Source organism: Schistocerca gregaria, chromosome 5, assembly GCF_023897955.1.
Source record: "Schistocerca gregaria isolate iqSchGreg1 chromosome 5, iqSchGreg1.2, whole genome shotgun sequence".
NCBI classification, from domain to species: Eukaryota; Metazoa; Arthropoda; class Insecta; order Orthoptera; family Acrididae; genus Schistocerca; species Schistocerca gregaria.
This window is the reverse complement of record NC_064924.1, coordinates 146,742,033-146,886,211: the sequence shown is the minus strand read 5'-3', so window position 1 is coordinate 146,886,211 and position 144,179 is coordinate 146,742,033. Positions and strand designations below refer to the sequence as shown.

The 144,179-nt window shown below is 43.0% G+C and overlaps 1 protein-coding gene across 1 annotated transcript; it reads right to left on the bottom strand.

Annotated features, from left to right (window-relative positions):
* Positions 1-27,342: 27,342 nt before the first annotated feature.
* On the bottom strand, positions 27,343-116,681 carry LOC126272626 (leucine-zipper-like transcriptional regulator 1). Its single transcript, XM_049975584.1, has 5 exons — positions 116,642-116,681; positions 84,894-85,476; positions 46,444-47,001; positions 30,673-30,725; positions 27,343-30,555 (listed from the first exon to the last, which is right to left on the bottom strand). The coding sequence occupies exons 2-4, from the start codon at positions 85,463-85,465 to the stop codon at positions 30,683-30,685; spliced, it is 1,173 nt and encodes a 390-aa protein (XP_049831541.1). The 5' UTR covers positions 85,466-85,476; positions 116,642-116,681; the 3' UTR covers positions 27,343-30,555; positions 30,673-30,682.
* Positions 116,682-144,179: the final 27,498 nt, after the last annotated feature.

Here is a 144,179-nt window from a genome sequence, read left to right as displayed (position 1 = left end):
TTTGACAACACGTACACTGCATGTTAAACTTTCACTTCAGTCAAACAATGTTTGACAGCAGCGTTAACTTGTACGCCATCAGCAGTGTGGCAGATATTATTTACCTGCCCCGTCCACAAGAGTTCATGTACGCAGGTGTGAGTAGTGCCTTAGTGTAAGCACAACTGTTTTCCTCGTACAGAGATGATATCTCTTTAGGTCTTGTCACATGTGATAAACACTCTGCTGATAAAGGTGATAAGACGTAGAGAGGTACCCTGCCTCCGGCAGAGGAAACTTACGCGTATGGAGCCATGCACTTCAGCTGTTAGCAACAGTAATAGCAGAGAGGAAAGAAAAAAAATTGTGACTGAAATTTTCTTGTAAGGTACAAAGTCACTGAGCTTGTGGATCTTGCATTATGAGAATTAAACTGATTAAACTGAGAATTAAACATGATTTCTCAATGCTTAGCTAAGCATCTCAGTGCTTAGCATATCACCGGTGGCACGTAAAAGGGGAAGGGGGGGGGGGGGGGGGCGAGATTTCTAAATTGCGGTATCGTATATGCAGGTGGGATTCTAGATGTCACCCACTGCAAAGTATGAGGAGAATCACAGTTGTGGAATGAACCTCCGTCACAAAGAGTGTGAGCCATGGAAATATCAATTAACATCAGCATCTACATATACACTTCACAGGCATGGCGGAAGGTACCAGCTACTTATAGTCACAGTAGTCCAGTAGTTGGCTCTAATTATCCTAGGGTAGTGAAACTTCGTAGGTTTCTAATGCATTAATGCAGAACCAGTCTACTTTGGAAAAAAACTCGTTTATATTTTGCCCACTAGGTGCAAATTTGGCGCTGTGAATGTACAAATACGTATAGGAAAGTTTCCGTGTGTTAAGGATGAGGAAAATGTCAAACATGTGAGAAAGACATAATGTTGATTTTATTTATAACCGCTCCTTACGCAGTTTGTTTAGTATGAACACCAGAACGTCGACGAACTGCTGCATCCGTAAAACAGCGTCATCTACAGTTGCTCACAACAGTTCCGGTGGAATCTGAGCAACGTGTTGCTCTATACTGGCCATGGAAGGCTGCATTAGGAGTTGCCCCATCAGGCATGAAAATAGTGGTTCCCACACAGCTCCTCTCTTCAAAAGCGGCGATCACATGTTACACAAGAAGGTCTCAATAATGAGCAGACGTGACAGTACACATGACTGGCCCCCTGGGAGTACCCTCTTCAAATCAGAACGGACCGAGGATAAACGTACTTGTGAATGCTCACCACAGAGTCACATATGCCGAGTGCAATGGCTCTTGGTGCACAGGACGTTGATGTGGATCACGAGATTTCAGTTGCTACACCATCTGGATCTTGTACAAGTAACAGTGTAATATAGATCGCAAAACTTCCCGCACTGTTGACCATGGAATTGACCATTCTCGCGACACTACATGAATACTAGCACTACTTGGGGGACGTGCCGCAAACAACCTCGGTAATAAATTGCACTAGAATAGTACACCTTCGACTTCCAGATGCCACACCAAGCTCACCAGTGTTTCTGAATTTCGTTATCACCTTCTTTAAACAATTTAATGACATCGGCCCCTTCCTCAGACCTTTCAGTAGGCGACACTCTCTCAATTCAGCACTGCAACTGCTAGTGTTCACATAAAACTATTCCACTAACGGAAAACCGTCTCTATTCTCAATGGCCGTACTGTTGACTCACGTTACGGCTTGTAAAATGATAGCGTAGATGTCATACCGTCATACATGCAATGTACAGCGCCAGATTGCACCTGATGGCCTGAATCTATTTTTCTTCCAGCGTAAATCGGTTGCACATTAGCGCATTAGCTTGTCCACTAAGTTTCGCTGTCATACGATAATTACAACCCACATTGGACATTCGTGAGCAGCTGCACTTTAATTATAACCACCCAAAACGTCGTACTAGTACTATCGATTGTGTCCTCGGAGTCTTTCGCGACGGCATACATGAATAAAACGTTCTCGGTTTTCCAGCCGCGGCAATTCGAATAAAATCCTTGAGCCTGTCGATGGCCACCTCCGCCATCGTCGTCGGGAGTTCACTGACTGCCGGGGCTGTTACGGTCTCTCGCTTATATAGTCATGATGACATCATCAGCAGCCAATGTGGCGGGCGCGCGTAAGTCGACCCGGGCAGCTACCGGAGGTATTGCCCGTGGCAGCACAGGTGACGTCAGGTGGCGCCAGGGGCAGGCGCCACGTTCGAAACTGCCGCTCCCGCGTCGCGCATCTGTCTCTGCTGTCTTTCCATGTCCAACGCCCGTCCCCATGCCCTGTTGAGAGTGTATCCCTGGTCTCTGTTGAAATTTTTGTTGTTTAAGTTCGAGGATTTTATTCGAATTGACGCAGCTGGAAAACCGAGAAAGTTTTATTCAGTACTATCGATTCTCTATTCTTTCCGATTCGTGTACTGAGCGAAGGAAAAGTGACTGACTGTATGCACCTGTACATCCCCTAACCTCTTTTAAGTTATTTTCATGAACCCAATGCGAGATATACAATAGACCTCAGAGTCCTCTTCAGATGCAGGTTCTCTTTACCCGACAGGTTTTCGCGAAAGCTACGTCAGCTTCACTCTAGGGACTCCGATTAGCTTTTCCATAGCAGTTAAGTAACACTTTCGTTTGAGGTATAATCGTCTGTTACGATCCTAGACCATCGTCTCGCAATTAGCTCGCAATCACGCCCTATTGATTGGGACTCCTAAATTGGAAGAGTACTCTGAAATTGGTCGTAGTAGCCCCTTGTATGCGATTTTCTTCGCAGAAGCATTACATTTTCCCAGAATCCTTCCAGTAGGTGTCAGTCTTCCACTTGCCTACCCTAATACTGAGTTTTAGAGGAACGACCCAAGTCATGGTGTTTTCTAGCGTTTGGCATGTTCGTGGTGTCCACTGGTAATCTTCTAACCATGTACAATCGGGTTCTTTCTCTTTTTAATAGGCGTTATGTTACATTTGTCCACATTGAAGGAGAGTGGCCATTCGTTCAACTGAGTGAAAATTTTTGTCAAGTTCTGTTACAGTTACTTATGATCATCTAACGGCGATACTTCCCTGTATACAAAACTATCGTCAGTGAATGATCTTATAGTGCTGCTGACCTTGACTGATAAATCGTTTTATGCATAAGGGACGCTCAAATGAAATGAAGCAGATGGAGAAAGAAGTAAATAAACTTTTGTTTCAAAACTAATTGCATCTAAGAGTGTTCCCGCTAACACGTCGCATAATTTACTACGTGATGTTCTGTACGGTCCAACTGCACCATTACAGACTAACCGCTTTGGGTCAACGTGTCCACAGCTTGACACGTGACCTGCTGCCCAGAGAAAAATAAGCATTAATGGCTTGCTCTTGCCACAGGTACTTGGAAGTACAAACCAATCAAAACATACTACACCCAATAGCCATAAATATTAGTCTGCAAATGACGCAAATGCTGGTGCAATATTGTTTAGTACACTTCCCTCAGTCATCGGTAGAGATAGCTGCACTTATAATCCCCAAACATCCTTTATATTACAGGTCCTATTATGCTTCATTGGGGCACAAGCGATGTTTCTTCCGTTTCTGTGAAACATTAGCCTTCCAATACAATGTACTGGTTTCTATTTGACAGATATTCTTGGAGCCAATCACGTATTTGTGAAGACACTCCATACGATCCCACCTTGCTAAGTAGTCGTCAGTGTGGTGTAGTGTGGAATACTTTTCCTAGATCTATTTATTTATTTATTTATTTTACACTAGGACCAAACTGAGCAGCAAATTTATAAGCTCATGGAATGACTCAGTACATGAAATTACAACATAAAAGTAATAACAGATTAAATAAAATGTTAATGGACCCAAAAAAAGGACAAGCCATAAGTTTACGTAAACACAATCAACAATATAACACGGGAATCGCTTAATTTCTCCAAGAACTCCTCGACAGAATGGAAGACCTCACCTATGAGGAAACTCTTCAGTTTCGATTACTGCTAAGATCTTCAAATTCTTGTGGTAGTTTATTGAAAATGGATGCAGCACTGTATTGCATACCTTTCTGAACAAGAGTTAAGGATGTCCGATATAAATGCAGACTGGATTTTTGCTTAGTATTAACTGAGTGAAAGTTGTTAATTCTTGGGAATAAGCTGATTTTAATAAGAAACGACAGTAAAGAATATACACAGGGTGCCCATAAAGTCTCTTTACAACTTCAAAATTTTGTTGCTACGGCAGTTGTTGAAATATTTTAACAAAATTTCTTTTATTGTAATCAGTGTTTATATAAATTATTTTGATGGTGTTTAATAGACCTCCATATGGGCGCCTTTAGTCGCACGAAGCACATTAAGACGGTACTCAACTTCTTGCCTTATTGGCTGTAGCATAGCATCATCAATGGCGGAAATGGCATAACGAACCCTATGCTGTATCTGTGACTGATACACGATATCTTTTACATATGGTTCAAAATGATTCAAATGGCTCTGAGCACTATGCAACTTAACTTCTGAGGTCATCAGTCGCCTAGAACTTAGAACTAATTAAACCTAACTAACGTAAGGACATCAAACACATCCATGCCCGAGGCAGGATTCGAACCAGCGACCGTAGCGGACGCTCAGCTCCAGACTGTAGCGCCTAGAACCGCACGGCCACTCCGGCTGGCCCCATAAAAAGTCCAAGGGAGTGATATCTGGAGAGCGCGGTGGCCAAGGAATTGGCTCATCCCTCCCAATCCATCTGCCTGGAAATGTTTCCCTGAGGAACCGACGAACATGCAGTCCCCAATGTGGTGGTGCACCATCTTGCTGAAAAATGATAGTCGGTTCTATGTCAATCAATTCTGGTGCTACATATTCGGTCAGAAGGTAGAGGTAAACATCTGCAATAACTGTTACCTCCTTGAAGAAAAATGGAGCAATTATTCGGCTGCACATGATTCCACACCACATATTCACTTTTGGACTATTCCAGTGAAGCTCCCTGGTGACATGGGGGGGGGGGGGGGGGTGTTCAGATCCCCACATTCTCATATTGCGTCTGTTTAATGTCCCAGAAACATGAAAAGTTGACTCGTCACTGAAACAAACTCGCTTGAGGAATGCTTCATCCTCAAAAAGGTGGAGCATGTGAGTGCAAACTCTGTATGTTTTGACTTGTCATTTGGTTCAAGTGTCTGTAAAAATTGCACTTTGTAAGCTTACAACCGTAAGTGATTGTGGAGGACCTTATGAACAAGTGAACGTGCTAGTTGCAACTGTCTGGCAGCAGTGCGGATGGACTTCGTAGGTGAACGAATGAAGACGTTTAAAAAGCGATCGATGTTTTCCTCGGATGTCCTTGGTCGCCCGCTCCTCCCTTTATCCAACACTGTCCCTGTCCCCACACATTTATTGTGCCATTCACGGACTGAAGGGCGCGATGGTGGATCTCTTCCATATTTCGTTCTGAAGTTTCGTACAGTCTGAACATCCGATTTTGTTTCAGTAAACCAGGACACACATTGTGCCTTCTCTTGAGAAGTTACCCTTTTATAGAGGTTCAGTTCCTTCCATCAACAGAGTACCTGAAACACAACATTATAGTATATATAAAAACTTTAGTAAACTGTGATTACAATAAAAGAAATTTTCTTAAAATATTTCAATAAGTGCGTTGTAAAAAATTTTCAAGTTGTAAAGGGACTTTATGGGCACACTGTATATTGAGAGGCCATGTCAGAATACCCAGACTAATAATCAGGGCTCAACAAGAGGTTCGTGAACTTGCCCCACTTATCACCCGAACCGCCCGTTTCTGAGCCAAAAATAATCTTGGAGTTACCCCGAAATATAATAAGATGTGTCTCAGCCGAATGAAAATCGGCAAATTAGACTATATGGCCCTGAACATGGTCTTTCCACAATAGCTTAATATATACGTCAACAACTAGAAATTTGAACTTTCCTGTTTCACTAGGCATATGCCCATTCTGTGAAATTAAAACGTTGTTTTGTTGAATTGTGTGCTAGAAACTGTAAAAACTGAGTCATACTATGATTTAGCGCTAGTTTATTTTCTACAGGCTATGAACTCCTGTCATGAACTTCACTATTTGAAGCAGTGCCTAAGTTACACACAACATCCTTCACTACCAAGCTAGTGTCATCAGCAAGCAGAAATAATTTAGAGTCATCTGTAATACTAGAGGACGTATCATTCATATAAACAAGGAACAGCAGTGGCCCCAGTACTGATCCCTGGATCACCACCCATTCACTGTGCCCCACTCAGACTCCACACCATAGACATTCTCAGCACTGTTGCTGCCTGTTGTTAATGTAAGAGGTCAACCAACTTTGAGCTACTCCCCGTACTCCATAATTGTCCAACTTCTGGAGCAATATTTTGTGATCAACACAACCAAAAGCCCTAGTTAAATCAAAAATAATGCCTAGCGTTTGAAACCTTTTATTTAATGCATCCAACACCTCACATAGAAAAGAGAATATAGCATTTTCAGTTGTTCAACAACTCCTAAAACCGAACTGTATATTTGATAGCAAATTTACTCTTAATCTCTCCGTCCGAACATGCCAGAAAGGCCCAAGGGGACCGACCGACCGCCGTGTCATCCTGAGTCCACAGGCGTCGCTGAATGCGGATGTGGATTGGCATATGGTCACCACACTGCTTTCCCAGCCGTATGTCAGTTTACGAGACCGGAACCGCTACCTCTCAATCAAGTAGCTCCTCAGTTTGCCTCAAAAGGGCTGAGTGCACCCCACTTGCCAAAAGCACTCGGCAGACCTGATGGTCACCCATCCAACTGTTAGCCCAGCCCGACGGCGCTTAACTTGGGTGATTGACGGGAATCGGTAAGCCCGTTGTCTTGATAGCAAATTATGTGAAATAAAATGATGAATTATCCTTACATAGGCAGGCTTTTCAATAACTTTAGCTAACACTGACGACATAAAAGAGGTCTAAAATAACCTACGTTATCTCTCTCCCGTTTAATATAGTGGCTTTACTACTGAGTACTTAATCGTTCAGGAAACTGACCATTCTTAAAGGAAAAATTACAAATATGGCTAAGTACAGGGCCAACATGTGCAGCACAATACTTAAATATGCTGCTAGGCATTACATTATATCCATGAGAGTCCTTACTCTTCAGTGATTTAATAATTGACTCAATCTCCCCCTTGTCAGTATCGCAGAGAAGCATTTCAGACATCAATCTCGGAAAGGCATTTCCAAGAGTTAAATGATTCCCTGTAGAAGCTAAGTTTTTATTTAATTCTCTACCAATGCTCAGAAAGTGACTGTTAAATGCTGTACATTTATATGAATTATCAGTAACAGAAATATTTTTAGTACGAACTGACTTCATATCGTCGACATAGTGCCGCTGACCAGACACTTTCTTCACGACTGACACTATGGTTTTTATTTTATCCTGTGAATTACCTATTCTGTTTACGTACATTTTTAAGCACCTTACAATATGTTGTGGTTGGCAGGAGAGCCAACCGTGTTCCTTAAAGGAGGCCGAAATGCACGCGTTTTGCTCACGCAGGCTGGCGTGAGGTCTGGAATTAGAATTGAGAAAAACGGACGTAGCTGGTGGAATACTTAACTTTAATCCATTAATGGAGAACGTCGCTCTTTATGGTACATGATTCACAGCATCAATAGCAACAGATAATGGCGCCTTGCTAGGTCGTAGCAATTAACGTAGCTGAAGGCTATGCTAACCATCGTCTCGGCAAATGAGAGCGTAGAAGTCAGTGAACCATCGCTAGCAAAGTCGGCTGTACAACTGGGGCGAGTGCTAGGAAGTCTCTCTAGACCTGCCGTGTGGCGGCGCTCGGTCTGCAATCACTGATAGTGGCGACACGCGGGTCCGACGTATACTACCGGACCGCGGTCGATTTAAAGGCTACCACCTACCAAGTGTGGTGTCTGGCGGTGACAGCACACAATAGTGTTTGTAATGGACTACTGTACCTTGATTGTGACTACTACTAACAAAAAAAATGGCTCTGAGCACTATGGGACTTAACATCTGAGGTCATCAGTCCCCTAGAACTTACAACTACTTAAATCTAACTAACCTAAGGACACCACACACACCCATGCCCAAGGCAGGATTCGAAGCTGCGACCGTATCAGTCGCGCGATTCTGGACTGAAGCGCCTAGAACCGCTCGACCACCGCGGCCGGCCTACTTCTAACATTTTGATATAATTCCCACTTTGTTCTGCTAGTACCCCGTTTAGATCGTTCTAACGCAAAGCAACTCTCAAAGGGCATGAGAAATGTGTTAAGGAAAGCATTATATTTGTCATCTATGTTATCGGCACCTTAAACATCTTGCCACTCTTGTTCCTTAACGAGGTTTAAAAAACTCTATTGCCATTGGATTAGCTTTCCTAAATAGTTTGCAATTATGTCTGACATTTGTTTGAGTACAAAAGCCTTTTAGAGTTAAAATACGTGCATCATGGACTGAAGGCCATTCACCCTTTTACAAACAGAATGCCCACCTAGCAATGGAGTGTGAATAAAAATGTTATGTATGGTTGTGCTACAGTTTCCCTGCACCCTAGTTGGAAACAACATAATTTTTATCAGATCATATGAGTTTAGAAAAGGTACCAACATCCTTTTTCTAGTATAATCATGTTGTTGTTGTTGTGGTCTTTAGTCCTGAGACTGGTTTGATGCAGCTCTCCATGCTAATCTATCCTGTGCAAGCTCCTTCATCTCCCAAAACCTACAGCAACCTACATCCTTCTGAATCTGCTTAGTGTATTCATCTCTTGGTCTCCCTCTACGATTTTCACCCTCCACGCTGCCCTCCCATGCTAAATTTGTGATCCCTTGTTGCCTCACGACATGTCCTACCAACCGATCCCTGCTTCTAGTCAAGTGGTGCCACAAACTTCTCCCCAATCCTATTCAATACCTCCTCTTTAGTTACGTGATCTACCCACCTAATCTTCAACATTCTTCTGTAGCACCACATTTCAAAAGCTTCTATTCTCTTCTTGTCCAAACTATTTATTGTCCATGTTTCACTTCCATACATGGCTACACTCCATACAAATACTTTCAGAAACGACTTCCTGACACTTAGATCTATACCCGATGTTAACAAATTTCTTTTCTTCAGAAACGCTCTCCTTGCCATTGCCAGTCTACATTTTATATCCTCTCTACTTCGACCATCATCAGTTATTTTGCTCCCCAAATAGCAAAACTCCTTTACTACTTTAAGTGTCTCATTTCCTAATCTAATTCCCTCAGCATCACCCGATTTAATTCGACTGCATTCCACTATCCTGGTTTTGCTTTTGTTGGTGTTCATCTTATATCCTCCTTTCAGGACACTGTCCATTCCGTTCAACTGCTCTTCCAAGTCCTTTGCTGTCTCTGACAGAATTACAATGTCATCGGCGAACCTCAAAGTTTTTATTTCTTCTCCCTGGATTATAATACCTACTCCGAATTTTTCTTTTGTTTCCTTTACTGCTTGCTCAATATACAGATTGAATAACACCGGGGACAGGCTAGAACCCATATCACTCCCTTCCCAACCATTGCTTCCCTTTCATGCCCCCAGACTCTTATAACTGCCGTCTGGTTCCTGTACAAATTGTAAATAGCCTTTCGCTCCCTGTATTTTTACCCCTGCCACTTTTAAAATTTGAAAGAGAGTGTTCCAGTCAACATTGTCAAAAGCTTTCTCTAAGTCTACAAATGCTAGAAACGTAGGTTTGCCTTTCCTTAATCTTGCTTCTAAGATAAGTCATAAGGTCAGTATTGCCTCACGTGTTCCAACATTTCTAGGGAATCCAAACTGATCTTCCCCGAGGTCGGCTTCTACCAGTTTTTCCATTCGTCTGTAAAGAATTCGCGTTAATATTTTGCAGCAGTGAGTTATTATAATGATAGTTCGGTAATTTTCACGTCTGTCAACACCTGCTTTCTTTGGGATCGGAATTATTATTGTAAGTAGGCTGTTTAAGTATTTTTATTGGTAACGCCAACACCACGTAGCGCTCTGTATGACAAATCACTGGCTGTGCCGTGTGCAGTCTGTGGCTGGTTTGCATTGTTGTCTGCCATTATAGTGTTGGGCAGCGGCAGCTGGATGCTAACAGCGGGTAGCGTTGCGCAGTTGGAGGTGAGCCGCCAGCAGTGGTGGACGTGGGGAGAGAGATGGCGGAGTTTTGAAATTTGTAAGAATTGGTGTCATGAACTGCTATATATATTATGACTAGTGAGGTAAATACACTGTTTGTTCTCTATTAAAATCTTTCATTTGCTAACTGTGCCTATCAGTAGTTAGTGCCTTCAGTAGTTTGAATCTTTTATTTAGCTGGCGGTAGTGGCGCTCGCTGTATTGCAGTAGCTTGAGCAACGAAGATTTTTGTGAGGTAAGTGATTTGTGAAACGTATAGGTTAATGATAGTCAGGGCCATTCTTTCGTAGGGATTTTTGGAAGTCAGATTTCGTTGCGCAGTTTAAGCACATTCGTGTATAATTGTTCAAAGAGGACGTTTCACATAGACCGGTCTTGTATAAATTTTTCTAAGGGGACGTTTCATTATATTCTTCTTGAACTCTCAGGGTATTTCGCCTGTCTCATGCATCTTGCTCACCAGATGGTACAGTTTTGTCAGTTCATGCTCTCCCAAGGCTGACAGTAGTTCTAATGGAATGTTGTCTACTCCCAGGGCCTTGTTTCGACTTATGTCTTTCAGTGCTCTGTCAAACTCCTCACTCAGTATTGTATCTTCCATTTCATCTTCATCTACATCCTCTTCCATTTCCATAATATTGTCCTCAAGTACATCGCCCTTGTATAGACCCTCTATATACTCCTTCCGCCTTTCTGCTTTCCCCTCTTTGCTTAGAACTTGGTTTCCATCTGAGCTCTTGATATTCATACAAGTGGCTCTCTTTTCTCCAAAGGTCTCTTTAATTTTCCTGTAGGCTTCATCTATCTTACCCCTAGTGAGATAAGCCTCTACATCCTTACATTTGTCCTCTAGCCATGCCTGCTTAGCCTTTTTGCGCTTCCTGTCGATCTCGTTTTGAGACGTTTGTATTCCTTTTTGCCTGCTTCATTTACTGCATTTTTATGTTTTCTCCTTTCATCAGTTAAATTCAATATTTCTTCTGTTACCCAAGGATTTCTATTAGCCCTCGTCTTTTTACCTACTTGATCCTCTGCTGCCTTCACTACTTCATCCCTCAGTGCTACCCATTCGTCTTCTACTGTATTTCTTTCCCCCATTCCTGTCAATTGTTCCCTTATGCTCTCCCTGAAACTCTGTACAACCTCTGGTTTAGTCAGTTTATCCAGGTCCCATCTCCTTAAGTTCCCACCTTTTTGTAATTTCTTTAGTTTTAATCTATAGTTCACAACCAATAGATTGTGGTCAGAGTCCACATCTGCCCCAGGAAATGTCCTACAGCGTAATCACATATGAAGTTAATATTGAAATCACCGCATGTAACTAAGTTTTGGTACTTCCTATAAAGTGAACCAAGAACCCTGTCTAGCTTGAGCAGAAATGCTGTGCAGTCAGTGTTAGGAGACCTATAAACAACAACAATCAGAAGTTTCATTTCATTTAATTCAGCTGCTCCTGCACAACATCCAAATACCTGTTCAGAGCCATGTCATGATATGTCTACAGGCTCGAATGGCATACTGTCTTTTTCGTACAAGGCCAAAACATCGAACTAATTTGTAACCTGATAAAGTAAACCTCTGAGTTGTCAAATTATTTTAGTGGTGCGCCGATGTTCCAATAATGTCAGAGTAAACATCTATAAGCAGTTCTCTAACTTTATTGCTAATACCTCTTATATCTTGATGAAATATTCCAATTCCTTCACTACTTGGATACCTGACCTCCAAGCAAAGCAAATTCTAACTATTCACCTGCATGTTTTCTCTGCAAAGAAGACTGTAACTTGCTGAACACTACATGCATGATGTTGTTAATATTTATAGCCATTATTCCTTAGTTGCTACTGCAGTCATGTTTATCTAATAGACAGGAAGAAATACTGTATTATCCATCTTCTGCAAAAGAATGTTTATTTTGTTTGGCACTGTGCCGTCCTAAAGAATCAGCTCACACCAACCAGTGTATCGCCACCAAATGGCATCCAGAAGGTGCTGACCCGCAAGACAGTGGAAAGTGTGGGCAGTGCCATACCTCCAGGAAGAAATAGTTCAGAGCCCCCTTGTCAACACTGATTTAACAAGCCACCCATCACTGATCGGCCTAGTTTGGTTGCAGACTTCGATAGTATTAGTACTGAATATTAGGAGAATGATACTTACCCTGCTTGCTGCGAGCAGTAAAGTCTGTATAAGTAACTGTACCTAGGAGGCACAGGAAGCACAGGAATCATGAGCAGTTATGTTATATTTACATTATTCTTAAAAATAAACTGTCCTAATTTAAAAGTATTCACAAGGGAACCTCCCCATCGCACCCCCCTCAGATTTAGTAATAAGGTGGCACGGTGGATAGGCCTTGAAAAACTGAACACAGACCAATTAAGAAAACAGAAAGACGTTGAGTGGAACTGTGAAAAAATAAGTAAAATATACAAACTGAGTAGTCCACGGTCAAGATAGGCAACATCAACGACACTATGAGCTCAGGAGCGCCGTGGTCCCGTGGTAAACTGAGCAGGTCCGGAACGAGTGGTCCTTGTTTCAAATCTTCCATCTAGTGAAGAGTTCAATTTTTTATTTTCAATTTATGTGACAAACTCTTCTGTTTTCATCACTTTTTGGGAGTGATTATCACAGCCACAAGAAAACCTAAATCGGGCAAGGTAGAAGAATCTTTTCACTCATTCGCCAAGTGTACAAGTTAGGTAGGTCGACAACATATTCCTGTCATGTGACGCACATGCCTTCACCATTGTCGTATACAATATATCAGATGTATTTTCCTGTGGAGGAATCGGTTGACCTCTGACCTTGCGATCAAATGTTTTCGGTTCCCATTGGAGAGGCACGTCCTTCCGTCTACTAATCGCACGGTTTTGCGATGCGGTCGCAAAACACAGACACTAAACTTATTACAGTGAACAGAGACGTTAATGAACGAACGGACAGATCATAACTATGCAAAAATAAAGAAAGTAAACTTTTCACTCGAGGGAAGACTTGAACCAAGGACCTCTCGTTTTGCAGCTGCTCACGCTACCACGAGATCACGGCGCTCCTGGACCACGGCGCTCCTGAGCTCACTCTATCCAAGATGTTGCCTATCTTGCTCATGGACTACTCAGTTTGTATATTTTGCTTATTTTTTCACAGTTCCACACAACTTCTTCCGGTTTTCTTAATTGATATTTGTTCAGTTTTTCAAGGCCTATCCACTGTGCCAACTTATAACTAAATCTGAAGGAGGTGCGATGAGGAGGTTCCCTTGTTAGTACCTTCCTTGTTTGTGTCGGTGCTTACTTCCACTGTAGGCGATACAACTGGCTACGAGAATTGCAGAAGCAGTGCTGCGTTCGCTCACTGATGCTCTGCCGCAGTGCGTCACTAATTTTTCTCTCTTTTCTTCTGAGGTGCATTGCTACTACTTGTTTTCTTATAACTGTTTGGTTGTGGCGCTCTTCTCATTATAGTAGCCTCAAACATGCCTCCTACGTCACCTGTGTCTACGCCTCCGGGTGGTGCTGGCTTTGATCTAATGCAGTTCATTCAGTATCAGAACCAACAAACGTCGCAGTTGATGACGGGGATCCAGCACCTCGTCAACACACTAGCCACTGCTGCATCAAAGCCACCACAACAGCCAGCCACATCCACAGCACCACCTTCATGCATCCAGCCGTTCCGCGCTTTCAATGAAGGACCCAAAAGACTGGAATGAGTACTATGCTCATTTCGACGCTACACATCAAGTGCAGGGTACATGTCAAACTCTATTATTTCTTGTCAATCGCCGGCACAAAATGGCTCTAAGCACTATGGGACTTAACATCTGAGGTCATCAGTCCCCTAGACATAGAACTACTGAAACCTGGGTAACCTAAGGACATCACACACATCCATGCCCTAGGAAGGATTCGAACCTGCGACCGTAGAAGCAGCGCGGTTCCAGACTGAAGCGCCTAGAACCGCTCGGTCACAGCGGCCGGCCTAATCACCGGCACAAGAGTTCACCATCTTACTCAGAAGTTATTTCGAACTATTACGCCGGAGTTGGTAGTTTCTGAAGAGTTAGTTTCCGCCCTCACAAAGTATTATGAAGATCAGTTACAGGTTGATGCAGCTCGTTACAAGTTCTTTCGATTACGGAAAAACCCAGAACAGACATACCATCAGTGGATCGCTGAACTTCAGGGCTTGACATGACAGTGTTGTTTTCAATGTAGCTGTCAACAGTATTACAGTGGCGCAATGATTCAGGATGTTATTATCTATAATGTGCCAGGCAGCAGGAAATGTGAACAAATTCTAAAATATTCCGATCCTACTTTGAAACAAGTTCAAAAATGGCTCTTAGCACTGTGAGACTTAACTTATGAGGTCATCAGTCCCCTAGAACTCAGAACTACTTCAATGTAACTAACCTAAGGGCATTACACACATCCATGCCCGAGGCAGGATTCGAACCTGCGACCATAGCCGTCTTGCGGTTCCAGACTGTTGCGCCTAGAACCGTTAGGCCGCCCAGGCCGGCTTTGAAACAAGTGCCACAAATTACTGAATATCAGGACTCGTGTGATAGTGTCATGGAGAACTTTGCGGCAGCTCACATTTGCAGTGTATCGCGAAGTGACAAACAGGTACGGCCTAACGAGCGACTGCTGCGCGCAAGTAGGCCACCACACCGCGACGAGAGTAAACAAGTGTCAACACGTATGTCTGCACTGAAGCTGGGTCCCTGCTGCTTTTTCAAGCATAAAAGACAACACTGACCATTCGAGGAACGCGATTTGCTTTGCTTTTGGAAAGCCAGGTCATGTACAGTCCGTGTGCTTGGAACAGAAAAACAACTCTATCCACGTTCACTCTTGTAAACGAGGAGCACCTTCTCAGTGTATTTAGTTTTTTCTAAACTCGCTGCAGGTACTATTCATGATCAAAAGCCGGGCGGAGTGGCCGTGCGGTTCTAGGCGCTACAGTCTGGAACCGAGCGTCCGCTACGGTCGCAAGTTTGAATCCTGCCTCGGGCATGGATGTGTGTGAAGTCCTTAGATTAGTTAGGTTTAATTAGTTCTAAGTTCTAGGCGACTGATGACCTCAGAAGTTAAGTCGCATAGTGCTCGGAGCCATTTGAACCATGACCAAAATCAGGATGTGGCTTCACCCTGCTCAAGTGCTGTGCAACGACGGTCAAACAAACTATCTGCGAACATAGTCAATGCCGACTGGTGAGTGAGATTTCAGTTAGATACTGACGCTTCTGTTACATTGCAAAATCGTGCCACTTTTGAACAATTGGACTCGCCACAGTTTGCAAAATCTTGCAAGCGACTTACTGCATACAGGTTGTTACAAAAAGGTACGGCCAAACTTTCCTCACACACAAATAAAGAAACGATGTTATGTGGACATGTGTCCGGAAACGTTTAATTATCATGTTAGAGCTCATTTTAGTTTCGACAGTATGTACTGTACTTCCTCGATTGACCGCCAGTTGGCCCGATTGAAGGAAAGTAATGTTGACTTCGGTGCTTGTGTTGACATGAGACTCATTGCTCTACAGTACTATCATCAAGCACATCAGTACGTAGCATCAACGGGTTAGTGTTCATCACGAACGTGGTTTTGCAGTCAGTGCAATGTTTACAAATGCGGAGTTGGCAAATGCCCATTTGATGTATGGATTAGCACGGGGCAATAGCCGTGGCGCGGTACGTTTGTATCGAGACAGATTTCCAGAACGAAGATGTCCCGACAGGAAGACGTTCGAAGCAATTGATCGGCGTCTTAGGGAGCACCGAACATTCCAGCCTATATCTCGCGACTGGGGAAGACCTAGAATGACGAGAACACCTGCAATGGACGAGGCAATTCTTCGTTCAGTTGACGATACCCTTAACGTCAGCGTGAGAGAAGTTGCTGATGTACAAGGTAACGTTGACTACGTCACTGAATGGAGAGTGCTACGGGAGGCACTATCAGCAGCTGATTGGCCTCCACGGGTACAATTCTGCGAATAGTTCATCCAACAATGTGTCAATCCTCATTTCAGTCCTAATGTTCTCTTTACTGATGAGGCTTCATTCCAACCTGATCAAATTGTAAATTTTCACAATCAACATGTGTGGGCTGACGAGAATCCGCACGCAATTGTCCAGTCACGTCATCAACACAGACCTTCTATGAACGTTTGGGCAGGCATTGTTGGTGATGTCTTGATTGGGCCCCATGTTCTTCCACCTACGCCCAATGGAGCACGTTATCATGATTTCATACGGGATACTCTACCTGTGCTGCTACAACATGAGCCTTTACAAGTACGACACAACATGTGGTTCATGCACCATTGAGCTCCTGCACATTTCAGTCGAAGTGTTCGTACCCTTCTCAACAACAGATTCGGTGACCGATGAATTGGTAGAGGCGGGCCAATTCCATGGCCTCCACGCTCTCCTGACCTCAACCCTCTTTCATTTATGGGTGCATTTGAAAGCTCTTGTCTACGCAACCCCGGTACCAAATGTAGAGATTCTTCGTGCTCGTATTGTGGGCGGCTGTGATACAATACGCCATTCTCCAGGGCTGCATCAGCGCATCAGAGATTCCATGCGATGGAGGGTGGATGCATGTATCCTCGCTAACGGAGGACATTTTGAACATTTCCTGTAACAAAGTGTTTGAAGTCACGCTGGTACATTCTGTTGTTGTGTGTTTCCATTCCATGATTAATGTGATTTGAAGAGAAGTAATAAAATGAGCTCTAACATGGAAAGTAAGCGTTTCCTGACACATGTACACATAACATATTTTCTTTCTTTGTGTGTGAGGAATATTTCCTGAAAGTTTGGCCGTACCTTTTTGTAACACCCTGTATAACGGTCAGGGAAGTCCAGTGCTTGGAAGATGTAGTCTGCCTGCCGCATTCCAGTCTCACACCAGAAGAGTGATACTTACAATTTTGTGTTTGACTGAAAATAGTTTTGTTTCAAATTCATTTGATTTGCTTGGTCTTTCCGTTCCGGACAATGTACTTTCTGTTTCTGCTTTCAACCCAAAAGACTCATTACAATGAAGGACAATCCACAAGCCGGCCGGAGTGGCCGAGCGGTTCTAGGGGCTACAGTCAGGAACCCCAGGACCGCTACGTTCGCAGGTTCGAATCCTGCCTCGGGTATGGATGTGTGTGGTGTCCTTAGGTTAGTTAGGTTTACGTAGTTCTAAGTTCTAGGGGACTGATGACCTCACAAGTTAAGTCCCATAGCACTCAGAGCCATTTTGAACCATTTCTGAACAATGCACAACCCAGACCTTCCTGGTGCGTCCCGTACCTCATGCACTCAGAGACACAGTTGCAAGTGAACTCAAAAAACGACAAGACAATTGTGTTATTGCTCCTATCCAGGCTAGTGAATGGGCTTCTCCCTTAGTAATCTTACCAACGCCTTCTAGAAGACTTCGCCTTTGTGTTGACTTTAAATCCACAAACAATAATTGATAGTTCTCCATTGTCTCGTCCTGCAGAATTGATTGACAGGCTTGGGAGCAGGCCTCTATTTTTCAAAAATTGACTTACATGATGCACATTTGCAAATTCCAGTAGTTAAGTAATCTCAGGAAGTATTTGTGTTAAACACACATTTAGGGTCGTTCAATTTTTTTGGCAGCGGTTGTATCCCTGCATATTCCAATGCTACTTAGAACAGCTTACTGCAAACGTTCCATTCTGTTCACATTACTTGGGCGATATTGTGGTGTCAGGACGTAAACCGGAGTAACATATCAGTAATCTTCTTTCTCTTTTTCAACTACTTTCAGCTACAGGTTTCAAGTGTCACCTGGACTTATGTGCCTTTTCCAGTCTGATATTCAGCATTTACGCCATGTTCTAAATAACCAGGGTGTTCATCCCCTTCAATCACATTTTCTGGCCACCTGGGACTTCCCTGTCCTGCGGAACATGTCGGAATTGTATCTGTTCTTGGGAAGTCGACATATTATATTCGGTTTATGCCCAATGCAACCCAGACCAAAGTTCCATTTCATCGTTTGCGCCAGAAGAATGTACCTTTTGTTTGGGCCAAAGAGCGTCAAGTTGCATTCCAGAAACTTAAAAATTCCGTCCGCAGCTCGTGGTCGTGCGGTAACGTTCCCGCTTCCCACGCCCGGGTTCCCGGGTTCGATTCCCGGCGGGGTCAGGGATTTTCTGTGCATCGTGATGACTTGGTGTTGTGTGATGTCCTTAGGTTAGTTAGGTTTAAGTAATTCTAAATTCTATGGGACTGATGACCATGGATGTTAAGTCCCATAGTGCTCAGAGCCATTTAAAAATACCTTGTTGAGTGACAGGTACCTTGTTCATTTCGATTCTGTTAAGCCTGTGGTTTTGGCAGTGAGTACTTCTTTGTATCTGTGCTCTCACACAGATTTGGTTGAAAAGACAGGCCGATTGTTTTCGCTGTAACTATTTCCAAATCGTGCAAGAAGCTCTCGCAGTCGTCTGTGGAGTGACAAGGTATCACCACTATCTGTTTGATCTGAAGTTTTGCCTAGTGACGGACCATAAGCCACTTGAGTCTTTGCTTTCTCCAACCAAACACGTTCCGCGCCTCACCACTCATAAACTGCAATGTTGGGCTTTGTTAACGTCACAGTTATTAGTAAGACATATTTTAGCGGTCCATGTCACAGCATGCACATGCTGACGTCCTTCCTCGCCTTCTTATTGGTCCTGATTCTGGATTCGACGCTACATCCACATCTTGCTGTCAGATCTCTGCACATTACAGTGAAGTTTTACAGACTTTTCCACTGAACTGTAGGAAAATTGCTCAGGCCACAGAAGCAGGCCCTGACGTCAACCTTTTTTTACATTACATCCATACTGCTTGGCCTCCTTCAGTGAAAAACATTCAAAAATTCTTTTCTACGTCGATATTATGCTCGTCGGCATAGTCTCTCTGTGCAGCACAGAGTGATTTTATTGCAGAAAGCCTCTGGATAATCTCGTGCGCTTATCCCTCAAGTGTTGCAAAAATATGTGTTGCGACTGCTCCGCGAGTGACATCAAGGAATTCAAATGGTTCAAATAACTCTGAGCATTATGGGACTTAACGTCTGAGGTCATCAGTCCCCTAGAACTTTGAACTACTTAAACCTAACTAACCTAAGGATATCGTACACATGCATGCCCGAGGCAGGATTCGAACCTGTGACCGTAGCGGTCGTGCGGTTCCAAACTGTAGAGCCTAGAACCGCTCGGCCGCGCTGGCCGGCCGTTAGGGAATTGTACCCACAGAAAAGGTAGCGTGTTGCCACTGTACTTGACCAGGCTTGGACAACGACATTGAACAGATGACGTCACACGGTCACACGTGTGCTGAAAATCTATCAGGCTTTGTCATCAAGTTTTTGCTTGGAAGGTTTTCCTGAAGTTCTGGTTACAGACAACGGACTACAGTTACCAATGCTCCATTTCATCTTCAATTGAATGAAGAAACTGAACGCTTTGTGCACATGTTCAAGCAACAGATGAAGAAACTACGTGCCTCTCACACACAGGAGCAAGTACCACTGCTCTTTTTCGCAGTGTAGCCGGCCGAAGTGGCCAAGCGGTTCTAGGAACCGCGCGAGGGTTATGGTCGCAGGTTCGAATCCTGCCTCGGCCATGGATGTTTGTGATGTCCTTAGGTTAGCTGGGTTTAAGTAGTTCTAAGTTCTAGGGGACTGATGACCGCAGCAGTTAAGCCCCATAGTGATAAGAGCCATTTGAACCATTTCGCAATGTACTGCTTCCCAGCCCCACGATTGTCTTTCAGAGTTTCTACATGGCTGGCGTCACCACACACTGCTCCAGCTGCTGCACCCCCCACAGTGTGTGGCGCCTCCCACGTACCGCAAACATCGCTTTGTGCCTAATGCTTTTATTGTTTATGACCTAACCAGGCGGGTGGGAGACTCGATCGATTCTTCGAAATTTGGGCACTTGCACGTATTTAATTCAATGTCCTGTAGGGTTGCTGCTCCGCCATCAGAACCAGATTCGTGCTAATCAGTTGCGAGATTCTTCTGTAGATTTCCTGTCCCCAGATTCGCATCCTACCGTGATCTTGTGCCGATGCGACCGCCCCCAGGTGCCTCTGCGGCATTGCCTGTGGAACCAATGGAGCTGGACTCATCGCCTTCGCCACTGCAGCAGCTCAACTTTTTAGCACTCGTCCCGGCACCCGTCACGGACCCTGCGCCTTTCTCGTCGTCGTCATCACCTACTGCCATCGTCATCACTGCCCTCTCCGTTTTTTTTTTTTTTTTTTTTTTTTTTTGTCGAACAGGTTCAGGAAGAGAGTGAGAGCCTTTCCGGGGACTTTTCGACCGACGTTTCCTTCGGAGCGAAGGACGGCTCTAATGACGGGTCCAGGGTCTCTGTGTCGGTCCCAGCTGTAGCTCCCAGCTCCTCACGCCACCCAGGTTCCTGCCTTCTTCTCTTCCCCCCCCTTCCCCCCCCCCCACCCTACTATCGTAAGATGGCTCCCTACACGACAATAGTGCGGCATTTTGGAGGGTAGTAAAGTGTACTCCTAAAAAATGCACTGCAGACTGACTAGCGCATTCCTGCGAACCGGCATCAAGAAAGCGCTGACTCAAGAGCCAGTGGAAAGAGAGGGCAGTGCTACACCTCCAGGAAGACAAAGTTCAGTACCCCCATCAATGCTGACTTAACCAGCCGTCCATCACTGTTCAGCCCAGTTTGGTCGCAGTCTCGGAGAGCATCAATAGTGAGTGTTAGGAAGACGTTACTTACCCTGAGTTCTGTGAGTAGTAAATATCTGTATAAGTAACTGTTTGTAGGAAGCACAGGAATCAAGAGAAGTTAAGTTATACTTAGTTTCTTTTAATAAATAAAGTGTCCTAATCTGAAACTGTTCTAACAGATAATTTTGGATTCCTGCTGCCGGCCATTGCATCTTCTCTTCTTCCTTGTTTGTGTCTGCGCTGTCTGCCACAGTAGCTGACACAAAATTCACTTACATGTTTCGCCTATTCATATTAGGCATCGTCAGTGGTCTAAGCATTTCTAGATATTACTATATACTCTTCACCTCTGAGTGAGTCTAACCCATCTTCCAATGTAGGCTCCAAATGTAGATCGCATCCATTCCTTTTCATACTGGTCTCCTAGACGTGTATTTTCAGTAGAAGATCACTGAATTTCCCACGGTGAAGAAATTTGCATTCCACATGTACTCTTCCAGCACAGGCCCATTTGCAGAGCATAATGTGTACCTGTGTTACTCTGTCAGCCTCCATGTCGACAAATCTACAGATGAGCTACCAACAGAATCCATACAACATAGCTAATGTTGTCCTAGATTATTGCTATAATTTCGTATATAATGTCACCACCTTTAGAAAGTTTTTCACGTTGTCTTGGTCTGCATCGTCTGTTTATGAGAAAAACCAGAAAAAATTGTGGCTCTTACATGTTACACATTTTAAGTATGAACATTGTCTCCTGAAAAACCTACAAGGACTGATAATGGTGGTGGTGGTTGTTGGGATGTTTAAGGGGGTCTAAACAGCTAAGGTCATCAGTCTCACAGACTTATAATGAAAGAAACAGTTGTATTAGAGGTAATTCGTGAATTTTTGAATAAGGAGGAGCAGTTTATTGATGGAAGTTACTCATAGACCCCCATAGTGATTAGAGCGCGCACTGAGAAAGGTTGATTACTTAAATTTACTCCAGAAAGTGCCACAGTGAGTTCGTCTGATTCTTGAAGCTGTCTGAAATACATACCATTGCTTCAAAGTGTAGAGAACCCATGAGTGGAGAAAACCCTAATCACAAATTAGACAAAATATCGCTTAACTGAAAAATATGTATTAGTGTTAAAGAACAGAGGAAATAAGATATTCCTATACTCATCAGTCCACAACACGCACATTGTTGGTAGATCTTCAGGAGTAACAAAAGAGTAAGTTCCAAGGTGATAGGATCACTCAAACAGAAAGATTGCATCTGTGTAAAAAATTTCAACTATTCATCTGAGATAAGTTCAGAAGTTCCTCAAGTTGCACAATGGGCTGTATCGCCACTCATTTACCAACAGCAGCTGAATAAAGGCATCCTATGGACTTTTCTATGCACTTCACTCTTCAACCAGACATCTGCATGTTGCCCCTGCATGGTTTGAATATCTTACAGGCACCTTGAATTAGGTCATGACTAAGTTTTATTCTCCATACTTCTTGGAACCCAGCAAAAATACTAACCTCACTTGGATTAATGACCTGTCCACAAACATTTAATTTCCATTCTAGTCATATTCCTTGCCAGTCGGTTCCCTGAGGCATGGTTTGTATTTATGTCACTTCTGATAACTTCCATAATGCATCGCTCCACTGCCTGCCCAGCGACCCTGAGTTTTTCATCCATTTTTCACATTCAAAAACCAAACCTGGTAACATTCTGAGAGTATCCTGTGTTTTTTCAGACATATAGGACACTTAATTTTGAAAACAATATTGTTTACCAAAAGCACTCAATTGCACTTTTACTCTACTCTACTGTATCTGTTTCCCAGTCAATCCCATAGTTATCTTCAGTTGGCCTAAATACAAACAATTATAAACTGATTGCATGACTTCAGGTTTAATTTGTACTTGAATTTTATATATAATGGATATAAGCTGAACTCTGTGAGTGCTCCCTTATAGGGTGTAGAATAATAACTGCTACCAGTCACAATAAAGGCAGTTTTATTTAACATATGGCTGGTTTTGGGTTTGAGGTGGTTTACATTGAAATACATGTTTCCAAGCTTAATATTGTAGATAATCGTTGTTTATTTGAAAATATGATATGATGATGACTAAATAGACACAACTGAGACAACTGGAAGTTAGTAAGTGGCGTATTATAGGATATTACATTACAAACATATCACTGCAGTATCCACGTTGTTTTCACATTATATTTTTCATATTTTAATAATAAAAATCTCAAATTTTCACACATTACCTGTATACTGGTCAATATCGCAATTATCATTACTTCCACATCATATCTTTAATACAATAGATGTTAGTAATTACAGAAGCACCTGCACTCATAAAATCCTACATGTTTCCATAAGGAAACAGAGGTTATGGTCCAGGAGCTTAGAGCTGAGAAACCCAGAGATGCTGCACATATATAGACATACAGATACTACAGGAAATGAAACTGATAATGATTATGGAACCACACTGTCATTTATAATACACAAAATAGCTGCTGACAAATTTTGTCACATTAAATGATTATTGTACCGTTTTCAGTTGGTGTGATGAGCTGGGTATCTGGATGGTAGCTTCAAGCTCTTCAGGATACTTATTTTCTTTCCTTTGCTGACAGGTTGTCTGTAATGGTTTTTGGCTGAGTGTCCATGTTCCTTCAGATGACTTGCAAAAGTGAATTTATCAAATTTATTCAAGCCCAACTAACGAAACTTCTGAAATCTTTTGATTTCCTGTTATCTGACTATGCTGTGATAAAATACCTTGGCACATACCCATCAGCACCAAAACTACATTCACAATGAAAAATCCATAAGCCAAATTGTCATATATATTCTATAGTTAAATCAAGAAATTGTCCAGTATATTTCATCAGCAAGATGCTAAAAACATTCTGAGCAATTTTTATACTTATGGAAGGACCTTTTCAATTAAGAATTGTTATGATTTTATAAGAGATTTCAAAGACATACTAATACCACAGGATGACAAATTTGCTTCAGTGAACATGATAAACCTTTACACTATCATACCTATTTATGACATAATCCAGTTAATTAAAAACAACCTATTAAAATACAAAAAGTTATCCAAGGCTTTGATATATGAACTCACTGAACTGTTAGAACTAATCCTGTCACATATTCGTTTCTCTTTCAAGAACAAAATTTACAAACAAGAAGATTGTCTTGCAATTGGCAGTAGTTTAGCATGAATCCTTGCATACATTTGCATCATTCACATAGAAAATCAATTTTTCAGGTCAGAACGTTGGCCTAAAGACAAAATAATTTATTATAAAAGTTATGTTGATGATGCCATTATCCTACAAATGGTACATCTTATGAGACTGAAAAACTTCCAGATACAGTAGCATGTACAATAACAAACTTCACTGTGAAACATCAAGTAGATAAAGGAATTAGTTTTCTTGATGTTACGATCTCTAATGTAAATAACAAACAAGCCTTTCGACCAAAAAAACACCACCAGTGATTTTGCCATAAACAACTTCTCCTGTCACCCAATATAAAACAAAATGACATTCTTGAGATCCACACTAAATCGTATCCATAAACTTCCACTCAGTCCTCTAGATCAACAGAAAGAAATTAAATTCTCAAAGGAAATGCACACAGGAATATATGCCACACACATGTAACTGACAAACTTAACAACAAAATCAAAATGAAATGATGTACACTTCCTAAACCAGTTTCAAAAGAACACTGACACACATTTGCTCGCTCCCCTTTTATAGGAGAAATTTCATAGCAAGTTGCTAATCTTTTTCAGAACATTGATACTCAAATATCCTTTGGCAGGTGTTTACAAACTTCCATCTGACAACTGCCAACAGTTCTGCATATGCCAGACAGGAAGACATTTCACTATAAGATGCCAAGAAGACATGGATCCCTTCCAGTTAAATGACTTTGGTAACTCCACCTTTGTGACACATCTGAAAGGAGATGGCCACACATCCACAGCCATTAAAGACAACCTGCTGATACTACACACTGTCAGAAAAGAGAAGAAAATGAATCTTCAAGAGCTTGAAACTTATATAACATCACAGTTCCAACTAATCACATCTGATTCTCAATGAATCAGCAAACCTGGTAAACAAGTCGTTTCTATACGTCTTTCAGATTTTTTTTTCAATGAAACCTGTAAAAAAATTACAATGATTTTTTAACCATATATTATTTCCCAGCAACTATTCTATATATTATAACTCAGAGTGCAGTTCCATAAACATGTAATAATTTCAATTTCACAAACTGTAGTATCTGTACTTTTCTATCTGTGTAACATCTCTGTATTTCTCAGATTTAAGCTCTTTGACCACAACCTGTGTTCTCCTCTGTAAACACATTGGATGTTGTGAGTGCATGTGCTTCTGAAGTTACTAAAATCTACTGTATCAAAGGCACAATATGGAAGAACAAGTAATTGCTATGATGACTAATAGAAAGGTAATGTGTAAAAAGAGTTGAGTTTTTTTAAAATATATTTGATAAATGCACTGCAGAAATGATGTGGTTACTCTAGCTGCATGTATGTACTACAATATCTCACAATGTATCTCACATAGCAACTTCCAACTGTCTCAGTTGTGTGTATTTAGTCATCATTACACTACTTGTTTTTTATTTAAACAGTGATTACCAACACTGAGCATAGAGAGACATATTCGAATGTAAACAACCTGAAGGTAGGCAACAAGCCCCAAACTACACATGATATGAAATCACTCTATTGTGAATGGCTGCTGTTATTATTTGCACCTTTTAATTTACTATTTACTGTTGACGTATTACTTATATATTAGCTCAGTCTTACATAACATGTTTTCAGATCTTTCACACTCTCTCTACCAATTCCTTCCATTATGTATTTGAAGCTTAACTGCAATACAGATAAACAATACAGTATCATCAGAAAAAGATCCAAACATCACTCATATAATTATGTTCCCTTAGAAAATGTACCTTCATTTTCTCAATTCACAGATCTGTAAGGTCCCTCTAGTACAATCAAGAATTTTTTAATCATAGACAGTCCTCTTCTTCTTTCAGTTTAGAATTTCCCAGCATCACGATGAAGTCTAATGGAAACTGTAGCACTGAAGAATATATGCTACAGTATGCAAACATATATTGAATTTATTCCTTGTTCCCCAATAGTAGACCATATAGATATTAATGGAATTGAATCAAAATGCTTCATAACATATATGATTTCTAGACAATGTAATAATTTGTGCACACTGTACTTGGTCAATATATTTTTAGTCACAACTTTAGCCAAATGGGGGGGGGGGGGCGGGGGCACCGCACCCGTGTGTGTGGGAGGGGGTGTGGGTGGGGGAAGGGAGCGCCACTTGTGGGGGAAGGAGGGATGGCTGATTTTTCTGTATCAAAAAGTATTCCCACAAACATGTCACATACCTTATCATTGGATGCTTTCTGCACAGTCATACTGCACATCTAAATGGACTAGCCGTTTTTGCAAACGTGTGTCAAGACTTCAACACCTGACCTACTGACCAGTTAAAAGTAAGCATTAAGGGCTTGATCTTCCCATTTGTAGCAGGTGTTACTAACCAACCTAAAATCATATGACTTGTAATGGCTATAATTACCAGCCAGCAAGTGACGTAAGTACAGATGAAACGTTGTTCAGTACACTGTCCTCAGTAACCAACAGACCCTGTATACATGGTTAAGTCTATGGAGTGCAAATCAGATTCAGATCCATTAATCTACATTTCCTATAAAATGATGACTATATAAAATTATGAACTAACAAAAAGTATGATTTTTTCCCTTACAATCTTCATAGAAACACTGGCATTGCAACTGAGGCATGGTGCAGTCCTTACAAAAAGAAATCATTATATTCAGTGAACTACTGACAACCATCAAAACCATAATAATGGATGAAAACTTGCTGTGTTTTTTACTATGTGACAGAATAATCATATCATGGAGAAAAAATAGAAATTGGTCAATAATATTTGAAGTTACTTGCCCCATCTATGAAAACGAAAACTAGAGATTAACAGAATGTGTTAGAGATGAAAAAAGTTTCTGTACTGTCTAAGAACTTCTAGAGGTTAATAAAAAATTCCAAATGATTTGTATAAACAGTTATAAAAAGAAATGTGATTTCATTTACCAGTGACAAGTAAATAACATGAAAATGCTAAAAATTTTCAAAGCAATAAAACAACAAATATTAACTGTCATAAATGCATTTTCTAAATAAATGCAACAATGAAATAGTTAGCTATGATATTCTTTTTAAGAATTAAAAAAAGACAGTATAGGCTTTGGCTAGCAATTTTAAATCAAAATACAAAAACTCATTACTTATAAGTGTGTAATCACATAATTCACCGCTCATTTGGTACAGACAATCTGTTACAGACCATTTTCTGAGACATTAGTGTTGGAAGAGTGTGTCTTTTGTTGTGGCCAAAACCAATGCCTTAATGAAGCCTTTTTGTGTGTGGTAATCAAACAATATTCTGTGTGTAGCTGTTGCATAAAAATAATTCAAGAATATTTGATATTTAATGTAACCACAAATTCCTAATTATGGTAAATTGTTCAACACTTAAACACCTTCAATAGTTCTGATAGTACAAAAATGACATTAATATTAAGAAAATATTAACACTATGAAATGAAAAGATTCTGTTACAGATATTGAAGGAATCTGAAACAGAAAACAATAATTTAAGAAATGAAATTAAAATATTCTACAAAATCATAGAAGTCTCTTGCCCTATGTACTCACATTCCGGTGAGGAGGTAGAAGACGACTGATAAATGACAAAAGAAACATATGACAAATGGTAACAAGGAGTATAACAAAATAATAAATCGATTTTTGAATGGAAAACACTATATACATAAGAAATGACATGAGTCATACTTAACGTAAATCACAGATGACATAAAATTACTAAATTTTCTTAAAATATCATATGTATTTCCTTAACATACTTGTATTTTCAAAAATAAAGATAGGAACAGAAAATAGCCTTATCAAGTTCAAATGCAAAACAAAATTAAATTTATTTTATTTTATCAACCAATAAAAGAGTGGTATAGGATATATCTCAAACCAATTACAAATTTCCAGGGATCGTATATTCATAAATGAAGAGAAAAACAAATCTAAACCTTGAAAGAGTCATATCTGTCACGTATGGAGTCAGAAAAAACGATTACAAGAATTCATTCTTGAACAGAAAAATGTACTATGGAAAACAAGTAATAAGTTAAAAATCTTAGAAAATAATATTATAAACATATCACAAAAAAGGTGATTTTGAAATATAGGTAATCAAAAAGAGAAAATGATTTTCAATTAGCAATTTTATAGAAATATTGTCCTAATAACCTTTGAGAAACCAGACACAATTTAGTTTCTGTTTATATGTTGAAGAATACAGGTTCCATAGTAGGAGGTGTGGCTACAAAATAATACGACTCACATGTTCTGAAGATGAATAGCCAGTAGCTATTAAGCAAGACAGTGTCTAAGTCGAATACATTATCTCTAATGTCTGCAGACAATGTGCATAGCCATTGCCTTTGTTTGTGTAAGAGCTGTTATTTTGTTTTGCCAGAAATATGACAATTGTAATAATAGAGCTACTAATTGCTCTGAAGTTTCACATGTAACTTGGAAAAACAGCTGTTGCAACGTATCTTTCACTAAAAGAAGTATGAGGCTAACACTGTTTCTGATGTACATGAGTTTTTGAGTGATTCAATTGTTTCTAAGACTTTGAAGATGTCTCACAACCAGGACACCTGTCACTATCAAAAACGGATGCAGATATCAAAACGTAAGCAATATGAGTTGATATGACCATTGCTTGAGTATTCGATCGATTTCTGGAACTGTAGTAATTGTTGATGAATACCTAACACATATTTTTCATATCCAATTTAACGTAAGAAAAGGTTAAGCAAAACTAGTGGCAAAGATTCTCATGATGAACAAAAAGAAGTTTGTGAAAATGTTTGTACTGGCAACCTGAGTACCACTGAATATGTCCTAATTTCTTGGAAAGGGTGAAAACATGTGACAAATGTTGGTTTTTGACTTACAGAAATTAAGCGCCACTCCATACAGTGGAAGGGCCAACTTCACTGAAAGTGAAAGAAGTTCCAGTTAGTAAATCAAAAGTCAAAGTGATAATGCTTGCCTTGTTTTACATTATTCATAGAACTGTATATCCCCACTATTAATCAACATTACTACCTTGCAGTACTTGCTCAACTCCAACAGGAAATAACAGAATGAACTAAACTGTGGAAGAAGAAGTCATGGGTTCTACAGCAAGACAATACACTGGCTGAAAGAGGTTTCTAGCAAAGCCAGCATCTCAGTGTTAGATTAGCTACCTTATTCGTCTGACCTAGCACCATGTGACTTATCTATTTCCCAAGGTCAAATCTGCTTTAAAAGGAACAATATTTCAGTCTGGAGCTCATAGCGAAAGACTTACACCACTGTTTACATTGATGGAACATTCACAAGGAGCATTGTAGGGATAGAGGAGAAGAGAATGTTAAGGGTGACAATCACTACACATGTATGTTTTTTAAATAAAATGTATTACAGTATCAGTCCCATTATGTTAGTGTCACACCTCGAATTTCATCCGTATAAAAGGAAATTCGAAACTGAAAGAGGAGACAGAAAAGGAGATGTCGTATCACCAAAGCTAAACTTGACAGCACTAGGGGGAATTTCACATTGTTTAATTTGGATGGAAAAGAGAAATTAAAAGTTACTGATGACTGCTTGAACAATCTACAGCTTGTGTAGTATATTATACTGTTTGCTTCGAATGCATGTCTGTTTCAACAATCAACAGGTAAGCTTAATTGAATTGAATGATGAACAGAAATTTCATTATTATACTAGAATATCATACAACTAGAACCTCAAACATAAATTTGTATAAATTAAAAATGATTTCATTCAATCAGTTGATAAGTATTTGTTCTTATCTCAGTTGAAGGCAGTGACAAGCTATGCAGAAAGTAAATGAACAGTAAGGTACTTTTGGTTCAATAAATTGAATTTTTAATACTAACAATCGATTATGTGTGATGGATGGCAGATGAAACAAGGAAATTATATTTATTCCAAAAGATATCAAAAGACCCAGACAATGGTCTAATGGAAACACACAGCTGAAAATCGGAAAACATAGGTAAATCAGGAAGAGTCCTTCACTCAGAAATGGATGTCACACTGATAATGAAGATTTCTCATAATGATCAGCAGTCATTTGTCCTACAAAATGATTGGGTCTTTTCATATCACATGTCGAAGTACATTTTTATCAGTTGTTCCCAGCTAGAGTGTTCTTCATCTGTCCTCTGCCAGGTGACTCCAATGACTTTCTGCACATCCTGACCCATCAGCTTGATGGCTTTCCCCTTGGACTACTTCTGTTTGTTGAAGCTGCCCCTTCTGGGTTGTTACTGACTTTAGCTGTAGAGAGTACCTACCAGCAAAACGACATACTTCTGAAAAATGATGTATACATCACACACGAGTTTCTATTTCCAGAATAATGTTTATTATTGCATCAGTTAAACAATATGATTTTACCGAAACTTACCTTTTTTATCTCAGTCTTCACTACTATCTTCTCCACAACTTTCCAGCTGTAATCTGGAAAAAAATTATTTTCCGTCTTTATTTTATGAGTCAAATATACACATTTTAGATATTCTCTATAATGTGATACAGAATAATCATTTCAGCTTTTGATAATTATATTTGTGTCCATTGAGTGCTGTTCTTCAACAGTCTATGGACAGTCATGCAAGTATGAAATTATTCCCTCAACATCATGTATTGAAACATTATTTCATCTTGACATGATATCTGATTATGCTCATACAACTTGACCTCATATAAAATGGCATGTAAATGAGAGGTATGATATTTTAACAAGAATCAAATATTGCTTTCATTTGTACTATGCCCCTTCGATACAATCTTCAACGTCGTTCACCGATATTGCCATGTTCTGTATGTCATCCAGCTCAGCAGTGGCTATAGCCACTAGCTTGCGACATGTACATTATCAATTTTGGTCTCCTATCCTGCAATTATTTATCACTTAATCTATGTAATTTCTGGAAGATTCTGGATCAAGTTTCTAATGGAAAACAAAAACAGGCTACAACAGTTTTCATACACTGTATATGAACAGGAGCAATCTATGATAGGGTTGAACTCTGTTTATAATTTTGTAAATGCTCATTGATCTTGTTTTCAGTGTCAACAGTTCATACTTGATGACCCTTCACTTTTAACAGGTATTTGATAATTATACACTCCTGGAAATGGAAAAAAGAACACACTGACACCGGTGTGTCAGACCCACCATACTTGCTCCGGACACTGCGAGAGGGCTGTACAAGCAATGATCACACGCACGGCACAGCGGACAAACCAGGAACCGCGGTGTTGGCCGTCGAATGGCGCTAGCTGCGCAGCATTTGTGCACCGCCGCCGTCAGTGTCAGCCAGTTTGTCGTGGCATACGGAGCTCCATCGCAGTCTTTAACACTGGTAGCATGCCGCGACAGCGTGGACGTGAACCGTATGTGCAGTTGACGGACTTTGAGCGAGGGCGTATAGTGGGCATGTGGGAGACCGGGTGGACGTACCGCCGAATTGCTCAACACGTGGGGCGTGAGGTCTCCACAGTACATCGATGTTTTCGCCAGTGGTCGGCGGAAGGTGCACATGCCCGTCGACCTGGGACCGGACCGCAGCGACGCACAGATGCACGCCAAGACCGTAGGATGCTACGCAGTGCTGTAGAGGACCACACCGCCACTTCCCAGCAAATTAGGGACACTGTTGCTCCTGGGGTATCGGCAAGGACCATTCGCAACCGTCTCCATGAAGCTGGTCTACGGTCCCGCACACCGTCAGGCCGTCTTCCGCTCACGCCCCAACATCGTGCAGCCCGCCTCCAGTGGTGTCGCGACAGGCGTGAATGGAGGGACGAATGGATACGTGTCGTCTTCAGCGATGAGAGTCGTTTCTGCCTTGGTGCCAATGATGGTCGTATGCGTGTTTGGCGCCGTGCAGGTGAGCGCCACAATCAGGACTGCATACGACCGAGGCACACAGGGCCAACACCCGGCATCATGGTGTGGGGAGCGAACTCCTACACTGGCCGTACACCTCTGGTGATCGTCGAGGGGACACTGAATAGTGCCCGGTACATCCAAACCATCATCGAACCCATCGTTCTACCATTCCTAGACCGGCAAGGGAACTTACTGTTCCAACAGGACAATGCACATCCGCATGTATCCCGTGCCAACCAACGTGCTCTAGAAGGTGTAAGTCAACTACCCTGGCCAGCAAGATCTCCGGATCTGTCCCCCATTGAGCATGTTTGGGACTGGATGAAGCGTCGTCTCACGCGGTCTGCACGTCCAGCACGAACGCTGGTCCAACTGAGGCGCCAGGTGGAAATGGCATGGCAAGCCGTTCCACAGGACTACATCCAGCATCTCTACGATCGTCTCCATGGGAGAATAGCAGCCTGCATTGCTGCGAAAGGTGGATATACACTGTACTAGTGCCGACATTGTGCATGCTCTGTTGCCTGTGTTTATGTGCCTGTGGTTCTGTCAGTGTGATCATGTGATGTATCTGACCCCAGGAATGTGTCAATAAAGTTTCCCCTTCCTGGGACAATGAATTCACGGTGTTCTTATTTCAATTTCCAGGAGTGTAGATGACAGCATCAATGGAGTCCCTACTGTGTTCTGTTTTCAAGGATTAAGCATGCTGTCTTATGGAAATAAAGGTAGTGCCTTATTTTTTTAACTATCTTTCAGCTTATGGTGACTTATCGTTAAGTCATCATAAATTGATTTTGATGCACTGCATGGTAATTGTTAAATCAAACTGACCTAAAGAAATGTTTGCAATGTAAATATTTGCTTTCTTGCTACTATTTCTAGCAATAAAATGTTGCAGTACACCAACTTGCATGCTTTATAAATATTGTGAGAGGGTGTGAAGACTGACAATACATGTGATATATTTTTTCAAATATATTTATTAAGACCAATGTTGATGGCTACCTTGTAGTTTCATTAGCTGATGAGATGTTTTTGTACAACTTTTCTTTCACGTGCTCAAGCAAACATACTTTAATAATGCAGAATAAACCTTAAAAAATTGAATGCTAACACCACGGATCACAAAAAATTAATATTAGTATTAATAATGATTAGGCCATTCATTATCACAAAATATTTATGTTAAAAATATAAGGGAACCAAGTAGACAGTCTATTAATGAAGTTTTTTGGGCTTTGTAATATTAAGAAAATTATTCACAGACATTAGCTTTATAAGATTTCTTCATAAGCTTCTTTTTATATAAACATGTCAAACATCAAACAATGAAGCACTGCATAAGAAATGAAATATTCTTTACTCATTGAAATGTTTGGAGTTTTGTTCTAAAGCTATCAATGAATTACCTAAAATGATGTAACATCCCTTTTTAATAGTTTTCAAAGTGTGTTAAGTTGCATAAATATGTCCTACAGTAATATTGATTTAGAAATCATAATAAGAATAATCACTGTAGTAAATCTTGGTGAATATCAATATCATTATCATACTATTCTGAAGAAATATGATTTGTTTTAGTGAAGCAAGTGTTCCGTGGAACATTAGGAGAAAAATGATTACCCTGATGTGGTGCTGGACAGCTGGCACTCTTGTATGGTGTTGGATTTTACAATTTCCTGTAAAAGCTTGAGACAAGGTTTGTAAATAGTCAGTATTTGGTACTTGTAAGTGTGCACTATGATTTTATGAAAGATGAGCAAAATCTGTTACCTATTTGGTGTGTATTTTGCTTGTATGATTTGCAAACAACTGTAGTTTTCGACTTGTACCAAACTTGGTGTAACTAATTTTGCAACTTGTTGTTTTGTGTGTTTTACAGTACTTTCCCTTTGTTTTCATTAAATGGACACTTAAAAATGAAGGAATTTATAAGGCGCAGGTTTAGAAATATGCAAACACATTTTGTCATTCCAAATGTATTAAATAACTTAATGAAGAGATCAATAAGAGTGTCTATTACCTAACAAGGCCTAATATTTTTGGTATAACAGGGCATTAAAAAGGAAGCACTGATAATTAAATAGGTGGCTTTGAAATATTATGCCATATATTCTCAATTATATTATTATTGCCCATAGACTATAAATGCAAAAAAATTACACAATTATACTTACTTCAAGAAAGGTATTTATAATTTTCAGGCATACAAGTATAAGCAGATGGCAGAAAGCTCCTTTCCTGATAGCTATTTGACCTAAATAATGTTGGGTTGGTATATAGTGAGAAGAAGATACATTAATTATAACTTGAGTTCATTGTTACTTAAAAGGTTCTCATTCTCTGTTATTAAGTTAATTAGTTACATTTGAAATTTATGTGTGTGTGTGTGTGTGTGTGTGTGTGTGTGTGTGTTTCATTGCTCTATTTTGAATAAAAAGAAATTGACATATACATTTTATGTCATTTTTGATAAACAAAATTTGCTACACTTACATATGCCTTTGTCAATTTCTCTTTCCTTATGTGGATTAATTTTTTACACTATAACAGCAATTTTTCGGTATGCACCTTGATTCATAACAACTATTAATTCAGTGCTTAATTGTCAATGTGTAATCTATATTTACATAATGAAAAATTATAATTATTGTTATTACTATCACCTCTATGAATATATAAAAGGAAATATCCTGACTGATTGACTGATTCATCATCACCCAGACCAAACTGCTAAGGATAGAAATTTGACATTGGAGAGAGTTGATCTTATACTGCAGGCCTGTTCAAGAAGAGATTTTTCGAAATTCTTTCCCTAAGAGAATGAAATAAGTGCACAGCAGTTTTTTGACGATGTGGCAGTTTTTTTAAAATGTGTTAATATGAAGGAAATTTAGAAGCTAGAACTAAAAAACTGGTATTCTGATTCTAGATCAGAAATAAAGAAATATGTCTTTTAGCATTTTTGAAAATTTGAACCTATGGGGTGATATAGTGAGAAATGTTTTTTAAAAGTACATCACTATTAAAGAACTATTATATCATTTTAAAGTCACATATATTAAAACTGGTAAGTAACTTCTCAGTTTTATTTATATATATACATTTCCATATTTTCAGAAATTCAACCTATATAGAAGTAAAATAGGGGATGAAAACCTTTATGAAAATATTTCATTATGAAAGTATATTTAAAGCCGTTATGAAAGCATATTTAAGTCTTAATTTGACCTCTCGTTTACAAATAAAAAATTGTGTTTCAGTTTAGTTGCATATTCAACTTGTAAGGGGTGGTAGAAGACCTGACTGATTTACTGACTCATCATTGCGCTTCCAAAACCACTAAGAATAGAAACCTACAATTTGGAGAGATTGTTTACCTTTTACTGTAGGCAGGTAGTAAGGAACTGTTCGAAATTCCACTCACAAGGGGGTGAATTAGGGGACAAAGGTATTTTCAAAATATGTCACTATTTAGGCAGTTTTCAAACAAGAACTATGAAAGCTGGTATTTGGTTTCTTGGTCAGAAATAAAGGAATATGTGATTCAACATTTTTGGAAATTCAATCTCTAAGAGGATAGAATACTGGGTGACTTTTTGTAAATAAATTCTGAAGTATTTTTAAAGCCACATCTGCGAAAATTGATATCTGACCTCTTGCCTGAAAGTACAAAAAAAGAGAAACATATTTCAGTGTTTTTTCGAAATTCATGCCATAAGGGGATGAAATAAGGAATAAAAAACTTATGAAATTATTTAATTACCAAAATATTTTTAAAGCTAAATCTAAGAAAATCTGTGTCTGGCTTTTCAGGTAGAATAAAAAATTACGTGATTCATTGTTTCTGGAAATTCAATCCCTAAGGGGGTAAAATAGTGGATGATACTTTTTATGGAGATATTTCATTATGAACAGGTATTTGCAACTAAATATCTGAAAATTTATGTTTGGTTTTTCAGTTAGAAATTTAAAACATACATTTTTCGGTGTTGTTATGACGTTCAATCCTTAAGGAGGTGTAACAGCAGAGGAAGTTTTCACGAAAATATTTCTTTATATTCTAACATTTTAAAACTAATTCTGTGGAACATGCTATTTTACTTCTAAAGAAATTCACTGATAAGCCAAAACATTATGAACACTGTCCACCGCGAGGCTAAATGTCGCCTGAAGGTGACATGGGTCGTAAAGGAGTATCTTGAAAACGGTGAATCTGGTCGAATGAGGAATTACTACTGTCATGAGCATCTATGGAAAATGGTAGAAGGGCAGTGGAGTTACCATGGGGTGCTAAGTGGTAGGACATCCACAACTCTACACATAACGTGGAGTTTGGAAGATTGCCTGCACTTTAACGTAGGATAGGTGGCAACCTATGGCATGTCTGACGAAAATGCACTAAACTGGAGTAGGCAAAAGTGTTTTGGAGCACACCATTCACAGTACATTTTAGAACATTGGTATCACAGACGACGTCCCCTAGCTGTTTTACATTGACACAACGACAGCGTCAATTACAGTTTTAGTCAGCACGGGATCAGTGGAATTGCACCACGAATTAATGGATACTTGTCACCTGGGCAGATGAATCATGTTTCTTGTTACACCAGGTAGATTGCTATCTCCATAAAAGCCGTCTTTGAGGTGAATGGCTGCTAGAAACGTATACCACACGACGGATACAGGCTGATAGGAACAGTATTATGCAATGACAGATATTCTCCTGCACTTGCTTGTGGCCTGTGGTAGTAATCAAAGACACCTGCAGGCCTTCGTCCTTGATGTTTCCCCCGACGGCGATGTCGTCTTTCAACAGTATAACTGTCTATGTTTCAAAGCCAGAATCGCGCTACATTAATTTGAGGAGCAAGACAGTGAACTCATGTTGATGTATTGGCCATCAAACTTGCCTGATGTGAGTCCGATGAAACCCATCTGGATGGCTGTAAGGCGCCATCACCACATACACAAATCGTCGGTCTGTTATTGACAGGAATTATATGGCTTGTTGTTAGACGTCCGCTGCCACATACCTCCACAAGAAACTGTAGAACAGAAGATACGCAGAATCGATGATGTTGTACGTCCCAAATATGTCCCAAAAGCTATTAAGTAGATGGTCATAGTCTTTTGGTCCGTCAGTGTACGTTTTAGTGTATGAAGGTTTCTATCGAAGTAACACCACAAGAATTCCTGAATGGAACGAGAAACGAGGGAAACGCCAGTGGTAAGTAAGGCACCCTCTGCACCCAACATGAAGTAGCCTATGAAGTATAAATGTGGATTTATACGAAAGCTGAGGCTCAGAAACTTGTGGCAGGCCTACAGTCACTTGGGCAAGATGGCAGTCCTTTTTTTGTCATTAGTCTATCGGTCTTCTGACAACCAACGGCCTTGCCGCAGTAGTAACACTGGTTTCAGTGCCTTGAAATCAAAATGAGAAAGTTTGTGTAGTGGAGAGCATGCAAAGATCCCAAAACAGTGGGTTTCATTTTGCGTATGAAAATTAAAAGTATTGCTGGACGTAAAATAAATATATGTATGCAGTATTTCTTCTGTATAAAATTATTTTTGAGATACATCAAAAGACTTGCAGTTTCCCTTCTCACGTATCATATGATACAGTTGTTTGTTGTGCTGTGCGACAGGACAGAGAATTACGTTGCTATTGTATCACTGTCGTCCCAGTGTCAGCCTGTTATGTCACTTCGTATACATCTCTACATGCTCCAGCAACGTGGGCTGCTTCTGTATCGTACCGCGAGTCGCGTCATGTACCGTATCACGTCGCCTCAATGAGAACTATCCCTTACTGTCGACTTTAAAACAGACGTCATCGACAGGACGTCACACTCGTCCCTGTCATCACCCTTTGACGAACTCTGCTGTTACACCGAATTACGCACCTGCGAGTGGTACACCATTCCTTGTAGTCTCATTGGACAGTCCGCATTCCTACAGCAGCAAATCTGGAAATTTCTTTCAATAATTGGGACTTGGTACGTCGAAACATGATAGCTCCATTCCAGTGTTCTATCACGTCGACAGCGTTCTTTTTACTGCAGTTATTCCGTTCAAACTACTAGCACATGCACACCACTTCAGAGATATGGTTTGGTCATCTGCAGCACTCCAAAGCGACCAGTGTGCTCTTTTGACCAGGACACTAATAGTTTTTCTGGTCGGCTCATATACTCTACAAGTACCTACACAATGCATGGCAGTAGTATTAATGATTTTGTGTTCCACTTTATTTTCGTATTGAGCGAGGGAAATACAGGGCGATTCAAAAAGAAAGAGAGATTTCAGACAAACTGAGAGATAAAACACATCTCGCAAGTCATTGGTTGGAGGAATGTTCAAAGTATCATTTTAGCACAGCCATTGTACCACAGACTCTGCATGAGCACCACGCTTTGCTCGAAGAACGTCGAATAGTGGTCCATTTCATTCCAAGCGCAAATCATCAGGTCCCTTTTTTTGAATCGACAACATCAGCAACTCTGTTTCTCAGCTCTGCAAGTGTAGCTGCCATAAGTGGGACAAAGACTTTGTCTTTTATGTACCCCTGACAGAAACTTAAAAAATTTGTAAAGCGTGCCGTCTAGTGACCTGGGGATGGCAATGAACAAGATCTTGTTGTCCACTTCTTTCAATCGAATGTTGTGAAGGGGGGTTAAGACAACCTCAAGGCGAAAGTGAGGCAGGGTGCCGTGATGCATAAAAATGAAATCATTGGAATCTCCAGTTTTTCAGCATGTCCAAGTATAACATTCCTGTCACAGTTTCGTCCGCAAAAAAGGAAGTTCCATAAACTTTGTGAATAGAAACGGCACGAATCACGGTCTGTTTACAATCTGTTTCGGTGAACCTTTTGAATGTTCGACGATGACGCCATGATTTTGTGACCCGCAGATTCTTACTTTATGGCGGCTTATACTGGCACGACAAAAGTCATAGGATACCTCCTACTATCGTGCCGGATCTCATTTTGTCCAGCGTAGTGAAGCAAGTCAACGTGGCAAGCACTTAACAACACGTTGGAAGTTCCCTGCAGTAATGCTGGCCCATGCAACCTATATGCGAAAATGTTGCTGATGCAGGAATTTGTCCATCATGAACCGACCTCTCGACTACGTCCAGTAATATTTCGATCGGATTCATGTAGGGCGATCTACGTGGCCTGATCATTCACTCGAACTGTCCAGTATGTTCATCACACCAATGGCCAACAACTGTGGGCCGGTAATACGGCGCACTGTCATCCACAAAAATTCAATCGTTTTTTGGGAACATAAAGTCTATGAATATATGCAAATGGTCTCCAAGTAGCCGAACATAACCATTTCCAGTCAATGATCGTTTCAGTCGGGCCAGAGGACCCAGTGCATTCCAAGTAAACACGGCCCACACCATTATGGAGTCACCACCAACTCGTACAGCGCCTTGTTGACAACTTGGTCAGTGGCTTCTTGGGGTGCCACACTCCAAACGTACCATCAGCTCTTACCACCTATAACGAGGTCTCATCTGACCAGGCCCCGTTTTTCCAGGTGTCCAGGCTCCAACCAAAACGGTCATGAGCCCAGGGGAGCACTGAGGCGATGTCGTGCTGTTAGCAAAGCCCCCCGCGTCGGTCGTCTGCTGCGATAGCCCATTAAAGGCAAAGCTCGCCAAAGTGTCCTAACGGACACGTTCGTCGTGCGTCCCACATCGATTTCTCCAGTTATTTCACACAGTGTTGCTTGTCTGTCAGCGCTGTCACCTCAATGCAAATGCTGATGCTGTCGGTCGTGAAGTGAAGGTCGTAGGCATTGCGTTGTCCATGGTGAGATGTAACACCTGGCTTATGGCATTTTTGGAACACTCTTGACTCTGTGGATCTCGGAAAATAGAATTTCCTAACGGTTTACGAAATGGAGTGTCTCCAGCTACCGTTCAAAATCTGTTAATTGCCGTCATGTGGCCATAATCACGTCGGAGAACTTTTCACGTGAATCACCGGAGTTCAAATGACATCTCTGCCAATGCACTGCCCTACGCCTTCTGTAACGTCAGAGTAATAGAGCCTACAGTTAAAACGTCGATTCGTCCGAAAAGATGAGTCGTTTGGAAAAAGTGTCCTCTGGCACATACTGGGGAATTGGGAAGCGAAATTCGTACCCTCTTTTATGGCCATCTGGACGCAATTGCTACAGTATGTGCAACTTGTAATGTTTCATATGCAGGTCTCATTTCAGAACACGCCACACCTTTGTTTGAGGAGGTTCCTGGCCTGCACGTCTTGTGGACGTCCGAGGGCTCCGTGTGAACGCATCTCGGGTACGCCCGGCATTTTTATCAGACGTCCGTGGCCTACCAGTGCTCTTCCCTTTGCACATGCAACCAACTTCCAAGAATTTTGTACACAGTCATAAATCGGCTTCTACCGAGGCGGCTTCTTGCTGAATCGACGCCGGAATGCACGTTGCACTTGAACAATGGATCGGCTTCCTGCAGATTACAACACACAAAATCATTTCTCTTGTGGTGTTGCCGCTATGTTGCTACTAACAAACAAAAAGGCAGCAGTATCAAGGCTTTCACCATTCCTCTATCCAGTGTCACGAGCAATGTGTTTCCTTTATAGTATGTCTGTAATAAAAAAGGTAATTTCTTTTTGAATCACCCTGTATTACTGCCTTATGCCTCTCTTATCTTGTTCTCATACCCCGATAACGTTCTACAAAAACAACGTCGTCTTTTTCTAAAGATTTCAAGTTCTGCTCACCAAGCAGTTATGTTACACTTTCGCAAGGACTAGTAGCGCTTCAATAAAATCGTGGAATTTCTATCCGCATGCCTACTTCAGAAGGGCTCCAAATGCTGGACTAATACTCTCACTGTCGCACTAGGTTCAAATGGCTCTAAGCACTACGGGACTTAACATGTGAGGTCAACAGTCCCCTAGACTTAGAACTACTTAAACCTAACCAACCTAAGGTCATCACACACATCCATGCCCAAGGCCGGATTCGAACCTGCGACCGTAGCAGTCGCGCGGTTCCAGACTGAAGCTCCTAGAACTGCTCGGCCACAGCGGCCGGCGTCGCACTAGTGTTTAGTACGTAATGCCCTTAGTAGGTGCACAGAATTTCCTTGAACCATTCTAAAAGGTTTAAGGCTTCCATTCACCTTCGTAATGCAGTTTCAGTTCTGAATAACAACAAACGCTAGCCACTTACATTACCAAGGACTATCTCTTGCTGTTGTTTACAGAAGCCACCCCACCACAATATGCATCTACCACTCGTCACGTCACGTCACAGAGCGCAAAATCTGTTACGGGTGCGGGAATGTAACCACTACATGCCTGAATATGGAAAACTATCGTTTAGACCAGGGCTTCCCAAACCGTGTTCCGCAGAATACTGGAGTTCCGTGGCGGGTGAATAAGTGCTCCGTGAAAAATCATTTGTAAAATGGAGGATTTTTCATTTTTTTTAAATTTTATGTGATTTCCTAATTATTATTTAAGATTTAAAATTTAAATAATATCTGAATAAAACTATTTTTTCCCATAACTTAACATTTTATCAGCCTTCAAAATAAACAAGGTGTCCAATCAGATTACAAGGATTCTCAAAGTGATCCGTCAAGGGAAAAGTTTAGGAATCCCTGCTCAAGACTGTTGAGTCACAGTGTGACTTTGTATACGCCGACGGCAGGCTACCAGCATTTCAAAAAACATATGAAACCATGCTTATTGCTTGATATCACAGCACTCGTCTGCAGGTAGTAAGTGTATTTATGTGTGGTAGATGGGGATGAGGCCCACAATCTGTCTGCCATTGTCTATCTACTATGAACATTACGGTGACCTTCTCTACATTCATGAGTATTCATGTTTTCCCCTTCAGCATCCCACAAGCCTCCTGCACTATCAAAAAAGCAGTGTACCGTTCCATCCCATGCCGGAATGGTTCTCCTGAAAGGGCACGGCCGATTGCTTACCCCAACCTTGAAATATTCTGAGCTTGTGCTCCATCTCTAATGGCCTCGATGTCGACGAGAAGTTAAACCCTATTCTTCCTTCGTCCCATTCCTTCCTTATCAGGCCAGAATGGTTTGCGCAATACTACATGTTGCTTGGATAGTCCTGCATAGGTAAGCTAATAACTGTATACGGTATGCCACTGAAAGAGATTTACGTCTCTTGGATCTTGCTCTATCCAATCTTAATGGGTTCTAGCCTGGTGAAGATGAATCAGGACGACTCCTCAAATCGTTCAATGTCTTATGGTGTCGCAGCTACGCTATGTCGTCACAGCAGAATGGGGTGATACACGCTATTGTGTTAGCAACTGCATTAAAGTTTTCATTCATTGCGTTTCGCTACTCTTCGCTCAATAAGCTTGACGCATGACTTTCTTTCACGCAGGTGGACAGCGTATTGTAAAGCTTACTTATTCGCCACTCCTCATCAATCTCCAAAGGTAGCTTATAGTATATTAAGTTTTGAGAACATTTCTCTTTGAGAAAATCAGCGCCAAGCCGAAATATTTTACCCGGACTGTTTTACATTCATTTTAAATTATAGTACGTTGTTTAACACTGTCTTAGATTTGGATTCTTTCACATCATTCCTGCCATGTGTTCTAACTTTCCTATACGTTAGTGAATATTATGTCCAACCCATATACAAGAAAAACCTGAACCCCACCGATAGGTTTCCAGAGGTTGTTCAGGGATATTTTCTGGGTATTTTGATACCACGAACCTGTGGTCCTGGTGGAGCGCTGCCACGGATTTGCATTTCGTTTGATTTATTACCCGAAATTGTATCTGTATATTTACTGTAAAAAATTATCTGCAGAACCGTGTAAATGTCGATGCTATGCGCTAAGTACCTACGCCCTCAGGCTTGCAATCAGTAATGTTCGCTTCTGCCTTGGGTTTGCTTCACTGGGGGTGTTGTAGGTTCACATTGATACACAAGAGCATGAATAGGATTACTTATGAGGCATCGACGCAGGGACACTGCGCTGAAGAATCAGTGGAGCAACAGCAAACGCATCATAGTACTTTTGCATCACAGTACTTTGGGTCGTGCATCCTGGTGATTCCTTATTACAGGTTTTTTCACTGTTATGAAGACATTTGCACAGAAACAAATGAATTGGCGTGACAAATTGAATAATCGTAATTGCATAAATGCAGGATGCTTCAAAAAAACAGGTCGGTTTTAAGGCGTTGTAGCATATATTACGTTCAACTTAACAATTGTAAATAATACACCAAATGAAAGAGCAACTCAAACAGTTTTGTTTGTATACCTCTACGCAATGGGAAGAGTATGGAATGACGAAGAGTGACTGAAAGACGTGTTGACGAGTGCGACTCTTTCACGGTTAGCCCCAAGAAATGTCCCCGCGGGAAGTTTATGGGTGTTTCCTTTTCGGTGAATCAACTGTAACTGATGTTCGTTACCTTGACGTACTACAGCTATGCCCCGAGCCTCAATGGGAAGAAGCTGAACAACAAATCTTTACTTGGGGGCACATGATCGCGTCAGATCGTGTGTGAACGTGGAGGTCATGCATAAAATGCTGTGTCAACCGGCCCCTTGCCTCACGGTCATAACTCAGTACGCGACTGGTTAAACGACGTTGTATCCGACCGGTGGATCGGGCGCAAGGGGCCGGTTGACACAGCATTTTATGCAGGACCTCCACGTTCACACACGATCTGACGCGATCATGTGTATGTGCCTCCGATACCAGTTGATCTATCCGACTTTAGAAACAGTCATTTACGCCTGGCACATTGATTAAGGTTTCGGAACAATTCGCCTATCGACTCGATGTGTGATCGGTGTTCACACTGAATAATTGTAAGAAAAACTGTTTGTATTTCGCTTGCATTTGGTGTATTATTTACAATTGTAAGGTGAATGTAATATGAGCTACAAAGCGTTAAAACTCGTATATTCATTTTGAAAAACCCCGTACTCTGTAAGGAGCTACCTGAGACCACAATCCCTTACACTAAAATATACAGAAATTCAGTGGAAAACCTCTGAACCTGAGATTCAGCTAGTTTACACTGAGGCGACGAAAGTCATTGGATACCTCCTAATTTAACGTAGTACCTCCTTTTTCGCGGCATAGTGCAGCAACTCAAAGTGGCATGGACTCAACACGTCGTTGAAAGTCCACTGCAGAAATAATGAGCCATGCTGTCATTATAACCCTACAGAATTGCGTAATTGGTGCCGATGTAGGATTTTGTACAAAAACTGACCTCTCGATTATCTCCCATAAATGTTCTATGAGATTCATGTTGGGCCATCAGGTGGCCATATCACTCGCTCGAAATGTCCTGAATGTTCTACAAACCAGTCGGGAACGACTGTGACCCAGTGATATTTCTCGGAACATGAAATCCATAAAGGAGTGAAAATTTTCTCCAAGTAGCAGAACACAAGTATTTGCAGTCAGTGACACAGGCCATTCCACGTAAACACAGACCACACCATTATGAAACAACCACCAGCTTGTACAGTGCCTTGTTGACAACCTGGGCCCCTGGTTTCGTGGGGTCTGTGCCACGCTAGTACCCTACCATCAGCTCTTGCCAACTGAAATCGGGTCTCATCTGATTACGACAGCACGACATCGCCTGCAGTGCAGCTACTCGACCCGTGACCACATCCGTTGGACGCTAGGCGACTGGAACGTCTAGCGTCCAACCGGCGTGGTCACGGTTTGAGTAGCTGCACTGCAGGCGATGTCGTGCTGTTAGCGAAGGCACTCTCGTTGGTCGTCTGCTACCATGGCCCAATAACGCCCAATTTCACCGCACTATCCTAACGAATATGGTTCAGGGCACTATGGGACTCAGAAGTTATCAGTCCCCTAGAGCTTAGAACTACTTAAACCTAACTATCCCAAGGACATCACACACATCCGTGCCCAAAGCAGGATTCGAACCGGCGACCGTAGCGGTCGCGCGGTTCCAGACTGTAGCGCCTAGAACCGCTCGGCCACTCCGGCCAGCCCTAACAAATACGTTCGTCGTACGAGTCACATTGATTTCTACTGTCATTTCGCCCATAGTTGCTTGTCTGTTAGCACTGACAACATACCGAAACGCCGCTGCTCTCGGTCGTTAAGTGAAGGCCATCAGTCGTCGCGTTGTATGAAATGTGGTGTTCTCCACACACTCATGACACTGTGGATCGAAATATTGAATTCCCTAACGATTATCGGAATATAATGTCCAATGCATCTAGTTCCAGAATTTGTTAATTCCCGTCTTGCGGCCATTATCGTCTCGGACAGCCTTTCACATGAAACAACTGAATGCAAATGGCAGCTCCACCAGTGCACTTCCCGTTTATACCTTGTATACGCAATACTACCCCCATCTGTATACGTGCATATCGTTATCGGTGCGTTACGTAACCAAGGTCACTTCTTCTGTATAAAAGCGGGCAGTGCCCGCCAGCGGAACCATTCCGCTGTGAGCTCTAAATGCAACAGCATTAAAGCACTATGCCTCGTCGACGTGTGTATCATCAACGTCGCCACCGCATGCCTTTCTACAAACACAAGCTTCGAAAATAAACTTGGCAGAAATGGAACGGCACAAAGTGCGATATTGAATGGACCGATTCTTTTCCGTGGATGTCGAGTTAATTTCAGTCTCTATGCTGGCCCAGGGAGTACTGGAAGTGGATGGTTTACTCTAGCTACTTTCCGATGTCAGGACGCCTCTCTACCTGGACTCGAATCATTCGCCGACCGAGATGTCATCGTTTACAAGACCTGGCATTGTGGAATAGATGCTAAGTCCCTGTCTAGACTTAGATATCCCGCTCATGTCGTAAAGTTAGTAATGATGAAAATATGTGTCGCACAAATGGCTCAAATGGCTCTGAGCACTATGGGACTTAACATCTAATGTCATTAGTCCCCTAGGACTTAGAACTACTTAAACCTAACTAACCTAAGGACATCACACAACACCCAGCCATCACGAGGCAGAGAAAATCCCTGATCCCGCCGGGAATCGAACCCGGGAACCCGGGCGTGGAATGTGTCGGACAGTCTTTCACATGAATCACTTGAGTACAAATGCCATCTCCACCAGCACACTTACCGTTTATACCTTGTGCACGCAATACGACCCCCATCTGCATATGTGCATATCGATATCCCATGACTTTTGTAACCTCTGTGTAGGTGAAATAATGTAGAGAGGATCGACAACCCAAAATGGAAATAGCCATACCTTTGTGCCGCTGACACGATTTTGCTTATTTCCACGACAGCCTCCGGCTCACTGTGTATCGCTGTAGCCCAACCGGCCGTGTCCATTACCTCGAAGATGTTGTCCCCGATAAAATCGAGACTGGCGTCCTTTAACGAGGTGCAGGAGCGTTTCATGGCGACGATGGCCATGGACACTGCGTTGTCAGCAGTGATTTCGTCTGCCAAGTGCTTTTCACAGTATTCCTTCAGCACACGCAGCCCGTAGTCGTCGGCGAGTGCCAGGAGCTCAACGGTGATGCTCGCCGGGGGCGGCAGCTGGTCGCTGTACATGTAGCGCAGCGCCTGGCGCACCTCCTGTTCGCGCGCCCCGGCTACGTGCAGGATGCCGCCCGGGAGGTCGGTGAGCTTGTCGGCGAGGACGGGGCTGCGAGCCGCCAACACCGCCCTGTGAGCCGCCACCGCGATCCCGCCCACCATGAGCGTGACGTCACTGCACATGCCAGATGCCAGCAGAGCCAGCAGGTCGCCCGCCAGCCTGCCCTTGGCATCTTCCCCCTCTGCTGGTTCTTCAGTCTCGCTGCAGACATAAATAATGGCCTTGTTAATGCACCTCTAATGCCAACTCAAGCTTATATCAGCCCACAATAGTTAAACATACTCATTAACTCTGTGTCTTTCTCAGAAGCATGCTCCAATAAAATCTTCTCGGTTTACGAGCCGCGTCATTTCGAAAACAACGCTCGAGAATTCGCTAGCTTATATGATACTTCGTGGCAGATTAAAACTGCACTCTCCACTCTGCAGCGGACTGTGCGCTGATGTGAAACTTCCTGTTGCTCTGCCAAGTGAGCTACCCCAAGCACCACTCATGCCCCGTCCTCAGAACTCCCGAGTTCGAGTCTCGGTCCGGCACACAGTTTTAATATGCCAGGAAGTTTCATATCAGCGCACACTCCGCTGCAGAGTGAAAATCTCATCCTGGAAACATCCCCCAGGCTGTGGCTAAGCCATGTCTCCGCAATATCCTTTCATTCAGGAGTGCTAGTTCTGCAAGGTTCGCAAGATAGCTTCTGTAAAGTTTGGAAGGTAGGAGACGAGATACTGGCAGAAGTAAAGCTTTGAGGACGGGGCGTGAGTCGTGCTTGGATAGCTCAGTTGGTAGAACAACTGCCCGCAAAAGGCAAAAGTCCCGAGTTCGAGTCTCGGTCGGACACATAGTTTCAATCTGCCACGTAATTTCATATCAGCGCACACTCCGCTGCAAAGTGAAAATCTCATTTCGCTAGCTGTCTCCGCCGTCGTCATCAGGGGTTGAGATTACTGACTGCCGGGGCTAGCTCGGTGTTCTGCATTCCTTCCATACCGTGGGGCAACTACTAGCAATATGCTATGCCATGTAATAACTCTCTTATCTGTTTCTGATGTTACTATATAATCTAATGGTATCTCGAACAGAACAATGCTGGAAGCATTAGAAAAGCAAATGTGGCGTCCCTAGACCAAGTTTTCTATTTTCCTCGTCCAGTTATGTATTCTTATTTACAAATTAAAAATTATAGTTCATGTATTATTATTTTTTGATATGTATGATAATTTTACAGCCCTGAACATACAGATCCATCTCTTCAACCATCCAACACCATCAATAACAATTTAAAGGAACAGGTAGGTTGAAGATATTTGTGGAAAGTTACCAAAATGTTACCGGTATCATTTAGGGGAAATGACTTATATTGTAGGAGAAACAATCCAATCGTACCTATATTTTACTAAAATCGTTATGTACAATCTTTTGAGATATTTTACGTGATACGACAAAGCCATGATAATGTAATAAACTGCGTTCACTTTATGTAAACTCTGGTCTATGTCATTCCATGTTTTAACTGTTGTATATTGTATTTATAGACAGATACGGCAAAAACAGTCAAGCTCTCGCCTAAAACATGTTGGAAATCGCATATAAAAAAATAAGAAAATGGCTGACGGGCATATAAAAAGGTCGACTCGTGGATTCAGTTCCACTGTGCCTGGGTTGCCTGTCTCACAAACTAGCCGTTATAGAATGTGTTCAGATCTTCAAAAATAGGGCAGTGGAAGAATCATAAACGAGGTAGTAGGGCAGTTAGAAACGTCTGCTTTTCCTGACAGATAACTACTGCAGAGGAGTCACGGTTTGGAATTACAATTTTGTAATCTCTTCTAAACGACAGTGCGAGCAGAGAAACCAGTTTAACACATTGCTAAACAATCCCAGAAATGCAGTATCCATGTGTGTTATCCATAAACAAAGTTGGAAGATCTCACAGTCTAGCTGTGCTTCCACAGGAGTAACCAGTACCTACGTTAACAGAATACTAATGCTATGTGCGACTTGCACACTGTGAAAATCACCAACAGTGTGTAAAATTTTGAGAGGGGGAGGGGAAAATGATGCACGGTTTTGCCTACTTGCGTCCTGAAGATATATGTACTGAGACCAGTGTTCCGGCCCGCCTCCAACATATATCTTTCATACTGTAAAAGACAATACACAGGGATAGGCAAAATAATGTGAACAGTGGCAGTAATGGGATGGTTAGAGTTAGTTGTGCTACCAGCTGACAAAGGGAGTGCCATATTTATCCTCAATGCCACCGGTTATCATAAGATAGTGGCCGTATTATTGGAAGATACCACGTACCGGATTCTTAAACGGGATTGTGGTATCGATAGCTAGGATGCCACGGCGTAGCTGCCAGTTAAGTTGGCACTACGACAGACTTCGACGACAGAGCCCTCTAGCTGGTGCTGTGCAGCTCTACGAGCTCCGCAACAGATTCTGCCCATTTCATCAGGTGCTCACAGCCAGGAAACATCGTTTCAGCTTAGTTCGCTATAGAGACTTTTCATCACTTACGATGGGGCCACAACATCACACCAAAAGTTATGTAATATGTTTGCATACGTTTACACACTAGTAAAACTAGTAAAACGTCGATCAGTTGTAGAATTTTGGAACACGTATTATGTTCGAGTATAATGTCTTTTCTGGAGACTAGAAATCTACTCTGTAGGAATCAGCATGGGTTTCGAAAAAGACGATCGTGTGAAACCCAGCTCGCGCTATTCGTCCACGAGACTCAGAGGGCCTTAGACACGGGTTCACAGGTAGATGCCGTGTTTCTTGACTTCCGCAAGGCGTTTGACACAGTTCCCCATAGTCGTTTAATGAACAAAGTAAGAGCATACGGACTATCAGATCAATTGTGTGATTGGATTGAGGAGTTCCTAGATAACAGAACGCAGCACGTCATTCTCAATGGAGAGAAGTCTTCCGAAGTAAGAGTGATTTCAGGTGTGCCGCAGGGGAGTGTCATAGGACCGTTGCTATTCACAATATACATAAATGACCTGGTGGATGACATCGGAAGTTCACTGAGGCTTTTTGCAGATGATGCTGTGGTGTATCGAGAGGTTGCAACGATGGAAAATTGTACTGAGATGCAGGAGGATCTGCGGCGAATTGACGCATGGTGCACGGAATGGCAATTGAATCTCAATGTAGCGAAGTGTAATGTGATGCGAATACATAGAAAGATAGGTCCCTTATCATTTAGCTACAAAATAGCAGGTCAGCAACTGGAAGCAGTTAATTCCATAAATTATCTGGGAGTACGCATTAGGAGTGATTTAAAATGGAATGATCATATAAAGTTGATCGTCGGTAGAGCGGATGCCAGACTGAGATTCATTGGAAGAATCCTAAGGAAATGCAATCCGACAACAAAGGAAGTGGGTTACAGTACGCTTGTTCGCCCAATGCTTGAATACTGCTCAGCAGTGTGGGATCCGCACCAGGTAGGGTTGATAGAAGAGATAGAGAAGATCCAACGGAGAGCAGCGCGCTTCGTTACAGGATCATTTAGTAATTGCGAAAGCGTTACGGAGATGATAGATAAACTCCAGTGGAAGACTCTGCAGGAGAGACGCTCAGTAGCTCGGTACGGGCTTTTGTTGAGGTTTCGAGAACATACCTTCACCGAAGAGTCAAGCAGTATATTGCTCCCTCCTACGTATATCTCGCGAAGAGACCATGAGGATAAAATCAGAGAGATTAGAGCCCACACAGAAGCATACCGACAATCCTTCTTTCCACGTACAATACGAGACTGGAATAGAAGGGAGAACCGATAGAGGTACTCAGGGTACCCTCCGCCACACACCGTCAGGTGGCTTGCGGAGTACGGATGTAGATGTAGATGTAGAAGGTGCTTTAACTGTATTTGCACTACCCACGCGCCGTCCTCCAGGCGGGATACAAAAGGTATCCCACAGCAGCACGTAACAGGAAAACAGGGGAGCTACTGAAGAACTCTGGCCTCCCAGAAGGGCTAGTCAAGAATCTACGACAGAGAGCACCAAGGCCATCCAGGTTATTCGGCCTACCCAAGGTCCATAAGGATCGGGTCCCGTTCAGACCTATTGTTAGTGGTATTGGGTCTCTTACATATCGATTGGCAAAATACTTAACCAAATTATTAGCACCTATAGTCGGTCACTGTAGCCATTACATTAATAACTCAAAAATGCTTGTTGACAACAAAAAATGGTTCAAATGGCTCTGAGCACTATGGGACTCAACTGCTGTGGTCATCAGTCCCCTAGAACTTAGAACTTCTTAAACCTAACTAACCTAAGGACATCACACACATCCATGCCGAGGCAGGATTCGAACGTGCGACCGTAGCAGTCGCACGGTTCCGGACTGCGCGCCTAGAACCGCGAGACCACCGCGGCCGGCACTTGACAACATAAAGCAGATGAAAATAGGTCCGAATGACACCATGATCAGCCTAGATGTGGTCTCTTTGTTTACAAAGGACCGGTGGAAGATACGTTAAAACTGTTAGCTGCTCATTTCTCTCTTGAAATACTATTTTTTGTATGGTGCAAAATATTGTGGCCACGCGGGATTAGGCAAGCCTCCTATGAACGCTGCAGTCATGGACTGTGCGGCTGGTCCCGGCGGAGGTTCGAATCCTCCCTCGGGCATGGGTGTGTGTGTTTGTCCTTAGGATAATTTATGTTAAGTAGTGTGTAAGCTTAGAGACTGATGACCTTAGCAGTTAAGTCCCATAAGATTTCACACACATTTGAACATTTTTGAAAATATGAAATGACTGACGGAACAGCCACGGGTTCGCCGGTGTTACCAGCCATAGCTAACTTTTTCCTGGAGGATTTCGAAGAACGAGCGTTGAGCAGTGCTCCTTTACGTCCATCCTGCTTCTTCAGGTATGTTGACGATAGATTTTTAATCTGGCCACATGGGAATAAGGCACTGCAGCAGTTTGTTGATCATTTGAATGTTATATACCAGAACATAAGATTTACAGTGGAGGTGGAGAAGGATGGGAAGTTACCCTTCTTAGATGTGCTGGTGGAGCGAATATCAGATGGACGTCTCGGACATTCTGTGTACAGAAAGCTGACGCATACAGATTTATATCTAAACGCATGCAGTTTTCACCACCCAGCTCAGAACAGCGTTATGCTGAATACCTTGGTACACAGAGCAAGGACTATTTCGGACAAGGCACATCTCGGCTCCGAGATTAACCATCTGACGATGGTATTCAGAAAAAATGGATGTTCTGATCGTGATATCAGATCGACTCCGGCGAAGAAACCTAGGAAGGACGCTGTTCGAACAGATCAAGAGGACGATCACATCACGCTGCAACCATTCTGCGGTGCAACGACCAGCAAGATCGGTAGAGTCCTGAGCCGGCAGGGAATCAGATCAGTCATCCGGCCACCAAGGAAGATTAAGGAAATGTTGCGACCCGTGAAACACAATCTCGACCTGAGAGTACCGCGAATTTACAGCACTCCTTGCGAGTGTGGCAAAAATTATGTGGGCCAGTCTATAAGAACTGTTGCCGATCGCTGTGTGGAACATCAGCCTCCCCTGAAATACAGGTACTTAGAAATATCAGCGGAGGCTAAGCACAATTTGTTAAATAAAGATTGCTCACGCTTCAAACTATTGAGTCTTTGGCATCAGGAAAGCAGTTGAAACTAGACTATGTGAAAATAATTTCAACAGAGACTTCGGATATACACTCAGCAATGCATGGAAGCGCGCAGTTGATAAAGAAAGAGCGCAGAGGGAGACTCCTTACATTACTCGTGTGGTGTCACCTCCAGACACCACACTTGCTAGGTGGTAGCCTTTAAATCGGCCGCGGTCCTTTAGTATACGTCGGACCCGCGTGTCGCCACTATCAGTGATTGAAGACCGAGCGCCGCCACACGGCAGGTCTAGTGTAGAGAGACTCCCTAGCACTCGCCCCAGTTGCTAGCGATGGTTCACTGCCTGCATACGCTCTCATTTGCAGAGACGACAGTTTAGCATAGCCTTCAGCTACGTTATTTGCTACGACCTAGCAAGGCGCCATATTCAGTTACTAGGTACCCTGAACAGACGATATTGTGAAACATGTACCGTCAAGAGCGACGTTTCTCATTAACGGATTAAAGTTAAATATCAAACTAATTACGTTCGCTTTCTGAATTCTAATTCCTTGTCATGTTCGACACCTCACGTCAGTATAGTTCTCCCCTCCTCACGCCAACCTGCGTGAGCTAAAACGCGTGCATTTCGGCCTCCACTAGTAGCACGGTGTTGGGTCTTCTGCCAACACAACACCTCGCAGTTCTCCGCCTGTTGCGATGGATGGAGCTGCAAGCAACGCTGGATAAAGCGCGCAAACAAAATCTATGAACATGGAGGCCGCCACCTCCGTACGCGCCGTTTTCACTGTGACGTCATTCAGTCAATGGGAAGCCGCCCACGGCTTATGTTAGCGGAAGCCTCACCGGTCAACGACAGTCAGTTTTACCCCTGACGAAGATGACGAAGGTATTCATCGAAAGCTCGGGATTTTATCGCAATTTGACGCGGCAAGTAAACCGAGAACGTTTTATGCAAGGACTCCGTCGCGAAAGACTTTGTAGTCATGGGATGGTTGTGTTTGACGGTTAACAACGCACGCGTCGCGCTGGGCTGTGCGTGTTCAGTACGGACTAGATATCAGTGCAGGTTGTTTGTGAGTAGTATTATTATTTGCATTCACAGGCTGAGATCGACGCGCAAATAAAGACCTAACAGAGTTCCAAAGAGGGCAAATTGTGGGGCCTGATTAGCTGGAGCATCAGTAACCAAGACAGCCAACTTAATAAATGTTTCAAGAGCAATTGTTCTAACAGTCATGACAACCTGCACAAAAGATGGAAAGACATCTTCGTGTAAACGTAATAGTGGGCGCAAATCAGCACTAAATGGCACAGTTCGTCGTACGCTAACACAATTGGTGTCAAAACACCACAAAACTACGGCGGCTAAAGTGACTGCAGAGATGAATAGCCATCTTAGAGCCCCCGCATCTATCGACACTGTCCGCCGAGAACTGCATAAAGCGAGTATTCATGGACGAGCTGCTATAACGAAACCATTAGTGACGTCAATCAACGCAAAGAAGCGTAAAGCTTAGGAGCATAAATCATGGACGGCTGATCAGCGGAAACACGTCATATGGTCCGACGAGTCAACGTTTTCATTATTTCCAATATCTGGCCGGATTTACGTCTGGAGAACGCCAAAAGAAGCCTACAATGCTGATTGCTTGATTCCAGTGGTTAAGCATGGAGATGGAACTGCGATGGTGTGCGCAGCCTTATCACGGTATTGTGCTGGTCCCATTATTACTCTCAAAGGCCGTGTTACAGCCAACAATTATGTGAACAGTTTAGATGATCAGGTGAACCCCACGATTCAAATATTGTTCCCAATAATGATGCCATATTTCAGGACGATAATGCACGCATTTACACAGCTAGGACAGTACAGTCGTGGTATTAGGAGCACGCAACTGAACTGCAGCGTCTTTCCTCGCCAGTACAGTCCCTGGACTTGTGCATTATCGAACCGTTATGGACGGTATTGGAGCGCAGAGTCAGGAGCAGATTTCCGCCTCCCTCGTCATTACTCATTACAGAAGAGCTCCTGATCGAAGAATGGGATACATTCTACTGAGACTATACAATCATATGCCAGTATTCCAAGATGAATCGCAGCTCTATTACCGGCAAATTGGGGTCCAACTTCTTATTAATAAACCATTCCCAAGTAAGTACATTTTTTGAACTAGTTTTCTCATTATTGGGTCATCTACAGAAACTGAGTAACGTCAGAAAAGGACTGCAATTCTCGGGTAACCAAACATTACAAGCAAAGATACAATCCGCTTGCATACAGTGTTGTATATTGAACTTGTTTCTTAATGTTGGAATGACACTTTAGACAATGGACAATAATAAGCACAATCAATAAATTAACTATACATTGTTATTGTTTAAATGATTATAATGCTAAAGTTTCTGAGACCTGGACACTGGCTGCCAAACTGTTCAACTGAGCACTTTTCATTTATGTTGTGGAACAAACATGTTTAACATTGTAAATTAAACTTCAGGCAATGGACAATATTATACACAATAATTAAAGTGCACAGTCTTACATTATTATAGGTTATATAGTTATGATTCCATAGTTTGTGAGGTAGTGATATCGGCTAAGAAGCATGTAACTGAGCGCTAGTGACGTATGTTGTACATCGACGTTTTACATAGTGAATTATATTTTAAGTGATGGGCAATATTAAATACAGCACATGGTTAAAATATACAGTATTACAACTTATACTGTTGAAGGTTGTGGGGTGAGAAAGGTAAGGAATAGGAAATGCTGTTGTGTTTTAATTTTGTGTTGCAACATGTATCATTGTGTCGATTTGTTCGTGTGGAAGGTTGGCTGAAGCTCTAAAGTGTGGATGTGCTTAGCTGCAATTGATCATTTAGAACCAGATTGGGGTTTTGAGCTAAATACTTGTTTACCTCAAGTGCTTCTAACAAGGGAACCTCCCCATCGCACCCCCCTCAGATTTAGTTATAAGTTGGCACAGTGGATAAGCCTTGAAAAACTGAACACAGATCAATCGAGAAAACAGAAATAAGTTGTGTGGAACTATGAAAAAAGTAAACAAAATATACAAACTGAGTAGTCCATGGGTAAGATATGCAACATCAAGGATAGTACGAGATCAGTAGCGCCGTGGTACTGTGGTTAGCGTGCGCAGCTACTGAACTAGAGGTGCATGGTTCAAGTCTCCCTACGAGAGAAAAGTTTAATTTTTTATATAATCAACTTCGCTCTCCAAAATTCCAGGACATTTTCAGATTTGCTTGGACGGAAAAATTTTAAAACGTTAAAAACATATGTTTTGACAGAGGACTGTGCGACTGTGAAACTGTTGCAGCTTATGTGACAAACTCTTATGTTTTCATCACTTTTTGGGAGTGATTATCACATCCATAAGAAAACCTAAATCAGGCAAGGTAGAAGAATCTTTTTACCCATTCGCCAAGTGTACAAGTTAGGTGGGCCGACAACATATTCCTGTCATGTGACGCACATGCCGTCACCAGTGTCGTACAGAATTTATCAGACATGTTTTCCTCTGGAGGAATCGGTTGACCTATGACCTTGCCATCAAATGTTTTCGGTTCCCATTGGAGAGGCACGTCCTTTCGTCTACTAATCGCACGGTTTTGCGGTGCGGTCGTAAAACACAGACACTAAACTTATTAAAGTGAACAGGGACGTCAATGAACGAACGGACAGATCATAACTTTGCGAAAATAAAGAAAATAAACGTTTAACTCGAATGAAAACTTGAACCGAGAAACTCTCGTTCCACAGCTGCTCACGCTAACGACGAGACCATGGCACTCCAGAGCTCACTGTGTCCTTGATGTTGCCTATCTTGCGCGTCGACTACTCAGTTTGTATATTTTGCTTATCTTTTTCATAGTTCCACACCTTCCTGTTTTCTCGATTGATCTGTGTTCAGTTTTTCAAGCCCTATCGACTGTGCCAACTTATAACTAAATCTGAGGGTGGTGTGATGGGGAGGTTCCCTTGTAAGAAAATGAGTAGAACAAAAACAGTCTACTTGTTATCCAACCTTAAACTGCCTTGTTGCTGTCACTGAATACAATCAGTGCTCCACCAATTTCCAAGCATTCAATGCGAGAGGAAATGCATGCGATGGAAATTTGAAGTCAGGTATCTCCCAAAGGGCGATTGCTCACAGTAATACGTCAGGCGTCAAGTCTCCAATGGGCCAAACAACACAGGAACTGTAAAGTAGCTGTCTGGAGATCCATACAGTGATCAAACGAAAAGAGATTTTTACCTCTGTTCGACTGATGAAAGATGACGAGTGCGGAGGCATCCCAATGAGTCGTTCAACCTGCAGTGTGTGGAGGGTGTAGGTGAGGCCGGGGGTGGTTCACTGCTGTTCCCTGAGAGTTTTTCATTCCACCATTTCGAGCCATTCATTCAGGTTATCGTGGACACGAACCACCTCATGTATTTCAACATTCTCGATGATCTAGCGTTTCTCATTCCCCTTCATCTCTATGATCCACACGGCCCTTGTCACATTAATGCGATCACTGCCTACGTTCGACGTCAACGTGCAATAACCACTCACAGACGGTGGCAGCACCAGCAGTGGAGGATATACAAAACCTGTCAGGGCAAGAGAGACGCGGAAAACAGTGCAGTCTTTGTAACGCGGAAAGATCAGCACATTCCTCAAACTTGGTTACTATAAAGAATGGGGTTACACAAGGGTCGGTATTGAGTCCTTTGTTGTTCTTAATATATATTAATGACTTGCCATTCTATATTCATGAAGAGGCAAAGTTAGTTCTCTTTGCTGATGATACAAGTATAGTAATCACGCCTGACAAACAAGAATTAACTGATGAAATTGTCAATAATATCTTTCAGAAAATTACTAAGTGGTTCCTTGTAAAAACTCACTGAATTTTGATAAGACAAAGCACACGCAGTTCTGTATAGTAAATGGTATGACGCCATTAATAAATTTAATCAGAAGCATACAGCTAAGGTAAAATATTCAAAATTTTTAGGTGTGTCCATTGATGAGAGATTAAATTGGAAGAAACACATTGATGATCTGCTGAAACGTTCGAGTTCAGCTACTTATGCAATAAGGGTCATTGCAAATTTTGGTGATAAACATCTTACTAAATTAGCTTATTACGCCTATTTTCACTCATTGCTTTAATAAGGCATCATATTTTGGGGTAATTCATCACTGAGGAATAAAGTATTTACTGCACAAAAGCGTGTAATCAGAATAATAGCTGGAGTCCACCCAAGATCATCCTGCCGACATTTATTTAAGGATCTAGGGATATCCACAGTAGCTTCTCAGTATATATACTCTCTTATGAAATTTGTTATGAACAACCAAACCCAATTCAAAATTAATAGCAGTGTGCATAACTACAATACTAGGAGAAAGGCTAATCTTCACTATTCAAGATTAAATCTAACTTTGGCACAGAAAGGGGTGAATTATACTGCCACTAAAGTCTTTGGTCACTTACCAAATAGTATCAAAAGTCTGACAGATAACCAACAAGTATTTAAGAAGAAATTAAAATAATTTCTGAATGACAACTCCTTCTACTCCATAGAGGAATTTTTAGACATAAATTAAGAAAAAAGAAAAAACCCAAACAAAAAAATTATAAAAGAAATTTTAAAAAAAAAACAAAAAATTAAAAAAGTTGTTATATTAACTTCATTATGTTGTTAAATTAACTTAATTATGTCATGTGTTGGAAAATTTGACTCGTTCCACATCATTACGAAATATCGTATTCATGATCCATTTAATTAGTATTAAAGCAATCTAATCTAACGGAGCGATTTATCTGACGTCTGACCATTGCCTTTCGGGCCAACGGTGGAAGCATTTCTGAAACGGCTAAGTTTGTAAACTGTTCACATTCCAAAATCAGCGCCGAAGCAACTGTGGTACACCACAGGCCATTCATTACAAGGTTAACTGTGGGGGGGGGGGGGGGGGGCAAGTACAGGCGTATAGACATGCAACTCTTAAGCTACTGACCGCCCAGTTGAATCAAGAGGCTACCAACAGTGTCTCCTCAACGACCTTTTAACGAATGTCGCTTCGTAGGGGCCTCCGCAGCAAGTTCCTGGTTCATCCAACCATGCTAACTGCTCTTGATCAGCGACGATGGCTGGAATTTACACACCAATACCGTAATTAAACTCCACTGAGTGACGACAGGTAGCCTTTTCAGATGAACCACATCCTGTGTTCCAACGGACAGATGACTGTTGGGGTGTATGGCGTGAAACGTCTGAAAGCAACAATCTTGTGCACGCCGAAGGGTATTCCCTGATCGATCTCCTAATTCTGGATGGCTTAATGAATCAACATATGTGTGCATCACACCTTGGGGATCACGTTCACACCTATATGCAGGTTGTCTTTCCTCGCCACGATGTCATCCACCAGCACGACAATACGTGTTACACAGCTCGCAGTGTACGTGTGTGGTTCGAAGGGCATCAAGAGGAGTTTACCATACTTCCCTGGCCTTCACGCTCCTTGATTTAAAACCCAGTCTAGAATATCTGGGACCAACTCTATCATCTTGTTCGCGCCACGGGTCCTCATGCTCATAAATTACGGATAGCCGGCCGGAGTTGCCGTGCGGTTCTGGGCGCTGCAGTCTGGAACCGAGCGACCGCTACGATCGCAGGTTCGAATCCTGTCTCGGACATGGATGTGTGTGATGTCCTTAGGTTAGTTAAGTTTAAGTAGTTCTAAGTTCTAGGCGACTGACAACCTCAGAAATTAAGTCGCATAGTGCTCAGAGCCATTTGAACCAACCATTAAATTACGGATAATGCTGATACATGGTGAAACAACGCTCTGATGGGCGGTTTACGGGTTGAAATCACCTCGGGGTATGACCATGCTGTTCATTTGACCTGCGGTCGTCGCACGGTGGCGCAGGCAGCAGCCCACATACGCAGAGATGTGTTGGTGCACGTCAGAGTACGGTGCAGCGGGTAAGCGTGCAGACGTTTTCAGACGAGCTAATGGTGACTGTGAGTTGAAAATGGCTCAAAGAACACATATTGATGCCGTTATGAGGGGGTCGAATACTAGGGAGACTAGTGGCTGGTCAAACACAACAGGTGTGCCACAAAATGTGATCTCAAGATTATGTCAACTGTTCCAATAGACAGGAAACGTGCCCAGGCGCTACCGTACGGGACGTCCACAGTGTACAATCCCGCAAGAAGAGCGAATCTCACCATCAGTGCCCGCAGTTGGCCACGGAGTACTGCAGTTAGCCTTGCTCGGGACATTACCGCAGCCACAGACAACTGAACAGACATGGTTTATTCGCCCGGAGACGTGCAAGGTGCATTCCAATGAACCCTGGTCACAGGAAAGCCCGTAAAGCCTGGTGTCAAGAACGCAGTACATAGTCATTGGAACAGCGATGCTAGGTTATGTTCACAGACGAGTCCAGGTATAGTCTGAAGAGTGATTCTTGCCGGGTTTTCACCTGGCGTGAACCAGGAAACAGATACCACCCCCTTTATGTCCTTGAAAGTGACCTGTATGGAGGTCGTGATTCGATGGTGTCTTTGTGAGAGGAACTGTAACAGGTCAGGTGTATCGGGACGCCAATTTGCACCAGTGTGTCCGCCTTTTCAGGGGTGTAGTGGGTCCCACCTTCCTCCTGATGGATGATAACGCACGGCCCCACCAAGCTTCCATCGTGGAAGAGTACCTTGAAACAGAAGATATCAGACGATGTCAGACCTAAACGCCATTGAGCACGTCTGGATTGCTCTCGGTCGACGTATCGCTGCAAGCCTTCAAACCCCTAGGACACTTCAGGAGCTCCGACAGGCACTGGTGCAAGAATGGGAGGCTATACCCCAGCAGCTGCTCGACCACCTGATCCAGAATGTGCCAACCCGTTGTGCGGCCTGTGTACGTGTGTATAGTGATCATGTCCCATACTGATGTCAGGTACACGCACAGGAAACAGTGGCGTTCTACAGCCATGTGTTTCGGGGCGGTTTTCTCAACTTATCACCAATACCGTGGACTTACAGATCTGTGTCTTGTGTGTTCCCTATGTGCCTATGCCATTAGCGCCAGTTTTGTGTAGTGCCACGTTGTGTGGCACCACATTCTGCAATTATCCTTAATTTATGAGCATGAGTGCAGTAACCTACCGCAGCTGGCCGTGGTACTGTAGTCGGTTAGAGACCCAGAAAGATTCTCTTCGTGCTTGTCTAGCAGCTGTCCGAGGTGCAAAAGATGGTTGTTCAGGCTTTTCACTGTTGGTCACGTTTACGTGATTGGCAGTGTATACACTGCAGACACTCTCGTCTTCCACGATGATTTCAGTTGTGATCTGGTTCGGCGAACCCTGAGGCACCCTACCGCATGTCGAATGATCCTCTAAATAATCCAAATCAGTCATACGGCCACGCAGGGTAGCCACCCGGTATGAGGTGCCTTGTCACGGTTCACGCGGCTCCTTCCCGTCCGAGGTTCGAGTCTTCCTGCGGGCATAGATGAGTGTGTTATCCTTAGCGTAAGTTAGTTTAAGTTAGGTTAAGTAGAGTGTACGCTTCGGGACCGATGAGGTGGTCCCATAGGATATTACCACAAATTTCTACTTTTCAGTCCTATAGAAGAGGTCTGTGGCTCTTTGAAAAAGTGGGTTAAAAGCAGCAAACAGAATTCCCGAACCACGATACATAAGATCACTTCAGCTGCATGATAAATTTTTATTTCTAATCCAACAGGTTTGGTGGCGCTAGTGCAACATCTTCTGGGACAAATATTTATTTCTTAAATTATTCCAGGCGATAAGCAGTAGAAATGTTTTGTCCAATTGTGATAAAACCATCAAGAGGTCGGTAGTCCACTTTAAAATACAGCAGAATGCAGAAAACATGATCCCGATACAGGAAAACTTGGTTGAGCTTGTCATCGTCGCGACAACGTTAGGTCAGCAGTGACCACCTAGACGAAAACTCGTACAGCTGAAGCGGTCCTACTCATCAAGGCTCAAGTCTATAGCTGTGGATGCCCAAATTAGAAAATTTGCAAAATTCCCGTTATTTGGCAGCTGTATGGGATCTTTTGCAGCAACTGTTAAGGCTTGTATTATTTTGCGTTTCTTCTTAAACGCTCTGCTGATTAAGAAAGCTATTCGCCATACACATTTCGCTTTATTCGTAAATGATGCTCGTGGTGTTTGCTTATGGTACTGGTGAAGCACGATAAGAGGTCATTACGCGTTTACAGAATCACATGGGATGGTATTTTCCAATAAAGTGAAATTCGTGTAGTCGAAAACGTTCTTAATCTGCTGTACATTTAAATCGGGTAAAGCAATATAATACGTAAAATTACATGTAGTTGTATGGTTGTCTTTTTTTAATTTTCACGTCTGATGCGTCTACTTTTTAAAGCCGGAAGTCAATATACACTCCTGGAAATGGAAGAAAGAACACATTGACACCGGTGTGTCAGACCCACCATACTTGCTCCGGACACTGCGACAGGGCTGTACAAGCAATGATCACACGCACGGCACAGCGGACACACCAGGAACCGCGGTGTTGGCCGTCGAATGGCGCTAGCTGCGCAGCATTTGTGCACCGCCGCCGTCAGTGTCAGCCAGTTTGCCGTGGCATACGGAGCTCCATCGCAGTCTTTAACACTGGTAGCATGCCGCGACAGCGTGGACGTGAACCGTATGTGCAGTTGACGGACTTTGAGTGAGGGCGTATAGTGGGCATGCGGGAGGCCGGGTGGACGTACCGCCGAATTGCTCAATACGTGGGGCGTGAGGTCTCCACAGTACATCGATGTTGTCGCCAGTGGTCGGCGGAAGGTGCACGTGCCCGTCGACCTGGGACGGGACCGCAGCGATGCACGGATGCACGCCAAGACCGTAGGATCCTACGCAGTGCCGTAGGGGACCGCACCGCCACTTTCCAGGAAATTAGGGACACTGTTACTCCTGGGGTATCGGCGAGGACCATTCGCAACCGTCTCCATGAAGCTGGGCTACGGTCCCGCACACCGTTAGGCCGTCTTCCGCTCAGGCCCCAACATCGTGCAGCCCGCCTCCAGTGGTGTCTCGATAGGCGAGAATGGAGGGACGAATGGAGACGTGTCGTCTTCAGCGATGAGAGTCGCTTCTGCCTTGGTGCCAATGATGGTCGTATGAGTGTTTGGCGCCGTGCAGGTGAGCGCAGGTGACTGCATACGACCGAGGCACACAGGGCCAACACCCGGCATCATGGTGTGGGGAGCGATCTCCTACACTGGCCGTACACCTCTGGTGATCGTCGAGGGGACACTGAATAGTGCACAGTACATCCAAACCGTCATCGAACCCATTGTTCTACCATTCCTAGACCGGCAAGGGAACTTGCTATTCCAACAGGTCAATGCACGTCCGCATGTATCCCGTGCCACCCAACGTGCTCTAGAAGGTGTAAGTCAACTACCCTGGCCAGTAAGATCTCCGGATCTGTCCCCCATTGAGCATGTTTGGGACTGGATGAAGCGTCGTCTCACGCGGTCTGCACGTCCAGCACGAACGCTGGTCCAACTGAGGCGCCAGGTGGAAAGGGCATGGCAAGCCGTTCCACAGGACTACATTCAGCATCTCTACGATCGTCTCCATGGGAGAATAGCAGCCTGCATTGCTGCGAAAGGTGGATATACACTGTACTAGTGCCGACATTGTGCATGCTCTGTTGCCTGTGTCTATGTGCCTGTGGTTCTGTCAGTGTGATCATGTGATGTAACTGACCCCAGGAATGTGTCAATAAAGTTTCCCCTTCCGGGGACAATGAATTCACGGTGCTCTTTTTTCAATTTCCAGGAGTGTAGAAATCTTAATTTTACGTCAGACTCCGTCAAGAGATTACGGGCTGTACGCACTGGCAACATAAACACGACAGAGGCATTACCCACCTAAAATTTAAATTACATGACTGTGCAAAGCAGGAGATATTACTTTCCTGGACATGCAACGAATTCCGAATTGGGACGGAATCTTGACAGTAAATGATAGTGGTTACGCAGGCCCTTTTCTTTTTCTTTTTATTTTCCCTCTGAACTCCTTCATTACGGTTAAGTTTTAAACTGCGTGCCTAAACATTGGTGCATGAAAACAGGTAAGGTGGTGCGTGGAATCCCGCTATTGTTTTTCGCTTCGTCTTTGGCAGACGTTACACAGTTTGTGTCTCAGTGCTTTAGTACAACGACATGATGACCCCTATAGACCACACAATATTCTGTTTCTTTCTTGTGAACTCAACTTTCTCTTCGTAATATAAATAATGGCTTAGACAGCTTTGACGTCACTGGTTCATTGATCTAGGCGCTCCAGTGTGGAATCGCGCTGGTGCTACTTTGGCAAGTTCGAATCGTGCCTCGAGCATGGATGTGCGTAATGTCCTTAGGTTAGTTAGGTTTAAGTAGTTCTAATTCTAGGGCACTGATGACCTCATATGTTAAGTCCCATAGTGCTCAGAGCCATTTGAACCATTTTTTTGGTTCATTGATGTGTTTCTGTATTCACTGCATCAACATATTCTTTAGTACAGGTACAGCACGTGAAGTGGTGCTTTCTTAACGCAGTGGTGCTGCATTGAACTATACTATGCAGCTTCGTTGTCCCATCCACAACCACATGGGGTGTTAAGGGAAAAAGTGCAGATATTTTTATTGATGACTGAGGACAGTGTACTCAAAAACATTACATCGGCATGTACTTCATTTGCAAAACTAATAATTACAGTGGAGACTTGATTATCCTCACCTGTTATTTGCGATTATCCGGAATGTCAACAACGAGCAAATATCTTTGTCACGTTAACATTCCTGTCCGCACAGACCGTGCGATCTCTGCCCCATGCGTTCCATTATTCTTTCTGTTAGACAGTTGTCAATCGCTGCACCGTTTCGCGTCAATGCTTAATACTGCCAAAGCGCAAGGGATTGGTACTATCGCTTAAAGGCATTCTGAAGGGCCAAAGAAACTGGTATAGGCATGCTTATTCAAATACAGAGACATGTAAGTAGGCAGAATACGGCGGTACGGTCGGCAATGGCTATATGATACAAGTGCATAGCGCAGTAGTTAGATTGGCTACTGCTGCTACAATGGCAAGTTATCAAGATTTAAGAGAGTTTCAACGTGGTGTTATAGTCGGCGCACGAGTGAAGGGACACAGCATCTCCGATATAGCAATGAAATCAATACTTTCTCATACGACAATTTTACGAGTGAATATCAGAAATCCGGTAAAACTTCAAATCTCCGACATCACTGCGGCCGGAAAAACATCCTGCAAGAACGAGACCAACGTCGACTGAAGAGAATCGTTCAACGTGACAGAAGTGCAGCCCTTTTGCAAAGTGCTGCAGATTTCAAAGCTGGGCCATCAACAAGTGTCAGCGTGCGAACCATTCAACGAAACATCATCGATATGTGCTTTCGGAGCCGAAGGCTCACTCGTATGCGCTTGATGACTGCACTACAGAAAGCTTTACGCCTCGCCTCAGCCCGTCAACTTGACATTGGACTGTTGATGACTATAGATATGTTGCCTGGTTGGAGAGTCTCGTTTCAAATTGGATCGAGCGGATGGACGTGTACAGGAATTGAGACAACCTCATGCACCATGAACCCTTCATGTCAACAGGAGACTGTTCAAGCTGATGATGTTCTGTAATGGTGTCGGGCGTGTGCAGTTGGAGTGATATGGGACCCCTGATACGTCAAGACACGACTGTGACAGGTGACACGTACATAAGCATTCTGTCTGATCACCATTCATGTCCAAAGTGCATTCCGAAGAACTTGGGCAATTCCACCAGGACAATGCGACACCCCCACGTCCATAATGTCTACAGAATGGCTCCAGGAACACTATTCTGAGTTTAAACACTTCCGCTGGCCACCAAACTCCCCACACATCATCATTATTGAGCATATCTGGGATGACTTGCAACCTGCTGTTCAGAAGAGAGTACTCTTACGGACTTATGGACAGCCCTGTACGATTCATGGTGTCTGTTCCCCCCAATACTACTTCAGACACTAGTGGAGTCCATGCCATGTCGTGTGGCGGCACTTCTGCGTGTTCGCCGGAGCTCTACACGATATTAGGCAGGTGTACCAGTTTTTTGGCTCTTCAGTGTAAAATAAACATTACAGATTCACTAAAAAAGAAAGAAAATGGTTGTATGTTATCCGAAATGCATGGTTAAGGTTCGTCCGCTAAGCGATATTAAGAGGAAATCCGATTCAGTTTTGAAGTACACTTGCAAATTTGAATCTAAAGAAGCGGGTGAACATCTGGAAGTGATGCCCAAACTGAAATATTGAAGTTTTGGAACAATCTTTACTTTGTTGGTGTCACAAAAACGATCAACTGGACAATCAACATTTGGGCTTTTGCTCTGCGAGAAGTCAGCACAGTTAAGTAAAAGAATAGGTGGTGATAAATCGTTTGTGGGGAGTAACGGATGGTGGCACTGATTTAAATCTCGCCACGGAATTCGCGAGTAGGAAATACAGGCTGAAAAAATGTTTGCCGATGTACATGCAGCAAATTCTTTTAGAGGTGGTTTTTAAAAAATTAGTATGAAAATGACTATGACCGTTGCAACACTTATGAAAAGAGTAAACTGGAAATCATTACTGTTGAAACCTTGAGTTTCTCGATAGGAAGTTTCAGCACCAGGATACAAAACTAGTAAAGAGCGAATAACAATGTTAGTCTATGCAAACGCTACCGGCATCCACGAAATGCCTTTGCTCCTCATCGAATAATCCACAAATCCCCTGTGCTCCAAAAATTTCAGGGTTCCTTAATTTATAAAAACCAAAACAGTACATAGATGAACACCTAAATATTCATTGACTGCTATGACAACACTTCTATCCATCAAGTAAAAAAATCGAAACGAAATTGGTAAACAATGAAAAAAATCCTGATTTTACTGAATACCGCGCTAACTCAACTATTCGGCTGAACCGTTATAGAGAGAAAATGGAATGTTTACACTAAAATTTTTGCCAGCTAATGAACATCCTTGCTACAACCAATGAATCAGAGTGTTACTCAAACATGAAAACAACTTCATGTAAAATAACTTTTACGTAATTTTTTGTGTCTTGATGAAAATGACGTAGAAGGTGTTTTGTCGTTTTTCAAGCGAATGAATTTGAAGGAGTGTTGTTACATGGTTTTAGATGCGTGGGATCTGATTGAAAGGAAGATTTTGAACAACGTTTAGATCAGATTGCTGAAATCGGAGCACGGAAATTTAATAACCAAAACGGATTACTCTTTTTTGGAGATCTAACTGAGCTAATGCCATAGAAATGCCAAGAATGTGATGCAGTTAATATGAAAGAGTAACTCACTTGTGACAGTAATGATCAAGCTTTTTCAGACTGTTCCGGATGACAAAATTTTAAAATTTATCGCTGGCAAACGAACGGAAGGAACTGCAAGAAGATGAAACAGAAGAAAATGAGGTGCAGAAAATAATACAAGAGCTTCTCATGCGGAAGCATTAAATGTTCTGGAAACAACTTTCAAATGGTTTGAAAAACAAACAGTCTGATACCGTTAGTTTACTACAATTAAAAAGAATTCGTGCTGTAACAGCAATGAAGAGAAAAAAAACTGTTTACGTCAAATGACAATTATCAATCAAGTATTTTAAACAAAATTAAATTACATTGACTGTCCTCTGTGATTTTTATTAGGTATTTCATGATTAACGTTGCAGTATTTTGGTGATTTTAAGAAATATGTACATATATACGAAAATGTGTCTCTAATCTGATAAACACTTTTTCTTGATTTTCATATGCTTGTTTCTATTGTTTTAAATAAACGCCTTTCGTTATGTGTTAACCGTAAAAGCATAACTGTATGACAGTCCTCCGAAAAATAACTATATGGAGCCGACGTACGTTACTTTAATAGAGTTAATAATACAAAAATCGCTGTTCTTCCAACATTCATTTAGCCAAATTTTCGTTTATCACAATTACTGGTGGAGTTAAACGAGTTTCCATTCATAGCTATTAGGAGTAGTATGATTTTAGGTTGATTAGTACCTCCTCCTCCCCCCATGAACCATGGACCTTGTCCTTGGTGGGGAGGTCTGCGTGCCTCAGCGACACAGATAGCCGTACCGAAGGTTCAACCACAACGGAGGGGTATCTGTTGAGAGGCCACGCAAACGTGTGGTTCCTGAAGAGGGGCAGCAGCCTTTCAATAGTTGCAGGGGCAACAGTCTGGATGATTGACTGACCTGGCCTTGTAACATTAACCAAAACGGCCTTGCTGTTGTGGTACTGCGAACGGTTGAAAGCAAGGGGAAACTACAGCCGTAATTTTTCCAGAGGGCATGCAGCTTTACTGTATGGTTAAATGATGATGGCGTCCTCTTGAGTAAAATATTCCGGAGGTAAATTAGTCCCCCATTCGGATCTCCGGGCGGGCACTACTCAAGAGGACGTCGTTATCAGGAGAAAGAAACCTGGCGCTGTACGGATCGGAGCATGGGAACGTCAGATCCCTTAATAGGGCAGGTAGGTTAGAAAATTTAAAAAGGGAAATGGATTGGTTAAAGTTAGATATAGTGGGAATTAGTGAAGTTCAGTGGCCGGAGGAACAAGACTTCTGGTCAGGTGAATACAGAGTTAGAAAAACAAAATCAAATAGGGGTAATGCAGGAGTAGGTTTAATAATGAATAAAAAAAATTGGAGTGCGGGTAAGCTACTACAAACAGCATAGTGAACGTATTATAGTGGCCAAGATAAACACGAAGCCCATACCTACTACAGTAGTACAAGTTTATATGCCAACTAGCTCTGCAGATTATAGCGTCCCCAGTGCTATGTTACGAAAAGACTTAAAAAACAGTATTTATAAAGAAGAGAAATTTAAAAATTGAATAATATATTTTTCTCATGTAGCCGTAAAATAATAATTTCTCTATGTAAGCTTCGATTGCAAAGAAATAATTTATGACAAAATGATCTAATGAGGTGACAAGAAACGCTCTTTTGTCAATTATTTAGTCGTCTTCACTTCTTCTCTTGTCTTGATTGTGTAAAGACGGACATCTTGCGTGTGCTGGCAAAAGTAAGCATTTAATATTATTGTGCACTTTTAATTTGTAAGAGGTGAACCCAATTTCATGTCAGCCTACCTTGAAATAACCTGCATTCAAGTAATTTACAGTTCAACAATCGCAGCGGCCGATGCAGCCAACGACGCCATTACGTGGCGATATTAACTTATGAAAAATTAGCGGAAGCAAAAAACTCGCCCGCTATTAACATAATATTAATTGTTCTCCACAGCCGCCCGACGTTGCAGAAAATACGTTGCTTTAAGATTCTTATTTTCAGTAGCATAGCTGAGAGCCAGACCCAGGACTCCGACTATAATACAATGGTTAACGGAGGTAAGAAAAAATACTCTCGCACGTGTGTGGGCCGCAATTGTAATTAATAGCTAAAGATCTTTTGCTTTAAAGTGAACTGACTAGCCGAGGAAATTAATATGAAAAGTTTATTCCAATGTTCAACTTGTATGCTGATGTTCAGATTCAGCGAGTCTAACATTCATCAACGTAACAAATAATTTGAGATTGATATTGTTAAAAAGAAGAACTTCAGGAAAGATTTAATCGTAAATCAAAATAAAATGAAATATCATTTTTATTACGACCCACCACGTAAGTCGGCAACAATCAAAAAATAATAATAACAATAATAATATATTAAATTACGACGGACGACGGACGCGAGATTGGCGCCAGAACTTTGGGGCCCAATCAGTATGATTCTATTGCAATGAATGTAATTATGTATGTGTCTAATTGTTGTAAAATATTAGTGCTTATCTGAATTCTTTTACAACAACAAAACCACACCCTGAGGAGATCTGGAGAAGAAAAAGTGTAGAAAAGAAAAAGGATTGCGAGAAAGAAAAATAAGTAAGGTAAGGCCTATTGTGCAAGCATCCTGTGTAGCTGTGCGGAATATCGAACCCATGTGCACATGAGAAAAAAAAAGTAAGTAATGTGGTAATTAACTTTTGTGTATTTATATGATTATTTTTGGAGGGGATAATTATTCGTGTGTATCAGTGTTAAAGATTCGTCACTGGCTTAAAGCGAATTTATTATGGGTAAGATAGGACAAGCTAAAGCACCCGTACCAGACGAACAAAATTTTGTTAATATGGAAAGTGAGGGTCATTTGCAATACGTACACGAATCCCAAGCCACCGCCTCGGATAACATAATTTCCGGAGAGGGGGGCGAGGATCTGTGGACGGTGAATGACGCTCCACATCAGAATGGGAATAGAATAACAACTCCACTGCCTGGGCAGGGGGGGCAATCGAGTTCTAGATTAAGCGGGGAACCAGTATGCTTACCAATTGCAGACCCTTTTGCTGAATTTATGCACAGACTCGAAGAAAGAGATAGGGAAAGAGACGAAAAACTGGCTGAGATGCTTTATGAGCAAGAGCAACAAAGAGAACAGAGGAAAAAAGAAAGAGACGAAAAAATTGGCTCAGATGCTACACGAGCAGGAGAAAAAATTAACGCAAATGCTACATGACCAAGGGAAAGAATTCAGGCAAAAGCTCAGTGAGCAAGAGCAGCGCAGTGAAGCGAAGCTAGACAGTAGCCAAAGCGAACTTGCCGAGATGCGGGACGCGTGCAAAGAAATACCCAATCTTGTGCAAAGCTTAGCCGGCGAGATGCAAAAACTACAGATATCGTACGCTAGGCTTGAAGACAATGTCCAAACTTTAACCAACTGCGTGGATAATGTGGAGATAGATGCACGGAAAAGTATTGATACATGTTTGGAAGTGCAAGCTCAAGAAGTCGACAAAGGATTCAATGAATGGCTAGAAGTAAAGGATCGCGAGATATCTGCAAAGATTGAAAGCGACGTAAAAACAGCTGTAGGACAAGTGACTGCGGCCGCGAGTGTAAATATTGACGCTAGCGCTGCCGCACTACGTGCCGAATTAACACAGATCAAATCCCGTGTGACTGCGGAGTTACCAAATTGGCCACAGGGGGTCGCGCGGAGATTGTCTGCGTTGGAAAGCAATGTAAGCAGTGGCGGACTGACGACTTATAATAACGCAGACTGTATGCAGGGTGCGAGTGCGCAACCGCAACCTAACGTGAATTACGGGCACGAACAACATGCGATACCGTGCAGCGCACATCACGAAGTAATGAATGCCACAGAAGGTAGCAATCAGATGTGAAAAAAGAAGACAAAGTAATAAAACACACCCTTCAATAGCGAAAAACGAAATGTCCACTCTGTGGTATTTATTAAGAGATTCAGGAATGTGTTTCCCAGGACATGGACGGAAAGACAAACAATACAGTTCGTGGTCTCCTTTATTCAAGGTGACGCAGCACTGTGGGCCACCGACGTGTCCCAAAAATGTCTAACGATGCAACAGTTTGAAGATGTGCGTTCTTGCAAAAATTTTGGTCCGATAGCGTCCAAGAAAGACTGCGCAAGGAGTTGAAAAGTCCAGAAATGTACAATCTTAAGATGGGAACGTTACGCAAATATTTCGAAAAGTATATAAACAAAACCAGGTACTGGGACGAGCCAATGTCCGATCGTGACATAATCAGATTAATAAAAATGAAGTTGCCCAGTGAAATTAAAAGATATTTCATCTATTTGCCGGAATACGATATAGAACAATTCATGGAAATAGTGGATTCTATTGACTTATTGATGGAAGATATGAAAACCACAAACAAGTGGAACCATGCAGGCTGTAATAAAAAAAGCCGATTACAATGGCAGCCACAGTAACGGTAGTAACTTTGTACCAAATGGTAACGGGAATAGGCAAGAGCACTGGCAACAGAATCGAGGCACAAACAGTGGCAATGGTTATAACGGCAATGGTTGTAATCGTCAAAATCGAAAGAGACATCATGATGGACGCATGACTAATGGATATAATGGTAACGGCAATCCGCAATGGTGGAACAACCGAAACCATTGGCGTGGCAGTAATGAACCGACGCCACTGTGGCAACCAAACAAAGCGCCACAATGGAACGCCAACCTAGGTCCATCACAGATCATGTCAGGAAGTTACAACTGACCACCGCAAAACCAGGGCCATACACAGTATCAAAATACGCCATCGGGGAGGCAGGGCGGCCAACCTAACAGTAGCAACAACAACAACCAGAACCACAATGTGAAGTTAGTGGAAGTGACAGACAACTGTCAACCCACTAACGCTCATCCGTTAAACTAAAGACAACCACTATACGCTCTCCGTTGTTGGCTGCAGGATGGTGTAGTGAGGGCACATTCACGGATGACAGCCATAAACTTTGTATGCTGAGATACAATGAGGGAATAAAAATAGAAAAGGAGCTTGTAGACATACCGCAGAAATGTAACCGAACCGACAAAAGTGTTGTGCGGGCTATATTGCAAGCAGATATGCACGGAACACCAATACAGGTAATAGTCGATGCCGGTGCGTCAACCAATGTCATGAGTGCAAATTTTTACAAGTGCTTGAGTCAAAATAATAGAATACCAGTATTGCCAGTGAAGAATTGTTGTGTAACAGGTGCAATAGGTGCACTATCTCATATCACAAAGCACCAGGTGCAAGTTGAGTTTACGGTAGGAAATGAAGCAATGAAAACCTCGTTCCTAGTAGTTTAGGGATTAGGTGTTGCTTTCATCCTGTGGATGGAATTTTTACGCCAGAGGGACGCAAAAATCGACCTCTTGTGCGGGGAAGTAAGCCTTATGAATGAGGGTAGACGTGTAATTTTGCCATTGTTGAGGTCACGGGACGTGCACGGTAAATATTGCCGGAACTTTCAGTCTAGATTCGAAGGAATACAGGTAATTAATTTCTATTCTGACTTAAGTCAAGACAAGCATATTATAAAGAATTTATTACTGAAGACAAAGAGGAAAAAAGGAAACTGATACCCATGAAAGTCAGGGAGTCAGAACATTTGACTGAAGCACAACAAAACGAATTGACTCAACTACTTACAGATTATGAAAATGTGTTTTCGGAAAAACCCGGTGTTATCGAGGGCTACACCTATAACATCGAAGTGGTACCTCACGATACTTTCTGTCACGCAAACTACACCATCCTGTGGTCAAAGAAGGAGGCAGTTGCGAAGGAAATAAGAAAAAATACTTACAAAGACTTAAAGAAGTTAGCGCAGTAGAGCAACTTTTACGTATGTGAATAATAGGTTAAGTGTTCAGATTTTAGTGTAACAGGTAAAGACAATGAGGCACACAAGATTAGTGCGATTCAATTTTGTAGATGTCAAGGAATAATAGTATTTTAAGCAATTGCATTTAGATGGAAAAAATTAACGTAGGTTTAAGAATAATATAAAAATTTGATTTATAATAATGCTTTAAAAATATTTAAAAAAATTCAACAGCATGTAATGATGAAGGAATTTTTCATTAGTGTGTCATGAATGTTTTTGAACGGTAGTAGTAATGAAACTTATGAAATTCAATATTATAGTGTATATGCTGTTGCATGTATCTACGTCTATACCGATCTTGAAATATGCTCAACCATAATTTACCAAACAACATGAGTGCAGGTTGTACGTCACCCAAGGTACCTCATGTATTGTGGACAAAGTACAAAGCAAATCAGTAAAAGCGACTACCGCTAAGCACTGTTAAAATATATTGCCATCTGCTAAGGCAGAGATTTGCACGAATTTATCGTGTAAACAAAAGTCACAAATCTAACATTAATCTAGGAACTTGCACGCTAGGCCTAGATTATAAAATGTGTACAATAATGCGAGACGCAAAGTTTTGTAAAGTCGAGCCTAGCTATGGAGGGCAAGTACGCATTGGTGGGCAGACATGACATGGGGAGTTACCTCAGATGAGACGGAAATACAATTGTATAGTCAAAAAATCTGAAGGCAAGTACGACTCTAAGTGGAAAATGAAAAGAGATAATTGGTGCGAGAGACTGGTAAAATCCAGCACTAGCCAAAATCCAGTTCAGACTGAATGAAATACATTAGTGTTTGTGAACTAATCGAAACAGTTACTTTAAGCAGTGTGAAAAACTGTGAAGGCGAAACTGTGATACGGACAGTGAAGTGCTAGTATTGAACGTTCAACAGCGGCAAGGACGCCAAACGCCAATATTACGCACGAAAAACTGTGAATTTGCTTATAAATGTGAACTGTTAACGTGAAGTGAACCCACAGTCAATATTTTTGGGACAGGCTATAGTTTCAGTGAACACAACAATGCGAGATTGCAATGCGATGCGTGGACTGTTGCAAAACAGCGACCGCAGAAACGGCGAATGTTTGTGCTAAGCTCGTACTGGGACACTCACCAGTGCCTGTGAGTGCGGCGAAAACATCAAGACAAAAACACGTGAAATGGAAACAGTGGCGCATTAAAACTTCATTCACGGGAGAAGATTCTGCAAGTATAGCTTGACACTCGGAAACTGGCAAAAAACTTAGCAACAACTGCCACACTAAGACATGCTTGCTTCCCACTAGCGTAACCATCTGCTGCGGGAAACAAATATTACGTTGGTTGTGTCTATGTCTCATTACTACGTCGGAGATGCGTAGCTGAGCCGACTCCTGCCAACAAGCGCGGGGGGCCGATATCATCCCACTCCGCCACGCCCGGCCGAGACAAAAACGCATCGCCAACCGTGCAGCCTATCAGCTGATTCTGATGTTCCGCGACGGCGAGAGACACGCTGGCGTCGAGCGGGCGTTGACCTCTCCGCAGCCGCCGCGAACGCCGAGCACGGAACACGCCACCCGGCGCCGTCGCGAGCTAAACGTCGCGCCGTAGATCATCAACGACACCGCAATCAATTGTTATAATGACCTCATTTCTTTGCAAAGTGCAACAAAATATCATTCGTGATGTATGCACATCTTGTACTCCAGTGACGTCCCAGAAACATTTAAGTGAAAGTAACCAAAGCAGTTAGTCTGTCGCTCCGCCGAGGTTTTCCCCAGGGTTTCCGTACGGCCGCGCCAAATGGGGAGCGAACAGTTGATACCCCTGGGACTTCAAATATTCCGGACTAACTCGTGATTGTATACCTTGAACCTTGCAACCTTAAGAAGAAGCAGCCAAAATGAAACTAATTGAATTCTATGTCCTTTTCTTTTGTACATGACTGTATAAGTAACCAATTGTATATTATATTGTTATGTAAATAACTTCGTCTGTATCACACTTTGTGCGCAACAAACCTCAGTAATTACAACGGTTTAAACATACGATGTGACATATGTAGAATGTGAAAAAAACATCTGCGTGTGGACACTGTGGACATGAAAGAGGAAATATGTATGTCAAAAAACACGAACATTTTTTATGACATAAACATTTCGGGGGGCAACATAGCGTCCCCAGTGCTATATTGCGAAAAGACTTAAAAAACAGTATTTATAAAGAAGAGACATTTAAAAAGTGAATAATATATTTTTATCATGTATCCGTAAAACAATAATTTCTCTATGTAAGTTTCGATTGCAAAGAAATAATCTATGACAAAATGATCTAATGAAGTGACAAGATAAGCTCTTTTGTCAATTATTTAGTCGTCTTCACTTCTTCTCTTGTCTTGATTGTGTAAAGACGGACATCTTGCGTGTGCTGGCAAAAGTAAGCATTTAATATTATTGTGCACTTTTAATTTGTAAGAGGTGAACCCAATTTCATGTCAGCCTACCTTGAAATAACCTGCATTCAAGTAATTTACAGTTCAACAATCGCAGCGGCCGATGCAGCCAACGACGCCATTACGTGGCGATATTAACTTATGAAAAATTAGCGGAAGCAAAAAACTCGCCCGCTATTAACATAATATTAATTTTTCTCCACAGCCGCCCGACGTTGCAGGAAATACGTAGCTTTAAGGTTCTTATTTTCAGTAGCATAGCCGAGAGCCAGAGGCAGGACTCCGACTATAATACAATGGTTAACGGAGGTAAGAAGCGTGTGTGGGCCGCAATTGTAATTAATAGCTAAAGATATTTTACTTTATAGTGAACTGACTAGCCGAGAAAATTAATATGAAAAGTTTATTCCAATGTTCAACTTGTATGCTGATGTTCAGATTCAGCGAGGCTAACGTTCATCAACGTAACAAATAATTTGAGATTAATATTGTTAAAAAGGAGAACTTCAGGAAAGCATTTAATCGTAAATCAAAATAAAATGAAATATCAATTTTATTAAGGCCAACCACGTAAGTCGGAAACAATCAAAAATAATAATAACAATAATAATATATTAAATTACGACGGCCGACGGACGTGAGAAGATGACGAAGAAATTGAAGAAATGTATGATGAGATAAAAGAAATTATTCAGTTAGTGAAGGGAGACGAAAATTTAAAAGTCATCGGTGACTGGAATTCGACAGTAGGAAAAGGGAGAGAAGGAAACATAGTAGGTGAATATGGATTGGGGCTACGAAATGAAAGAGAAGCCGTCTGTTAGAATTTTGCACAGAGCATAACTTAATCATAGCTAATACTTGGTTCAAGAATCATAAAAGAAGATTGTATACATGGAAGAATCCTGTAGATACTAAAAGGTATCAGATAGATTATATAATGGTAAGACAGAGATTTAGGAACCAGGTTTTAAATTGTAGGGCATTTCCAGGAGCAGATGTGGACTCTGACCACAATCTATTGCTTATGAACTGTAGATTAAAACTGAAGAAATTGCAAAAAGGTGGAAATTTAAGGAGATAGGACCTCGATAAACTGACTAAATCAGAGGTTGTACGGAGTTTCAGGGAGAGCATAAGGGAACAATTGACAGGAATGGGGGAAAGAAATACAGTAGAAGATGAATGGGTAGCTCTGAGGGATGAAGTAGTGAAGGCAGCAGAGGATCAAGTAGGTAAAAAGACGAGGGCCAATAGAAATCCTTGGGTAAAGAATAAATATTGAATTTAATTGATGAAAGGAGAAAATATAAAAATGAAGCAGGCAAAAAGGAATACAAACGTCTCAAAAATGAGATCGACAGGAAGTGAAAAATGGCTAAGCAAGCATGGCTAGAGGGTAAATGTAAAGTGTAGAGGCTTATCTCACTAGGGGTAAGATAGATACAACCTACAGGAAAATTAAAGAGACCTTTGGAGGAAAGAGAGCCTCTTGTATGAATATCAAGAGCTCAGATGGAAATCCAGTTCTAAGCAAAGAGGGGAAAGCAGAAAGGTGGAAGGAGTATATAGATGGTCTATACAAGGGTGATGTACTTGAGGACAGTATTATGAAAATGGAAGAGGATGTACATGAAAATGAAATGGGAGATACGATACTGTGTGAAGAGTTTGACAGGGCACTGAAAGACCTGAGTCGAAACAAGGCACATTCCATTAGAACTACTGACGGCCTTGAGAGGTAGTCCTAACAAAATTCTACCATCTGGTGAGCAAGATGTACGAGGCAGGTGAAATACCCTCCGACTTCAAGAAGAACATAATAATTCCATTCCCAAGGAAAGCAGGTGTTGACAGATGTGAAAATGATCGAACTATCAGTTTAATAAGTCACAGCTGCATAATATTAACAGGAATTATTTACAGACGAATGGAAAAACTGGTAGAAGCGGACCTCGGGGAAAATCAGTTTGGATTCCGTAGAAATGTTGCAACACTGAGGCAATACTGACCTTACGACTTACCTTAGAGGAAATATTAAGGAAAGGCAAACCTACGTTTCTAACATTTGTAGACTTAGAGAAAGATTTTGACAATGTTGACTGGAATACTCTCTTTCAAATTCTGAAGGTGGCAGGAGTAAAATACAGGGAGCGAAAGGCTATTTACAATTTGTACAGAAACCAGATGGCAGTTATAAGAGTCGAGGGACATAAAAGGGAAGCAGTGGTTGGGAAGGGGGTGAGACAGGGTTGTAGCCTCTCCCCGATGTTATTCAATCTGCATATTGAGCCAGCAGTAAAGGAAACAAAAGAAAATTCGGAGTAGGAATTAATATCCATGAAGAATAAATAATAACTTTATGGTTCGCCGATGACATTGTAATTCTGTCAGAGACATCAAAGGACTTGGAAGAGCAATTGAACGGAATGGATAGGGTCTTGAAGGGAGGGTATAAGATGAACATCAACTAAAGCAAAACGAGGATAATGGAATGTAGTCGAATGAAGTCGGGTGATGCTGAGGGAATTAGATTAGGAAATGAGACACTTAAAAGAAGTAAAGGAGTTCTGCTATTTGGGGAGCAAAATAACCGAACATGGTCGAAGTAGGGATGATATAAAATGTAGACTGTCAACGGCAAGGAAAGCGTTACCGAAGAAGAGAAATTTGTTAACATCGGGTACAGATTTAAGTGTCCAGAAATCTTTTCTGAAAGTATATGTATGGAGTGTAGCCATGTATGAAAGCGAAACATGGACGATAACTAGTTTGGATAAGAAGAGAATAGACACTTTCGAAATGTGGTGCTACAGAGGAATGTTGAAGATTAGGTGGGCAGATCACGTAACTAATGAGGAGGTATTGAATAGGATTGGGGAGAAGTTTGTGGCACAACTTGACTAGAAGAAGGTATCGGTTGGTAGGACATGTCCTGAGGCATCAAGGGATTGCAAATTTAGCACTGGAGGGAAGCATGAAGGGTAAAAATCATACACTAAGCAGATTCGGAAGGATGTAGGTTGCAGTAGGTACTGGGAGATGAAAGAGCTTGCACAGGATAGATTAGCATGGAGAGCTGCATCAAACCAGTCTCAGGACTGAAGACCACATTAACAATAGTACTTCCTAGTTCATATGGCAAGAGCAAACCTTTAATGCTTATTTCTCTCTGGGCAGCAGGTAAGATGTTGATGTGTGGATGCATGGACGTAAAACAGCGTATACTGACAGGCGTAGTCCACATAGTGGTGCAGTGACGACAGTGCTGAAAACATCAGGTAGTAACTTATGTGATGTATTTGAAAGACAACTGCTAGATGCAAAGAGAAAACAACTAACAATAGTCGTAATACCTGCACTTATACCTTTAACACCTTGTGTACTTCTAACATCATAATGCCAAAGAGTAAAAATAGAATAAACTCCACACTCCCACACTACAGAGAGAACTTTCAACCAGTTCCCTCTTAAGCAACGCTCCACTTTACCGCCTGAAGCCTAAGGCCTATATGGAACAATGCTTCCCCGTTGGAGTGCCTAATGCTCCATATGAAGGATCCATGAGAGAAAAATGGATGCCAAGGGAAGATTTCAACCATAGCGCTACACAAGCTTCAGGTTCTGGCAACCCATGAAAAAGTGCAGATCTCTTAATCGGGCAGGTAGATCAGAAAATTTAAAAAGGGAAATGGAGAGATTAAAGTTAGATATAGTGGGAATTAGTGAAGATCGGTGGCAGCAGGAACGTGACTTTTGGTCAGGTGAATACAGGATTATAAATACAAACTCAAAAAGGGGTAATGCAGGAGTGGTTTTATAATGAATATAAAAATACAAGTGCGGGTAAGTTATTCCGAACAGCATAGTGAACGCATTATTGTAGCCAAGAAGACACGAAGCCCACACGGAGCGAGGTGGCGCAATGGTTAGCAAACTGGACTCGCATTCGGGAGGACGACGGTTCAATCCCGTCTCCGGCCATCCTGATTTAGGTTTCCCGAGATTTCCCTAAATCGTTTCAGGCAAATGCCGGGGTGGTTCCTTTGAAAGGGCACGGCCGATTTCCTTCCCAATCCTTCCCTAACCCGAGCTTGCACTCCGTCTCTAATGACCTCGTTGTCGACGGGACGTTAAACACTAACCACCACCACCACCACCACGAAGCCCACGCCTCGAAGATGAAGAGGTTGAAGAAATGTATGATGAGATAACAGAAATAATTGAGATAGTGAGGAGAGACGAAAATTCAATAGTCATGGAGAACTGGAATACGATAGGAAGAGAAGGAAAAGTAGAAGGTCAATATGATCTGGTGAAAGAGGAAGCCTCCTGGTAGAATTTTACACAGAGCATAACTTAATCACAGCTAACACTTGGTTTAAGAATCATGAAAGAAGGCTTTACACTTGGAAGAGGCCTGGAGACACTGCAAGGTTTCAGATAGATTATATAATGGCAAGACAGAGATTTTGGAACCAAGTTTTAAATTGTAAGACATTTCCAGAGGCAGATGTGGACTCTGACTACAATTTATTGTTTTTTAACTGTAGGCTAAAACTGAACAAACTGCAAAAAGGTAGGAATTTAAGGAGATGGGACCTGGATAAACTGACTAAACCAGAGATTGCAGAGAATTTCAGAGAGAGCATTATGGAACGGTCGACAATAACGGGGGAAAGAAATACAGTAGAAGAAGAATGGGTAGCTTTGAGAGATGAAATAGGGAGGGCTGCAGAGAATCAAGTAGGTAAAAAGACGATGGCTAGTAAAAATCCTTGGTAACAGAAGAGATACTGAATTTATTTGATGAAAGGAGTAAAAATACAGTAAATGAAGCAGGCACAAAGGAATACAAACGTCTCAAAAATGAGATCGACAGGAAGTGAAAAATGGCTACGCAGGGATGGCTAGAGGACAAATGTAAGGATGTAGAGGCACATATCACTAGGGGCAATATAGATACTGCCTACAGGAAAGGTAGAAAGACCTTTGGAGAAAAGAGAACCACTTGTATGAATATCAAGAGCTCAGATGGAAAACCAGTTCTAAGCAGAAAAGGGAAAGCATAAAGGTGGAAGGAGTATAGAGACAGCCTATACAAGGGCGAATTACTGGAGGGAAATATTAGGGAAAAGGAAGAGGACGTAGTTTAAGATGAAATGGGAGATATGATACTGCGGAATAATTTGACAGAGCACTGAAAGACCTGAGCCGAAACAAGGCCCCAGGAGTAGACAACATTCCGTTAGAACTACTGATAGCCTTCAGAGAGCCAGCCCTGACGAAACTCTACCGTCTGGTGAGCAAGACGTATAAGACAGGTGAAATACCCTCAGACTTCAATAAGAATATAATAATTCCATTCCCAAAGAAAGCAGGTGTTGACAGGTGTGAAAATTACGGAACTATCAGTTTAATAAGCTGCAAAATACTAACACGAATTCCACACAGTCGAATGGAAAAACTGGTAGAAGCCGACCTTGGTGAAGATCAGTTTGGATTCCGTAGAAATGTTAGAACACTGGAGGCAATACTGACCCTACGACTCATCTTAGAAGATACATTAAGGAAAGGCAAACCTACGTTTCTAGCATTTGTAGACTTAGAAAAAGCTTTTGACATTGCGCCTGGAATAGTCCCTTTCAGATTCTGAAGGCGGCAGGGGTCAAATACAGGGAGCGAAAGGCTATTTAAATTTTATACAGAAACCAGATGGCAGTTATAAAGAGTCGAGGGGCATGAAAGGGAGCAGTGGTTGGGAAGGGAGTCAGACAGGTTTGTAGCCTATCCCCAATATTATTCAATCTGTACATTGAGCAAGAAGTAAAGTAAACAAAAGGAACATTTGGAGTAGGAATTGAAATCCATAGAGAAGAAATAAAAACTTTGAGGTTTCACGGTAATATTGTAATTCTGTCTAAGACAGCATAGGCTCTGGAAGGGCAGTTGAACGGAATGGACAGTCTTGAAAGGAGGAAATAAGGTGAACGTAAGCAAAAGCAAAACGAGGTTAATGGAATGTAGTCGAGTTAACTGAGGTGATGCTGAGGCTGTTAGATTAGGAAATGAGACACTTAAATTAGTAGATAAGTTTTGGTCTTTGGGGAGCAAAATAACTGATGATGGTCGAAGTGGAAATGGAAATGAAGTCCCATGCTTCTTGACAAAGCGTTTGGGAACGATGCCGGAGAGCCACACCACCGTACTAGGCAAGATCTTAATGGAGGTGGTTTTCGATGCTTCCTCCGATTTTAATGGGAATGAACAACACCCAGTCATCTCGGGAGATGTGAAAATCCGTGACCCTGCCGGGAATGGAACGCGCTATGCCGCTATGAAATGACATGTCACACCAAACCATTACTCCTGGTTGTCGGGCTGTATGGCAGGTGACAAATTCCGAGGCCACCGTTGTCCGGTGCACGTCCAAATACGTCTTTGACCTGGGAACTCTTTGGCTAGAGCGATGAGTCCCTCTTCGAAACGAGCCCCAATGAGCGGCAAAGGCATGTCTGGAGATGCTCTGGACAGCAGTGGGATAACAAGCTGATTGTCACCCGCCATATGGTCCGACAAGTAGGAGTGATGCTCTGGAGCATCATTTCTTTTCATAGCAGCACCCCTTCGGTTGTCATCCGTGGAACTCTTACAGCATTGCGATACGTCAACGATATTCTGTGCCCTTCTTCATGATAAGACAGTCTGGTCCTACATTTCAGCAAGATGGCTGCTGTCTGCACATGGCGAAAATTTCTGCTGCCTGTCTTCGTGCTTGGCAAACCCTACCATGGTCAGCATGGTCGCCGGATGTTTCCCCAATTAAGTACGTTTGGGGCAATATGGGCAGGGTCCTCTAACTAAATGCTTAGTTGGTAATAATGGGTGACCGACAATGGCATATCGTGGAATTGCATTTTATAAATAACACGAATTGTGCTTGGTACCACTAATGTGCTCCATATTTACATTCGGGAGACATACGATATAATCACTCGAAACAACTCATTAATTGTATATCGCAAGGGACATCACTGTGTAGAACATTACGAGATTGACCAGTGGGAGAAGTTCCACTGCGATCAGTCGCAAGTCCAGTTTGCGCAAGGTTGTAAATGGCGAGCAAGTTGGGACATTGCTGATACCCCTGAGTACCACTGTAAATGACCGTTTGGCATCATTGGCCGGGAGGCCTCCTACGGGAGAGGTTGTAAATGGCGAGCAAGATGGGACATTGCTGATACCCCTGAATACCACTGTAAATGAGCGTTTGGTGTCATTGGCCGGGAGGCCTCCTACGGGAGAGGTTGTAAATGGCGAGCAAGATGGGAAATTGCTGATACCCCTGAATACCACTGTAAATGAGCGTTTGGTGTCACTGGCCGGGAGGCCTCCTACGGGAGAGGTTGTAAATGGCGAGCAAGATGGGACATTGCTGATACCCCTGAATAGCACCGTAAATGAGCGTTTGGTGTCATTGGCCGGGAGGCCTCCTACGGGGCAGGTCTGGCTGCCTTGATGCGGGTCTTATTACGAAGGGTGTTTTTTTTTAAGTAAGTACCATTTTGAAATTTAAAAAAGACGTGCTAAGATATCTCAATAATTTTATTTTTACATGAAAGCCTGTACCTTATTCTACACACTGATGCCATTACAGTCTGACTCTTCCTTGTTTACGTTGTGTACTGACTGTTTAAGATGCCTCCGATAATAGTGAGTCCTGCCGACTGTGAAGTACGGACTGTTATAAGATTTCTTTGTACTAAAGGCCTAAAAGCGATCGATATTCATCGTGAGATCCGTGCATTTTACGGAGAAAACATTATGAGAGGTGGAATGGTAAGAAAGTGGGTGAGATCATTTAAAGATGGCCGCACAAATGTGCATGGTGAACAACAGCGTGGCGTCCTTCGGTCGTTAATGGAAGTTTGGTGCAGGAAATGGACAATAAGGTGAGAGAAAACAGACGCTCTACGATCTGCTCCTTGAGGGATGACTTTCCCAATGTTTCTCGTATTGTTTTGTATGGCATTGTGACCGAGCACTTGAATTAGCGAAAATTGTGCGCACGTTGGATACCGAAAATGTTGACGGATGTGCAGAAAACCAAACGTTTAGACAGTGCATTGACTTTCCTTGAGCGGTACCACAAATTGTTACTGGAGATGAAACATGGGTGGCCTACGTCACACCAGAATCAAAGCAACAGTCAATGGAGCCGGCCGCGGTGGTCGTGTGGTTCTAGCGCTGCAGACCGGAACCGCGGGACTGCTACGGTCGCAGGTTCGAATCCTGCATGGATGTGTGTGATGTCCTTAGGTTAGTTAGGTTTAAGTAGTTCTAAGTTCTAGGGGACTGATGACCTAAGATGTTAAGTCCCATAGTGCACACAGCCATTTGAACCATTGTCTGTTCTTTTTTTTTTTTTTTTTTTTTGAACAGTCAAGTTGAGTAAGGGCATCATTTTGCTGCAAGACATTGCCTGTCCGCATGTGGCGAATCAGACCAAAGATCTCATCACATCTTTTCGATGGGAAACTCTAGATCATCCTCCGTACAGCCCCGATCTCGCGGCCATTTACTACCATCTGTTCCTGCACTTGAAGAAACACCTGGGCGGTCAGCGTCGACGAAGTCAAAACAGTGCGGTGGTTAACAAGTCAGGCTGCAGACTTCTATGAGAGGGGTATTCAAAAACTGGTACAACGTTATGGCAAGTGCCTCAATATTGACGAAAATTATGTAGAAAAGTAGATTAAGGTACAGGCTTTCATGTAAAAATAAAATTATTGACATATTATAGCACGTCTTTTTTTTAATTTCAAAACGGTACTTACTTAGAAAAACGCACCTAGTACATTCGACGGCACATTGGGTGACCTGCGCGGCGGATGGGGATGAAATGATGATGAAGACAACACAACATCCAGTCTCTGAGCAGAGAAACTCCCCAACCCAGCCGGGAATCGAGCCTGGGCCCGTCGGACGGCAATCCGTCCGCTGACCACTCAACTGTCGGGGCGAACCTGACTACCACTATAGAGTAACAGGACAAATGGATATGCTGAAGTAAAATGTACAGCTGAAGTATTTAACTAAAAATGTTGATAATATTTTCCAGTGTGAGATGCTGAATGATTTTCTTAAATGTTACTCTACTGTAAAAAGCGTATTTGATTACTTCATTCCAACGACTGCTGTGATGCAACTCTCTGGTCAAACATCAACAGAATTTCTAAATCCAATGCAGACACCTGTTCAGATGGTTCAAATTGCTCTGAGCACTATGGGACTTAACATCTGAGGTCATCAGTCCCCTAGACTTAGAACTACTTAAACCTAACTAACCTAAGGACATCACACACACTCATGCTCTAGGTAGGATTCGAACCTGCGACCGTAGGAGTCGCGCGGTTCCGGACTGAAGGGCCTAGAACCGCTCGGCCACCGCGACCGGCGCTGATATCTGTATAGCAAGGACTTGTTGTGGGTGTGCTGTATCATCAGGACCCACCCTACACAGTTGCGCTATCGGGAATTTAAACATCATCTCTGCAACCTTGCCGCTGCTGCACGTTACATAACTGTGCTATTGCGATAAAAAAAGTGAAAAACAAGGAATAGCTCACAGGAAAGAAACCACACAGAAAGTCATACCATTCTGCCTCTAGAGTTTTAGCGTCCCCCAGCAAACGACATATCTCCACACTGACTTCAGTGTGGTGTCGCAGTGCGTTCGTCCACCCCTCTGTAGCCATAACTTCTTTGTAGTGCGAACTGATGAAGTTGACGGCCGCCGCCTTCAGCATAGGGCACATATGTTCAAAGGCGAGGACGGCGCTGTCTGCAGCATTATCCACGGTCAGTCCGAAAATCATCTGCTCCTCGCACTGCTGCTTCAGCAGGGACACGCAGTATTTGTCGGCAACTGCGAGCAGCTCTGCGGCGACACATTCCAGCAGGGGCGCTTCGTCGCTGTACATGAACTGCAGGAGCTGTCCCAGCACCTCGTGGCTCATGTCGATGGCAGTGATGCTGCCGCCAGTAACTTCCAGCACCTGCTCTCGGAAAATGGCGGCGAACACAGTGCTGCGCGCCGTCAGCACAGCTCTGTGTGCCGGCAGCCAGAAGCCGTCCACCATGATGGTGATGTCAGCAGCATGCCCGGACGACATTAGCGCCACCATGTCGTCTACCAGAGTCCCTCTGCGCTCTCCTCCCTCTTCCATGGCTCCTCCACCTGCAAGAAAAGGGTACAGTGTTGCCAATTTTCTTATGGCTCCTCCACCTGCAAGAAAAGGGTACAGTGTTGCCAATTTTCTTATGGCTCCTCCACCTGCAAGAAAAGGGTACAGTGTTGCCAATTTTCTTATGGGTACTCCACCTGCAAGAAAAGGGTACAGTGTTGCCAATTTTCTTATGGGCTGTCTTTGTCTTGGATTGCCCCTTTGATAGTATACGTTCACAAGACTGGTACACATTGAAATCCCCTATCTGCAGTACTGTAGCAGAACCCTAGATGAGACGAAACAAAAGAGCACAGTTCATTAATAAATTAGGTCGCCCTCGACAGCCGAGTAGTCAGAGCAGTTGACTTTGATAGGAAGCACCAGGGTTCGATTCCCAGTAGAGTCCACACAGGATACGGTGGGCGCTGTGCAGTTACCAGCTTTCATCCAGTGAGCTGGGTGAGATAATTTGTTGGTAAGGAATGGGAGGCCAACATAGTTTGCTCCCTACCGGGCAGTCGGCGACGCGCTGTGATGACAGAATCGAGGTTCACGCCCTGCAATCTTTCTTAAACGATTTCACAGAAAATTACTCGGTAAAAAAATTCATTTTTTCGTCGTTTATAGCTTTATATGTGAATTTCATGATGGCATGCCCATCATGTCGTTAGTGGTCATAGTTATAGTGATATATGCAGTTGTAAAACACTGCGTGGAATTTGAATAAGTTTGCAATGAAAACAGGGGTCCCTGATTTTGTGTTTGATCCATACTACATAATATGAAATATAGCGAAGATATTGAGACTTGGGTAGAGATCTCTATCTGTTAATACTCTGGAGAAAACTGATCTAACGTAGCACACTTATTTGCGATTGCGCGTGTCAGCAATAAAGCCAGAACGAAATAACCGCAACATTTCTCATATTTCATGAACGATTTGAGATACTGAAATGAGACTTTGACAAATTATAGGAGAATATTTTGCCACATAGTTATCAGGCAAAACTTCATTATCTACCATGCATTACACTAACTACAGACGGTTACAATGAAGGAATGTAATTTTTAAGGGCGATCGGTAGTTGGCGAAACGAGAAGTGCTGTGGGTTTTGCAACAGCATAAGTAAAGACATCACAGGATTATTTTTGTACCGAGGACGTGCTTTTTCACAAGGTATTTACCTTACTTTTCTTTAGTTCCTCACTTAATAAGCCACAGTTTCAGAATTCTCCCACAACTACATCTGAACAATTTGTTAGTGAATGAAATTGCAATGAAATCATGACCTTTCGCTGCTTACAGGCGTTGATAAATGTCAACGGGGACAGTTGAAAATGTGTGCCTCGACTGGGACTCGAACCAACGACCTCCTGCTTGGATTGCAGGCGCTCTATCCGACTGAGCCACCGAGGACACAGAGGACTTATCTGTGGCACGCTCCCCGTGAGACCCACACTTACAACTTACTGTCCACACACTACATTTGTAGTGCCCCTGCGCACTATACTCATTACTCGCGGCAGTCAATCTACCGATACCCGTAGGAGTTCGGGCAATGTGAATGCATCCGCACTGAAGAAGCTCATTGGCCGATATGCTTTATCTATATAAAGATGGTATCTGTTCTTTCGGTCATGTATAAACTATGTTGTGTCTCCTCAAAAGAAGCAAATTTAAACTTGGCAACATCAGAAATGTAGGTTTTACTCGAAATTCGCCACTCATGACGCTTCTCTGAAAGTTACAAATTGTTAAAAAGCCAGATGAAATGAAATCGCTGTTTTTGTTGCGTTTTCAGCAGAATTTTTCGTAGATACGACCCAAATCAGAGGGTACAGCAGATCTTTTTGATTGATCACTGTGCAGGTGTGAGCGTGGAGGGGCTCCACTTAATAATTACAAAAATGGTGGTCGTAGGCTTCAGCTTAGAACGGCACTTACCCTCCAACGTTTGGCATTTCCCCTACAGCGTATGCCCACAACAACCACAACTACCGTTCTCACCAAGCGTGCCCTGCCCACTGCACATGTACTGGCCACGTTATTCAGTGTGCGCTCTGCCAACCAGGGTTCTTCCATAGTGGGGGGACTGTGACGGGGTGCACCTGGCTTGTGAGGCCGAGTAGGAGCGGTTTCAAGGTCAAGAACCCCGTCAATGACCGAGGCAGCTGTCTGCTGACCTCATGCCCCCCCCCCCCCCCCCCCCAACGACGCCATTAGTGTAGGTAGACTCGGCGGTCCGTGAGGACCCGACTGGCCCTTCTAGGGCCAGAATGCAAAAGGTGGCGATGGGCAGCGCTATTTTGGCTTCTGTGGCAGCGCGCTACGCTACAGTGGTGCTGCGATTTCAGTGTGTACCAAGACTGCAGACACTAGCTGAACCTAAAAACAAACCAAACATGATAATTATTTAATAAAGTTGTGACAAAGTCACCATTCTAGTAAATTCACATACACTGATAGGTCAAAACATTATGACCACTGCCCACGGCGCCGTTACGGAAGAATAAACGACGGAGCTGATGCAATAATAAAGAAACACCAACACGAAGAGGATGCTCCGAGAGGACTTCTTGGGCCCAGGTGCTCCTGATTGCCTGTGACGAGGACTCGAACACTCGTGTGACATGTTCAGGGATCCTAAATGCAGAACGTGAAGAAAGAAAAGACCATACGTTTACACTTTTGGCAACGAAGCACCCTGCGCACCTCGACATGACTGACTGCTGTATCCCACTTTCCGTGCGCTGGAGATTAAGACGATCTGCATTTTAGGGTGCAAAATGTCTCTACATTTATTTTTCTTGTAATAATGACATATGCGGACGCTGTTGATAGTTTAGTAGTGGCTATGACACTGGTGTCAATTTTTTTCAATATTTAATATTTCCTTAGATATATTTAAGTGTATATTTTCCATCAGAGATACCCCATACTTTGAAGCCAGAGAGAAACTCTCTGGAGCCGGGATGGTTCTGTTCTGACAAATACAAACTAGAAGGACTGGATAACAGACACCGTTGACAAGCAAAAAAGCCCTAGAATCGAGCAACAACAGCCCTCGTGCGTTCAGTTTGACATGTTGCCGAGTTGCCGTGTCAGAGCGCCCGAAACGTTAGAGATGCTGTCAAATCGTGGAGATAACACTGTTACGAAGTTGACGAAAATTACGTGGTTTTTTTTTACTAACTTCTAGCCTCCGCTGTGGGATGTTCTATTGTCGATTGACGGATCTTGTTACATAGATACATAGATGAAAGATTGAAAAGCAACACCATCGTATTAATGACCATGTCTTTCAGCGTGTACTACAGTCGCTACGTCTTATGTAACTCAAGATGATCGCAGCAAGCCGGTACAGGTGTAGGCTACGCACGGACAAAGGGTATGCATATTTTTTGACTGTAGTTTGACGTAGCCCACCACGAGGCCACATATTGTGTATATCTTCGAAGGTTACAGTTATAACAACATAAACAAGCTTTTGGAGTAATTGGCTGATATCCGTCGCCAAAGCCTCAACCGTCCACTACCCCATCCCGGCCACGAACACACGCACGGACACACACATACACGGCACAACGATCCGGGCTCAAATTAATCAGTACGATAATATAAACTTAAGTAAGAAAAAAATCTAGTACACCGGCCTAATATAGAGTAGGACCCCCGCGAGCACGACGTGGCCCGGACTCGTCTAATGTCTGAAGTAGTGCTGCAGGGAACTGACACCATGAACCCTGCAGGGCTGTCCATAAATCCGTAAAAGTACGAGGGATGCAGATCTCTTCTGAACAGAACGTTGCAAGGCATCCCATATACACTATGTGATGAAAAGTATTCGGACACCCCCAAAACATACGTTTTTCATATTAGGTGCATTGTGCTGCCACCTACTGCCAGGTACTCCATATCAGCGACCTCAGTAGACATCATGAGAGAGCAGACTGGGGCGCTACGCGGAACCACAGACTTCGAACGTCTTTTGACACTGCTAACACCCTCGGACGTTTCAGCCTTTCTGTAAGGACACTGGTCGGCTCCATCCTCGCTGAACGTGTTGTCATCCCTCTGGACTGCAGCGCGACCGCAATTTTTGCTCCTGTGTACAGGCTGGAACCACTAGGCACCTTTGAAAACCGTTCACATTTGAGCGGCAACCGAAGCAGCAAAGGGTACTTACGCTCTTTTAGCCATTCTGTTTTCCGCTCTGCTATGGCGTGATCCCGAGGCACTGCAACATTAACTTGTGTGTGAATAAAACGGAAGAGGGGTAAGACCGCCTCCCCCACCCCCCCACCTCCAAGTTCGGCAACAACGCGGCGCCACACACGCAACTTCGTTGGGTACGTTACAAAAGTGCCTGTCGGAAACTGACCAGTTCAGCCTGACGGCTGCCCTAGCGCCAGAGGGTAGGTAAACCCCAGAAAAGGTGTGTCGTAATGGTTGCCCATTCCATAGGCGCTAGAGCAGGTGCGGGGCTGATCTGGTGTCCAACCTTCTGAAAGCACATTTCTAACGCGCTCAACTAAGATGAGCGAGTGGCACGGAGGGCGCTGCCGAACTGAAGCCTCTTAAACGGACCCTTTGCAGTTTTATTCACGCACGTGATAACGTTGTACTCCCACGAGATCACGCCACAGAAGGGCAAGAAACTGGAGTGTTGGAAAAGCATAAATACGTTTTTTGCTGCTTTGTATCACATTCAAATTTCATCGAATGTGTTTGAATGGTCCTTAGTGGTTCCAACCTGTATACGAGAGCAAAACCTGCGGTCGCGTTCTGATCCAGACGGGTGTCATCAGGTTCAATGGGGATCAAGCCCCACAATGTCCATGGAGAAGAGGTGAAATGACCGTGAGTGTCGGCAGTGTCAAAACATATCAAAAACATGTCAAAACATGTCAACAACATCTTGCTGGTGCTCAACGCACTCCGAACTGTCGATTTCGATAGCGAAATGTGTGAAAAACAACGCCTCAGGAAAAGGTGCACCTTCATTGACGCCCTATATGCCTTTCTGTGTCGTTTCTGAGCGGTGTTGTGTCTGAAACGTTTTCTTCGGCCACCCGTAATAAAAGAACGCTTTTTCAACGCTGTGTCAAAGTTGTGACGTCCATTAACAGAGACGGCGAAAGGAGGTGTGAAACGTTGGTGACAGCGGTTATGACGAACTTCTCATCGTGTGACACGTCCACGGTTGCGTTTGGTAGAACTGCGTTGAAATTTGGTCCCAGTGTGGCATCATTACCCTAACTGCGGGCTCACAATGCCTTTTTCATATGTATCAACACTTTTCTGTCTGAAACGTCGCAGGTTCAAAATGGCTCTGAGCACTATGGGACTTAACTTCTAAGGTCATCAGTCCCCTAGAACTTAGAACTAATTAAACGTAAATAACCTAAGGACACCACACACATCCATTCCCGCGGCAGGATTTGAACCTGCGACCGTAGCGGTAGCACGGTTCCAGACTGAAGCGCCTAGAACTGCTCGGTCACTGCGGCCGGCAAACTTCGCAGGGTGCGAGGCTTTTGCACTATAACAGAGGAGGGTTGTAGGCACCTTTGAACCAATGCGTCGCAGTCGATTACGGTGTTACGAAAAACTCATCCTTTAATTCTGTTGTGCATTGTAATTCTGATGTTCCATATACAGGGTGTTACAAAAAGGTATGGCCAAACTTTCAGGAACATTCTTCACACACAAAGAAAGAAAATATGTTATGTGGGCATATGTCCGGAAACGCTTACTTTCCATGTTAGAGCTCATTTTATTACTTCTCTTCAAATCACATTAATCATTGAATGGAAACACACAGCAACACAACGTACCAGCGTGACTTCAAACGTTACAGGAAATGTTCAAAATGTCCTCCGTTAGCTAGGATACATGCATCCACCCTTCGTCGCATGGAATCCCTGATGCGCTGATGCAGCCCTGGAGAATGGCGTATTGTATCACAGCCGTCCACAATACGAGCACGAAGAGTCTCTACATTTGGTACCGGGGTTTGCGTAGACAAGAGTTTTCAAATGCCCCCATAAATGAAAGTCAGGAGAGCGTGGAGCCCATGGAATTGGTCCGCCTCTACCAATCCATCGGTCACCGAATCTTTTGTTGAGAAGCGTACGAACACTTCGTTTGAAATGTGCAGGAGCTCCATCGTGCATGAACCACACGTTATGTCGTACACATGTTGTAGCAGCACAGGTAGAGTATTCCGTATGAAATCATGATAACGTGCTCCATTGAGCGTAGGTGGAAGAACATGGGGCTGCTTGATGCTAGTACTGCAGAGAAATGAGTCGCATGTCAACACAAGCACCGAAGCCAACATTACCTTCCTTCAATTGGGCCAACTGGCGGTGAATCGAGGAAGTACAGTACATACTGACGAAACTAAAGTGAACTCTAACATGGAAATTAAGCGTTTCCGGACACATGTCCACATAACATCTTTCCTTTATTTGTGTGTGACGAATGTTTCCTGAACGTTTGGCAGTACCTTTTTGTAACACCCTGTATACTCGTATTCATCTGCCTCCGAAGCCTACCACTAATTGAGTCTGTCCAGCAACTGGGTTCGGGCCCCTAAATTGGAAAAGACTTTGGGCCGGGAGTAGCAAACATTTTGATGAGGGTAAGTAACGAGGGACACGAAGGATTATCAGATATTAGCAGTCTAGTGTGCCAGAGCAATTGTAGCTCCAGCACCACTTATATCTGTCAAGCAGATAAACATCTTCTGCAGTTCCCGACATGGCCGATTTCCTTCCCAATATTTCGTCAATCCGAAGATATAATGACATCATACTCGAAGGGAAGCTAAATACAAACCTGCCTCCTTTCCTCCCGCTATATCGTATAAAAGAGGTAGAGTATATACAGTTTGCAAGCATTGCTCTGTTCCTTGGCAGCATGATTCCCAGTTGCATTACCGGATAATTCCGTTCCTGGTTTCTACACAGCATAATGTCTATTTTACATATATATTAATCTCAAACTGCCCAAAGAGCAAACTGGTTATCACTACTACACTCCTGGAAATGGACAAAAGAACACATTGACACCGGTGTGTCAGACCCACCATACTTGCTCCGGACACTGCGAGAGGGCTGTACAAGCAATGATCACACGCACGGCACAGCGGACACACCAGGAACCGCGGTGTTGGCCGTCGAATGGCGCTAGCTGCGCAGCATTTGTGCACTGCCGCCGTCAGTGTCAGCCAGTTTGCCGTGGCATACCGAGCTCCATCGCAGTCTTTAACACTGGTAGCATGCCGCGACAGCGTGGACGTGAACCGTATGTGCAGTTGACGGACTTTGAGCGAGGGCGTATAGTGGGCATGCGGGAGGCCGGGTGGACGTACCGCCGAATTGCTCAACACGTGGGGCGTGAGGTCTCCACAGTACATCGATGTTGTCGCCAGTGGTCGGCGGAAGGTGCACGTGCCCGTCGACCTGGGACGGGACCGCAGCGATGCTCGGATGCACGCCAAGACCGTAGGATCCTACGCAGTGCCGTAGGGGACCGCACCGCCACTTTCCAGGAAATTAGGGACACTGTTACTCCTGGGGTATCGGCGAGGACCATTCGCAACCGTCTCCATGAAGCTGGTGTCGCGACAGGTGTGAATGGAGGGACGAATGGAGACGTGTCGCCTTCAGCGATGAGAGTCGCTTCTGCCTTGGTGCCATTGATGGTCGTATGCGTGTTTGGCGCCGTGCAGGTGAGCGCCACAATCAGGACTGCATACGACCGAGGCACACAGGGCCAACACCCGGCATCATGGTGTGGGGAGCGATCTCCTACACTGGGCGTATACCTCTGGTGATCGTCGAGGGGACACTGAATAGTGCACGGTACATCCAAACCGTCATCGAACCCATCGTTCTACCATTCCTAGACCGGCAAGGGAACTTGCTGTTCCAACAGGGCAATGCACGTCCGCATGTACCCCGTGCCACCCAACGTGCTCTAGAAGGTGTAAGTCAACTACCCTGGCCAGCAAGATCTCCGGATCTGTCCCCCATTGAGCATGTTTGGGACTGGATGAAGCGTCGTCTCACGCGGTCTGCACGTTCTACCATTTCTAGACCGGCAAGGGAACTTGCTGTTCCAACAGGACAATGCACGTCCGCATGTATCCCGTGCCACCCAACGTGCTCTAGAAGGTGTAAGTCAACTACCCTGGCCAGCAAGATCTCCGGATCTGTCCCCCATTGAGCATGTTTGGGACTGGATGAAGCGTCTTCTCACGCGGTCTGCACGTCCAGCACGAACGCTGGTCCAACTGAGGCGCCAGGTGGAAATGGCATGGCAAGCCGTTCCACAGGACTACATCCAGCATCTCTACGATCGTCTCCATGGGACAATAGCAGCCTGCATTGCTGCGAAAGGTGGATATACACTGTACTAGTGCCGACATTGTGCATGCTCTGTTGCCTGTGTCTATGTGCCTGTGGTTCTGTCAGTGTGATCATGTGATGTATCTGACCCCAGGAATGTGTCAATAAATTTTCCCCTTCCTGGGACAATGAATTCATGGTGTTCTTATTCCAATTTGCAGGAGTGTAGTTTGTTACATAAGCTGCGCAGCAAATCAATGCAACAGTTTTACAAACATGCAGTTTCTTTGTACTCCATCGAAAGATAAGTTTCTGAAGTTGCATTTCGTTTTGGAAGTGTTAACTCCTGAATTCCTTTGTTATAACATAGTTCACACCCGTTTACTTGTTGTTTTCAATTCCGCGAGACGTCTATGTGATATGTGGCACTATTCAGCACATTTACTTGCGACGGCAACATATTCTTATCACATGTAACTAAAGTATAGTATGACAACTGCCAAGACTACAGAAAGAGAACAAACATTTCAATGACCGGACGGGCAGTTCATAATGATATGAAAAAAAAAGGAATAAAGCGGTTTTGAACACGGCTCTCATGTTTAGCAGTCCAACACCATGACTACTTACCCACGACACTGCTGCTGTTACAGGTTGCTCTATATCTCATTTTTTGTTCTTGGACTGTTCATTGTTTCTATTTTACTTTTTTTCACAGTTCAGTATACTTCTTCCTGTTTTCATGCTTGATCTGCGTTCTGTTTACGACGGGCTATCCACTGGGGCCATCTTACCACTAAATCTAAGTGGGGTGCGATGGGGACATTTCTGTGAGCTTCAAGAGAAAAATCACAAAGCAACTGTGAAGTATGTCGGTGCATGGAGTTGGTGAATTGGTTTCTTTGAAGGTAAAATGAGCCACTTTCAGTACCTCAAAATACTGAGGGACAGTCTGCAAATGAGTGCCGAAAGCATGAGGACTGAATAATATTTTAAGTTTAACCAAGATAACGACTAGAAACACACGGCCCGAAATGTGACGATGTTGTTATTGTTTAACTGTCGAAAGGTCCTTTATCGCCCACTCAATCACCCGACTTGAATGTGACTGAGGATCTTTGGGAGAAAACTGATAAAGAAATAAGGAAAATACCAATAACAAATGGTTCAAATGGCTCTAAGCATTACGGGACTTAACATCTGATGTCACCAGTCTCCTAGAACTTAGCGCTACTTAAACCTAACTAACGTAAGGACATCACACACATCCATGCTCGAGGCAGGATTCGAACCTGCGACCGTAGCAGCAGCGCGGTTCCGGACTGAAGCGCCTACAACCGCTCGGTCACAGCGGCCAGCAAAAACAAACTGCAAGAAGAGAGGCAGAAATCTCCCGAGTACACCTAGAAATTAGTGGAGGGCATTCCAAGTCGTCTCAGAGAAGTAATTAAGATGAGAGGAATGCGTACCAGATACTGAACTCTTGGACCGTAAGGAGAAAGAAAGGTTTCCGCACAATTTTGTGCAATATTGGCTTTTGTTTCTGATCGTGTTTTTAATTCCTATGTTTGTATTTGCAGTGTTCTTTCGATGTACGATGGACATTTTGTTTTTACATTTCTTACAAGAACTAGTATTTACTTTATACCAGTGCTTTATTATTACTGAAATCACTAATACGAAGGCATGTCTGTCCGAATAATCACGTGAGTCACTGTATCTGGATCTCGCTGACAGCAAGATAGCCATGTTCAGTTCCGTATTCTCAGATATTTTAATGCTGTAGCTACAGCTGCACGACGCACCAGTGTAGATTTATGAAGTATTGACGTAACATACAACGTCTTGAACGGGAATAGAATCGAAAATTTTCTCTTATAAATCGTTGGGCGTCAGTGTGATAGCAGTAAAGTCATGCGTAGTGGTTTGTTCTTGAAGTATTAGAAGTAATAACTTTTGGTAATGTAAGGTAATAGCGGTTTTTGGATAAGTGGAAAATAAGTTAAAGTACTTGTTTTGTAGATGAAACGTATTTCTATGCTTGCTGCGGAGGATGGCCACGCAAACAAACTTGTTATAAGTTAAAGTTGTTGTAGAATAGAAATATTAATGACTTCCAACGTAATGTTATTAAAGCAGAAAATCTATTAGTTTTTATTCGGCTAGGTGTCGAAGGGGCGTTAACTGGCTGTTGAGAACGGTCGTTGCAACAGTACAGCGGATGCGGCCGGAGATAGAAACAGCGGCCTCAGCGCTGATGTAGGAGCAGTGGGCGAGGTCAAGGCAGTGTTGCCACTCGGGTTCCACTGCAGCTGTTTGCCGTAGCAAACAGCTACTGTGTTGCACTGTGCAGCGAGGTGACCCTACGCGCGGCCAGGCGGAATGGCTCTCTTACTAGTTCGCGCATGATTACGCTTTCAGTAACTCGGCTCGGGGTTCAGTATACTCTAAAGCGTTTCTTCACAAAGCACTACTTGATAAACCACAAACCGCTACTGGTACAAAGAATGAGATTATAAACTGTGGCTAAAGTGCTTTCAAATTAGGTAATCGTAGTTTGATGTATATTCGTTCTCTTTCGCATACAAAATCGCGCAGGCTGTATGGCCTTATGCCACACACACTTGTACTCAACATGATCATTTAATGAACAGAATCCGCAATTTATTGTACAACATCGGCAGTATCAATGAATATCAGATCTCTTGTCTGTGTGTTTCAGCATAGGGATTAGATCATCCGGCAGCGGTGTCCGAGCGGTTCTAGGCGCTTCAGTCCGGAACCGCGCGACTGCTACGGTCGTAGGTTCGAATCCTGCCTCGGGCATGGATGTGTGTGATGTCCTTAGGTTAGTTAGGTTTACGTTGTTCTAAGTTCTACGGTACAGATGACCTCAGATGATAAGTCCAATAGCGCTCATAGCCATTTTTTAGGGATTAGATCAAAGACGTAAATGGCTGAAACTTCCTGGCTGATTAAAACTGTGTGCCGGGCCGAGACTCGAACTCGGGACCTTTGCCTTTCGCGCGCAAGTGCTCTACCAACCGAGTTACCCAAGCACGACTCATGCCACGTCCTCACAGCTTTACTTCTGCCAGTAACTCGTCTCCTACCGTCCAAAAGTTCTACGTAAATGGCTGCTTGGTCAAGCCGATAAACAAGGTCAGTGTAGAAATTGTGTGAAGATACACAATTAAAATATCATCGCAGAAGATTATAGCTCACTACGTAAGGTGAGACAAGCGTACACGATACAACCATATGGAATGAAGTTACAATACTTGTGATATGCCTGGATTACGGAACATACCAAAAATACGATACCAAAATACAGGGTGAAGTAACTCTGAAACATTACTGCAACAGGCCTGGTTTTACTAGTAACACTGTATGTTGTTATAACGTAAGTTAGCGTAAGTAGTGTGTAAGTTCTAGGGACCGATGATCTTAGTAGTTTGGTACTTTACGAATTCACACACATATGAACATTTCTGGATATACTGTGAATGAACTACAGGCTCCAGCGATAATGGAGCGTCAGCTGGGCTGCTAAGAGGGCCTAAGTAAGCGGCGTGTATATCTGTCAGTTTCCGCAACGTTTCCTCTCACGTGATGTGCTGTTGCAAGAGCTGCTGTTCGTGCGCAAACCGGCGTGTTTTTCCTGGTGGGCAAGAGATCAGTAATGGATGCGATGCGGAGCCCTGGACTGAGTTTCGTAATAACATTGTTTGATTGGCGTCTAGCGCAACTCAAACTTCCCCATAAGGCAATACAACGTTTTCGCTCGATGTATAGCAACAAATTTAAAACATGCCAATTTCAAGGGTTTATTTATACTTCTTACATCGTTAAGTAATCAAGTGACGGCTTCTAACATAAACAACACTTTTCGCTATGTTGTTCTTAGCATAAGTTAGCGTAAGTAGTGTGTAAGTCTAGGGACCGATGACCGAAGCACTTTGGTCCTTAGGAATTCATACACATATGAACATTTTTGGAAATACTGTGAATGAACTACAGGCTCCAGCGATTTCATTTTTATGAAACACGATGCTTTGGCACTAGCGACAAATATGTTACTCTCCTAAATACATCTCAAAGACTACTCTTCCTATCGTACTCATATAATATGACATCAACAAACATAAAATAAAACGGCTTTAGTACTTACTACGTAGTAAATTTATAATTCATACACGACAAAATTCATTACAAGTCTAAATTCACTCGCGTGATGATGTATGTCGGGAATACCAGTGTATCGATGTAATGACATTGTCACATTTTCTGAAAACTTCAACTTCCTCGTTTGTATACCTTTCGTGGACAGACCTGTAAAGGCGCGTTTAAACTTAGTTCGCAACATTGTTCACAGCTTTGTTCGCAACATTGTTAGTTGCTAGTAATGGACTACCGATGTTCGCAACACGAAATCAATGTTCCACGGATGCGTCGGTAGAGATCAAAGAAACATTGTTCGTGGCCTACTACCAGTAAATTCAGCTACGCAGCGCTAGTATTGGTTTGCTCTGAGTGAATGTTTTGGTGGTTGTTTTGCTGGAGTGTAGTGGTGCGTTTATTTTATGTCCCTTCATTTTTATTTGAAATGGAGTGGTCACGAGACAAAATTTTCCAATTGATATCGCTCTGTGAGGCAAAGGAGTGCCTGTGGAGTGTACGTTGCGCAGGTTACAACAATACTAAAATCAAACATGAGTCATTACAAAAAGTTGCTGCGGCGCTTGGCACCAGCAGCAGAGACGTGGACAAAAAAATTAAATCTCTCTTGTCTCAGTACCGACGAGAGAAAAGAAAAATAGAGGAAAGTAAAAAATGTGGATGTGATACTGACACACTTTACGAAGCGAAGTGGTTTGGATTTAAATATCTACGTTTCCTGGAAGATATGGATCTATTTGAGATATGGCTGGATTTGATAGGAGTCTCCTGATGCCAGAAAACGAAGAGTAACAGCAAGTCTTTGGTTCACAGGGATTGCTTTCCTGAAATTTGTGTCTTTCTTTGAAACAACTGGTCCTATAATATTCAACAACATTTCAAAATCTGACGGTAACATCCTAGTGAAGTTACGAAAGCCACAACCGTCTTCCAAATTCAGCTCACAAAGCATGTCATTCCCGCCACGTCTTCTATAGTGTTTTGGTCCACCAACGACTACTACGTCGTTTCCTTCGTCTGTTCATTTCGTTAAGTCTTATTAATGCAGCGCCAAATGTCGTTTATTGTTCCTCTCCACTTGACACAGCGTACCTCTTGTTGTGAATACACAAAGTAACCTATCAGTTCATCGCAGCAGACTATGCGAATACGTAGAAATGTTGGTCGCTAGTGTAAACGGGAATGCGAACAACGAACAATGTTGCCAACATGTTGAGGCAACAAGTTGCACACAATGTTCCGAACAAAACCTATTCTGAACTCAATGTAAACGCGACTTAACACTGTAAGTCATACGTAAGGTTTAGGCCTCTGGTGGAAAAATCCAATGCGAAAAATACGTTACCATTACCTTGCTGAATAAGACATCACAACGTGTGTACCAATGTTGCTTAACTAAGTCTTCAACAGTATATTTTACTGAGCTCAAGTTCGAGAAATGGCAAGAAAACTCTGGTTCGCAGGAGAGCTTCTGTAAAGTTTGGAAGGTAGGAGACGGATACTGGCAGAAGTAAAGCTGTGAGTACCGGGCGTGAGTCGTGCTTCGGTAGCTCAGATGGTAGAGCACTTGCCCGCGAAAGGCAAATGTCCCGCGTTCGAATCTCGGTCGGGCACACAGTTTTAATCTGCCAGGAAGTTTCATATCAGCGCACACTCCGCTGCAGAGTGAAAATCTCATTCTGGAAACTCTCCGTTCATATTAAAGCAACAACGACTCTACGTAGTGCTACAAAATATAAAGATACAAAGAGTCCCACCAACAACATTCATTCAATAACCTCAGTAAACAGTAATCTTAAATCTTAATGTACATACCTAGGATGCACATGTCCCCAAGAATCATGACACTGAGCGAAACTAAGATCTATGCGACGGAATGCGATGCATAGTCATTTTTAAGCATCTCCATAGCGTGACAATATATCTGCATGTATTCTGGCGCACGGTAATCCATGTGTTCTGCACGATATTCTGTCCTTACAACAGTAAACAAAATGTGAGTGCGCTCTTAGTGCTTTTTTACTTATTCTTTCCATAACAATACATTCGACGTGTTCGTTGACAATGTGGCTTATACTGGCAGTAGTAGTTTCTGTTCCAATTATACAAAATAAAGCAGAGCATAGCGCGGCAAACAGACACAGCATTACGAACATAGTTACACATAGGTGACGTCAGAGGAACATCCAACACGGTTTGAACTATATCTCCCAGAAATGGAAAGGCAAGATGCTGAAAAACTGTTCTTAACCTTGCCATACAGAAGGAACATCGACAGCTAGTTACAGGCAGTCCAAATGCAATTACATATGAAATGTGGTTAAAGTAATTTTGCACTGAAAGATGGAGAACAACAGTAACCAAAAACCACAGAAAAATCGTCCACAATGGTGCTAACCACGAAGAATCACTTGATAATGTATTCTGCTGAATGTCATGACACAAGCCAAAAAGACACATACAACAATACATCAGTATCAACACTACAACATTGTACGTAGCTAAAACTCTCTCCAGTTTTGAACGTAAGCCGGAGATATTTAGTCCTCCACGTTTGTTTAGCTGATGTTGGTCTAACACTGTGACACGCGGTATAGGGAAACATTGCTCGGTCCCCCCCCCCCCCCCCCCCCCCCCCCGTGTAGATGCAGTAAATAGCGAACGATAAACAGCTAAACTGAATGGAATGGTACAGAACCAGAATAAACCCGTCCCGAAAGTGAGGCAAAAGATGTGCTTTCGAGCAGGCGTAAAAATTCGGCCCACTTATTCTCGCCATGACCTATTTGGCATTCTGGCGCATCAATGTCGTCGTCTCCAGTGTCTCTGATTGGGATGGAATACTGTGCCGCAGCAAAATTACAGAACTGCGCAGAGTGTACACCATCTTCGTTTATAATTTCTGTGGCCTCATAGTCATTACGTGGTGGACAAGCTACATTTTTCTGCCCTTGCTGTGGCTGTCGGGGACGGCTAGGCTACACCTTAGGATATTTCAAATGGTTCAAATGGCTCTGAGCACTATGCGACTTAACTTCTGAGGTCATCAGTCGCCTAGAACAACCTTTAAGTAACAATATAAAAGATTTTTGTGAAAGCTGATAGTGGAAACCTTACGCAAATTGATGCGTTTATGCTCTATGCATTACACCCAGAAGAAGGCCGCTGCAATCGTGGCCGAAACGTTGGCTTTTCTATAGCAGCAGTAGTTTTTACATTATGACGCGGTACCAAACCCAGAAAACTTTATGTCGACGGACTCTGGCCGCGGAAGCCTACGCAATTATATGGTTCGGATTGTTGTTATTCGCAGTGACTACAATATTCAAACTGCTTTTACGGTCAATATTACTTCAAAAATCTGTTATTTTGATGTATTTAAGGCTAAAAAATCATTAAATATCAAGAGTTGGTCACGTGATTGAAAACGCTATGGTGACGTCACAGACTACAGTAAGGCGAAGATTTTTCTGCAAATAATTTAGCTATTCAGTGATGGAAAACGCATTTACCACCTTTAATAGTAACAATAGAAAAGATCTTCGTGAAAGCTGATAGTGGAAACCTTACGCAAATTGATACATTTATACTCTACTCACTTAGGACTGCGATATGTGCAAGGACGGGCATTCTTTTCCCTGCTCCCTGCAATACCATTAAAGCCGCCCCAAACTGAGGAACTTTGGAACTTAAGTAAATGGGTTCGCATCTTATATCTAGAGTTTCGACTATATGTCATGAAATACGACCCAAAGCACGATAAAATTCTTCTTGGCAAATCTTTGGGCTGATTTCCACTATACACAATACTTAGCAGAGATCCATGAAGAAGCACGGGTTCTGTGGCGTAATAGACAGCGCATCTAACTACGGATAATAACAACACAGGTTCGAGTCTTTGAAAGTTTTACACGAAATGCGAAAATAGTGTAAGGAAGAACTCACAGTAGCAGTTGCTTCGATTGTGGGATAAATTGTATGTAGCTTCACATTAATCTTAGTCTGAGAAACGGACAAATGAGAATAATGCATCTACTTTGCTTACAGACAATTACCGTTTTTTGGAAAGCATTGCTGCTATTGAAGATATCACCATCTGCCTCGGCATAATGAGATGTAGGACGAAGAGGTTTTGTATGCGGTGAGATATAAAGTATGTACAACATTCAGTTAACACAGACGTAAGGGCTGAGCTGTTTGTGAGTGGAAACTAACGTCAGTGTTTCAAGCAGATCTGACTTCATCTTGCGTAAGACGATGAAACTTGAAAAAGCTTAAACAGTAAGGATCCTAGCTGGGCAGTACGAAGATAAAAAAGAAAACATTATTTCTTATAATGTAAAATCTATGTGGTCACAGTAACTAGAAATGTGGTCACATTAACTATAAATGTTGTCACATTAACTAGAAATGATCATCAGGATAAAATAAGAGAAATCAGGGCTCGCACAGAAAAAAGTAAGTTCTCGTTTTCCCCGCGTGCCGTTCGAGAGTGGAACGGTAGAGACAGCATGAAGGTGGTTCATTGAACCCTCTGCCAGGCACTTTATTGTGAATAGCAGAGTAATCACGTAGATGTAGATGCAGATGTAGAATACTGGTGAGCGGAGTAGGATACTTACAAGATAGGACTGACGGAGTACATCGAAAAAGTTCAAAGAAAGGCAGCACGTTTTATATTATAGCGAAATATGGGAGAGAGTGTCACAGAAATGGGCTGGACATCATTAAAAGAAAGGCTTTTTCTCCGCGACGGAATCTTGTCAAGAAATTCCAATCACCAACTTTCTCCTCCGAATGCGAAAATATTTTGTTGACACCGACCTACATAGGGAGGAGCGATCACAACGATAAAATAATGGAAATCAGAGCTCGTGCGGGAAGATACAGGAGTTCATTCTTTACGAGAGCTATACGAGATTGGAATAATAGAGAATTGTGTACGTGGTTCGATGAACCCCTGCTAGGCAATTAAATATGATTTGCAGAGTATCCATGTAGATGTAGAAAATATTTGTTTGAACGTCACTTGTGTGAAAAGCTAGTGCAAAAGTAAGCGCGTATAAACGCCAAGGAAAAAAAACAATACTATTCTGTTTCTGATCAGTGTGATGAAGTTTTGTAATTGTGATTTTGTTTTCGTATGAAAGGATTGAAGGTCCGTATTACAAGTAAGTTAAAATATTCTTTCGCTTTGGGGGAACCAGCGATGTATTATGGACATCTACAATTAGACGGTCTACGGCTTTAACAACTGAACTACCGTTGAATTTATTTATAGTTGGGTAAAACGACAATTTCTGCTATGAATTAAATTCTGATGAATAACGCCATCCTTCCACGCTTGCCACGCAGGTAAAGTAATGTTAACTGGAGGTGACAATTTGCCAGCAGAGTGCAACCACATTTTACGCATTTCTCATTCTCTGGAACATTTAAAAACAACATTTCAGGAGTTTTTATAGATGTATTTCTACAGCAAATTCCAAAACAAGACATCGAAGTGAATTAGTATTGATTCAAATGGCTCTAAGCACTATGGGACTTAACATCAGTCCCCTAGACTTAGAACTACTTAAACCTAACTAACCTAAGGACATCACACACATACATGCCCTCGGCAGGATTCGAGCCTGCAACCGTAGCAGCAGCGCGATTCCGGACTGAAGCGCGTAGAACCGCTTTGCCACAGCGGCCGGCCGAATTAGTATTATGGCAGCGAACTAGCCACTGACGTCACAGGCATCACATGACTTAAATGGAGCCTTTTAGCAGGCTTTCAAATTATTTGATTTTCATTTCCGTTTTTATGAAATAATACTGAAACTCAAGAGAAAAAAAGCATGTTAGAAGCATAAAATTACATAATTACTCATTTAAGACGGTTCCCAGAAAGCAGTTACACATCTTATTGTTGGCAAGGCAAGCGGGGTCAAGGAGGCGGTTTTTTGACTGCTTCTCTCTTTCTCCTGACGCAGCTTTTTTTGGACTTGCGGCACTGCTAAGTGCGCGTCTTCCTCGTTTATTACTCTTTATTTTGTAGTTTCTTCCCTTGCCATCTTTCTTTGGAGTCGTGTATGTCCTTCATCACAACACTTCATCTACATATACGTGAGTACTCTGCTATTCACAATGAAGTGCCTGGCAGAGGGTTCAACGAACCACCTTCAAGCTGTCTCTCTACCGTTCCACTCTCGAATGGCACGCGGGAGAAACGAGCACTTAAATTTTTCTGTGCGAGCCCTGATTTCTCTTATTTTATCGTGATGATCATTTTTCCCAAAGTAGGTGGGTACCAACAGAATGTTTTCGCAATCTGAGGAAAAATCTGATGATTTAAATTTCATAAGAAGATTCCGTCGCAACGAAAAACGCCTTCGTTTTAATGATTGCCACTCCAATTCACGTATCATGTCTGTGGCCCTATTCCCCCCCCCCTCCCTATTTCGCGACAATACAAAACGAGCTTCCCTTCTTTGAACTTTTTCGATGTCATCCATCAGTCGCACTTGATGCGGATCCCATACCGCGCACACCGAGCGAGGTGGCGCCGTGGTTAGACACTGGACTCCCATTCGTGAGGACGACGGTTCAATCCCGCGTCCGGCCATCCTGATTCAGGTTTTCCGTGATTTCCTTAAATCACTACAGGCAAATGCCGGGATGGTTCCTTTGAAAGGGCACGGCCGACTTCCTTCCCCATCCTTCCCTAGCCCGATGAGACCGATTACCTCGCTGTCTGGTTTCCTTCCCCAAAACAACCCAACCCAACCCATACCGCACACCAATACTCCAGAATACGGCGGACAAGAGTGGTGTAAGCAATCTCTTTAGCAGACCTGTTGCACCTTCTAAGTGTTCTGTTAATGAATCGCTGTCTTTGGTTTGCTCTACCCACAACATTATCTATGTGGTCGTTCCAATTTAGTTTGTTTGTAATTGCAATCCCTAAATATTTTTTTTGCGTGACTTACCGCGTAATCGAAATTTAGCAGATTTTTTTAGTACTCATGTGAGTAACGTTACACCTTTCTTTATTCAGGGTGAACTGCCACTTTTCGCACCATGCAGATATCTTATCTAAATCATTTTGCAGTTCGTTTTGGTCATGTGATGACTTTACAAAACGGTAAATGACAGCACCATCTGTAAATTATCTAAGAGGGATACTCAGATTGTCTCCTGCGTCTTTATTTAGAACAGGAACAATAGAGGGCGTATAACACTTCCTTGTGGAACGCCGGATTTACTTTTTTACTCGATGACTTTCCATCTATTAATACGAACTGTGACCATCCTGAATCACGAATCCAGTCGTACAGCAGTGGCAACAGGCACGGATCTCATCAGCTACGCTAAGGTGACAAAAGTCATGAGATAGTTATACGCACCATTGCCGTGTTCTCCACGAGTCCAACGCATGCATTGCGTGCTCTGTTAAATATATACGTCGTGAAGTCACAAATATTCAGTAATTTTTAAGAACATGTCTCTCTGGAGTACAGCTTTATTCATTATTTAAAACTGAATATAAACAGCCACAGCCGCAATAAACTTTATTTATTTAAATAAAGTTAGGGTTTGTGGAGGAGTGGCGCCTGCTCAGTTGACAGCCGCCACATACGTCGTGGTGTGGGTCAGAAATAATCGTTACTAAATCATAATATAGTACCCCCGCCTCCCATGAACCATAGATCTTGCCGTTGGTGGGGAGGCTTGCGTGTCTCTACGGTACGTAGGTGCAACCACAACGGAGGGGTATCTGTTGAGAGGCCAGATAAACGTGTGGTTCCTGAAGAGGGGCAGCAGCATTTTAAGTAGTTTCAGGGGCAACAGTCTGGATGGTTGACTGATCTGGCCTTGTAACACTAACCAAAACGGCCTTGCTGTGCTGGTACTGCGAACGGCTGAAAGCAAGGGGAAACTACGGAAAGTAATTTTTCCCGAGGGCATACAGCTTTACTGTATGGATAAATGATGATGGCGTCCTCTTGGGTAAAATATTCCGGAGGTAAAACAGTCCCCCATTCGGATCTCTGGTCGGCGACTACTCAGGAGGACGTCGTTATCAGGAGAAAGAAAACTGGTGTTCTACGGATCGGAGCGTGAATGTCAGATCCCTTAATCGGGCAGGTAGGTTAGAAAATTTAAAAAGGGGAATGGATGGGCTATAGTTGGATATATTGGGAATTAGTGAAGTTCGGTGGCAGGAGGAACAAGACTTTTGGTCAGGTGAATATAGGGTTATAAATACAAAATCAAATAGGGGTAATGCAGGAGAAGGTTTAATAATGAATAAAACAATAGGAATGCGCGCAAGCTACTACAAACAGCATAGATAACGCATTGTTATGGCCAAGATAGACACGAAGCCCACGCCTACGATAGTAGTACAAATCTACATCTACATCTACATCTACATGACTACTCTGCAATTCACATTTAAGTGCTTGGCAGAGGGTTCATCGAACCACAATCATACTATTTCTCTACTATTCCACTCCCGAACAGCGAGCGGGAAAAACGAACACCTAAACCTTTCTGTTCGAGCTCTGATTTCTCTTATTTTATTTTGATGATCATTCCTACCTATGTAGGTTGGGCTCAACAAAATATTTTCGCATTCGGAAGAGAAAGTTGGTGACTGAAATTTCTTAAAAAGGTCTCGCCGCGACGAAAAACGTCTATGCTGTAATGACTTCCATCCCAACTCGTGTATCATATCTGCCACACTCTCTCCCCTATAACGCGATAATACAAAACGAGCTGCCCTTTTTTGCACCCTTTCGATGTCCTCCGTCAATCCCACCTGGTAAGGATCCCACACCGCGCAGCAATATTCTAACAGAGGACGAACGAGTGTAGTGTAAGCTGTCTCTTTAGTGGACTTGTTGCATCTTCTAAGTGTCCTGCCAATGAAACGCAACCTTTGGCTCGCCTTCCCGACAATATTATCTATGTGGTCCTTCCAACTGAAGTTGTTCGTAATTTTAACACCCAAGTACCTAGTTGAATTGACAGCCTTGAGAATTGTACTATTTATCGAGTAATCGAATTCCAACGGATTTCTTTTGGAACTCATGTGGATCATCTCACACTTTTCGTTATTTAGCGTCAACTGCCACCTGACACACCATGCAGCAATCTTTTCTAAATCGCTTTGCAGCTGATACTGGTCTTCGGATGACCTTACTAGACGGTAAATTACAGCATCATCTGCGAACAGTCTAAGAGAACTGCTCAGATTGTCACCCAGGTCATTTATATAGATCAGGAACAGTAGAGGCTCCAGGACGCTTCCCTGGGGAACACCTGATATCACTTCAGTTTTACTCGATGATTTGCCGTCTATTACTACGAACTGCGACCTTCCTGACAGGAAATCACGAATCCAGTCGCACAACTGAGACGATACCCCATAGCTCCGCAGCTTGATTAGAAGTCGCTTGTGAGGAACGGTGTCAAAAGCTTTCCGGAAATCTAGAAATACGGAATCAACTTGAGATCCCCTGTCGATAGCGGCCATTACTTCGTGCGAATAAAGAGCTAGCTGCATTGCACAAGAGCGATGTTTTCTGAAGCCATGCTGATTACGTGTCAATAGATCGTTCCCTTCGAGGTGATTCATAATGTTTGAATACAGTATATGCTCCAAAACCCTACTGCAAACCGACGTCAATGATATAGGTCTGTAGTTAAATGGATTACTCCTACTACCCTTCTTGAACACTGGTGCGACCTGCGTAATTTTCCAATCTGTAGGTACAGATCTATCGGTGAGCGAGCGGTTGTATATGAGTGCTAAGTAGGGAGCTATAGTATCAGCGTAATCTGAAAGGAACCTAATCGGTATACAATCTGGACCTGAAGACTTGCCCGTATCAAGCGATTTGAGTTGCTTCGCAACCCCTAAGGTATCTACTTCTAAGAAACTCATGGTGGCAGATGTTCGTGTTTCAAATTCTGGAATATTCCATTCGTCTTCCCTGGTGAAGGAATTTCGGAAAACTGCGTTCAATAACTCCGCTTTAGCGGCACAGTCGTCGATAACAGTACCATCGGCACTGCGCAGCGAAGGTATTGACTGCGTCTTGCCGCTTGTGTACTTTACATACGACCAGAATTTCTTCGGATTTTCTACCAAATTTCGAGACAATGTTTCGTTGTGGAACCTATTAAAGGCATCTCGCATCTAAGTACGTGCCAAATTTCGCGCGTCTGTAAATTTTAGCCCATCTTCGGGATTTTGCGTTCTTCTGAACTTCGCATGCTTTTTCCGTTGCCTCTGCAACAGCGTTCGGACCTTTTTTGTGTACCACGGGGGATCCGTTCCATCTCTTACCAATTTATGAGGTATGAATATCTCAATTTCTGTTGCTACTATATCTTTGAATTTGAGCCACATGTCGTCTACATTCGCATAGTCAGTTCGGAAGGAATGGAAATTGTCTTTTAGGAAGGCTTCTAGTGGCACTTTATCCGCTTTTTTAAATAAAATTATTTTGCGTTTGTTTCTGATGGATTTGGAAGAAATGGTATTGAGCCTAGCTACAATGACCTTGGGATCACTAATCCCTGTATCAGTCATGATGCTCTCTATCAGCTCTGGATTGTTTGTGGCCAAGAGGTCAAGTGTGTTTTCGCAACCATTTACAATTCGCGTGGGTTCGTGGACTAACTGCTCGAAATAATTTTCGGAGAATGCATTTAGGACAATCTCTGAAGACGTTTTCTGCCTACCACCGGTTTTGAACAAGTATTTTTGCCAACATACCGAGGGTAGGTTGAAGTCCCCACCAACTATAACCGTATGAGTGGGGTATTTATTTGTTACGAGACTCAAACTTTCTCTGAACTGTTCCGCAACTGTATCATCGGAGTCTGGGGGTCGGTAGAAGGAGCCAATTATTAACTTAATTCGGCTGTTAAGTATAACCTCCACCCACGCCAATTCGCACGGAGTATCTACTTCGACTTCACTACAATATAAACCACTACTGACAGACACAAACACTCCACCACCAATTCTGCCTAATCTGTCTATATGCCAAGTAGCTCTGCAGATGAAGAAGAAATTGAAGAAATGTATGATGAAATAAAAGAAATTATTCAGATACTGAAGGGAGACGAAAATTTAATAGTCATGGGTGACTGGAATTCGGTAGTAGGAAAATGGAGAGAAGGTGAATATGGATTGGGAGTAAGAAATGGAAGAGGAAGCCGCCTGGTAGAATTTTGCGCAGAGCATAACTTAATCATTGCTAACACGTGGTTCAAGAATCATCAAAGAAAGTTGTATACAAGGAAGAACACTGGAGATACTAAAAGCTATGGTAAGACAGAGATTTAGGAACCAGGTTTAAAATTGTAAGACATTTCCAGGGACAGATGTGGACTCTGACCACAATCTATTGGTTATGAACTGTAGATTAAAACTGAAGAAACTTCAAAAAGGTAGGCGTTTAAGGAGATGGGACCTGGATAAACTGAACGAACCAGAGGTTGTACGGAGTTTCAGCGAGTGCATAAGGGAACAATTGACAAGAATGGGGGAAAGAAATACAGTAGAAGAATCGGTAGCTTTGAGGGATGAAGAAGTGAAGGCAGCAGAGGATCAAGTACGTAAAAAGACGAGGACTAATAGAAATCCTTGGGTGACAGAAGAAATATTGAATTTAGTTGACGAAAGGAGAAAATATAAAAATGCAGTAAATGAATTAGGCATAAAGGAATACAAACTTCTCAAAAATGAGATCGACAGGAAGTGCAAAATGGCTAAGCAGGCATGGCTAGAGGACAAATGTAAGGTTGTAGAGACTTATCTCACTAGAGGTAAGATAGATACAGCCTACAGGAAAATTAAAGAGACCTTTGGAGAAAAGAGAGCCACTTGTATGAATATCAACAGCTCAGATGGAAACCCAGTTCTAATCAAAGAAGCGAAAGCAGATAGGTGGAAAGAGTACATAGAGGGTCTATACAAGGGCGATGTACTTGAGGACAATATTATGGAAATGGAAGAGGATGTAGATGAAGATAAAATGGGAGATATGATACTGCGTGAAGAATTTGACTGAGCACTGAAAGACCTGAGTCAAAACAAGGCCCCAAGAGTAGACAACATTCCATTAGAACTACTGACAGCCTTGGGAGAGCCAGTCCTGACAAAACTCTACCATCTGGTGAGCAAAATGTATGAGACAGGCGAAATACCCTCAGACTTCAAGAAGAATATAATAATTCCAATCCCAAAGAAAGCAGGCGTTGACAGATGTGAAAATTACCGAACTATCAGTTTAATAAGTCACGGCTGCAAAATACTAACGCGAATTCTTTACAGACGAATTGAAAAACTGCTAGAAGCCGACCTCGGGGAAGATCAGTTTGGATTCTGTAGAAATCTTGGAACACGTGAGGCAATACTGACCTTACGACTTACCTTAGAGGAAATATTAAGGAAATGCAAAGCTACGTTTCTAACATTTGTAGACTTAGAGAAAGATTTGACAATGTTGACTGGAATATTCTCTTTCAAATTCTGAAGGTGGCAGGGGTAAAATATAGGGAGCGAAAGGCTATTTAGAATTTGTACAGAAACCAGATGGCAGTTATAAGAGTCGAGGGATATGAAAGGGAAGCAGTGGTTGGGAACGGAGTGAGACAGGGTTGTAGCCTCTCCCCGATGTTATTCAATCTGTATATTGAGCCAGCAGTAAAGGAAACAAAAGAAAAATTCGGAGTAGGAATTAATATCCATGGAGAAGAAATAAAAACTTTAAGTTTCGCCGATGACATTGTAATTCTGTCAGAGACAGCAAAGGACTTGGAAGAGCAATTGAACGGAATGGTTAGGGTCTTGTAAGGAGGGTATAAGATGAACATCAACTAAAGCAAAACGAGGATAATGGAATGTAGTCGAATGAAGTCGAGTGACGCTGAGGGAATTAGATTAGGAAATGAGACACTTAAAGCAGCAAAGGAGTTTTGGTATTTGGGGAGCAAAATAACTGATGATGGTCGAAGTAGAGAGGATATAAAATGTAGACTGGCAACGAAACGGCAAGGAAAGCGTTTCTGAAGAAGAGAAATTTGTTAACATCGGGTATAGTGTCCGGAAGTCGTTTCTGAAAGTATTTGTATGGAGTGTAGCCATGTATGGAAGTGAAACATGGACGATAACTAGTTTGGACAAGAAGAGAAAAGAAGCTTTCGAGATGTGGGGCTACAGAAGAATGCTGAAGATTAGATGGGTAGATCAGATAACTAATTAGGAGGTGTTGAATAGTGTTGGGGAGAAAAGGAGTTTGTGGCCCAACTTGACTAGAAGAAGGGATCCATTGGTAGGACATGTTCTGAGGCATCGAGGGAGCACAAATTTAGTACTGGAGAGCAGCGTGGAGGGTAATAATCGTAGAGAGAGAGCAAGAGATGAATACACCAAGCAGATTCAGAAGGATGTAGGTTGCAGGAGGTACTGGGAGATGAAGAAGCTTGCGCAGGATAGAGTAGCGTGGAGAGCTGCATCAAACCAGTCTCAGGACTGAAGACCACAACAACAATATAGCACCTGTTTAACAGTCCGTATTTTCTTTCTTTTGAACCGACCGCTAGTTCGTGTGCTGCACAAGCGATGGTGCACCTGCATTGGCGCTCCCTTGTAATACTTCTGGAAACATAAAAGCAAGGCGCTGTGGTAATCTCGGCTCCCATTTGGCCGTTCGTGACGTCACACCAAGCTCGCTTGAGACATGGGTAGACGTGTGCAACAGGAAGATGGCATTCAGCACGTTTTCTCCCCTGCTACCCTGAATGCATCGTGCATTAGTGAGTTCAGTGGCAGATGAATGCATTGATACTGTAGCCAGAAGTTTCGCAAAACGAATGACTCTAATAGGTAATTATGTTATTATAAGTGTTTTAATGAATATTTTGAATCATAGCTATTCAGTGTAATGTTAGAACTTGTTACGAATGTTCGCCTAACTCCCTGTCTCAGTAATTTAAAAACAGATAACAAGTCAGAAATTCATTATTTTCGTATATTCGTGATATTACAATATAACAATTTGGTTATGCGGAGTGAAATATTGTGTAAAGTTTTTGACTGGCCATGTTTGTCTCTCTGAAAGGACAAATCTTGCAACAGTGAATGTCGTCCTTATTCGGGCCTTTTTAATCTGCACACTGCAGTTTCTCTGTACGAAAAATCAGAATCTCGTATCCATGCATTTGCACATTTGCTAAAAGTTGTGCTGGTCTCAAATTAGATGAGCAGATATGTGCAAGCATGTTAAAATGACACTGAACCAGCGAACCAGAACCGGGGATTACTAATACAGATTTAAACTATCCACCTAAAATGTCAAAAAATGTTTCAAATGGGTCTGAGCACTATGCGACATAACTTCTGAGGTCATCAGTCGGCTAGAACTTAGAACTACGTAAACCTAACTAACCTAAGGACATCACACACATCCATTCCCGAGGCAGGATTCGAACCTCCGACCGTAGCAGTTGCACGGTTCCGGACTGAGCGCCTAGAACCGCGAGACAACGGCGGCCGGCTAAAATGATCATTTCAAAGCTACAGAGAAAGCTGTGGCTCCAGCAATCGAGGCAATTACTTTGGAAAATTCACAAAATTGTGACACAGTTGCTATCAATTAAGCACACTGATTTTTCATTATGTTACGAGATTTTCATTTCAACTCCCTACGTGTGTGTTCGAAAATCTGATTTCATTGGCATTGCATTATGCAGTCAAAATCCTTAGAATTAATGCTTGCAGTAACGAAGTAGATGGATAGTCCCGGCGGAGGTTCGAGTCCTCCCTCGGACATGGGTGTGTGTCTTTGGCCTTAGGATAATTTAGGTTAAGTAGTGTGTAAGCTTAGGGACTGATGACCTTAGCAGTTAAGTCCCATAAGAGTTCACACACATTTGAAAATTTTTGAACCAAGTGTAAGACTTGAAGCTGTGCATTAAGAGGTATAATGCCTTTGAGAAAATATGGTGCTAGAGTGAAAGCATATGTTATACTCCAAGGAAGAGAAGAAAGGAAAGTGCACAAAAAAACATGCAAAGGATGACTGCTGGAGGATGTTCCTCAATATGTTAGATACTATAACCATTCAGTAAAACGCCAGATTTGGTTCACTGCCTGACTTTACTGAAATATTTAAGTCAAAGAAGTTCTCAGGTTTTACAGGTGTGTTTTGTGTGGAGGCATATGAAAAATTATGGATAATACATGGGTAGTTACCCCAGTTAGGTTAAATGTGAAATGTAAGCTATGAAAGCGTCAGAGCACCTTACAGCCAAATCTGTGAAAGAAATACAAGGTTTCCTGCAACAAAATTTACTTCACACTGGGCGCCCAGAACTCTGTAAACTCTATCTACATTCTCAATCAAGCCCATAGAAAAGTATCTGTTGTTGTAGTTGAAAGCTCGAAATTCACTTTTCAATGACATTACTGAGTTTTGCAAGAAGAACCACACATCAGATTTCCACTACAGATAAAACCATGTTGAGTGGGCAGTCTCACAAACACGTAGAACTATAAGTTTCATGTTGCATGCCTTAGCAACATTTTCAGCATACGCCACTGATATGCACATATACAGATGGCGGTAGTATCGCATAGACAAGGTATAAAATGGCAGTGCATTGGTGGAGCTGTCATTTGTACTCAGGTGCTTCGTGCTAAAAGATTTCCCACGTGATCATGACCGCAAGACTGGAATAGACAGACGTTGAATGTGGAATGGTAGCTGGAGCTAGTGGCATAAGACATTCCATTTCGAAAATCGTTAGGGAATTCGATATCCACAGTGTTAAGACAGTGCTGAGAATACCAAATTTCAGGCACTACCTCTCACCACGGACAACACAACAGCCGACGGCCTTCACTTGACGACCGAGAGGACCGGCCTTTGCGACGAGTTGACAGCGCTAACAGACAAGCAATACTACGTCAAATAAGCGCAGAAATCAATGTGTGACGTACAACGTAGCTGCGGCGAAACGTGGCGTTAAAGGGCTATTGCAGCAGACGACTGACATGTGTACCTTTGCTAACGGCACGACATAGCCTGCAACACCTCTCCTCGGCTCGTGACCATATTGCTCGGACACTAGACAACTGGGAAACCGTTGTCGGATCAGATGATTCCCGATTTCAGTTGGTAAAAGCTGATGGTAGGGTTAGAGTGTGGCGAAGACTCCACGGAGCCCCGGACACAAGTTGTCAAAAAGGCACTGTGCAAGCTTTTTGCAGCTCCATAGTGATGTGGTTTGCGTTTATGTGGAACTGACTGGGTCCCCTGGTTCAGTTGACCTGATCATGGACTGGAAATGGTTATGTTGGGTTAGTTGGAGACCATCAGCAGCCACTCACGGACACCATGTTTCCAAAACAAAGAAAAAAATGGAATTTTTATGGATGACAATGCGCCACGTCTCCCAGCTACAACTGTTTGTGGTTGATTTGAAGAACATTCTGGACAACTCGAGCGAAACATTTGTCCACTCAGATGGTTCGACATGAATTCCACTGAATATTTATGGGGCATAACCGAGAGATCAGAGGCAGCATGGCTCAGTATTTCTGCATGCAACGTCGAGCTGCTGCAATACGCCGGGGCGAAGGAGACCCGACAAGGTATCAGGAGCCATCCCAAGACTTTTGTCAGCTCAGTCTGCGTATCCGCCCCTGCTCGTCCATGTCCGCAATACCCTGCGTTACGCAAAGCACTCCTTGGTTCGCGGTTTAGCGCTCCACTAGCCACGACCCCCTCAGTTCTTGCGCCGACCGCTGTGACCGAGCGGTTCCAGCCGCTTCAGTCCGGAACCGCGCTGCCTCTACGGTCGCAGGTTCGAATCCTGCCTCAGGCACGGAAGTGTGTGATGTTCTTAGGTTAGTTAGGTCTAAGCAGTTCTAAATCTAGGGGACTGATGATCTCAGATGTCAAGTCCCATAGTGCTTAGAGCCATTTGAACCATTTTCGCTTCTTGCCGGAGAAGAGCAAGCCTCCCTGCTTCGTCTAAAGAGGATGGCGATGCTACTTTTATTTCACTTCCTATCTTGAGTTCTACACCATGTATGAATACATCTGTCACAGATCTTCACACATTTGCTGCTGGAGAGTACATAACTGATCGCTGCAATATCGGAGTAGCGTTCCACTAGTCTGTTTGCAGAATATTCGAACTCAGTGCTACTTTCGAACGCAACAACTTATTCCAAGTAAATGCGCACGTCGCCAGTCAACTTCAGTCGTACAACATTTATTAATAATTCGTATGACCACTACACAATCGTCTCACGAATCTCTCAGACTGCGGGAATGTTTGTATTAGGTCAGTGCATAGGTTTGTAGCATTTCTGTTTTGCATGTTTGCTATCCCCGTTGTTATGGGTTTATTTATCGATCGTCCTTTTTTATTTGTAGTTATCTGTTGCTATTTCATCTACATATTTTGTCATTTGGAGATAGTGATCGAGCTGTGGACGTTAATTTGCGCCATATACGGGGATAATGCCATTGGACAAAGCACGGCAAGAAAAGAAACCTTCGGGATTTGAGAAAGATCGTTTAATAGCATTCATCCACAATGATCCCAGCCAGTGTACTCGAGGACTGGCAAATGTGATGAGCTCTGATAATTCCACCAACGTGCGACTTTGCATTCAATGGCGAAGGCTGAAAAATCGGGTGCATCGGTAAAGCATACTCGAAGCCAAAATCACAAAGATCAATGGCTGACTGTGCATCTCTACTTGCTCGTCATCAATTGGCTCGTGAACGACACCTATCCTTACCTTCCTGTATCGTTACTGGTGATGAGAAAATGTGTCTTTAGGCTAACATAACGAAAAGAACGGAATGATTCAATCCAAACAAAGCAGCAACTAGCTGTACAAAGACCTCTGCACATCCACAAAACAATGTTACGCATTGAGGCCCTTACTGTCAACAACTGAGACGTCTTGCAGACGTTATCCAAGAACAACGACCAGGAAGTGTTCGTGAAATTATGTTACTCCACGGTACCTCCCGCCCGCATTCTGCTAGACTGGCAAAAAAAGTAAACGGGAGTTGGGTTGAGAAGTCATTCTGCACCCACGTTATTGACCTGATGTTGCGCCGTCAGATTTTCACGTTTTCCGCTCTCTATCGAACAAGCTTCACGCAATTTCCTTTCCAGATGAAAATGCGTTTCGGAGATGGCTCAAGTTCTTCGCCTCAAAGGCACGTGATTTCTACAGTTGGGGAGTCGAAAATTTACCCTTTCCTTGGCGCACTGTTGTAGATAGTAAAGGAGAATATATAATTCATTTCTAAGGTCTCCGTTATTTACATCTGTTATGTACACCTCTTGTATTTATTAAACTTACGGAAAAGCGGTACGAACTTATACGCCAGCCCAGTGTATTTTCGTGTGGCTGACCCGTGAAAGTTAGCGTAACGTTAGTTTCGGTCACACCGTTCATTGAAACCATCCGTCATTTTTTTTTTCAGTTAATTTTGTAACTTGCTCGGTCAGAGTCCTGACGAGTTCACCCGAGCTCATTTCGCCCACAGGTGAAGTCTGCGAACGCGCTGTCGACACCGTTACAAATGATCGAGCACTTACTTAAGATAAGGCGTGCGACGACGGCTGTGTCCACGTGGTGGGACAAATTTTGTAACTTGCTCGATCAGAGTCCTGACGAGTTCACCCGAGCTCATTTCGCCCACAGGTGAAGTCTGCGAACGCGCTGTCGACACCGTTACAAATGATCGAGCACTTACTTAAGATAAGGCGTGCGACGACGGCTGTGTCCACGTGGTGGGACAAATTTTGTAACTTGCTCGATCAGAGTCCTGACGAGTTCACCCGAGCTCATTTCGCCCACAGGTGAAGTCTGCGAACGCGCTGTCGACACCGTTACAAATGATCGAGCACTTACTTAAGATAAGGCGTGCGACGACGGCTGTGTCCACGTGGTGGGACAAATTTTGTAACTTGCTCGATCAGAGTCCTGACGAGTTCACCCGAGCTCATTTCGCCCACAGGTGAAGTCTGCGAACGCGCTGTCGACACCGTTACAAATGATCGAGCACTTACTTAAGATAAGGCGTGCGACGACGGCTGTGTCCACGTGGTGGGACAAATTTTGTAACTTGCTCGATCAGAGTCCTGACGAGTTCACCCGAGCTCATTTCGCCCACAGGTGAAGTCTGCGAACGCGCTGTCGACACCGTTACAAATGATCGAGCACTTACTTAAGATAAGGCGTGCGACGACGGCTGTGTCCACGTGGTGGGACAAATTTTGTAACTTGCTCGATCAGAGTCCTGACGAGTTCACCCGAGCTCATTTCGCCCACAGGTGAAGTCTGCGAACGCGCTGTCGACACCGTTACAAATGATCGAGCACTTACTTAAGATAAGGCGTGCGACGACGGCTGTGTCCACGTGGTGGGACAATGACGAGGGGTGGCATCGAAGACCGCGCCGCAGGTGGAACAGGCGACAGTTACGCCATGAGGATGTGGCGTCACGGCCGGCAGCATCATCACGACGGCTACAACGAAAACCTCGGCCAGCACGTGACAGCAGCGTAATGCACGACACGTCGCGAACGGCATCTCAGCCGGCACTGCAGAGAAAGTATGCTACGAAGGCAACGCGGACTCTGAAGCGACTACAGCGCCGGCTACGGAAGTCTGGGCGCCGAAACAAACGACACGCACCTCGCGCCGCTAAGATAACACGCCACAAGCGCGGTGGGCTACCAAGTTGGGCGTCTAGCCGTAACTAAAAAGAGTACATCATTTCTTCACGATTTTGACACCAATTGTCCATGGTTGTAGGAGCCGTCTTCTCGATGGAGGAGGGGCATGGGGCATAGTCCGATTGAACTGACTTGGTAGTTGACACTTCACGCGCTGGAGCTAGTCTCCTCCAATCAGAGCGGTCAAGCTCACGCTCGCCGTTGGCGAACTGCTACAACAGTTGGTCAGTTCACTTATAGTTCCTTGTCCGGCTTTGGAACTCTAATCCTGATTCTGGCACTTTTATTTCGTATTTCATCGCGCACATACACACACACACACGCACGCACACACACACGAGCGCGCGCGCGTGTGCAAGCACGCACGCACAGAACGATGCTAACGAGAAAACGAAATACACAAGCTTCATACTAACAAGGGAACCTCCCCACAGCACCACCCTCAGATTTATAAGTTGGCACAGTGGATAGGCCTTGAAAAACTGAACACAGATCAATCGAGAAAGCCGGCCGCGGTGGTCTCGCGGCTCTAGGCGCGCAGTCCGGAACCGTGAGACTGCTACGGTCGCAGGTTCGAATCCTGCCTCGGGCATGGATGTGTGTGATGTCCTTAGGTTAGTTAGGTTTAAGCAGTTCTAAGCTCTAGGGGACTGATGACCACAGCAGTTGAGTCACATAGTGCTCAGAGCCATTTGAACCAATCGAGAAAACCGGAAGAAGTTGTGTGGAACTATGAAAAAATGAAGCAAAACAGACAAACTTAGCAGTCCATGTGCAAGATAGGCAATATCAAGGCTCACATGGGCTCAAGAGCGCCGTGGTCCCGTGGTTAGCGTGAGCAGCTGCAGGACGAGTGGTTCTTTGTTCGAGTCTTCCCTCGAGAGAGAAGTTTAATTTTTTATTTTCAGACAATTATTATCTGTCCGTCCGTCCGACCGATGCGAGGTAACTGCGCCGTAGTATGGGGACGCTACACCAAAACAAACATCGATACACACGACGTCAGTCGACTACAGCGCACGGAAGAGAGAGTATTCCTGCTGACGAGGCTTCCTGGCTGGCAGCTGACTGTTCGCTACTTTGGACGAAAGTGCATTAAATACGTGACATGTATTCCGTGGGCAATATGAATCCAGCAAATATAGCTCGCGACTTCAATAACAAGGTCAATGAATAGTTTCCGAACTGTAAGGAATCGGAAAGTATGCTAACCAGTCAGGGAACCGGACGGGCCCTGTGGGAGAACTTCGTCTCGGCCTCTCGAAGGCGGGGTTCTACCGCACTCTGGGTCACCTTCGATGGCTTACCATGTCCCTCCCTGGTGATCCGACCTCTCCGTCTGTACTATGATGAAATTCCTATAAACCAGCCGTGGTAAATTCGACATTTAATTGCCGATGCTGTGTTCCCGCTACTTTGTTCGCCTCTGCTAGTTATTGTTCGATTATAGGCGACACACAAACACGGCGAATCACTTCACAAAGCTGTTAATGTGTAACGAGGAGCAATGCTGGAAGCGCCGACACGAGGTACTGCGGAATTGGAAGAGGCTCCGTCAACATCTGATTTTAAATGTGCAATGAGTGTACTGCGCCAGACGAAAGGTTTTGTGATCTTGAATTTAAACTCTTGTCCTAACTTATTGAGAACCTCGTGATACATAGAAAGATAAATCCCTTACCATTTAGCTACAAAATAGCAGGTCAGCAACTGGGAGCTGTTAATTCCATAAATTATCTGGGAGTACGCATTAGGAGTGATTTAAAATGGAATGATCATATAAAGTTGGTCGTCGGTAAAGCAGATGCCAGACTGAGATTCATTGGAAGAATACTAAGGAAATGCAATCCGAAAACAAAGGAAGTAGGCTACAGTACTCTAGTTCGCCCACTGCTTGAATACTCAGCAGTGTGGGATCCGTACCAGATAGGGTTGATAGAAGAGATGGAGAAGATCCAACGGAGAGCAGCGCGTTTCGTTACAGGATCATTTAGTAATCGCGAAAGCGTTACGGAGATGCTAGATAAACTCCAGTGGCAGACTCTGCAGGAGAGACGCTCAGTAGCTCGGTACGGGCTGTTGTTAAAAGTTTCGAGAACATACCTTCACCAAAGAGTGAAGCAGTATATTGCTCCCTCCTACGTATATCTCGCGAAGAGACCATGAGGATAAGATCAGAGAGATTAGAGCCCACACAGAAGCATACCGACAATCCTTCTTTCCACGAACAATACGAGAGTGGAATAGAAGGGAGAACCGATAGAGGTACTCAAGGTAGCCTCTGCCACACACCGTCGGGTGGCTTGCGGAGTATGGGTGTGGATGTAGATGATGGGAAATTTATCCGCGTAAACGGCGTTCAGTAATCTGCGGCAGAAATAAAATCACGATCGCGTTGTTTACGACCTTTAAGGTTGACCTCTACAACAAACTGAGGACAGAAAACTTTCGTAATATGTTTGTTTGTATAGCCATCTTCAACAGCACAATTTCAATTTTAGCGGTAAGAGCGAACTGTAATTTCTGGCTGTCATTGGTTACCTGAAACTATTCTGCTACTGGCTGCAGTGGACGCCGTGTTTGTTGTGTTGGCAGAAGAGCCAACATCGTGTTACTAGAGGAGACCGAAATGCACGCGTTTTAGCTCACGCAGGCTGGCGTGAGCAGGGAAGAACTATACTGACGAGAGGTATACTGACGAGAGGTCTGGAACATGACAAGGAATTAGAATTCACAAATCGGACGGAATTAGTTGGATAATTAACTTTAATCCATTAATGATGAACGTCGCTCTTAACGGTACATGATTCACAATATTATCTGTTCAGAATACATAGTAACTGAATATGGCGCCTTGCTAGGTCGTAGCAAATGACGTAGTTGAAGGCTATGCTAAACTGTCGTCTCTGCAAATGAGAGCGTATGTAATCAGTGAAGCATCGCTAGCAAAGTCGGCTGTACAACTGGGGCGAGTGCTAGGGAATCTCTCTAGACTACACCTGCTGTGTGGCGGCGCTCGGTCTGCAATCACTGATAGTGGCGACACGCGGGTCCGACGTATACTACCGGACCGCGGCCGATTTAAAGGCTACCACCTAGCAAGTGTGGTGTCTGGCGGTGACACCACAGTGTTACCTACTGATGAGTGGTCCTGATTGGCACTTGGCTGCAGATTACAGGCGACAAAAGTAAATTCCAGATGAAAACAGAGTGACAGAAAGAAAAATAAGAGCAAATAAAAAGGTGAGTGTGATGATGAAAATAAAGCGGCAAAGTATCAGTAATTAATTAAATTTAAAGTTACATTAAAACCAATTAATTGAATAAAAATAATATTTAAAATCTTTTGATTATATTTAGAAAAATAAAAAAAATCGCTGTGCTTGACGAGGTTCGAACCTTCGACCTTCTACAAAGCAAGTTCGGTGGGTTGGTTCATTTGTGGGAGGGGACAAAACAGAGAGGTCATCGGTCCCATCGGATTAGGAAAGGATGGGGAAGGAGGTCGGCCGTGCCCTTTCAAAGGAACCATCCCGGCATTTGCCTGAAGCTATTTAGGGAAATCACGGAACTAAACCAGGATGGCCGGATGCGAGTTTGACCGGTCGTTCTCCCGAAAGCGAGTCCAGTGTGCTAACCACGGTGCCACCTGGTTCGTCACAGCAGGTTTGTTCATTAACAACTATGCACTATGGAAGTTCACTGCAAAGGTTTATTGTATTTGTGACTGGTGTGCCAGGAGCAACGAATAATTGGCAACCTTCAAAAATTCAGCTTCACGCGATGTCGTGCAAAGCTTATCCAACGTAAGCCGATGTCTGTGATTATAATAACCGTATAATAAATGACGTTGAATCGCGTCTTGTGCGGAAGGATACAGTAGTGTTTCGCTAGTGCTTACAAGGGAACCTCCCCATCGCACCCCCCTCACATTTCGTTATAAGTTGGCACAGTGGATAGGCCTTGAAAAACTGAACACAGATCAATCGAGAAAACAGGAAGAAGTTGTGTGGAACTATGAGAAAAATAAGCAAAATATACAAACTGAGTAGTTTAGTATCTGTGTTTTGCGACCGCACCGCAAAACCGTGCGATTAGTAGACGAAAGGACGTGCCTCTCCAATGGGAATTTAAAACATTTGATTGCAAGGTCATTGGTCAACCGATTCCTCCACAGGAAATCACGTCTGATATATTCGATACGAAACTGGTGACGGCATGTGCGTCACATGACAGGAATATGTTGGCGACCCACCTAACTTGTACACTTGGCGAATGGGTAAAAAGATTCTTCTACCTTGCCCGATTTAGGTTTTCTTTTGGATGTGATAATCACAACCAAAAAGGTGATGAAAACATAAGAGTTTGTCATATAAACCGCAACAAATGAATGCAACAGTTTCACAGTCGCGCAGTTTTCCGTGTGCTCTGTCAAAACATATGTCTTTAACGTTTTCAAATTTTTCCGTGTGTAGACCATCAAATCCTGCATGTGTCCAAGCAAATGTGAACATATCCTGGAATTTTGGAGAGCGAAGTTGATTATGTGTGAGTGGCTGGGTAATTGACACACGATCACGTAAACAATACTGCTCTGTGTACCTGTGCAGCTCCGAAAAATCATAGAATCATTTCACAAAGTATTTCACTTGCCGAAAACCAAACACATCTACCGGTTGCACAAGAGGTGTACAACCTGGAAGAATGGTAATCACGTCTACTCCTACACTAAAATTGTAGAATGACCGATAATTCTGTCCTGTATAGGTCAAGGAGTAAGGCAAAATCTTTGTCCGCGTAAGGAGCAAATCACACGCTCATTAAAGTGTTTCACTAGTCTTCTCTCCATTTTTCCTGACGCACTTCAATTCACAATAACAGTCGGCGTTTGCGCAAGTACCCTACTCACCTGTTGCTGAGCTTGCGGTCCAAATACACCATTTTTTCCCTGCAAACACACATAAAATGTAGGTAAAGGAAATCCTGCTTTGTTCAGAGCATGTTGTATGGTATAACTATATAAAGTGGATGCAGCTGGTCTACAGTAAATTCCGCGTCGCCTTCTCCAACTAACGATACCGTGCGGGTCGATTTCATTTCATAGCTAAAACCGGACTCATCTGTGTTGATAATATATGCGTCTTCATACTGTTGGAATCTGACGTTAGTTTCTGTAACAAACGTCTTGGAACACTCTAAAAGTTCTTCCAGTTTATTCGCGTAGTTCTTGCTTACATATTTCGTAATCTTCCTGCTCATAATTTTGTATTTTCTTTTGAACGTGACAAGCCAATGAGATGAAGCCATGAAGTCCAAGCCGATTTGTTTAGCGTAATGCAATCCCCAAATCTGTAGGTCTGTATCATGCACTGCACTTAATTCATTTCTGGCTTTAATAAATTGTCGGTATACATGGTTTTCTGGTTCACTGAACTTCTGTCTTCGGGTTCCACCTCGTTCCACAACTTCTTTGCAATATTTAATTGTACTTTTGTCCTCAGTCCTTTTAAATTTCTTAAATTTATTTGTTACTTCACTCCATAATCTAAATTTGCGCCTTGTAATTGGTTTGGACAGTAACCTGTATTGGAGCATTTCCTTCATTTACCCAAAAGAAACACCATCAGATTGCAGTCGCAGTATTTCCTCTTCGTGTTCTTCGCACGGATCGTCAGTCTATCATATAATCATACAATAAAGGATCCTTCTTTCTATGTATTCGCAATACATTACATTTATCTATGTTAAGGGTCAGTTGCCACACCCTGCACCAAGTGCCTATCCGCTGCATTTCGCTACAATTTTCTAATGCTGCAACTTCTCTATATACTACAGCATCTTCAGCGAAAAGCCGCATGGAACTTCCGACACTATCTACTAGGTCATTTATATATATTGTGAAAAGCGATGGTCCCATAACACTCCCCTGTGGCACGCCAGAGGTTACCTTAACGTCTGTAGACGTCTGTCCATTGATAACAACATACTGTGTTCTGTTTGCTAAAAACTCTTCAATCCAGCCACACAGCTGGTCTGATATTCCGTAGGCTCTCACTTTGTTTATCAGGCGACCGTGCGGAGCTGTATCGAACGCCTTCCGGAAGTCAAGGAAAATGGCATCTGCCTGGGAGCCTATATCTAATATTTTCTGGGTCTCATGAACAAATAAAGCGAGTTGGGTCTCACACGATCGCTGTTTCCGGAATCCATGATAACTCCTACAGAGTAGATTCTGGGTTTCCAAAAACGACATGATACGCCAGCAAAAAACATGTTCTAATATTCTACAACAGATCGACGTCAGAGATATAGGTCTATAGTTTTGCGCATCTGCTCGACAGCCCTTCTTGAAAACTGGGACTACCTGTGCTATTTTCCAATCATTTGGAACCTTACGCTTCTCTAAAGACTTGTACACGGCTGTTAGAAGGGGGGGGGGGGGGGGGGGCTGAACCGCGCTGCTGCTATGGTCGCAGGTTCGAATCCTGCCTCGGGCATCGATGTGTGTAATGTCTTTAGGTTTAAGTAGTTCTAAGTCTAGAGGACTAATGACCTCAGCCGTTAAGTCCCATAGTGCTTGGAGCCATCTGAATTTGCTTGGAGCCTGTTGGACGGAGAGCACCCAAACGACACACACCTTTGGGTACCCCAACTGGAGGACGAGTGTCTCAGCACTACCAACATAGACTTCCACTTGTGCAGTGTGGTGTTTGATTGTGACCCATTGATTACCTCGAAAGAGACTGTCCGCACGTCCAACATTTCATGGGTCACAGCTGTGTGCGGTTGGCCGGCAGGCGGGAGATCCGACAGGTTTACGCGGCCTTGGGTCGTATGAATAAAAAACAGAACATTCTCCGGATACGATTCTCACAGCAAAAAGAAAAAATTCTTTGTGGAAGTTCTAAATTTCGTATGAATAAAAAATTCGGAGCATACTCTCCAGCGAGGGAGTTCCTTTTCACTACTCCCCTCCTTCTTGAGAAGGTGCTGTAGTATACAGAAAAGTTGCAGTATTAGAAAATTGTAGCGAAATGCAGGAAGATCTGCAGCGGGTAGGCACTTGGTGCAGGGAGTGGCAACTGATCCTTAACATAGACAAATGTAATGTATCGCAAATACATAGAAAGAAGGATCCTTTATTGTATGATTATATGATTGCGGAACAAACACTGGTAGCAGTCACTTCTGTAAAATATCTGGGAGTATGCGTAAGGAACGATTTGTAGTGGAATAATCATATAAAATTAATTGTTGGTAAGGCGGGTGTCAGGTTGAGATTCATTGGGAGAGTCCTTAGAAAATGTAGTCCATCAACTAAGGAGGTGGCTTACAAAACACTCGTTCGACGTATACTTGAATATTGCTCATCAGTGTGGGATCCGTACCAGATCGGGTTGACGGAGGAGATAGAGAAGATCCAAAAAAGAACGGCGCGTTTCGTCAAAGGGTTATTTGGTAACCGTGATAGCGTTACGGTGATGTTTAGCAATCTCAAGTGGCAGACTCTGCAAGAGAGGCGCTCTGCATCGCGGTATAGCTTGCTGTCCAGGTTTCGAGAGGGTGCGTTTCTGGATGAGGTATCGAATATATTGCTTCCCCCTACTTATACCTCCGGAGGACATCACGTATGTAAAATTAGAGAGATTCGAGCACGCACGGAGGCTTTCCGGCAGTCGTTCTTCCCACGAACCTTACACGACTGGAACAGGAAAGGGAGGTAATGACAGTGGCACGTAAAGTGCCCTCCGCCACACACCGTTGGAGTATAAATATAGATGTATATGTAGATATAGGTTGTCGGTGTGTGTGTCGTCTACCGTGTCCGACACAGAACACAGGCGTAATGCTACACTTCATTCATTTCGCTCGAACATGCACACTATTCAGTGTACAAATATAGAACTTGCACCAATGTGCTCTGGAAGAGTTGCACTACGTTTAGATTTTACTTTTATGTGCAGCAACAAATTATTACGACGATTATGGACAGGTGACAAAAGGGCATTTTTTTGCAATGTTACCTAATTTTCGCCATACGGGAAACTGTTTTTGTTTTTGAAGTTAGGTCAACACATTACGCGAATATTTTAAGATTACATGACAGTTTCTTTTACTTCAAACGGGAACTCCGTCAGAGTTTTCTAACAGGAACAATTTTCGTTAAATGGGATGCATAATAGTCCGCTTGCGTGTCAAGTTCGTAAGCGCGCTTGCGCTTCGTTACGAGGAACAGATCGCTATGTTTGTAATAAACCAGTTATTAATTTTACTGATCTGCCTACTTTTTTTCTACCATAACAAAATTTATGATTTATGCTGTGGGAAAACATGATGATGGACATTTGAAAATTTCAATGACACGGTTGTCTGGTGTATACCTAAACCTTCTCGTACATTATTCTGAAAACTTGGGTGTGCTAAGTTTTGGTTTTCAGTTCGTCTGAAAGGTCGCCCCTTTCTTTCATGATTTTCGGGAAGTTCACCAGGCAAATATTGCTTTCATTGTTAAACCCATATAAACTTCTACAGTTTGTCTCTTTATTATTTCTTAGGGCTACCTATTTTCTTTTTTTGCCCTTCAAGTAACACAAATTCTCCCATTTTTACTAAAAAACAAAGTAAAACATGACCTTAATAGAAGTTACTCATCTCGAAGTACGCTAACGGAGCTCGCTTCCAAAAACGGAGAATGTTCTGCGCTCGTAAGATATTCATACGAAATCAGAGAATGTTTTGAGCAACTTACCCACCCTTTTATTCATGCTGAGAACATTCTCGGGTGAAGTATGTTCTCAGACTCGCTTTATTCAGACGAACCTGAGAATTTTCTCCGGAATTCCAAGTATCAAGTATATTCTCCATTTCATTCACACTAATCCTTGTTACGATGATGACAGACTCGTCGCTCAATGTCTCACCATGCTTTTGTTCACTGCCAGGTCTCCGTAGACATTCTGCAAGTACTTACAAATGTATGCTAAAAGAAACTGAAACGACAGCTTTCTGCTTGGAGCGCACCTCCGCTGCAGACGCGATCTTGAAGGCAACGTATAGCACCGCTAGCTATCGGAAATTCATCAAGCTATAGGGACTGAGGCGCGAATACTTCACGATGTTTCAAACTAAACTGGCCGGGAAGAATAGTGTGCTGAGTTATTTATTCGACGCCTTCGTAGATAGACGCCAGCTTGACCACAAAAGCCTGTTTACAAAGTTTCCCGAACCCGAATTTAGTGAGGAATATTGAAATACAATAAAACCTAGGGTTTTGCTCCCCTAAGGGACACGAACGCAAAGATAAATTACGCTGACAAAGAGGCGTTTGAGCAATCATTCTGCCCGCGCTCCATACGCGAATGGAACAGCGAAAAATCCTAATACATGCAGATTTTTGAGGGAACGCATAATAATCAAGTAAAGCTAGTGCCACAAACAGAAAACAGGCGGAAATATGCTTATAAAGATGATGCGTGTTGAACTTATGAGTATACTGCATTGTGTACGTGAGAAATAGACGAGGGAAATGCAATAAACAAAATAACGTCAGTTCAGTAGCTTAACAAAGGGTCCTAGCTAATCCGCAACGGTTAAGTTTTACGGCCACTGACGATGTATTTCATGAGTGAAGTGAAGTGAAGTGTTCCTGATAGGGAACAGTTGTGTTTTATTAGCTGTGCAGACAGTACCGTAATAACATTCTAGATACGTAAAATAAAATACGAAGGGCTGCATTTCTACGAGCAAACTGCAATCATTTGATAGTATTTTGTCATCTAGGATACGGCCTCACCTCATCTACTAATACTGTTTTTTCGACTCCGCTCTCTCATGGCCAACAAGCCCGTAACATTATTAGAACGCATTCCAAAGTCTGCAGTCTGTATGGTGACTCACAGTTTCCAAAGCACGTATTTCATTTGCCTCGCGAGAGTCAGTTGCTCAACACGCTCTACTTGCGTCCTTCCTTGGACGTATCGTGCGTGATAATGAAACGGGATGTGCGTCTCGACTAACAAGGAATCCCTTGAGTGCGAGGTCGCAAGTTCAATCTTTAGTAAGGTTCATTTGGAAGTATTTTGTTAACAGCTATGACAAGACAAATATTAGCTGCTAATGACTCACCATTGCATCAGGAGGGCGACAGGAAAATGAGTTTCCAGAAGGTGCAGAGATCAACTTTCTGTGGGATGTATGTATTACACTTCACAAAATCGACATCGTTGACGTTCAAGAAACGCTCAAAACAAACCATTAACTTGCACTGTTTGCCGGTCGGAGTGGCCGAGCTATTCTAGGCGCTACAGTCTGGAACCGCGCGACCGCTGCGGTCTCAGGTTCGAATCCTGCCTCGGGCATGGATTTGTGTGATGTCCCTAGGTTAGTTACGTTTAAGTATTTCTAAGTCCTAGGGGACTTATGATCTCAGAAGTTAAGTCTCTTAGTGCTCAGAGCCATTTGAACCATTTTTGCACTCCAGAATGAGATCTTCACTCTGCAGCGGAGTGTGCGCTGATATGAAACTTCCTGGCAGATTAAAACTGTATGCCCGACCGAGACTCGAACTCGGGACCTTTGCTTTTTGCGGGCAAGTGCTCTACCATCTGAGCTACCGAAGCCCCACTCACGCCCGGTACTCACAGCTTCATATCAGCGCACACTCCGCTGCAGAGTGAAAATCTCATTCTGGAAACATCCCACAGGCTGTGGCTAAGCCATGTCTCCGCAATATCCTTTCTTTCAGGAGTGCTAGTTCTGCAAGTTTCGCAGGAGAGCTTCTGTAAAGTTTGGAAGGTAGGAGGTGAGGTTCTGTCACAAGTAAAGCTGGAGAACCGGGCGTGAGTCGTGCTTCGGTGGCTCAGATGGTAGAGCACTTGCCCGCGAAAGGCAAAGGTCCCGAGTTCGAGTCTCGGTCGGGCACACAGTTTTAATCTGCCAGGAAGTTTCATTTTTGCACTGTTTACACCGATTGAAAAATAGCGTGCCACAGTGATCACAAAAATTCGCACCACAAGATCGAGGACGAACTTCCTGGGAGCTACAAACCGTGCAGCACATTCAGCTAGGTATCCACTCTTAAAGAATGCATATGGAATCATTTCGGTGTAACGGGGCGATGAGAACTGATGGAATGCGTTGGCATGCAAGCCAATAGCGAAGCAGTTTGGCGTGGAGTTTACCGTGAAAGTGACTATCCTTTAAGACATAGCTGCAGATATTGCGATAATATGTTTTATAGACCAAGAAAAAAACAAATCCAGAGACTGAACTTGTCCAGTGCTTCCAGGTGGTACTAACTGCAATATCACACTCTTTTCAGGAGGGATAGTTTGCTCTGAAGTTGCTCAGAATTGGTATGATGTTTACAGCCAGACCATAAATCAAGCAAAAGCAATATTTTCGGACCAGCTATTGGCCAAAAGCAGCGCTCATACCATAGTTGTTCTCTTAACGCCTTTTTCCCCCTCTTGCTTGCTGTGACGTGAATGTTCCCTACTGTCCTTGTATGATCACGCACACGAGAAAGAATCGCAGGGGACAGAGCACCTCCAACCCCTTGCAGCACGATAAATAAATTCCCAACCTATTTATCACCCATGTTAACAGTCGGTATGATTGTGTACGAATGCGTTAAGGCATCGATGTTAGTCGGCCTTGAAACAACTTTCTTGGTACCTATAATTTCAAAGGTTCCTTTCATTACGAATTTCCTCTTCAAATCCTCGTTGATTGGAACTGAAAACAAATCACTAAATGAACAATGGGATAAGCTTGTTTATCACATCTACAAATTTCCGCGACGATTCTGTAGTCTGCTGTGAATCATCAAGTCGACGCTTTCTTTGATATTGCGTTATCTTACCTCTTCCAATTCTGTAGCACTGTTTGAACTTATGCAGCTGCTTGCCCTGAAATCACTGTAATCCTATGTTGCGTGCAATTTTATGTGTATAACGTAGTAGGTCTCTATCATGCAGATCCTGCAAGTTGTATCAAGCATCCTTGAAACGCGCAAATACCAGTTTTTTTGTAAAAATTGCGTCTTGTCCTCCACGTAATATCCGTAGTTTTTCCCCTACGCTACACGGTCATATTGCTGCGATCTTATTCCAAATCTGTAAATAATCGTTTTTTTACTATGCTACGGATGATCTTCCATGTATGTAATTCTGTTTAGCACGCTCTCCTTGGACAACGATTGGCCTTTACTACGTTTCACTGTAAACTTGTGACTCACTGTCCGACAACGATGATGAACTATATGGCTCGACGCCTGTTGCATACCACTTTCACTTGTCAAGCACGTACCGTCATCGTTGTACTCTTCGTATAAATTGTTCGCACAGTCTAGCGTACACATCACACATTCCACTGACTCGTCTTGCAGAAATGCTAATACTTCAATTTGCCGCTTCTTTCCCAGTCTGTGAAATTCCTTATGTTCCTTTCTGACGAAATGTCAACTTCAGCAACTGTTCATGTAGATGGGAGATAATGCTGTGTTTATCGTTGCCATGGCTCTGCTTTGTATCACCACCACTAGCGCTCCAGCACTGTTGTGCCTTGCTCGTCGTCCAGACACCTAGACTACGCTCCATAGGTTCATGCTGTGCTCACCATTGGATTCATTCAGTCCCGCCTCCTGTTGCCATTATCAGCCAATATTGTGATTGCATGATAGACTATGTGGGGCTTCGAATGCCGTAAATATCATTGGCCTTTTGCGACCTCACACTTAAGGGGTTCCTTGTAAGAGGGTGGCGGAAACACATCGCGAAATCGACAAATCTCTGTCCCAAACTACTTGCATCAATAGTTCTCTTCTCATGGCCCTTCAGTACATGTTAACAAGTAAACACTACCTTTCTTTCCGAAGTTCCCTCGATAAATTCCTGCTATAGGAAAGCTATAGCCCGCATCTCGTGGTCGTGCGGTAGTGTTCTCGTTTCCCATGCCCGGGTTCGATTCCCGGCGGGGTCAGGGATTTTCTCTGCCTCGTGATGGCTGGGTGTTCTGTGATGTCCTTAGCTTAGTTAGGTTTAAGTAGTTCTAAGTTCTAGGGGACTGATGACCATAGATGTTAAGTCCCATAGTGCTCAGAGCCATTTGAACCATTTTTGACAGCTATAGGTTTTGGACAGCTTTTTCCATTAATGAGACCCTAGGACAACATTAAAATGGCGAAATAATCACCAGAGGTGCACTGTGGTGAAAATAAACTCTGAATGTTCAACATGTATCCTAAAGCGCACGGAATAAATTTAAATGGCGGAAGACTGTCATAAGCTGCAGTGTCATGTGGCCCTTTTATGCTGCTTATCTCCCCGCCATCCGTGCGATTAGCTGCGCACTGCTTTAAAAGTCAGATCTTCGTAAACATCAGTCCAACGGCTCAACAGAAATGATGAAACAAAGATTCTTTAGCGCCAGTTAACCTAACACACCTTTCTTACCTGACATGGTAGGCAGAGCAATTCGTTCATGTGACTACCGCTAACCGTGTTCACATCTCTTCAAGGCCGCTTCATAAATTACAGCTCACCTGTTATGTGTGTGTCGACAGGAAGAACTGCATACAAACGTCCATCAACACTGCTCGTCCTCGACCTGCAGACAATAACATCCGCGACAGTCACTGTGCACTAACCTAACAACGTCGGCGGAGTGCGACCTCTTGCATATCTGCAGATACCATCCGTCGCTCCTGATAAAGTTATCGCGCAGTGAAGAAGCTGGTACATAACGATATTTTCTGAAATACGCCTCTGCAGTATCGGCGGTTTCGCACTCAAACATCTACGTGGCTCCCACAGGACGATAGTCTCATTACTGTACCGTACACCACTACAAAGTTTATTAAAAGGGAAAAAAATTTTCCTGCATGAGTCTGCGATCGTTGTGACTTGTCTTGTGAACCAAGCTGTCTTGGTCGTTAAATAAATTCCTCCGTTTACAAAAATGTCAAAGTCGCTAAACAAATTTCTTTACTAAGCAAATATACAAATACAGGGTGACAACTATTAAACTATATGAAATAAAATCGTCATAACTTCCGGACGGTTTGCGTTATGGCAGGGCTTCCCAACGTGTGGTTCGCGGATACCTTAGGGGTTCGCCGGCTCTTTCTAGGGGGTCCGCGGCCACCTTTCACCAAACTGTGTACAATAATGAGTAAAATTATTGAATGAAAATGTGAAAACCAAATTCATCACTTTTTTTCGTGTGAATAACATGTGTACTTTTACTTCAGGTCGTATTCCCAAGCAGCCTTTGCACTTCCTAAGTGAGAACGCGTACACACTTTAGTGCCGGAGAATACGTCTTCTCTGATCGACTGTTTCGCAACAATACGAGGGTCGTTTGTGCGTCGGCTCACCGCGCTAGATGCGCTGAAACCTTTTACGCATGCGCCGAGAGAGCTTTGTCGACCAATCACAGCGCTCGCTGACATGTATGTGACCCCAGGCATCATTAGATGTTAAACTTGCTTTGTTAGTGCACTACCTATTTCATAAGTCGATTTTTGACCAGTTTATTACTTCCAACATGGATCGGTGCCTGAAGTCAGGATCATTGACCAAGGGTGCAGTTTCCACATCACCTTCACAACAAGGGAAGTTTCCAGTTGAAATGAATGAAGAGGGAGGACGACCAAAGGAAGAACAATCACAAGAAGCTCCACAGCCGGATTTATTATGTGAAAACGCTGCAAGTACTCCATTGGTTGCAATATCCTGTGGAAGTGGAATAACCAAGAAGCGTACGTATAATGAAAGCTATTTACAAATGGGCTTTATGGAGACAAAGGAGGGTAAAGCTCAGTGTGTAATTTGTGCTCGTGTCCTTCCGAACAGTTCAATGGTTCCAGTTAAATTGCGCCGTCATTTTGAAGGTACTCACCCGGATTTCCAGGCTCAAGACATCGATTTTTTCAAAAGGAAAAGTGCTGAACTAGCTGCTTCTCATGCTTCTCAGCATTGCATGAAAACTCATGCAAAAACAATTAATGAAAATTCAATGAAAGCTTCTTTTTTGGTTAGTTATCGAGTCGCAAAAACAGGCAAAGCTCATACCATTTGCAGAAAATCTTATAAAGCCCTGTGTTAATGATATTGTTTCTTGCATGCTAGACGAAAAGGCACTAAAGCTTGTATCTTCGTTGCCATTATCAAACAATACTGTCAAGAGACGCAATATTGACATGTCAAGTGATGTGAAAGACACTCTTGTTTCTCGTATCCAATACAATTCATTTTCTCTGCAGATAGATGGATCCACTGATGTTGCAGGATTAGCGATTTTATTGGCTTTTGTCCGTCATGAATATTCTGGATGTTTTCAGGAGGACCTCTCATTGTGCAGACCACTACCTGCCAACACAACAGGTGCTGAAGTATTCCGTCTATTGGATGATTTTTTAAGGACTAAGTTTCATGGTATAATTGCATAGATGTGTGCACAGATGGTGCAAAAGCTATGACAGGTTCTACAGTCAGAGCAATAACGAAAATAAAACGCCAACCATTGCAGCAGTAGTCATTGTGCTCTCCACAGATACGCTTTAGCTACGAAACAAATGCCTGTTTCGTTCAAGAAAGTTTTAGACGAATCTATTCAAATCATTAAGGCCGTTGAAGTCAAAACTTTTCACAATATTGTGTGAAGATATGGGAATTCTTCATCTTCCCCCGCTTCTCCACACAGAAGTGAGGTGGCTCTGACGTGGGATTGCACTCTCTCGGTTGTACGAATTAAGATTGGAAGTCTTAACTTTGCTTTTGGAGAATAACACCAAATTAGCAGACCTTATTAATGACGAAAATTGGCAGTGTATATTTGCCTATTTGTCAGATTTTTCTCCAAAAAGAACGAAATCAATATTTCACTCCAAGGGCAAAGTGAAACAAAGGTCACTGCTATCGACGAAGTTCGAGCATTCAAGAGGAAAATCATTTTTTGGGCAGAGAGTGTCGAGGAGAGGGAGGTCGAGTGTTTTCCTCTTCTCAGGGAGTTTTTGAAAAACAAAGCATTGGCGCTTGGGAAGAATTTGTTTCATCAAATCCTGGAACATCTCCGAAGCATTATGTCATTGTTGGAGCATTATTTCCCAACAGCTGAAGATGAGAAGCTGCAGAAATACGAATGGGTGGTCAACCCATTCACTGTATCCAAAAAGCCGAACATTCTATCATCAAATGAATATGAGTTGTTGATATAAATTGCCACAAACCCTATCTTGAAATCAAGTTTTGACATTGACGGTTACTCACACTTTTGGATCCGTTTGGATAACAAGAAACACTACCCCCTTGTTGAAAAGGCAAAACGTGTACTTCTTCCATTTGCCACAACATACATGTGTGAATCTGTATTCTCGATCTGTGCTGCCCACAAAACTAAGTACCGATGCTGTCTAGATGCAGAACCAGACATCCGTCTCCAGTTGTCAAGAACTGGACCCAACTTTTCAAAATGGTGTCAGCAGAAGCATCCTCAACCATCACATTAGGATTCCATTATTATTCCTGCAGACTCATCTATAGTAAAGAAGAAAGCATTTTTCTTTGTAGATGCTCAGTGAACTTACCTGAACTATAACTCTGTAGGAATTTTATTTCTGTCGTCTATCATTTACAAAATAATTATTAATTGAATTCCGTTGGCACTGATATTTTTGTTACGAAATTTAAAATGATCTCTAAAGGTAATTTCTCTTCTTTATAATATATTTCGCCCTCTCAGTTAAAAATATTTGCTATTACTTTGACGCTATATTGTGGCAACTGGCTGCGAGCCCAAACAAATGAGGACTATTCACGTGCCACCTTGTAAAAGATAAACCTCCTCTGCCAGAATTGTTTCCTATGAGAAAAAAGTCTTACGATCTGTGAAATGCTTTGTCTTCTTATGTAGAAAAAAGAGAGTTTGTTTGTTTGTTTTCCTAATTTGTTTACAGTCGAGGCTGACTGCTACGATATAGTGTCCAAGTAGTAGTTGAAGTTGTCCGCTGTGGCTAAACTGTTGCCACGCCGCCTGCCAGTTGCCAGCTACCAACTGACAGTACACTGTTGCAACGCCGGTTATGGACTGACAGCTGCCGTTCAGTAGATATGCAAAGACTTAAAAACAACTAGACTTTCCGAGCTGTTTACAAGGGGCACGAAAATCGATTGTGGAACTGGAAAACGGCTTTACAAAAGCATATTTCCAGAATCTATTTTGAAGTGTTTACCTGACCAACCAAAATCGGAACTGGGACATCGGCTTACGAAATCCGGTTTTGGAAACGCATGTAAACTGGGTGAATGTATTCCCACACATTGCACAACAGATGTCACAATAGTCCTTGAAAAGCAATTTCTTGGCTTCTGTTCTTTCGTGATGTGTTTGTATCCCGAATCATGGGTCTGCCTCTTTTCTTCACAGCCGCGTGGAATGGCCCGGCAGTCTAGGGCGCCATGGCGTCGTGGATTGCGCGGTCGCTCCCGCCGGGGGTTCGAGTCCTCCCTCGTGTGTGTGTGTGTGTGATGTTGCCCTTAGCGGAAGTTAAACTTAGGTTAATAGTGTGTAAGACTAGAGATTGATGACCTCAGCAGTCAAGTTCCATAGACTTTAAATACATTTGAACATTTTTCTTCGGATTTCACGAGAAACCACACACACACACACACACACACACACACACAGACAAACACACGACTGTTACGAAATATGCATGCTCTTTACATAACAGTAGCCAAACAGTGGAAGTGAACAGATCACAAGCGGCAGTTTTTCAACAGCGAACAGTTTGGACGTGATGTTGGTTGCTCTTGGAGGAAGGCAGCTCCAACGTGTGAAATGTCAGATACCAAGTAATTTTAATCAGGCTATAGTGTGTTGAACAAAGGGAGTAAATCTACTAGTAAGCGTCTGGATACAGTGGGAATTCAAATTGGATCGTTAATTTCAAGATGTTTTCATTCATCTCTAAACCAGAGACTATTGACACTTCGGAGGGGGGGAGGGGGGGGGGGTCATTGGGAACATGGCAGTAGCATTAAGAAGCATTCAGTTCCCATGGGTTTCGCTTATGAAATTTAAAGTTACTGTGCTCTTGACTGACTAGGGGTCCGCCATGGATTTTCGACTGAAGAAGGGGTCCGCCAGCTCAAAAGGGTGAGAAGCCCTGCGTTATGGCATTCAAACTGCTCGACTGGCCGCAGGGCAGGATAGGAGTTAGTAACCGCTGCATCGTTTGGTTTAGCGAGGAAGTCCACTTTCATTTGGATGGGTTCATCAATAATGAAAATTTGGGGGACTGAGAATCCGCCGACAAGTCTCTTCACCCTCAACAGGTGAATGTGTGGTGTGCAATGTCCAGTCACGGAATAATCGGTGCGATATTCCTTGATGAGACGGTGACGGCCGAACGGTACGTGATGTTTTTGGAAGATGACCTCATCCCCATGATCCTAAGTGTCCCTGATTTCGACAAGATGCGGTTCATAGAAGATGGAGCTCGAGCACATCGAAGCAGGAGAGTGTTTGATGTGCTGGAGGAGCACTTTGGGGCTCTGGCTCTGGGGTACCCGGTGGCCCCTGGCATGGCCCTCGATTGACCGCCATATTCTCCGGATCTGAACACGTGCGACTCCTTTTTGTGCAGCTGTATTGAAGACAAGGTGTACAGCAACCACTGCTGAGCTGATAACAGCTATTCAAAAGTCATCGACAGCACCGATGTTCTGACACTTCAGGAGGTCATGCAGAATTTCGCTATTCGTCTACGCCACATCATCGCCAATGATGGCAGGCATCTCGAACACGTCATAACCTAAATCCGAATATCTGTAGTGACATTTACAAGTTGAGTAAAGTATACGCACGCCGTAGTTTGTATTTAATTTTTTTCATAATTTCAACAATTGTCACCCTGCATAAAATATGTAAATATAAAACATATAAGTAAAGAGATTTATTTAGCGATCTAGACCAGGGATGCACAGACCGCGGATCACATTCCATAAATAACAGAACTGTTGTTGATTGTATTTTGAAAATGTGTGGTGAATGCAAAGATGTGCGGAAAGTGAAGGTGGCTGAAATACGATTAGCAACTTTTTCGCGGAGGAGCATATTGTTGCGTTTTCAATCGTGGACCATCCCGTTCCTGTGTTAAGAGATGCTTTCCCTGGTTCCATAATTATTTCAGAGGTGACCTTAGCTCGTACAAAATGTTATTGTACAGGAGGAAACTGATAAAACGATTCAGTTACTAAGGGACATTAAATTTTCTATTCTGGTGGACGAGAGGACGGATGTATCACATAGCAAACGTATGTGCGTTTTAGTGAAATATGTGTCGCCAAGTGAAAATACAACTTATGGAACTGATCCCTTTCGATGCCAAAGACTACTCGTAGTTCTGGACAGGATGTTGAAAGAGAAGGATATTCCTCTCAAAAAATGAAATTGGCATGCTTGTGACAATGCATCTGTAACATTTAGATATGTTGTACCAAATCTGATTGTTCTCAATTGTATATACCATTCATCTGCTTTAGTGAGAAGATTCCTAGATCCTGTGATGCGGTCCGTGCCGTACTACATGTCTGACTGTGCAAAGCGCTGCGGTATTTTACTAGAATTTCAAGAAGTTTTTGGAGTCGAACGTATAAAGGTGCTTAAATTTTCGGGTACACGATGACTTCTTTTACATGCACGTGTTGTTCGTCTTCTGTAAAACTTACCTCTCTGGCACTACTTTCAATTAGAAACTATTTAAGATAAATTAAAGTCTGCAGAAATGATTTTTCGCTAACGCTTACATGTTGTTTCTAAGGCATAGTTTGGTTTACTTCAACCGTTTTAATGCCCTTTTCCAGTAGAGGAAAATATTAATTCAGAAGTTTTCAGAAGATTCTTTGCGTCTGTTTCAATACTTTGGTCAGAACTTTCTAAATCCTAGAGTCCTCACTGAAATGCACAAGATTAATACACTTCATCTATGCCATATCTTCCATCAGAATCAGTGTATCTTTGCCACGAAAGTGAACATATATTGCACACTCCCCCTAGAGAGTGTGAAAAGGAAATTCATCAACTGATATTTAAATCCCTTTAGTTCTATATCGCACAGTAACCGAAGAAACGAAGAAACGCCTATCTATACAGGATGAATTTTTTGGAAACTTAAAATTGAAGAGCCAAATATTGCATAATATCTGACAAATGGTCGCAGATAAAGAATATATCGTGTGTTGCATCGAAGTTGGAGGATTTGATCTAAATACCTTAGCAGTTGAATGGAGAAATCTTCCACTGGTGCCTGAGGATAGGGTGAAGGAACTTCCAGAAATGTACTTGGATTGTACATTGAGTCAGAAATGGACGTGGATTGTAAAGTTGAAAGACTTCCAGAATCATCCTAGTTTTCAAAATGCCAGAAAACTTGCTAAGCACATTCTTTCACTTCCACATTCTAATGTTGAAGCCGAAAGAATATTTTCTATTGTAAGCAATGTAAAAACAAGGAAACGGAACATAATTGGAGGTGAGAACTTAAATGCCATGTGTGCTGCAAACAGAGTCGACTGCACAACTTGCGGAGTGGAACAATAGTTTCAAGCAAACAAAACAGACTGCACAACTTACGGAGCGGAGCAAAAACATCTCAATCTTTACAATAAGAAAAACTTGTGTCAAGTGAAAGTTTAAGTGTGCGATAAGGACTAAAAGAGGGAGGTGTATATGTTTGGAGAAGCTGTGTCTACTGAAAGGAGAACAAGCACTCCAGTAACGTAAGTCCTGATTTTATATTATATTATGTAGTGTTGCAAGGACGCTAGTAAATATTATAGTTGGGCAAATTAAACGCTACTAGCAGTTTATCGTCCTGCATGTGGAATCGTAGACCTTTATTTCTTTTGTTATACTTACTGTCTCTCTCTCTCTCTCTCTCTCTCTCTCTCTCTCTCTCTCTCTCTCCGTCCTTTACACAGAAAAGGGTCATTTTGAGTACCCAGTTGGGAATTTTGGGCTTCAGAGGTTGGCGTCACTGTGACATCTTTCCGATGTAGAAAAACGCCTGGCAGCTTCCGTTTATCTCGCGCAGCTCTTTCTTGGTTGTTTTTTTTCCGTCAGTGTATAAAATTCTAAATAAGAAATTAATATTTGTGAAACAAATTATGTGAACTGCTTACGTTTATGTTTTGTTTTCGTTCTGCGCCCCTTACGTAATCATATTGAGAGGTTTCTACGGCAACTACTTTTACATCTGTACTGCGCAATGTGGTGCAGGATATAAGCAAGGGCAAGTTGAAAAGCGCTGTCCCTGCTAGACTAGATACAAAATCAGACATTTTTCGCCACAGTCGCAGTTGTGACGTCACCGTTGCTACGTCTCGATCACTATTAGGGCAGATACAACCTTTCTGAGGTGTGACAGCGTCAGTTAAAACGTCCGTGGACTCAATTGCGAGTTTTGCGTTTGCTTGTTTTGAACGCTCGCCAGCGCGTGAGTCGTTAAAAGGGGGATTGCAGATGCGGTCTGTAACGAAAAGTCTGTCGGAGAAAGCATTCTAACAGTAGCCGAGTAGGATAATGAATTTTGCGGTCGCCTGTTAGACGATGTGTTACCAGAACACTGAACCGTAATTCACGAACAGGGGATCTCGTCCAAGATCAATGCATCCACGAAAGTTGAAAGTTTATCCTAATCTCGTGCCACCTAATGTTTACTTATCGTTCAATCATCCGTTCGAACAACGGTTATACAGGATGACAATTATTGAACTAACTGAAATAAAATCGTCATAACTTGTAAACGGTTTGCGTTAGAACGTTCAAACTGTCCCATAGTGCTCAGAACTATTTGAAACATTACAGCAAAGGAGACAAGAAAAACCAGGCATACGCTACTTTCATTAATGAGTACAAAGAGATGCATCGCAAAGCAACATAAGCTGGTTACCGAAAAGATCAACGCATTTCGAACAGTTTACAGCAAAGAGAGTGCGAAAATAAAAAAAGTAGTTCAAATGCTCTAGTCTAAGCACTATGGGACTTAACATCTGAGGCCATCAGTCCCCTATACTTAGAACTACTTAAACCTAACTAACCTAAGGACATCACACACAGCCATGCTAGAGGCGGGATTTGAACATGCGACCGCAGCAGCAGGGCGACTCCGGACTGAAGTGCCTAGATGCGCCCGGCCACAGCAACCGTTCGAAAATAAAAGCATCTATAAGATGTGGAGCTGCAGCGGAAGAAATTTATCAACCTTTTTTGTGGTGTTTTGATTTACGTTCCTTCTTGAATGACTGAGATCACGGTCGGACTAAGTATATTCTGAAAATGAAATAAGTAATGAAAATCACTTTTAATTTTCGTAGCCAATAACTAATATTTATTGAGTCCGTTATACAAAATTAGGCAAGAAAGGTTCTTGTAGCAAGGTGGCGCATTGGTTAGCACACTGGACTCGCATTCGGGAGGACGACGGTTCAATCCCGCGTCCAGCCATCCTGATTTAGGTTTTCCGTGATTTCCCTAAATCGCTCTAGGCAAATGCCGGGATGGTTCCGTTCAAAGGGTACGGCCGACTTCCTTCCCCATCCACCCCTAATCCGATGAGACCGATGATCTCGCTGTCTGTCTCCTCCCCCAGAAACCAACCAACTTACTGTTAGCAGAATATGGATGGAATCGGTGGGTTCAGGAGGGTAATACGGAACGCCGTGCTGGGTCCCAACGGTATGCATCAGCATGGATGTAACGGATCGTGCAGCCACGTCTCGATCCCTGAGTCAACAGATTGGGACTTTTGCAAGACACCAACCATCTGCACGAATAGTTCGACGACGTTTACAGCAGCATGAACTGTCAGCTCGGAGACCATGGCTGCGGTTACCCTTGACGCTGCATCACAGACAGGAGCGCCTGCGTTGGTGTACTCAACGATGAACCTGGGTGCACGAATGGCCAAACGTAATTTTTTTCGGATGAATCCAGGGTCTGTTTACATCACCATGATGATCGCATCCGTGTTTGGCGACATCGCGGTGAACGCACATTGGAAGCGTGCATTCGTCATCGCCCTGCTGGCGTATCACCCGGCGTGATGGTAAGGGGTGCCATTGGTTACCCGTCTCGGTCACCTCTTGTTCGCATTGACGGCACTGTGAACAGTGGACGTTACATTTCAGATGTGTTACGACCCGTGGCTCTACCCTTCATTCGATGCCTCCGAAACCCTACATCTCAGCAGTATAATGCACCACCGCATGTTCCAGGTCCTATACGGGCCTTACTGGGTACAGAAAATGTTCGACTGCTGCCCTGGCCAGCACATTCTCCAGATCTCTCACCAAATGAAAAAGTCTGCTAAATGGTGGCCGAGCAACTGGCTCGTCACAATACGCCAGTCACTACTCCTGATGAACGGTGGTATCGTGTAGGAGCTGCATGGGCAGCTGTACCTGTACACGCCATCCAAGCTCTGTTTGACTCAATGCCCAGGCCTATCAAGGCCGTCATTACGGCCAGAGGTGGTTATTCTGGCTACTGGTTTCAGAATTGCGTGGAAATATAATCGCATGTCAGTTCTAGTATAGTATATTGGTCCAATGAATACCGGTTTATCATCTGCATTTCTTCTTGGTGTAGCAATTTTAATGTGCAGTAGTGTAATAATAATTTCAATACCAGTCAATCATCAAGGAAATACTAATAACAAATTTTAATTACTGTCAGTGCTTATTGATGGAGAGGATGGACAACCACAAGTGCACCTTGAGAGAATAGGCGCCAAACTACTAAGCTTTCAACTAGTCTACGTCAGTTTCCGAGGAGTTAGTTATGAATCCGCGTGTAAAATCTAATCTCATGTAGAAACGGAACATTTTTGAAACGTTTCCTCGGATGACGTACTTGCGCGATGTTGTGTTAATCCAAGACAGTCTACAATCTGTATACGAGGTGATGGCAGCTGGCGAAACTAGTGTGTGAAGTGCTGTTCGGTTAAAGACGGAATTAGTTGTTAAAGTTACCTCGAAAAACATATTTGTGCGATCTTATGTGATTCCAGGGTCGTGTGAAGCATTTTGTGAACTCCGCGGTGCTCAGGAACTAATGATTAATTACCGGAAGTCTTGTTATGAATGTTAACGGTAGGCTGGGTCCAGAAATAATTTTACTAATTTTGCAGTGGAAAAATAAAACAAAATTACTTCAAAATGGTTCAAATGGCTCTGAGCACTATGGGAGTCAACTGCTGTGGTCATCAGTCCCCTAGAACTTAGAACTACTTAAACCTAACTAACCTAAGGACATCACACACATCCATGCCCGAGGCAGGATTCGAACCTGCGACTGTAGCAGTCGCACGGTTCCGGACTGCGCGCCTAGAACCGCGAGACCACAGCGGCCGGCAAAAATTCCTTGACATCCGAACATTTCACGTTTCTCATTATGCTTAAGCATTTGAACCTACCCACTTGCCACATTATTATCCATTGTTTATTGCACAGGCGTTAGAGCTCGTGACCTACGGAGAGGAGACCAATTGGGGCAACGTCTACATGACGCGTTGGCTACATTTCTGTTACGAAAAGTGGGGAGCAGACGCACTGGGCTTTCATATGTAAATCACAAGTAGCATCAATGTGCATCCTCCTGTGTATATTGCGGCAGACGATATTTCGAACATTCATACCCCTGTCCTCTGTGTTACAAAGTCTACAGGTGGCAGCCCATATTAACCATATGCTGTAGTAAGAGGTAGATTTGTAGTATCGTTTATGTTCGGACAGCTAACGAGAATTCTGTTTGTATCCCCTGCTTCAGCGCAATCCGCAATAATGGGGATGGTATCAAAGCAATGCGGTGTAGGTGCTTACTTTAGCACATATGTTTGAACGTGAGGCGTATTATAGTCTTCTTGAACTTCGTATGGTCTTGTATTTTTTCGCGCCAGAACGTAACCGCCAGTTCCGGGTTAATTTTGGCGTTTGTATTTGAACGGGTCTTCACATTATGCATTACATTTCCCTCTGTTCCCTAGTTTGAGGGCGTTTAAAAGTCTTGCAGCTGGTAATCAATATGTTTTTGTTAACGTCCCTGCTACTTCAGTCCCATAAATGGTGCAGTATATTCATTCCACAGTTTGCTGTAGCAGTCAGATGGCGATCCAGTATAAATAATTAAAGGTAAGAATCAGTCTTAATAATTTCAGGTAACGACTGAGGGCCACGGCGACAACACATTTTATGTTTCGTCGTAATAATCAGCACGTAGTCTTGACAGAGCAGCAGTTAAAAGATTTTAAGAGACGCAGCGTTCAGTCAGCAAGCAAACGTACATCCAATATTAGACGGGAAGGTTTCACTTTCATCCAGCACAAGGCAATATTTTTATTTCTAGTTGTAAGCTTTTAATATCACGTTCAAGTCGTCATATGCTCGTGGATGTGGTACCTCCATAGTTCAAGGGCTGATCTGGAATCATATAGGTCAACGAACTGATCATCTAACGGCCCTCGGCTTGTAGAAGCTGGATCTGTATACCCGTAAGTTCAGCTTTCATAATCGTTATTTCTTTAGGCAGAATCAGTTACTTACCCTTGGGGAAGCTGCTGTTGCTGGGTGCACAATCACTTCTCTTTTCATTCTTCGAAGCGTCATTGTAGATGAGTCATGCTTTCACACGACTGAAGAAATCATTCAGAACGTGACCGTTCCTGTATCTGTAGACAAAGCCTAGGAGATGTATAACTTGCGGTTCAAATATTCAGGTCCGCAAATCTTAAAGCATTAGATTACTGTTTGTGCAGATGTCCTAATAGACTAGTTGTCGTATATAAAGCAGTATGTGGAGGCTAGTTCTCGTATATTACGCGGTTTGTGGAGGAAAGCAGCCTTAATCGGACGTGGAACACAATCCTGTTGCAGATATGCAGTCTGAAACTGTCTGATCTTGTACTAACTGCGACATTTTTGTTAAAAAAATTCGCTCTTAAGTATTTGCATCATACTACATGTGCAGTCAATTGCTTCGACCAAGAGAGCTGTAGCCAGAGTAGACGTCATTACTTCAGATACACTCTAAATGCTTTGTACTGGTGTTTACCCAATCATCTTCGAGTTGAGCCAAAAGAAAGGCAAATACTATCCCTGTATGGTCTTAGTCCACTGTGTGCATCCGTTCCCCAGCTCACTAAAGGAGCAGTAGCCAGAGTAGGCACCATCACTCCAGACACACTCTAACTGCTTTATATTGGTGTTTTCCTGTCGTCTATGACTTGTGTCCAGAGTTGAACCAAAATAAAAACATGTCCAACCTCCTTATGGGTTTAAGGTGCAACCGTTGCCCAGCGTACAGCCATAATGTCGTTGTGATCTTCAGTTAGAAG

What these genes read in the sequence shown, in the direction of transcription:
- LOC126272626 (XM_049975584.1), bottom strand. Translation starts at nt 85,465, where the DNA reads ATGGAAGAGGGAGGAGAGCGCAGAGGGACTCTGGTAGACGACATGGTG. An exon ending in AAAACTCTAGAGGCAGAATG is followed by an intron (nt 47,002 to 84,893) that starts GTATGACTTTCT and finishes TTATGTCTGCAG; the next exon opens with CGAGACTGAAGAACCAGCAG. An exon ending in ATCGTGTCAGCGGCACAAAG is followed by an intron (nt 30,726 to 46,443) that starts GTATGGCTATTT and finishes ATTTTTTTCCAG; the next exon opens with ATTACAGCTGGAAAGTTGTG.